This window comes from Panthera onca, chromosome A1, assembly GCF_046562875.1.
Source record: "Panthera onca isolate mPanOnc1 chromosome A1, mPanOnc1 haplotype 2, whole genome shotgun sequence".
NCBI classification, from domain to species: domain Eukaryota; kingdom Metazoa; phylum Chordata; class Mammalia; order Carnivora; family Felidae; genus Panthera; species Panthera onca.
The window spans coordinates 174304224-174428467 of NC_138339.1; the positions used below are offsets into that span (position 1 = coordinate 174304224).

The 124244-nt window shown below is 40.3% G+C and overlaps 2 protein-coding genes and 1 non-coding gene across 6 annotated transcripts; 2 read left to right on the forward strand and 1 right to left on the reverse strand.

Annotated features, from left to right (window-relative positions):
- Nucleotides 1-28738: 28738 nt before the first annotated feature.
- GPR180 (G protein-coupled receptor 180) lies at nt 28739-69278 on the reverse strand. Of its 2 annotated transcripts, XR_009611317.3 has the most exons (10): nt 69008-69278; nt 66211-66369; nt 58074-58274; nt 51464-51644; nt 51273-51322; nt 48403-48560; nt 45706-45897; nt 43513-43590; nt 41971-42290; nt 28739-29779 (listed from the first exon to the last, which is right to left on the reverse strand). XR_009611317.3 is itself a non-coding variant. In XM_060636848.3 (9 exons), exons 1-9 carry the CDS (start codon nt 69150-69152, stop codon nt 42132-42134), a joined length of 1323 nt encoding a protein of 440 aa, XP_060492831.2. In that variant the 5' UTR covers nt 69153-69278; the 3' UTR covers nt 31622-42131. The 2 variants fall into 2 exon arrangements, 1 of the variants encoding a protein (XP_060492831.2); XM_060636848.3 differs by lacking the exon at nt 28739-29779 and having other exon boundaries at nt 31622-42290.
- Nucleotides 69279-72635: 3357 nt separating this feature from the next.
- TGDS (TDP-glucose 4,6-dehydratase) lies at nt 72636-95444 on the forward strand. 3 transcript variants are annotated; one of them, XM_060636851.3, is made up of 13 exons: nt 72636-72866; nt 75061-75127; nt 76350-76418; nt 78289-78379; nt 80750-80811; nt 82142-82240; nt 83292-83351; nt 84564-84607; nt 85241-85406; nt 87017-87075; nt 87505-87602; nt 88824-91453; nt 93402-95444. In XM_060636851.3, exons 1-12 carry the CDS (start codon nt 72781-72783, stop codon nt 88907-88909), a joined length of 987 nt encoding a protein of 328 aa, XP_060492834.1. In that variant the 5' UTR covers nt 72636-72780; the 3' UTR covers nt 88910-91453; nt 93402-95444. The 3 variants fall into 3 exon arrangements, with proteins under 3 accessions (XP_060492834.1, XP_060492832.1, XP_060492833.1); XM_060636849.3 differs by having other exon boundaries at nt 72637-72866; nt 80750-80892; XM_060636850.3 differs by having other exon boundaries at nt 72637-72866; nt 80750-80892; nt 93792-95444.
- A 17115-nt stretch (nt 95445-112559) lies between these two features.
- TRNAF-GAA (transfer RNA phenylalanine (anticodon GAA)) lies at nt 112560-112632 on the forward strand. The gene has a single exon. It is a non-coding gene; the product is annotated as a tRNA-Phe (tRNA).
- Nucleotides 112633-124244: the final 11612 nt, after the last annotated feature.

Sequence of the window (124244 nt, forward strand, 5' to 3'; positions counted from 1 at the left end):
TACATTTCTATCTTTCACTGGATAAGCTTGTAATTTTAGCAAAGAAGTATAAAACAGGGTGGAATCAGTGATGAGGCCATTATCCTGTAAAAATAGACTAAGATGAGAGATTTGTATTTATCTGACAGCTGGTTTTAGCATTATAGAAAAAAAAAAGGAAAAATATGTACAATTGCAACTGCTGAATGATATCCAATTTATAACTAGTCACATGGTTACCAAGCTAAAAAGCAGTGAAATTGAACCATCCTCCAGTAAATTAAACTCATGCCAATATCCCATCTAAACTGTTAGCCCAACCGTTCTCTTCATTTCATCCGAGTTGGCCCAACCCTAACCTGTCCATTGTGAAATTGTTCTTGGAGCGACAACTACAATCCAACATTTAGTAACGGATTATTAAGTAGGGGAAAAACACAAAATGCACATCAGTCAGAACTTGATCTTGGATCCTCAATTAGAAAATATTTGCCTTGCCAGAGCTATGTATGAGAAAAATCTTTGGTGTTTTTGTTTATATATGATTTTGAAGTTATTTTCTCTAAAAGTGCCATTTTGGTTGCTTAGTTCTTTACAGCTGGGGAGAACCTAACGTTCTCCATGGAATTTTAAAATTGTTTGCTTTCCCCAAATTACTGTATGTTACAAGATATCTTTTACATAGACTAGATGGGTTTCTGTGTCCGCATGAACGGACTATTTGCAGCTTATTCTTCGATTAACAGATAGTAATGCTGATTGTTTCAATGTGACCATTGTAACAGCTGAATTGTAGCTAATCAATTCTTCAAAATTCTTTCTTAGAACAAACAGCAGATCTATTAGCAAAATTATTTGAATTAGGTTAAGCTTATTAGACACTTATGAGCTCAATATATAATTCTTTGAACATATACTTTATAACATGTAATTACACACTACAAGATTATATACATTTGAACATATATGTAATTCTTTGAACATACACTTTATAATGTAAACACAACATCTACTTTATAACATGTAATTACATACTATATGATCTGAGGTGCTTTAACACTACCCTCAACATATTGTGTGAAAATTCCATAAACTTCCCGAGGAATCTCATTTTTCTCCATAAACTTATTTAAATCATTAGCTAGTCTACCAAATAAATTAACTAGAAATAAAGCAAGATAAGGGATTCTTAGCAAAATTTTCCCTTCCTCATTCATTCATTCATTCATTCATTCAATGAACCAATATTGAATATCTAGTAAGTGCCAGGCACCAGGTATTATAACAGCAAACAACAGAGACCTACACGGCCCTTGGCCTCATGGGGAAGATGAACTAGAATCAAATAAACACAAAAATGAAAACATAGTTACAAGTGATGTGGAGGAAATAAGGGAGAAGAATGGGGTGGTCTGAAAGAATAATGCAATAATTTACATTGGGCCTTCAAGGGGCATCTTTGAGGAAGTGACATTTAAGTCACCGGAACAATAAACCTGAGGCAGCCAGGTGATGAGGAAGGTGGGGTAGGATTTCCAGATAAACAACAAATAATGTTTTAGTGTAAGTTTGCAAGATTTGGGACATACTTCCACTAAGAAACTGCTTGTTGCCCCTCTGAAATTAGAATGTTTCGTTGAGGTATAACTGGCATAAAACATTATGTTTGAGTTTCGGGTGTACAACATAATGATCCAATCAATATCTGTATAATTGTGGAAAGATCACAAAAAATCTAGTTAACATCCATCATTGGATACAGTTACCATTTTTCCCCCTTGTGATGAGAACTGTTAAGATCTGTTTTTTTTAGCAGCTTTCAAACATGTAAAAACGGTATTATTCACTACGGCCACCATGCTGTACCTTCTGTCCCCAGGGCATTACGTATTTTATAACCGGAAGTTTGTACTTTTTGACTACCTACACCTATTTTGTCCATCCGCTACCCCTGCCTCTGGCAACCACCCATCTGTTCTCTGTATCTATGAGTTGTATTGTTTCTCTGAAATTTGAGTGTAACTAGCCAGCCTGCGTTTCGCCTAGTGACCCCAGGTAGGCACAAGCCCAAAGCAAGTGGGAAAGCTCTGAGGTGCGCCGCCCCCCCACCCCCCGCCGGCCCCTTTGGACGAGGGGCGGTGGCTCACGATGGAAGGGGAAGCGGCTGCGCTGCGGCTGGACAACCGGGAGCCCAGCGTGTCTGCACGACCTTGACTTGCAGGTGTTAGTCTTTCATGCCTTGAGTTTGCTTAAAGCAAACTTTTGCAGCACTCCAGTTGGGAACTCGTTGCAATTCAATATGATGATTTTCCAATCAATATAGAAACCTGAGAAACATTCTCAGCAAATACAGGAACTGTACGCTCCAGAAAGATGTGCTTATTTTCTTGAAAGACTAGCTTACATAGGACTTTGGTGGATAAAGCATGCACGTGTTCAGTCTCTGCTTTCCACTTGGCTGTTTCATCCCGAATTGGCGCAGTCTGTTGTGGTGTGCGTAGGGGTCCTGGAAGATGCTTGCTGTCTGCGGAGGCATTGTCCTGGCAGACAGAGGTGCCCTGCAGAGGGATGGGACTCAACTCTCGCCTCTTGAAAGCTGCCCATTTCAGCCCCCTGAGGTAGTCTCCTCACACAAGCCTCTCAGGTAGCACAGAGAATTTAGTCTTTTCACATCTTTGAGTCAAGGAAAGATACTGGCTGCTGTTTGATAATTTTCTGTTTGGTGTTAGAAAGCATATTACCCTACAGCCTCCCCTGCCGGGTTTCCCCCACCCCCCAGGAGTGTGTACAGATGTCAAAAAAGTTTACCTTATGTTCCAAATTCAGTAACACTTAGCTGGTAGCTTTTTGTTCACATGTAATTAAGGAATATGGCAAAGTCTTTTGCCCCATCCCTGAAGTAATCTAGGAAATAACAGAAGAAAATCAAACCATCTCTAGTCTGCAAATAGAATGGGGGTGCCTGGGTGGCTCTTCTTGGGATTCTCTCTCTCCCTCTCTCTCTCCCTCTCTGCCACTACCCCGCTCATGCTTGCTCTCCTCTCTCTCTCTCTCTCTCTCTCTCTCAAAATAAGTAACTAAACATTTGAAAACAAAAAGAACTAAAATAGAATAAAGTTAACTATAGCTGCTACAGAGTCACATATATTGGCAAGTTGGCTTCTCATATACGTGCACGCGTGCCCCTTCTGTACACATACTGATAAAGGTCCCACTGTGCACCCCACCAAGTATTTTCTAGCACTTTCAAACAAAAGGTCAAATACAGCCTTATGCAATTCACGATAGAACTCATTCACTGAGGGTCTATCATCTTAACGACCAAGCACTGTAACAAATTCCAGGGGTACTTATTAAATCATATTTAGAAATAAAGATGAAGCAATCCTGGAAATTCAAAGAGTCCCTGAAGAACAGAGTGTGGATAGTTACAAACTAAGGGTTGCAAATCTCATTTATTTTTAAGATCACCAAGCGTGCCTTTCTCCAAATACATGTAAGGCCTAGTATCTCTAAATTGCCTTTAGCAAAAGAAAAAGGATAAACACGCATGAAGTAATGCACAAAAGGAAATCTGCATTCCGTATTCCTTTTGGGAGGTATGTTAGTTTCCTAAGACTTCTGTAACAAAGTACCGCAGACTGGTAGCTTTGTGTCAGGCCTGGAGGCTGGCAGTCCAGATCAAGGTGTCCACAGGGTTAGTTTCTTCTAAGGCTGCGATAAAGGATCTGTCCCCGCCTCTCCCAGGCCTCTGGTGGTTTTCTGGCAACTTTTGGCACTCTCAGCTTGGAGAAGCGTCACCCAAATCTCCTGTCTACACACGGTGATCTCCCTGTGTCTTCACATCTTCTTCCCTCTGACTGTGTCTATCTCTGTCCAAATTTCTCCCCTCTAGAAGGAAGCAATCAGATTAGAATAAAGCCCTCCCTACCGACCTCATCTTAACTTGATCATCTGAAAAGATCTTATTTCCAAATCAGGTCACGTTCACAGTCACTGGGAGTTAGGACTTCAGCATCTTTTGGGTAACCCAATTGAACTCAGAACAGGGGCGACTGAACCAATAGTGCAAATTCGTCTGCATTTAAAAACGGAAGCCCTTTGCTAAGCTGGTTTTCCTAACCTTGATTTTATTTATTTATTTATGTATTTATGTATTTATTTATTTATTTATTTATTGTAAAGTTTATTTATTTATTTTGAGAGAAAGACAGAGTACAAGCAGGGGTGGGTCAGAGAGAGAGGGGGAGAGAGAAAGAGAGAGAGAGAGAGAGAGAGAGAGAGAGAGAGAATCCTAAGCAGGCTCCACAGTGACAGCACAGAGACTGATGAGGGACTCCAACTCACCAACCATGAGATCATGACCTGAGCTGAAACCAAGAGTCAGACACTTAACCCACTGAGCCACCTAGGTGCCCTGTAACCTCAATTTTATTTAATGAAGAGTTGATGTGTGAGTCTGAAACCATTCAACCTCGACACGGGAAGGCATGTCACACGGGTAACACAAGATACTATGAGAGCAGATAGTCATGGGGGGAGCGGTAACAACTCATTTTCCTGACCCACCGACCAAAAATAAAGATCAAAAGCTTCCAAAAGATTGACTTACAACGTTACTAGTGAAATCTGATTTTGACACGTCATGATCCCTCATAAAGACAGATCGCCTAGTTACACAGTGAAAAGGGGCACAGGGCTAAGTAAGAGACAGAGTCTGCCTTCCAGGCATGGCCTCCCCCAGATCGCTGGTGGTTCGGGGCAGATAATTAACTTTCTTAGTCTCAGTAGCCTCATGAGGGGGTTGGACGAGCGATCCATAATCCCTTCACAGACCTATGCCTTAGTCACCATGGGACACTTGAAGATGTGGTGAGGTGTGTTCATGCATCCCTCAGGTGGGGAAAGAAGTAGCTCTTTCTCTCTTTCTTAAAATTTTTTAATGTTTATTTTTGACAGAGAGAGAGAGAGAGAGAGATCAAATGCAAGAAAGAGCAGGGAAGGGGCAGAGACAGAGGGAGACACAGAATCTGAAGCAGGCTCCAGGCTCTGAGCTGTCAGCACAGAGCCTGATGTGGGGCTCAAACTCACTAACCGTGAGATGCTTGACCGACTGAGCCACCCAGGTGCCCAGAAGTAGCTCTTTCTAATGCCCCAGAGTAAGATCCTCAGGCCCAAATCCGTGCTGTCTGTATACCCCACTGATTTAACTGAGCCCTGCCAACAAATGTTACTTTTGCTTTCATACGCAGTGGACTGTGGGGTCTTGGAAATATCAAGGCCCACTCACAGGAAATGAAGAACTTAGAGCAGCTCTTGCCAGGCCCCACGTCTAGGTACTTTGTTTTCTTTTAATAACTTCCTCTGTACTCACAAGCACGAGGGAGCCACGGTGTAGCCACCATGCTACAAAGGACATGAGAGCGAAGGCCTTTGCCTTTGCGGGACGTGTTGGTCTATGTGGAAGGTTAACCAAAGTCCTACCTGAACCTAAAGGAATGTGAACACATTGGTAAGTTTCCCCGTAAGGATGGAGAAAGAGCCGACGCAGAGAGGGGTCAGGTCTGCGGACACTGGTCACCTTCCCTCGGGTGATTTAGAAGTGCCTGATGGCAGGGCTGAGACCCTGAGTTTTGTCTTCTCAGAACAAGAATCATACAAAGTAGTTCATGGTGCGTGAGGGTCTTTGTGACCATGAACACTCTCATGTTCGGCCGTAAGCCAAACTACTGCTCTAATGGGTTTTCACAAGGATCCCAGTTCATATAGAATGGAAAGCCTGTTGAGAGCCTCAGAAAAGTATCCCAAACCTGGTTTCCTTTTGAATCCTTGACTGCGTCCTGCAAATACACAGAACAGAACTGGACCCATATACACCTGCGAAGGGTGTTGGCACAACGTCTTCTTTCCAACATCTCAGCCAGGCTAGTGCTAGGATTTTTGTAAACATATCCAGAAAACTGTGTCTTTTCACCTGTATCTGCCCCACACATCCTTTACAGAGGGAGGGTAAATCAGGTTTCTGGAGGGCTACAGCTCCAAAGGGTGGGAGTGAAGTTAGATTTGGTTTGGTAAATGCCTCCACCTTCCCACAGGGGTTATATAAGAGACCCGCTTTTTTTTTTTTTTTTTTCTTTTTTCTGGCAATATCTCTTGGAAGAAAGGCTTTTTTGGAAACTCTTACATCAGAAGCAGTAACTGCTATTTTCCTACATATAGTAACACATTTGAAGGGGCCTTCTTTTTGGCCAACAGTCATAAAGCTTCCAGCTTTCCATGGTGGGATATGAGTCTTCTTAGGCTGGATGTTTAAACTGGATGCTTCAGTACAAGAATGGAGGAGTGGTTTTTTTCTTGAGAACAGGTTGTTGGTCTTGGTGAGTGAGACTGCCGGAATGGAGTCACTCCTCAAATCAGTAAGGCTGAGATAGGCCAATGGTTTGTCCCTTGTCAGTAAGAGCATTCATTGGTGCTGCTGTCAAGACTTTTCCGGCACATGGCACACTGCAGAAATCGGAGTGTTGAGCGTATGTGCATCTTTACAGAGGCACATCCGATAATGTTGATAGAAAGTCACAGGGTGTGGGGGAAAAAAATCTGCTGGGGGAATCACTGCAGTTTCTTTTCACTGAAAATCTTGATCGAATGCCGAGCAATATTGTGGCAGATGTGATTTTGGATTTGCAGTGGGGCTTCAGGCTGAACAGGCCTAAAACAGAGCCACTCAGAGGAGTCCTTTACGAACCTCTGCAAATATAAATCCCTAGCCCCTTATTCCGGACAAGCTGGTGATGTGCTTTCTTTTTCAGTTGTCTTGAATTACTTTCCGCTGCACGTGTGTGCAAGTTACCACCTACGCTTTCTCACTCACTCGGCTCAGCACCGTCAGCAAGGACAGTCCCCGATTACAAACGCACTTAGAGGGTGATTTATGCGTGGAGATAGCAGCATACTCAATGTTGCTGAGGGAGGAAAAACTCCTGATCCTTAAAGGCAATGATAATGATGTGGGTGTAAAGAGAAGTCAGGGTGAAAGAGGAAATAGGCCTTTATCACCAGCAGATCTTTCCCGTCCAAGATAAAGGGAATCCTTCGGACTGGCCGGTTGAATCAGTTGCCCTCCTGGCTGCATCCCACCTCCTTTCATGGTCCCATTTATCTCGTCACCTGATATCGTCTGTGCCTTAAAAACTCCCGTCACAATAGAGACTTCAAATAGGTGGGGAGGAGAATTAAGAGCTTAAAGACATCTGGTGATAGGCAACTTGGATTTAGGCTTGGACGTTATAGGATCTCCATTTTAAAACATCAAAATGTTCATTTTGTGCGGTGTGAAATGTGACTTTCAAAGATGACCCTAATCTCAGGGGAGAGATAGTCTGTCGACATATGTGAATTTCACTAGACAGCCTGTTTTTGCTTCCCTGTGAGGAATTAAAGTAGATATGCTAAAAGGTTGTACCTCTTTCAAAGCTGATTCTCCCTGCAAGAAAGTGTCGAACTGCATTGGCGATGGAAGGGGCCGATAAGGCGTCTAGTCAGTCACTGCCTCCGTGGGTGGCTGCTCTTTTGACATATCTGAATTCGGAGTGAGGGGCTGTTTGTAACAAAGACTCACATACAAAATTTACATGGTCAGAAAGGTTTGTAATATAACGAACGCCCTTATCATCGCTAGGATCTTTACAACAGCTTGGATGACTTTTTAATTGTGGCTTAATACAGTTAATTATGGCAACTCTTCCCCATTTTCCAGGATAATGAATTAATATTACAGATCATTAATGCTACTAAATTGGCATAATAATATACTAGATTGAACGTCGCAGTTATGTTAAGACCTGCTTTATAATTTGGTTCTTTTGTTATTTGCCTTAAATAGAAACAGCATGCATGATGCTTGCCTCTGAACAGTGGGCTTCATGTGACCACTTGTGTCCTTTTCCTTAATAAATTATTGATACATAAAATCCCAAATGGAAGACTTCTTCGTCTTCAGACTGTATGTGAAGCCAACATTTTCTTTCTAATATCCACTTCATCAGTATAAAAGTTAGAAAGCTCTCTGACTCTTGAGCCAGGTTTTATAATTAGACAAGACTGCATTTTACATCTGCAAAATACTCATGCTTAGTGGGGAAAAAAATGAGAAACGCGATATGTTCCATTCTATTGCAATGGTTATACCATTTTAATCTCTTAAGTTCAATATATATCCTCTAGCAGGCTATACTTCTAGGATTTCATTTTTAGATCCTTAAGGCTGCATATATCTGTCAAACCGACATAATGAATTTAAAGTGCTAATGCCAGAAGACCAGAAAAACATTGAAATATATCCTTGGTTGATTAAATTACCACCTCCAGCTACTTTACATCCTTATGTCCAAATAGATTTTCTTTTTACTTACCAAGTGCCGGATCTGGAAGATGTGGAAGATGTAATTTTATGGTAAAAACATGCACATGTCTTTAGACAAGAGCATTTTATTTAAGCATCTTTTTAAAGTCTGTCCGGTATTTCTGTGATAGGACTTGAAATTTGATTACGGGTCCTTTCAATTACGCTCAACCTGCAGGTTAACTGGTAACTTTCAAGTGTATTCTTGGAATGGAATTCGTGTTTAATATCTGGAGTACTAGTATTCAAATGCGCATGATAACAATATTAGAAATATGTGAACTTGCTTTGCAAAAATAGAAAGACAGCAACGGATCCTAATCTTCATGTTAGAAATTGTTTCTTCAGGAACTGCCTAGATTGACCAACTGACAACTTAAGGTAGCCAAAATGACTCAGTCCTTCCTCCTAAATGGGGTTGCTTAGTCATCTAACTAGTCTGTCACAAAAGGGAGACCGGGTGGAAAATCTTATTCTTACTTGTCAAAGGTGCAGTCAAAATAATCCTGGAAATAAAAATGCTATGGATCTCAGTAAGGAGAAAATACTGGTTTTCCTTTCAACTTTTGCTCCTGGAATTTAAGGTAGAATCGAAGCTGAAAGAGTGTCATGTTTTCTATATGCCTGTCATCGAAGACTTAGAGTACACTGTCTTAAACAACTCCACACACCTTCCTGCGGGCTCTTATCACATGGTCTGGTTCGTACACACTTACACACCCAGGCACACTCAATTACACAATCACAACTCTCAAATATACACATATTTCAGTGATCACCCGCACACAAAGGAAACATAGAAGCAAATGCGGCTGCAGTGTATGGGGTTCATTTTCTATCAGAAGATGGCCCGCTATGAGCATCCGCATTCGCATCTGCTACAAGACACCCTTCCCTGGCCATCAGGCACTGGGAGGACCGATTCTGACCACATGTTCACCATCCATACCCGTCCAAATCTGACCGAGGGTGGGAGAGGATGGTTCTTCCATCTCAAGGTTAAGTTTCTGGAACCTTGCAGAAACAACATGCAATGCAAAGACAGTGGGTATCAGTGCTTAGACATCAGGGTGCCGTCACGTCTGGGGGTGAAACTAAAGACTGCAATGAACGTGAAATCAAATGACGAGTATCAGAGGAAACAGGAGCAGGGACCGAAGGCAAGAGAGCAGATTTGTAGTGCTTTGAAATGAAACGTTATAATCCCTCCGACAATCCTGTTGACTATGAGCTATAGCACTAGGAGTACAACGCAGGAAAAAAGATACATTGTGGGATAAACAGCTTCTTCTAAGGTAAAACTGAATGGCCAAAATAGATGAATAAAGACACACAATGGAGAGAGAAAAGAGAAATGAGTCAGTGGCAATATAAGCAAAAGGTAAAAGTGAACAGAGGACAGAAAGGCAGAACAGAAAAAAAATGTAAATGAGTGAGACAAAAAAGCCAAAAGACGAAAAAGAAAAAGAGAACGAGAGGGGGGAAAGAAGTAATATTTTCCTTGATAAAAATGCACAAAAGGGAAGATGAACTTTGTTCTTTTTCTCTTTCTACTCTCCTCTCTTTTTCTGCTTTTCGCCTCGCAGCACGCCAGCCTAAGCTGAGAGCTGTAATGTCATTAAATTGCAAATGCTTTTTCATTTCCGACACACACTGTTTACTTATCTGGCAAAAACATATGTTGGAAGGAATCCGTTAAATTCTGCCCATTGCCTTGGGTAAAAGTGCAATGGAAACGGACCCACCGAGCGTCCTCTTTCTTCTTCTTTAGCACTCCCCTTATCTACAAGACGGCTTCGCAGAAAACTGGCTAGTTCAATGAAAAATGAAGATACAGCGGGAGATTAGGGGAGAACACTGAGCACAAAATTCCTGGAGAGAGGGTCACTCCATTGCAAATGATTTCACTCCTCTAGATCTGCATAAATTACTATTTTTAAGGCATCTCCAAAGTCTGTATATTTTTCTCACTCTGTCAAACATTTAATTTCACGCCCCGTGTTCTGAATATGCTAAAATGCATATCTCTGATGCACCTTTAAGCCAGAAAAACGAATGCAAAATTGAAGATAAAATGATGTGATTTGCACTACAAGCCTATTACTTGAGGTATTTACATATAGTTTACCTCTGCAGTTCTGAGGATGATTTATTAAAAAAAATCTGGATTAAGCTCATATAAATATGTATAAATCTTTGTTTAGAAAATAGATTTTGCAGCTGTTGTGTCAAAAAAGTTCTTTAAGATTCTGTGAAGAATTTTCCTTTTAGCATGCTTTAAGAGGGAAAAATGGGGGACAGAATTTGACATTCTGCTTGGGGGGGGGGGGGAGTATATCCCACCATCCGGCAGTTATAAAGACTCCTTTATTACTCTTCTTTGCCCAAAGCAGCTTGGCCCGTCCTCGCTTTTATTATACTTATTTAATTTTCTTCTTCTTCTTTTTTTTTCCTTTTTGCTTGGGCCCATATAATAGTGCCCTGGATTACTAAACTCAAATTAAATATCGCTGTTTAATGACTGAAACAATCGTGAGCCTTTTGGACTCGTCCCCAGCCCCTGCCCTGTGGCCTTTCCCAAACTCGCCGTCTTCCAATCAATACATCCTCCAAGAGGCTCCTCACTGACACCAAGCCCTGGACCTACCCGGCGAGAGACTTGTAGCTACGGCCTTGGAAATGATTATTAACACACTGCAAGTAAGAGATCTTCTCCACTGGAGGAGCAATTCTAAAAATACTGGCGTAAAATAAAAGTTATTAAATAAATAAACAAACTGGCGTTTCCTTTAAACAATCCCCACATGTGTGTGTTAGCATCCCCCCGGCTAAAATCTAGAGTTTTGCCTTTTTTATCTGAAAAATGCTTCATTTAGTCTGGCCTCTCGAATTCCCCCTGATCCCTGTCCCTCTGTAATCACTGGGTGGGGGTGGGGGGGGGGGTGGGAATTACTGTTTGCTGTTTTCTTATTACGCTTTGGGTTTGGGAGAGTTCAGGTAACAAAGTTGACTGGTTCAGAGCTGAGCACACCCCAGACCCTGCACAGACAGCACCCCACTACGTGATGAGGGCTGGGCCCAGCTTCTGCACCACACCTGCCCAGATGCTGTGGGAACCGTTGCTTCTGGAAGCACGTAGTGGGAACAGCTCTGTCTTCAAAGCCCTCATTAATCCTTTCGCAATTAAAACAAGAAAGGGATGTTTGCAGGCATTTGATCACTTTCGGTGGAGATACGAGTTTGCTTGCAAAAGATTGAATTCCAGTTCTGGTGCACTGCGCCTGCTTCAAGGTGACTAATGACGATTTGAAAGAATGAAACGGCATCGTTCTCAAAAGTTAAAGAGTCATTCTTTTTTGCACAAAATGGCTTAACAATCCCCCCTAGTGGTCTGTTTCCTGTTACTGTGATTTATGAACACTGCTTTCCCAAACTGCCTGCTCGGTTTGTTATAGGTTCATAGCAAATAACTGCAAAAAAACATAACCCAAACCAAAGGCAGCCTGGAGCTGGGATTCCCTCCTCTCCAACGCCTAGGTGCTGCTTGATTTTCTCCCCCGCACAGAGATAGGACTAAATCCCGCAAAGCCTAGCTTTCGATTTCGAGGGTGTTTCTCTGAACTGATGAACAACCCCAGCTTTCTGGTGCTTACGATCTGGACACTGAAATCAGTGGGTGGACTGACCATCATGGGGGGTAAAATGCACTCAGGCTTTCCAACATTTCCAGTGCTGGGTTTGGGTTCCTGAAGGGAAAAGGAATGAATCATAGAAGTGGTCTGTGCCCTTCTTACAGGAAGGTTTGGCTCAGACTGGATTATTTTAATCTTTCAGGAGAATTATCTTTACATGATCAAAAACCCTATTTGTTTTTCAAGAGTCCACAAAGAAAATGCCTCGTCATCACTGCCACCTCGTATTCTAGCCTTTTCTCTACTCTGCACACTAAGGGCGGGAAATCCTGTCTCCTTCAGTGTTTGCAGGTGCCATGAACTCTGGCCTTCTCCTCTGCTTCCTTCTAGGCCCCTGTCAGTACATGAAGCTGGCTCACACTGAGTTGGGGCCACCTAAGTATTTCAAGCTTTGAACACTGAGAGGGAGATATCCCATTCACCTGAAAGCTAGCTTCATTTCCCTTGGCCATGCTGCCATTCATGCTCCTTTGACACTCTATGTAGAAATGGAATCTAGCACATGTTGAGGTCATATAGCATTGCCCCTTGATAGCTCCGATGAGGACAGCATCAAGGTTTCTTATATTACGGGGATATCTTTGTTCAAGCTGCTATAACAAAATACCATTCACTTGGTCACCTCACAAACAGCAGAAATTTACTGCTCATAGTTCTGGGGGCTCTAAGTCCAAGAGCAGGGTGCCAGTGTGGGTGGGTTTCCGTGAAGATCGTCTTCTGACTGCCGGTTTCTCCCTGTGTCTTCACGTGGTGGGAGGAGAGGGTCTGTATGGAGTCTCCTTTATAAGAACACTAATCTCATTGATGAGGGCTCTGCCCCCAGGACCCAATCACCTCCTAAAGGCCCCATCCCCAATAGCATCACACTGGCAGATGAGGATTTCAACGTATTTATTTGGGGGAGACACAAACATTCAGAGCATAGCCCTGGAATATAGGGCTATGTTAGATATTTATTAGATACACATTTACAAAAAAATAGTACAAAACAATGCTAAAACCCTAAGCCCCGACTCACAAGAAGCTTACAACATCAGGAAAAATTAACATGTAAAAATGAATCCATTGCCAACCTCCATGCACTCCAGCCTTGGTTTGCAGACTTGTATCTAGACTATTCCCCTCAATAATGCTCAGACCGGCATTCATTTCCCTCCTTTCAGTTTCTTCAGTCTCCCTCCAGGTGCACAAAACCATCATTTCTTGCTAGAAATACTCTGGGAGCCCCAGCACCTCCTTTCATTTACTTGGTAACTCATCTTAGCCCCAGTAGCAAGAATGTTTACCTAACTGTGCGACTTCTCTTCTCAGAAATGTGCTCCAGTTCCTAACTACGTTGTCATGAAACTTCATCTTAGCTTTGAGGCCCCCTAAAAGGACTGGTCTTTTCAAGCAACCATTTAGTAGCGTAATTGTCACCTTCTTCTGTACTCTAGACCATAGTGAGTTCAACCTGTTTGCTCTTCCTTGGACCACAGCTTAGGGTTTTTTTACACCTACACATACCTCTCCTGCACAGACAAATTGACCAAGGAGCTAATGACACTTAGGCCTCAGGGCTCAGCCTGGCATAGGCCATTTCTAAGGCTTCCCACCAAATTTTGTGTCAGTTTTCTTAAGGAGGGTCCCCAAGATTTTATAAGGTTCAGGCCCTACAAAATTAGTACCTCCTCCAGCCCCTTTGTTGTTTTACCCTATGTGGACATCTACTCAGTCCAGAACCTTCTTGGGACTTGCACATATGCATGTTCATTCTCTCCTTCTCTCTGAACTACATATTGTACTTGTGTGTATTGTCACTTTTAGGAGTTTGAGAATTTCCCCCTGCAATTGTGTTATCTTTCCCATTAGATGACATAATGATTCCACAGGAGGGACTGTCTCATTTTTATATTCTGTACAGAACCGAAGAGTCTTGGTTTCACATTTTAAGCATACTAAACAAACATTTTGACCAATTGCTTCTGAGGAAGTTTTAAACAGTTTGTTTATAAGTATCTATATTAAAGATTATTAGAGGTGAAAACTATAATTTCTCAATACCAAGGTATTTCTCAGGTCAAAATCAAAATAAGCAAACATTCATGGAGCATATTCACTGTTGTATCTTTAAACCCAGCATGGATAGGTAATAAATACTTCTTGAATTCATCATATGTAAGTCAGGACTGGAGGTAGAGGGTAGAGATTGTTACCCACTGACTTATATCACTAAAGAAACCAGGGCAATTTAACAGGCTTCTGGCATGGGGCTGGATCTAGAAATCAATCTCTTCCTCCATTGGTTCTACGTCTGTGTTGGATTCACTCCAAGCAGGTCTAATCTACACACTGACATTACTTTTAGTACCCCTAAAGCATACACCCCCAGAGTGGGAGAGAAAAAAAAAAGCTCCTTTTCCCCAAACTTTCCAACAAAAGTTGCAAAGTCAAGTCTCATTAGGCCAACTCGAGGCACAACTTGTCCCACCTGACTTGTGCCTGGAAAAAGGACCAGAGCTGGCTGTGTGCCCTCTGGAGAGTGGGAAGGAGGTTAACCTCCATGGAAGCCACAGGGATTGGGAAAACAGTGGGAAGTAGCACCTAGCAGAAAATTGAGGAGGCACTCCCATTTCTTTATAGAAAAATGTGGAGAATAATTAGAAAGCAAGAGAAGTCTCATTTTTATTTACCTTTTATCTTTTTAATTTTTCTTTTTATTTAAATCTAAGTTAGTTATGTAGAGTGTAATTATGATTTCACCCAGTGCTCATCCCAACAAGCATCCTCCTTAATGCCCCTTGCCTATTTAGCCCATCCGCCGACTCCAAACGCCCTCCAGCAACCTTAAGTTTGTTCTCCGTATTTAAGAGTCTCTTACGGTTTGTCTCCCTCTCTGTTTCTATCTTACTTTTGCTTCCCTTCCCGTGTTCATCTGCTGTAGTTTCTTAAATTCCACATAGAGTGAAATTATAGGATATTTGTCTTTCTCTGACTGACTGATTTCCCTTAACATAATACACTCTAGTTCCATCCATGTTGTTGTAACTGGCAAGGTTTCATTCTTTTTGATCACCGAGTAATATTCCATTGTATATATAGACCACATCTTCTTTATCCATTCATCAGTCGACGGACATTTGGGCTCTTTCCATACTTTGGCTATTGTCGATAGTGCTGCTATAAACATTGGGGTGCATGTGCCCCTTTGAATCAACATTTTTGTCCTTTGGATAAATACCTAGAAGTGTAATTGCTGGGTCATAGCGTAGTTCTGTTTTAAATTTTCTGAGGAACCTCCATACTGTTTTCCAGAGTGGCTGCACCAATTTGCATTCCCACTAGCAGTGCAAAAGGGTTCCTCTTTCTCCACGTCCTTGCCAATGTCTGTCGTTGCCTGTGTTGTTAATTTTAGCCATTCTGACAGGTGTGAGGTAATATGTCATTGTGGTTTTGATTCGATTCTCTCTGATGATGAGTGATGTTGAGCATCTTTTCATGTGTCTGTTGGCCATCTGGATATCTTCTTTGGAAAACTGTCTATTCATGTCTTTAAAGCAAGGGAAATCTTTATGATCTGCTGGTTGGAATATGATTTGGTAGAACCACTGCAAAAATAGTTTGGGGTCATGTTGTGAAATTAACATGTGTGTTGTCTGTGACCTGCAGTCTCACTGCTCAAGTGTGTCCCAGAAAACTGCTTTTAAAATAAAAACAGTTTATTTATTTATGAGAGAGAGCAAGAGCGGGGGAGGGATTGAGGGAGGGGGAGAGAGAGAATCCCAAGGGTGCTCCATGCTGTCAGCACAGAGCCCAACTCAGTGCTCCATCAGCTGGTTGGTGAGATCATGACTTGAGCCAAAATCAAGAGGTGGATGCTTAATTGACTGAGCCACCCAGGCTCCCCCCAGAGAACTGCTTTCACACAGGCACAGTGACGTCCACGGCAGCATTGCACAGAGTTACCGATTTGGAGGTGGAAAACGGTGATCATCTATCATGCCAACTCTCCATTTACGAGCTGGAATACGTGTATAAAGAGAAATCTTTCCTTATCTACTAATACAGTTCATATACGGAAGACAGGGTAAATACTTTATGTCACCTTTTTGCTTTATCAATTTTCAAAATCATGATTTTGCTTCCTTCAATGGCAATCAAGTTTTTGGTATTTCATGTGTTTAACCATGTTTGATGCATTTCAGTCCGTTGAGGTTAACAGTCTTCTTGATGCTTATGTCGGTCCATCTTTGGCCATGGAGAAGCTTTTCATGTTGGTTCTCAAGTCTGTTAGAAATCTTTGATTGTTTTTCTCTTTCTGGTTCAACAAGATGCTCTGGCATCATCTTCTACATTCCCTGTGCCAAACCCAGGGCAGCAGATGCTCCAAGGAGTCCTAGTTCCTTTGAGTGAAACATGGCATACGGAGAAGGCCTGGAAGTGTTCATGGCTACCGGGCTCACCACCAGTTCTTGGTTTTTCCAATGGACAGCACTAGGAATGTATATATATTAAAGATACATGATATCAAGAGTTCATAGTGATATTTCTAATTTAAATTCAGGGCTACAGGGTTTTACTTAACCTCTTCTATACTACATTGTATCTCTATTTTCCCATGTTGAGAATGCTACTTCTCAAAGCACTTAATACTTGATTTAAAAAAAAAAAACGCAACTTCTTTTGAATAGTTGATCATTTTTACTAATTGATCAACGTAATTGGCAATAATGTTTCAATTTTTCTTATGGTTCTAATTAAGCTCACTCAAAGAAAACTATCTCAAAGATATCATTCTTTTCCTAAAGAAAATTTTAAATCGAAGTATTTTACCTTTACATAGTTCCAACATTATTGGGGTATCCATTTCTCTTGTACTAATGCTAGTAAAATATGTAATATTGGCAATGTTAGTATTTTCCAGTTTTGGGTCTGAAGTCCACAAATTATGACTTTTGAGTAGTCCAATTTAGTCAGGTAAGTGCTCTGTTCACAGGTAAGACATGAGCTGCTTTGTCCAAGTGAAACACATGCTACTAAATCAGGCCAGTGATTACGTAGTCTTGCACCAAAGAATGTCTATGAGAGAGCCTGGTGATGGCTTACAATGACATCAGCGTATAAAAAGATAGGCCCAAACTTTCAGGTCCTCATTAGCACAGTAAAGATGTTATCAACTCTACCAAGCAGGTTAGTGGAGAAGTAGGATAAAATGCCAGTCTAGGATTATATGCCCAGAGGGTGCCTTCCTTCTCCCTTGGGAAAAGTATAAGAATTTGAATACAACTTGTCCAAAGTTACATCATTAAGTGATACAGCTGGAGTGATCCTCGAACAAGAAGAGCCCAATGTCCATACATGTTCTTTCCACCAAAATAAACTGTTGTGATTGTAAAATATGTGTACTAGGGGCGCCTGGGTGGCTCAGGTGGTTGAGCATCTGACTCTTGATTTCGGCTCAGGTCATGATCTCACTGTTCATGGGATTGAGCCCCACGTCGGGCTCTGTGCTGAGTGCTGACTATGGAGCCTGTTTGGGATTCTCTCTCTCCCTCTCTTTTTGCCCCTCCCCCCAAAATAAATAAATACACTTTAAATAAATAAATAAAATATGTGACCTATACACATGCCTAGCTCTCTACATACTCATCCTTTACCATATTTGTATATATACTGTACATGTACACACCTGTGTGTATGGGCATAAACTCATATATACACACATATATGCATATGTACACACACACACACATACATTCATATATAAATAAGATAAAAGAAAGTAGGTAGAGAGTTAGGCATGTTTATAATTCACAGGTACATCCAGTACATACATATGGCTGACATGGCTTCTTTGGGTAATGAGTCTTACATATTTATGACATGTTTTAACAACTTGCCTTTGAAATATATGCCTAATACAGATCATAAAGCCAAGGACCGAGTTTCCTTGCCATCTTGCACCTTATTTAATTCTCAGTTTGTACTCAAGAAATATTAACATTGTGACCATAACATTATAACAGACAAACAGAACAATTCAAAATCAGAAGTCACAAGAAGGGAAAAATTAAACTGGTCATTTATGGAAAACTAAGCCATAGTCATTCCAATCTCATCTCTTCTAACTAAGATAATACTCGGAAAAAAAGAACAAGTAGATTACACACTGTAGGAAGTATACTTATGACTGTAATCCTTCTTTATATAGACATGTAATAGAGCAAAATCTCGCTTCTGTAGTATATGTTCCCGAGGCAGGGTTGGGCACCTTAATTTTAGCATTTCAACTGTAACTTTAAATTTCTTACAATTCAAGTATCTACTGAATTCACTTTTAGGCACACACCTATTAGCATTTAAAATAAGTTAGACCTCACATCTAGTAAGTATGAAGACTCATTTGTTGCAGTGTGGCTAAAGCAAATGCCAATAAATTTTGCGTTTCTTGGTAGATGTGAGGAGAATGAACGAAACTGTACACTTTCAACACACCATCCCACAAATGTGGAATCCAATGGGTGAATTCAAAATAAAATGAAATGAGACATATCTGAAAAGTAGCTGCTGTACTTATGTGCTAATCACACCTCAAAGCATAACGTTGCTTGTTGTTTTTTTTTTTTAAATAGGAGCAATAAAATCCTATTATGGATTAATCTTGTGCCAAATTTTGTTTTTTAATCAAATCTATTTTGAGCTAAAGAAAATACAAAATGCAAATGAGGGGCCTGATCCTCCAGATCTTGTGAACATGTAAGGGCTGATACACTTCAAAGATTTGTTTAAAAACTCATCAATTAAAATCCACACACGACACAGCAAAACATGCTTATTTGTAAACCTTTTAATTTTATATTCCATGTAAAGTTCCAACCTAATAAAAGTCTTTGGGGGAGAAGGTTTTAAAATTCCTAAAACTAGACGTTCATAAATAAATACTGGCCCAATTTAATTTCTTACATATGTACCAGACTCTCAGGCTGCAAGTTAGAATTTCATGCTGTAAACAAAACCAAACAACAACAAGAAAACCATGTTGAAAAGAGTCGGTGCTCTCAAATATGCAGCCCCATTCTCTCCAGTATACACACCACTTGAACACAAAGGGTGGGTGAGTTCATGGAAGGGTTGTTTGTGCGGCATTTCCCCTGTGTGCTTTCTCCATCTGGGATGAAATATTCATTAGCAGACCTAAACAAACTCTTCAGAACATTTTTATCTCAAAGTGAGAAAATGCTATTCAAACAGGCTGCTAATGAAGCCATCCACCATCTTGTTTGATGTTCTTGTAGTTAAAGAGCGCTCTGAAAGGCTTCAGGCAGTCCCTACTCTCAGTTGGCAACTGTTTCAACCGCTGTGGGGCCATTGTGTAGCTGCAACACAGACTCCTGTAAAATGCCAACCCACATGCTGTAAATGTAAAATACAACAATATTCGTGGACATCAACTATATAACATTAGGTATCACATAAACTACATTTTACTACATGAGATCACACTCATAATAACATATCATTATAAGGATGCTGCTTCTGAGAATTCAAAGCATAAGAAGGAATGTGTTTCAGTTTCTGTCCTGAAGCCAGAGAACACAGAAAATATTGGGACATAAATGTACACTGTTGATGAAATATGTAAAACAAGTAGTTTGTGCATATATATACTTCATAGGCATATCTCACACTACGTAAGAGGCAAATATGGGAAATGTATATTATTCCAAGGTGTGTGTGGATATGTGTATATACGCAAAACTATAAGTAAAATTAAAGTGTGTAAAATGAAAATTTTATACTAATATTGTGATGATTCAAAGAAATTTAAAAAAATGTTTAAACATTTATTTACTTTTCAAGGAAGAGAGACTGAGCAGGGGAGGGACAGAGAGAGAGGGGGACACAGAATCCAAAGTGGGCTCCAGGCTCTGAGCTGTCAGCACAGAGCCTGATGCGGAGCTTGAACTCGTGAGCCATGAGATCATGACCTGAGCCAAAGTTGGATGTTTAACCAACTAAGCCACCTAGGTGCCCCAAAGAAATTTTACGATGCTTTTATCATACAGGCTATTGCTACTTTGGTTCAATTGGATTGGTACAGTTATTCAGAAGATGATTTTGCAGCATTTGTGCTGAAGTGGAATGTGTGCTAAAGCCCATAGGTACTATGTAGAAAGTCACTAAATATAACAGTCTACACCCAGATGACACACAGGTATTTCAAATTCAATATGTTAAAAGCTAAGCACAACATTTAATCTCAATAAAATTGTCCCTCTTCACGTATTTTCTATTTCAATTCATGGCAGCCTCTAGGCAAAATCCTAAGAGGTCTAATGGCAACACCCAACCTTTGGTGTTGGGTGCTGGATAAGGCCTGTGAATCCAGTGGGATCATATTCATGGGATCACTCCCGTGGTTATGGTACACTATGTGGCAAAGGTGAAGGGATTTTGCAGATGTAATTAAAGTCCCTAAATGGTTGACTTTGAGTTGATCAAAAAGGAGATGAACCTCGGCAGGCCTGATATATTCAGGTGAGCCCTTTAAAAGAGGGTATAGAAGGTTGAGAGATTCTCCTTCTGGCTCTGAGGCAATAAACTACCATGTCGGGAAAGGACTGTCAGAGGGCCACATAGCAAGGAACTACAGATGGCCTGTAGGAGTTAAGAGCAGTCCCCAGCTGGTAGCAAGAGAACGGGACCTCAGTCTTACAAGTGCAAGGGACTGAAATCTGCCCACAACCCATGAGCTTGGAAGAAAACCTTGGGCTCCAGAAAGGAACATGGCTCAGCTGCCACCTTGATACAGCCTTGTAAGACCTGGACAGAAGACCAGCTAAGCCATGCCTGGACACTCGACCCATGGAAACCGACATAATAAGTGTGTGTGGTTTAAAGCTACTAAGTTTGTAGTAATTTGCTAAACAGCAATAGAAAACTAACACATCAATCTCCCCAGTTTCCCGAGGCAAGGCAGAAATCTTGGGCGTCATCCTTACCACTCATTGATCATGACTGTTCACAATCGATCTTATTTCCAAAATACATTTTTTATTCCTCTTCGGTCAGGTCTGCAGTATTTCTCACCCTTGTATTCTTAGTCTGATATTCAAAATGCTTCCTGATCGGGCTACTACCCCCATCGCTAGCCTCATCTTCTGGCACTCTCCAACTTAGACTTTGCTCTCTGGTCTTACCAAATGACTATATTTCTCTATGCACGCTCATTCAAGCCTCTGCGCTTTGCACAGACCCATTCACTTTGCCTGAAACATCCTTCCTTTCATGGGCTACCTGGAAAACCTCCCCCAGTCTTCAAGATCCTGAAATCTTCCCCTTATCCTTCATTTCCTCAATGAAGCCCTCTCTACCCCCTATCCCTAGACCTGGAGTTGCTTTCCTCTACAGTCTTTCTATCAGATTTTGTGCATAATTACTTCACTTTTACCTTGGCATAACATCATTATTGGATTCCATGCCTACCCTTTTCTGTTGTTGTTTTTTATTTTATTTATTTTGGTTTTTGTTTTTTCATTGTTTTTTTTTTTTTTATTTTTTAAGTAATCTCTACTTTCAAACTCACAACTCTGAGATCAAGATTTGCATGTTTTTCCGACCGAGCCAGCCAGACACCCCTCCATGCCTATCCTTAACTGTAAAATTTCTTGAGGACGAGCCTCTGTCTCCTTTGCCATTCCTTCCTATCTCTACCTCTAACACACTGCTTGGTACACAACAGGCAGTAAGTAAAAATTCACAAATGCAAAAAAGAGTAGAACCCACTATCATAATAAAATATTATTTGTGAAACTTCCGCCTGCATTTGGCATTGTGCAATGTGCCATGTAAAGTTTAAAAGGTGCAATGAGTTAAGACCACTAATGAATATTGCTGTAAGGCAAGTCATAGAAACACTGCAGGCAGGAAGATAATAAAAGCAAACTAAAGACTGAAAAGCAGGAATGTTGTTAAATTTGTGCTATGCATTGGAAAGGAAGACAATTAATTTGGGCATTAAAATACGCAGATCCGGATAAGAAGCATAGAACTTCACCCACAAATGGGAAAGACCATTATCATAGAAACTCATTCTCTCCCTCTTGTATGTCATCATGTAAACTGAGTGCCTGCCCTGTGCCAGACAGGGTGCCAATAAAACAGGTGCGACCCAGTATAGCAGAACATTTGATGAAGATGCATTTTCCTTATTCCACATTCTCCGGAAAGGGCTGCTTGCCTTTACAAATCCTGAAGGAATAATTTAGCATTTTCATAACAATGGAAAACTGAAGAAAATCCAATTGTTTCAACCAAATGTCCAGAAATTGGCCAAATAAGTGGTGGCATGTTTATACAACGGAATAACGTTCAAGTATTGTAACTGATGCTAAAAATTAGTATATCCTAAACATGATGAAATAATATTATGGTAGTATCCCACTTTGTATGTGTGTGGTGTGATATTTGGATTATGTTTGACAATAGAGGGGAAAATCTTTTGAGAATACATACAAATGTATTAACGGTGGTATGGACATAGAGTTTTATTTTGTGTTTGGAATATTCTTTTCTTGATTATACTTAACATTTTTCTTCCCTTAAACTCATCTAATTTTCCTATGTATTTAGTTTTGAAATGGAATATATTAAAAAAGGAATTTCTGATTAAAAAAATAACATGGATCCTTTTCTCCATACGTGCACATGGCCAGTAGGAAGGAGGTCATTGTTCTTGCTGACAAACTTTAGATAAATGGTCATTACTCAACAGATACTTACTGAAAACCCACTCCCCTGGTTGGTCATATTCAACGGCAATCCAACATGATTTTGCTTGTATACCTTGTGTCTACTGACTTATGCCCCCATCTTATGTGAAACAACTTTGTTCGCTACCTTCACAGCTATGAATACAATGCAATCTTTTAAAAATACTCTTTAGGTGAAATTTACATACAGTAAAATGTGTGTACATTTGAGTGTGCAACTTGGTGAATTATGATAAATGTGTATATCCATGTCACAACATCCCAGTCAAGATAAGATGATTTCTAGCAACCAGAAAGTTCTCTTATGTCCGCTTCTAATCAATTCTCGCTGACCATGTTTCCATGGCCATAGATCAGTTTTACCCATTCTAAAACTGGATATGAATGTGAGGATACTCCATGTATGGCTTCTTTTGCTTAACAGAATATTTTTGTGATTCATCTATGTTGCTATGTCTATCAATAGTTTGTTGCTTTTCATTGCTGAGTAATATTCCATTATATGAATATCCCACAATTTATTTATTCATTTCCCTATTCATGTTTTTTTCCCCCCAGCTTTTGGCTATTATGAATGAAGCTGCTATGAACATTCTTATTCAAGTCAAATGTCTTAATGACATATGGGCTTTTTCTCTAAGATAAAGGCCTATGAGTGGAATTGCTCTCAGGATCAATGGTTTAACGGTATAAGACACTGCCAATGAACTTTCCAAAGTGGTTGGGTCAGTCTGCACTCCCCACAACAATGTATGTGAGTCGGAGCTGCGGCACGTTCTCTCCACCTGGGAGCTGTCAGTCTTACTAATTTCCGTCATTCTGCTGGATGTGAAGTGGTGTTTGGTGGGATTTGTATCTCCCTGAGAGCTAATGCTGTGGAGCATCTTCCCATGTGTTTATTCATCATTCATATAGCTTTTTGCTGTCACATCAGTTCAAGATTTGTGCCCACTTTTAGAAATTAGGTTGTGTTTTTTCTTATTTATTTGTAGGGCTCCTTGATTTACTCTGGAGAAAGTCCTTTTAGGGACAGATGTACTGTGAATATTTTCAGTCTGCGGCTTGCCATTTGTTTTCTTCATGGTGTCTTTTGGAAAGCGTAAGTTTTGATTTTGAGCCCATTTTATCAACTGTTTTTGACGCTTGGTGCTTTTTGTGTCTTAAGAAATGTTTTTGCCTACTCAAAGGTCACAAAGTTTTCTTGCAGAAGTTTTGTAGTTTTAGCTTTTCTATTTTGGGCCTATTATTCCTCTCAAATTAACTTTTTGGGTGTGGTATGAGATAGGAGTCAAGGTTCATTAGTTCATTGTTTTTTCACATATTTGTGCAGTTGTTTTAGTAGAATTTGTTGCAAAGATTTTTCTTTCCTCATTTAACTGCCTTGGTATTTTGTTATAAAGCAATTGACTACATAAGTGTGGGCCAATTTCTGGACTCTATCTGGCATCCAGTGATCTATCTTTATATCAAAACCGTATCATCTCGATTAAGGTGGCTTTATAGAATGTCTTAAAATCAAGTCCTCTGAGTCCAACTTTGTTCCTCTTTTTCAAGATTATTTTTTCTATATCTTTAAAGTTATATGCTGTTTAACACTAATAAATACAATTTTTTTAAAAAAGTCAATTTTACTAAGTGAACAATTCCAAAATAGTTCTTTTGGCCAACAAAACAATAACCAATGCAATCCTTCTTTATCCTGAGGGTCTTGCCAAATCTGTTTAAATAGATTATCAGCCTTATATCCCACATTGACATTTGTACACAGAATCATTCAAGGATGTGTGTGAACAGAACAAACATTGACTCAAAGTTTAGAGTTTTTAATTTTTTTTTATTTTTAAGTTTATTTATTTTTGAGAGAGAGAGAGAGAGAGAGAGAGAGAGAGAGAAAGGGAGATATCAGGGGAGAGGCCTAGAGAGAAAAGAAAGAGAGAATCCCAAGCAGAACACACACCATGTGCACAGAGCCTGACGCAGAGCTCGAACCCATGAACTGTGAGACCATGACCTGAGCTGAAATCAAGAGTTGGGCGCTTACCAACTGAGCCACCCAGGTGCCCCAATTTTAGAATTTTTAGAATTAAAAAGATACCAAAAAAAAAAAAAAAAAAAGAAAGAAACTGTGATGAGAGAGCCACATGGCATTGCTAACATACTATTGCTAAAGGGAGCACTTTATAGCTCTGACACAGGACATCTTTATGGAATACAAGGTTATATATTTGTAAAGAGATTTTTAAAATGCTGAAAAGCTACACTTGTTAATAATGGGATGAATAAATATGAAACCTAAAAACACAATAACAAAAGGTAAGAAAAGAATCTAATTTTTTAAACGTATCTCAAGGAAATGATAATATTTAATAAAAATGACTGATAATCTGGTTGATGAGAATAGGCAATGCTATGAATAAAAATCAGACATATAGTGACCTAGGAAAATTGAATGCCTTTTCCTCCCCTTCCCCACAAGCACAACACAACATCATCAGTGAAAGATCCCTCTCACCAAGTGTGTCCCCTCCTACTTCTCTCCCAAAGGGGCTTTGAAATTTTTGGCAAGTCTGTCGAACTATCTCTTGCAAACATGAGAGGCCCAGGATGTTTGTCTTCTTCTTTTTAACGTTTATTCATTTTTGAGAGACAGAGAGAGACAGAGCACAAGCAGGGGAGGAGCAGAGAGAGGGAGACACAGATTCCAAAGGAGGCTCCAGGCTCTGAGCTGTCAGAACAGAGCCTGACGCGGGGCTTGAACTCATGAACTGCGAGATCATGACCTGAGCTGAAGTAGGACACGTAACCGACTAAGTGCCCCAGGTGCCCCAGGATGTTCGTCTTCTATGTAGTACAGAATACCTCACTTGAAGTTAGTTCTATTTTATTTTATTTTTTGAAAGATTTTACTTTTAAGTAATCTCTACACCCAACGTGGGGCTCAAATTCACAACCTTGAGATCAAGAGTTGCGTGCCCCATTGACTGTTACCAGCCAGGCGCCCCGAAGTTTTTTTAATCATAAGAAGGGAGTAGAGTGTAGCAGCTAATAAGCTTTAGGGCCTGACACACTCTCAATTCTGTCACTTACCTGTGTAACACTGGGAAATTACTTAATCTATTTGAACTCATTTCCTCTCAAGGTTGTTGAGAGGATTACATTAAATAACATGGACTTGGTCACTCCTTGGACTCTAAGTGGTGAATAAGTCGTCAATGCTAGTTTCTTTTCAGATTTTTTCCAAAGAAGGTGAGGCAAAAATCCAAAAACACATAAGCCAAAATAACCACACAGTTTATAAATTCAGTCCTCTTAAAATTACTTAATAACTCTAATCTTCCTCATGTCCCTGAATGTCAGGAATATGAAATAGCAGAAAGGGCATGAGACTAGGACCCAGGGGTCTGGCTTCCATCTGGGCTCTGCTGCTCTGTGACCATGTGATCTGCAGCAAATTATCTACCCCCAGAGGCTCTCGGTTCCTTTTCCATAAACTGAAGGGATTGTTTTAAGAGAATCTCTAGGACTCCTTTTCAAATATACGATTTTCAGATGTGACTAAGCAATATAACTGCCACTGTACTCAGTTCTAACAAATCAAGTATTCAGGATAAAATATCTCATATATCCTCCCTCCACTCGAGCATTTGGGGAAGGTGCCAGACCTATGGCAAAGTAGTTGCTTGCTGACATCATTTAACCAATCTCAGTGCTTTGGCAGAAGAACTCTTGCTGGCTACGTTACATTTAATATGACAAAAACAAATGTCTCCAAACAGGTAATTCGAATGTTACTCAGATTGGTAGGAAGGCATGGCCTCTGATAAGTCACGTATAAAGTTCATCCCCCACCATAGTACCTTTATCAATTGGACTAAATTATCATATAAAGCCTTTCTTCACTAATCTCAATTATAATATCTACAACTTTACTATAGTGTGTAGAACAATCTGGATATTAAATTCAAATCCTGCATGTATTGGTCAAGAAAATTTCCTCCTCTTTCTGTATTCTCATTTAAAAGAATAACATCTGGGCGTCTGGGTGGCTCAGTGGGTTAAGGGTCTGACTCATGATTTTGGCTCAGGTCATGATCTCCCAGTTTGCGGGATCGAGCCCCGTGTCAGGCTCCACATTGCAGCATGAGCCTGCTTGGGATCCTCTCTCCCTCTCTTTCTTCCCCTTCCCTGTTTTGCTCTTTCTTCCTCTCTCAAAATAAATAAACTTTACAAAAAAAATAACACCTATATTTCATTGATACTAAGATGAATATATTTTTCAAGTTTTACGATCTTGAAATTGGATGCGTTAATAGTGTGTTTGAAAAACATTGTACCATAATGTGACTAGCCACACTTTTTCTTTCTTAGTTAAATTAATGGTGAGTCTTCAAAGCAATGGAATCTTAGATTCAGTTAAATACAGTAAAATCCTGCCAACCAAATACAGGAATTATTGTAAGGCTCTGATGAAATAAATGATCTTCAAAAAGTCTTGTCAATTATAAACAGGAACATGGACTGACCATTGTCTACAGTTCTTAGTCTTTAATGTCTTTAGAAATCCAGTATGAATTTACGATCTTATTACTAAAATGAATTCCCTATGCAAAGTAAGGACATGGGCTAACACAAGCTAAGATAAAACCATACTGGCTGTTATGATTCTCTCATTGACCAAAGCAATAAAAAACTGAAGTATATAGATTCTTTTTATCAATTTTCCCCAAACAGTATTTTATTCTCAGAGATAAGGCAAATAAAATATTTAATAAAGTCAGTTAAAATTCAAATCAGTATATGTATATAAAATAGATAAATATCTATTTATAAAAACATAAGCGGCAAACTTAGCAAACCAGTGCGTATGTCTTCATCTAATAAGACACCTTTGCAAACGATAGACTTGCTCTAATGATTCTATCACATTTATAAGGATACTTTTCTATGCACTATTTAAAAAATAATGACTAAAAATTAAACTTTTTAAAAAAATTAAGGTTCCTTTGCAACTAATTTTTTTCTCATATTAAAGGATAATACATGCTGCTTATAGAGAATTTGGGAATTGCAGAAAAAGATAAATAAGAAAATTTAAGTCTCACACCTCTTAGATAATTACCATTGAGATGTGAATGTATTATTTAGTCTTTTACATAGTACTATATACATTAGTGTAAAATTGGAATCAGGGTATTGGCATGTGTGTGCTTCCAAAACATCTTTGAGCGGTGGATTGGAACAATTTGAGCAAACGGAACATTGGATGCATACATGACTCTTAACACAGCGATTCCTGACTCTGGTTGCACCTCACAAATCACATGCAGAAATTCTAAAACAATGCAATGGCCAGACTCTCTCCTCAGAGATTCTAAATGAGTTTTTCTGTAACGGGATCTAAGCGTGAGGTTTTTTTTTTTCTTTTTCTCATGTAATTCTACGGCATAGCCATGGATGAGAACTATGGTTTTCCATCAAGATAAATTTCAAATAGATTAAAAAGTTGACTGTAAAAAACCTGTGGAATTAGTGAATAAAAATATAACTGTATATGTAATCTTAGGGTACGAAAGAACACTAAAGGGAGAAATATCAAAGGAAAATATTCACATATTTAGCTACATAAGAATCTTTAAATTTCTGAATGCCAAAAAAAAAAAAAAAAAACACACAAAACCACAAACAAAACCAAGGCAAGCAAATCGCAAAGTAGGAAAAATACAGGTAGAGCTATTAGAAAGTATAAAGGAAAAGATAAAGAATACAAAAGGTTAGGTATAGGTAAATCACTCACGAAAAAAAGTCACGACATATATATGTGTGTATATATATATATATATGTGTGTGTGTGTGTGTGTGTGTGTATATATATATATATATATATATATATGGAGATAAAAAGTATTTCCTTTTTAAATGGCAAGCTGATCACTTCAGAATATATTCCTCTCTTCCTGACTCTTCCCCTGCCGCTCATAACTCAGGGGCTATATAGTAGCATTTACATTTATACCCTGAAGCTTTACCTCATTAAAAAAAAAATCAAACTCTAAGCAAATATATTAAAACTAAAATATGAATACATAAAGAGGAAAGTCACACTGACACATAAAGGTCTCATAAAATCAGATGCAAAGGAACATAGCACCACTTTATTACTGCCTGAGTCCAACTCTGCACAGGCTCAACTTGCAATAAAAGGAAGTCTTTTCAATCTTCTGTAGTGACTTTACCCTTATTAGAATGCATACTCATTATTTTCTCATTACTCCTCTACATAAAACATACCATTTTGCACCTTGGTTCCCACACCCCTTGTACTGTATTCATATTTTATCTCTAAAGATTGTAATATATCACTTCAAACACAATAACCCATTTAAGAATGGATTTTACAGGCAAAAAGGCACACCTTTCGTGATGTGATTGCAATCATCAGCCGCTCCAATCCTCAAGCACATATTACACGGCGCGCACACAAACGATGCAGGAGCACAGAAGAAGCTACTGCAGGCTGCACGAGCCAACGCAACCCAACGTACTTCCTGGTTTAGGGAGGTAACCATAGGAACCCTCTGAAATGTTTTGTTTTATTAATTTGGCTCCTCTCTATTTTTCGCGAGTGCCAACACTTTCAAGATCATGCGGTTTAGACATGTCACAGCTGTTGAAACTCACAGCAGAAGCTTGAGCTGACAGTGGTGTATCCTCAAGAACCAGAAACACCAAAACAACATTATGATAAAGAGCAGAAGTATGAAAACGAAGAAGACAACAAAGGGCAGGAAATATTGCCTTACCGATTTAAAGCAGAGCCCTGGGGGGAAACATCTGGTTCAGAGCAAACAGTGGTTCTTTCAGCACAGCAAGGGGGTCCTACTGGAGAGAGTGAGGAGTGGCCACAGGTGAGACCCGGAGACCCGGAGGCTGAAGAGCAGGCGGCGAAATGTTGTTCTCTGTAAGGGAATTTCACTATTTAAAGAGGTGAGAGATCTAGGACTTTGAAATCCAGATAGGAGCCATAATTTACGAGTTTTTGCTACTGGGTTTAAAACCTGACCTATGACAGAAGTGCTTCCTCTCTTGAGTTCTCAGGTTAAGTGTACGAACCATTTTACACACTCTGAGGAACAAAGGTAGACTTTACAGGGGTTTAAAAGTATTGTTAGTTTGGAAATACTAAACTTGAACAAGTATCGAGTATCACTTACTTCTACAAAACCTGTTGTCCTTACAAGGGGAAAGAAAGAATCTTACAGGTTACTAATTTGATGAGGAACTCCAGTCATAGCAATTGGTGTATCTGAGGAAAAAAGCCACTTTTCACTTCAAAAATTCACCCCTGCCCCCCCCCCACCCCCCATAAACCTTTTACAAACACTCTTAACTTCTAGGTGAGTCTTTAACATTTATCTTCTGAAAGATCTGTAAGGCTCACAGGCTAGGCAAAAGATTTAAAAGTTTATTTTGTGTGGGTGTAAGTTGGAATGTAGTCGTGTGTAAATTAGATAGAATCTTGAACGTATTCCAATCACGCCTACTTTCTGTTCTAATCACATATGTACGATTATTTAAAGCAAACACTTTCATCTCATGGACATTTAAATATTATCTCCATGAATGAACAGATTAGGAAGAATCTCAGGTTCACTGAAAGTTTTGCACACAACTTTCAGGACTGTAAATAAAGAGCACTGTACTGAGTAAGCATGAGCGCCACACATAATCTTTACAACAATCCCGAGTTAGTAATATTAAAACCCATCTCTCACATCTGGCCACTTCTCATTCTAGTCGGAGGACCCCTTCTCTGTGCTAAAGGAATCACTGTTTGTTCCAAAACCAGGTAACGAATGAGAAAATCATTGAAAAATGGCAGAGTCTGGATGTGAAATCAGTCCGTCGCGCCAAAAAGTCCCTGCTCTTTCCAGTAGATCATAATACCTCCTAAATATAAAAGAATTCAGCACCTTATTTATACCTAACCAGCTATACTCCAAAGCATCTAGTGGCAATAAATCTGAAATATAAGTGACACTTAAGGCAAACATTCACAATAATAATACAACTGACTTTAAATGCACTTTTCAGAACAAACACGAGTCTTGTCTTTCCAAGACAACCTCAAGAAATGAATCTGAATATTTTCATTTCCAAACTGCCTAAAGTTTCTATCCTATGAGATACCTCAGATTTTAAAAAATCTTATCAGACTGGGGTGGTAAAACTTCCAAAAATATATTGAATGATGATTCTACATAAGGAAATTTGTTAATACTATTCACTACATTAATAGAAAAAAAGAAAAATGATATTATCATTTTTTTTTTTTTTTTTTCAGAAGTAAGCTCCACACCCAGCATGGAGCCCAACTCAGGGCCTGAACTCACAACCCTGAAATCAAGACCCAAGTTGAGATCAAGAGTTGGATGCCCAACCGACCCAGGCACCCATGTATTATCATATTCCTAGATGAGGAAAGGATTAGATAACATGCAACATCCGTTTTTAAAAATTTTTTATTCTTTAAATTATGACACAGAAAATTGTCTTTTTTTGGTGTACAGTTCTTTGAATTTTAATATGTGTATAGATTCAATGAAGCCACAACCACACTCAGTATACAGAAAAGTTCCATTACCCTCAAAACCTCCTTGGTGTTACCCTTTTGTAGTCAAACCTTCCTCCCACTGGTAACTCCGGACAATGACTGATTATTTTTTCTATCACTACAGTTTTCTCAATTTGAAAATTTCACTTAAATGGAATCATACAATAAATGACCTTTTAAGATTGGCTTTTTTTTTTTTTTTTTTTAGTTTATTTATTTTGAGACAGAGAGAGAGAGAGAGAGAGAGAGAGAGAACAAACTGGGGAGAGGCAAAGAAAGAGGGAGAGAGAGAATCCCAAGCAGGCTCTGCACTGTCAGTGTGGAGCCCTGTGCCGGGCTGAAACTTACAAACAATGAGATCATGGAACTGAGCTGAAACTGAGAGTCAGACTCAACCAACTGAGCCACCCAGGTGCCCCAAGACTGGTTTTTTAAATTCATCATGTCTTTGAGACTCATTGAAGTTGTGTGAACCAATAGTTTGTTTCTATTACTGATAGTATTTTTTGTATGGATTTATTATATTCTGTCAATTTAGGACATTTGGATTTCCAGTTTTTCATGATTGTGTATAGAGGTGCTATAAACATTAGCATACAGACATTTGTGTGAATATACTTTTTTACTTCTCTAGGGTTAATACACAGAAGTGGGGTTTCTGGGTCATATGGTAATTTATTTAACTTATAGGCAACTACAGGACTGTTTTCCAGAATGGCTATACCATTTTGCATTCCCACCAGCAATGTAGGAGAGTTCTAATTGCTACACATCCTTGGCAAGACTTGGCATTTTCAGTATTTTTATTTTAGCCATTCTAATAGGTGCATTGTGGGTATCTCGCTATGATTCTAATTTACAGTTCCGTAATGGATTTTACTTCTGTTGAACACCTTTTCATGTGCCAATCTGTTATCTGTATATTCTCTTTGGTAAAGTGCCTGGTGAAGACTTTGGTCCATCTTTTTTTTTTTTTAAACTGGGTTATCTGCTCACTAAAGGGTTTTAAGAGTTCACTATATATTCTTTATGTGGACTTCTTTATTGGGCATGTATTTCCCAAATATTTTCTCCCAGACTGTAGCTTGTCTACTCATCTTCTTAACATTATCTTTTGTGAGCAAAAGTTTTAAATTCTAATGAAGTCAAATTTATCAATATTTTCTCCTTGGGTTTATGTATTTTTTTTAAATGTTTATTTATTTTTGTGAGACACAGACAGCATGAGCAGGGTAGAGGCAGAGACAGGAAGAGAGGATCCAAAGCAGGCTCCATGCTGACAGCAGAAAGGGAGATGCAAGGTTTGAACTCACAAACCATGAGATCATGACCTGACCCAAAGTCGGACACTTAACTGACTGAGCCACCCAGGCATGCCGTGGGGTTTGTGCTTTTGGTGTCTAAGAACTCTGACTCAGCTTTCATCCTAAGTGTTCTGCAAGTTTTATGGTTTTATGCTTTACATTTAAATCTGATTTATTTTGAGTTAATTTTTGTGTAAGATGTGAGGTTTCAGTTGAGGTTCATTTATTTTGCAAATGGATGTCCAACAGTTCCAACGCTGTTTGTGGAAAAGACATTCACTTTTCCACTGAATTGGCTTTACATTTTCTCTCCCTTCTATTTTTCTGGAAGAGATTATGTAGAATTGGTGCTATTTCTTCTTTAAATGTTTCACAGAATTCACCAGTGAAACCATCTGGGCCTGGAGATTTTCATTTCTGAAGGCTTTGAAACAAGAATTCCTTAGTTGTTACAGGACTATTTGGGATATTTAGTTCATCTTGAGTGGGTTTTGGTAGTTTGGTGTTTGTGGCAGTATGCTATGGGCCCTATGCATCCCTGCATACCTTGCTGGTTATGCCAAGAATGCAAAGCTCTAACGACTCTTCATTTCGGCCCTTTCTCAGGACTGTGAGCAGAATGAAGTAACATTTTCCTCTCAACCCAGCACCAGTTATAAAAGAGATAAATTTCTCAACTTCGGTGTTTCTTGGGGGCTACATGAATCCCACTGCCATGGACTACATCTATTGCCACGATGGACTATATCTATTGCCTCCATGGATGTAGGAATTATGTGTAACCCATGCAAACCAACAAGAAGCTCGTGATATTTGCCAAGCTATGAGTAACAAAGTCCTTCATCTCTGACCTAGGAGTCTCACGTGCTCTGCAGCCTTTATGAAAGAGCAACAGGTTAATAGTTAGCTTCTTAGTAAAATTTCACACTCTTCGTAGTTCTTGACATACACTTTCCAGAGAGTTATTTAACCTAAATTGTCCTATTTATGTAGATTTTTGCAGTATTTCCTATTGTCCTATTAATATTTGCCAAGTCTAATACCTCTTCTTTCATGACTGCTAACAGTAATTCATGTTACCCTTTTCTTCCTTTGTCACTTTTACTAGAGGCTTGTTAATATTACTGATCTTTTCCAAGAACCAGTTTTGGTTTCATTAATTTTCCCCATGGTTTTCTGTGATCAAGTTAATTGAAAGCTACTCTTTATTATTTTCTTTTTCCTGCTGCTTTGAAGTTATTTTTTATTTATTTTTTGTTTTCTTAAGTTAAAAGTTTTGGATTATTGATTCAAGACTTCCCTTCTTTATAAGCATTGTTTTTTGTTTCTTAAAGATTTTATTTTCAAGTAATCTCTGTACTCAACGTGGGGCTCAAACTTACAAGCCTGAGATCAAGAGTTGCATGCTCTACCAACTAAGTCAACCAGGCACCCCTCTGTATAATAGGTATTGAATGCTATGAATTTATTCCTAAGAAATATTTTAGCTTCCTCTCATGCATTTTGATATGCTGTATTTTCATTTTGTCAGTTCAAATTATTTTTAGTAAGCCATGGTTAATTTGTTTGTTTTTCAAGTATTTGTAGATTTTCCAGTTATCTTTATGTTACTGATTAGGCTCAGAGAGACTATTTGATAACTTCAATTTTTTTTTTTTTTTTTTTTTTTAGATTTGTTATAATTTATGACCCAGGTTATAGTCTATCTTGATGAATGGTGCATGCATACCTGAAAAGACTATATTCTGCTGCTCTTGGGTTGAGTGTTATACAAATGTCATGTAGATCCCATTGACAGTGTTGTTCAGTTCTATATTCTAGCTGATTTTCTACTAGTTCGAATGATGACTGAAAGAGGAGCGTTGAAGTCTCCAACTACAATTAAAGGTTTGTCTATTTCTCTTTTCAGTTCTGTTAGTTTTTGCTGTATGTAGTTTGAAGATCTGCTGTTTGGTGTATATATTTAAGACTGAGGTGTTCTTGATGAATCAACTCTTATCTTTTTATCCTTTGTTTATCCCTGGTAATTTTCATTACTCTGAAGTGTATTTTGATATTAATATAGTCATACTGTTTGCATGGGTATATCTTTCCTGTCATTTTAACTTACCTATATCACTATATTTAAGTGAGTTTTTGTATAGAGCATAGTTGGGATACAAAAAAAAAAATATTCTGACAATCTCTCAATTGGTATATGTAGAACATTTACATTTAGTGTGATTATTGATAAGTCTGGATTTGGGTCTATCAGTTTGTTATTTGTTTTCTGCTTATTTTTCTGTTTTTAATTCCCACTTCCCTTTTCCTCTCTTCTTTTGGGTTATTTGAACATTATTTTAGCATTCCATTTAAACTTTCATATTTTAATTTTGCCAAAAGATTTGGGTGTAGGGGTGGTGGTGGTGGTGGTGGTGGTGGTGGTGGTGGTGGTGGTGTGTGTATTTTAGTTATTGCTCTAGGGATCACAATATATGTACCTAACTTTCCAAAGTCTGCTTGGAATTATGTCATGGGGATGTAGAAATCTTACTGCCATGTTACCAAAACCAATTAACCCTGTTTTGAAGATACTAGCAATAAGGGGGTAAAAATGAGAGGTAAAAAAGGGAAAGGAGAGAAAAAATATGATCATTATATGCAAATGACACAACTGTTTGCCTAGAAAATACAAGAGAACCAACTAGAAAATTATTACAATTATTATAATTCAGTTAGAATTGGGAGCAAAATTAAAATACAGAAATCAACACACTTCATGTATAAAACAACAGCCATTTGCAAGACAGAATGAAAGAAAACACTCAAATATCCAAGGGGTATAATGAAATGTACAAGATCTATATAAAGAAGTCCTTTAAAAGTGATTGGCAAACACATGTTCACATTAAACAAATAGAAAAGTATTTCATACCACCTTCTTGGATCACTATGAGAGCAATCACAGGTTCACACAGTTAATGAAATGCTTGGCTAAGGAGCCAAAAAGATGAGCAACCATCTGTGGGATTAATATCCAACATGTTAATAAAGTCGTTTCTCCCTAATTTGATATAGGAATTTAGTTCATCCCACTAGAAATAGTAAACAAGATTTTTCTTTTAAAAATCAGAAAAATTGATTCTAAAGTTCATTATGAAAGAAGTGGTAGGTATAATCATAAAAATTATAACAAAGAAGAGCACTAACAGGTAAATCTCCCCACCAGACAATATGGCATATTTTAAAGCTACAATAATTAAAATAGTGCGGTTTTAGATCACGGATCCAACAGTTCACTGAAATAGCCTTAAGCCCAGAAACAGACTAGCAACAAATCAGTAAAGAGAAGGTAGATTACACAATATATGATGATGTAAAAGAGGGCAACCATCTGAAAAAAACTAAGTTGGATCCCTAGCTTATATTTTATAGCAAAATAAATTCTAGGTGAATCAAAACTTTAAATAGATAAAAATGTAAATCTACTAGAAAATATGGACAACTGAAACATAATTTCAAAGAGGTAATGCTTTTCTATCTGCGACATAAGAAGAACACAGAAGTCATAAAAAAATTGAGAATTCCACCGTATTAAACAAAACAAAAACCAAAAAAGCTCACCTGAGCTTGGTGTCGGGTTTTTGTTGGGCTTTATTACATAGGCATAGCCAACTGAATCATTGGCCACAAGGCTGGATTTAATCTCCAGTCCTTCCCACCCCAGAGGTCAGGCTGTTATCACTGTGCCCCAAAGCCCCAACTCTCTAATCACATGGTTGGTATTTTGGGTGTGGCTAGCCTTCATCCTGAGTCATCTCATTAGCATGAACTATCAGGTTCCACCATGAATAACAAAGACACTTCATTCACTCTGGAACTTCCAAGGATTTAGATCCTGGAAAGGGGAGGGGGCTGTAGTGCTGGGAAGAGGGGAAGAGGCAAATTTTTTATCCATTTTATTTTATTCCAAGTGTTTAGAAGCTACTTGTAATAGCAAAAGAGCGGACACTAACACTGTCCAGTGGCAGAGGACTGATTTAAAAAAATTAAAATATACCCATATAATGGGGTTCTATGCAATGAATGAAGAAAATGGGGGCAATTCTGTAGGTAAGGACACAGAATAAACTGCTGAATATGCAAAACATTGTGTACGGTGTACTATAGTACCATTTGTGTTTCATATATATGTGCGTGTTTATATACACATGAGGCCATCCAGAAAAATAAACAAGAAACTGATAGCAGAGTGTGGATCAATGGAAGGGAAATGGCGGACTTAATTTTTTACCCTTTCAACCTTCTGATTTTTGCACAATTATGCACATAATACCTACTTAACAAGAATAAAACATCACAATGTATTTGCACATTTCTCTGAGGATACTGAACATAACATGTAATTTAATCTTTGATTACTAAGAGCCACGTGGGAAGTTATACTGAACAACGAAGCCCTAAGGGTCTATTCAGGCCACAGGGCTGTTTTCACCCACACTGCCTGACCCCAGGCTCCTGTGATTTGAGTTAGTGCCATTTTTAGTTTTTCTGATTTCTCCCAGCTACTTCTCACTGCCATCAACCTTCTTCCTCTAGTTGACTCAAACTTCTTTTAAATTGGTGCTTTTTAGTTGTAGTGGTCTGAGAAACAAGGCACATAGTTCCAATACTATATAAAATAGAGAGAAACTGCCTCTTAGACAACTTGAGGAAGCCTCTCATAACTGGCGAGTTTTAGAGATTAAACTTCAGAACAACTACTTGGCTATGCAAGATTTGTACACATTCTTGGTTCCATGTAATTAAATGAAGAACACTCAAGGAAGGCATTAAGTCATTATGGGAGGTTCTATGATTTAATTCATGCCATATTGCTAAGTGCATGTCTGAAACTTTTTCAAAATTGCTTTCATTAATTCAAGAAACATTTTTGAGCATCTCGTGTGCACCAGGGAATGCTCTAGGTGCTAGGGATACAGCAGTGAACAATCCAGACGATGGCCAAACTCCCTTAGAATTTACATTCTAATTGGGGTGAGAGGCAACAGGCAAAGATAAAGTGGGAAGTTTAACAAGAAAAGGGGAAATGTGACAGAGCAATCTGGATGGGGTAGCATCTGTTCGGATGACCTCTCAGTTAGCATCTGATCAGAGAAGAACCACTAGGGTATCACTCACACACCATTTTTAATATATAAAAGAAAGGATTTGTAATAGAGATTATAGGAGGCTGTTCTTTTGTGACAGGGAGGCCAAAAAAAGGGAAGGGGAACGCATGTGAAGCAGGGGAAGCGAGAACATACTGGGACCGCCAGGAGAGGAGAGCAGAACCCACAGGGACTCAGTGGAACCCATGCCAGTCTCCCACTGCTTCCAAGCCTCCAACCTCAATGACAGGGTTGTGCTGCAGAACCTGGCACCCTCTGTCACAGAATGAAACACACACCTGGCCGAGGAGTCAGAGAAAGTAAAGGAGGTGATCCAGAAGGGGCTGGCGTTCCTGCATGCCTGGTTGTTGGCCCACAGACCAAAAAGATAAGCCAGCAGATACGCAATAATGTGGGTAAGCCACAACAATGCATGCCCTGCTTGGACCTTTCAATTATAGAAATCTGGATCTGGCTACTTAACTTCTGCCTTCTGAATCTCACACCACACATCTCTTGTGACCCACATGATCCTAAAATTATGCAGGGAGAATTAAGAGGAACATATCTCCAGCTTAGCTATACTGGCACCACATGAAGCCACTATTGATGGTCAGAGGTCTCTGAAAGATATTTGAGCTGAGAACCTGGAGGGCAAGGAGGATTCAGCCACACAGCCAATGCCAAGATTTGGAAGAGAGTATTCCAGGCAGAAATAGTTACTGCAAAGGCCCTGAGGCAGCAATACAAACACGGTATTTTTTGATGATGGCGTTGGAGTATGGTGAGAGGGAGAGTGGTATGAAATGAGGTCAGAGAGGCAGGGATCAGGTCACATGGGTCCTTGTAGAATACGGTAATGAGCATGGATCACTTTTTTCTAAGTGCAAAGGAAGGCAAATGGAGAGTTTTTGACAAGCCAGTAGTAGTTTGGTTTGATTTATCATTTTAAACTCTGTTTTAAAATAATTTCGAACTTAAAAAAAGGCCTAAGATTAGCACAAAGAATTCTATCCAACTGATTTCCCTCCACTGTGCAGAGAATGGGCTTTGGCGGGCAGGGCCACTTCTCTCTAGGACTCCTCCAGATCTCCTGGTTTTCTATGTAAGCCACACTCCTAGAGGACGCTGTGCACGATGCCCTGGGAGACGTGCAGAAAAGGCTGCCGGAGTGTGGAAGCAGCAATATTCCTTCAAGAACTATTCAAGAGTTCAGGCCAGTGTGCTTCCACACTGCTTTTCAGATTTCACAGGAAAACCAATTTTGTCATTTTAGTCTCAACTCAAGAATTCATGTTGGTACCAAAAATGGTATTACCTTTTTAGATCTGGTCTCAAATTGATTGGTTATATTACTTCTCAAAACAAACAAAAATCTTGAAGATCTGACACCACTGAAGCTATTTAAATAGAATGTTACACAAATAATTCTGGATTTCCTAAGAATTTCCCGAGAATCGGCACTGCCTCCTCAGGGAAACGTGCTGAAGGGGCCAGGGCTCATGTTGATGCATGTGTTCTAGTCTCACTACATCACAGCTGACCTTGGACTTGCCAATCTTCTAGTTTCAGTAGACTTAGCCTACAAGTTGAGACCACAGACAGCCTTCCTAAAACAAGCTCTTTTGCTTCTAGCTGAAAGCCAAGGTTCAAATACTGAAGTGTGCTCAGTGCACACTTACACGTGAAACCTCATTTCTGACCTCAGTACAATTTCAGGTTTAATGTTAAAATCAACAGCTAAAATTAACTATGGATAGCCACGCATTCTCACTGAAAACATACACACCTAATAGGTGCTCATTAAATCATGAGGGTGAAGTAGAAAAATGAAAGAGAAGTCAGGTGCCTTTAGAGAACTCATTTATTCTCTCTCACACGCAGTTGAAGGGGAGCTCTGCCAGCACGGTAGGGATCAGTGACGAAGATAAGGGGCCTGACGCACAGCAGACATTCAGTTAAGTAGGAGCTAGTACTGTTACACGTGTCAACAGAAGTAAATATTTTCTTTACCCTCCTAAAGGAAGAAATAAAATGGAAAAAAAAGGAAAAAAAAGGAAAAAAAAAAAGCTCTGGGCATACTCATCTTCTTTAAGAAAAAAATGTAAACACAGATTTAGGAAAGCATGATCTGTCAGAAAGAAAAGTAGAACAGTTTTGATCTTAAGGAGAGTTTGCAGTCTATCCTTCCATGCTCGGCGCTGACAGGTCTCCTGCAAACATCCAGCAAGAGAAGAGTGATGCTGTGCCATGACTTACGGACTATAAATTCTGAGCTCTGATTACTAGATTTATTAACAGTGTCTTAGGTGTTATATGTTAATTATTAACAACTGTTTTCCTTCATTTAACAATGGCTCCTGAATAACAAAATAAATTATCAACAATTCAACCATAAATTAAAAGATAATTAAAGTAAAAAAAGACCTGTTAAAGTTTCATATATGCAAGCACAACAACATATTTCATATATTCGGATTACAGTTTCTGTGATCTTTGCGTAAGCAACAGAAAAGTTACTCCCTTTCCACTGTTGCAAGTTCACAACACTTAGGAAAAGACTTCACCTTTTTTTCCTGCTCAATTAACTGCACCTCAGTTGAACGCGACAGACAGAAACCGGGGTTATGAGCGAGACAGGCTAAAAGAAAAGGTCGTGACCCCACAGCAGATCACGTAAACCTAAAATACACTTCGGACTTTCTAGTGGTAACCTGCAGCCCTCATTTATTAGATAATTTACAGAGAACTGTTAGGAAAATGATTTAATGAGCAGGCTGACCTCTGCCATTCTGCCAGTTTGCTGCTCAAGAACCTACGCATCTTGCCTTTAAAATGAAACAGAATACTGTTCATTTCCAATGAGACTAGGTGTCAGGTAAAAACAAAGACGAAGCCATAGATATATTAAAGTTACGCTACGTTAACTACTTAATTAAAAACTTTAATTACCAGATCAGTGCACCATTTCTTGCTTAAAAATGTAATACCTTTGACAGTTGATAAAGAATACTTTTTTTAAAGCCAGATGTGAAAATGAAAAGGTCTGAATGACATGACACACAGAAACAGAATCCTTTCCAATCAGTGACTACTAATGGGAATACTCATTTTATACAGCAGGTATTGACAACCATTTAGCAATTCTTTAAACAGGCACTTGATAGAGTGTTTTGAAGCTAGCATACTCAATACTGGGGCATCACATACACAAAAAAATATGGCTTTATTACAAAGGATTCAAGATGGCAACTACTTAGAATCCAGTGCCAACACGGATTATAACAAATCCAGTGAGTATTTTGTTTTTCAATTATTCATAGAAAATTTAATCCTGATTAAGTATCCTTGGGCAGGAATTCATGGGTAGTTGATGACTGAAACCAACATTTATGTGAAATGCTTCTGTTAATTTAATCTGTGTATACGGCTTAATTATGATTGGGGATTCAATGTAAGAGAAATGAATTATATCAGGATTAAAATTTTAGTACCTATCACATAGTACTTTTTCCTTCTTTCTTTTTAAACATAGAACCCTGTTTGTCTCTTCACCTAAGTGCTTACATTTGAGAACTCTTTGTAACGAATAACCTATGTAATGTATCTAAGTGTTATTTTTCATAAATTATCTGTCAGAAACCCTTTGCTAATCAAGCTAGAACCTGAACTAGAGCCAGAAGTGATAGAAGAAAATGGAGAACCCCACACACAAATAAACAAAAGCTTATTCATTTAGCTATAAATATACTTTATATTCACATTCTGAAGTAATTTCATTTTCAATTCCTTTAAACTCCAATACGAAATGCATTTTCCTCAAAGCATAAAAAGAAGCAGTTTTAAATCAGTGTATTACACTGACTTTGTAACTGGAGTTAGATATGTATAAGCAAGTAATCATTTAACTGATTACTTTTCACAAGACTATCAAACCTGAGTTAACTATTGATATGAGACGAGGCATTGTAAGTGGTGAATCTCTTACCAAAATATCATATAATTCTTTTTCATCTTAATTTCCACAGAGAAATTGCATAAATCACCTTGTAACAACACTCTTTCTTCAAAGTTTATTAAGCATATTTCAAAACATTTATTACCTTTTTTCAGTTTGATACTGCTTCAATGCAGTTGTATAAATAACATGCTCGGCCTTCTTTGTTCAATTTTCCATACCACAAGTATGAAAGAAAAGTCACTGCATTTGGATCCTTATTGCACTCTCAAATCAATTCACTTTTCCTTTAAAGAAAATCAAGTATCAGAAGTGAGGCCGACTTTTGTGTCCAGATGATATGGTCAGTGGTAGTGTTACTGAAGAAAGTGAAGAGACTTCCCAGTATAGACTGTGGGACAGAAAGAGTCTGTAGAGAATAACCATGGAAACGGACTGGCAAAGGATAACACCTATTGTAATAACCTGAAAAGAAAGGGAATGCATTTACTGCATGCAGCAACAGACAAATTACATTCAAGTTATCATGAACCCATGTACTTTATATTTACATACATCCACATATATATATACACACATAAACTACTCCTCCATCTTTAACATGGGTACATTTTATCAAATAAATTTTCAGTAGGAAAATATGACCAATGTTCAGAACTGTAACTGTTCAAGGCAAAACTTATTTAACAGTTTATAAACACACTCAATTTGCTAACCCATTCTCTCCTCAGGGTGCACACACCACAGGAAGAGATCCGAAAAATCAGCTTCCTGGATAATCTAGTAATGAGAATAAAGCATGATTCAGGTAGGGACCTGAATCTTGAAGAGTACTCTAAAAGCTCTTTCAGAAATTCTCAAGTTGCTTCTTTATTTTTGTAGACTACCTTCCTATCTATTTACCCCTTGTAAACACCTCAGGTTTAAGAAACATCCATGTGTTCAAGCACAGACTGCATTGCTTGTAAAAGGTACCCGGCAGAACACTTTGAAATGATGGAGTCGTTTACCTAAGAAGGTGGGTTTCAGAACAATGAAAATGGTGGCACACTTGAGTGTGGCATTGCAGTCTGCAGTCTGTTAAAGCAACTAGACTGATTTTATAAATCTATTTTGATTTTTCCACTATGTTGTAAAACATCTTGATCAATTTTTCCTAACAACGACGGATTATGAATCGCCTCATTTATAAAATAGTATTATGAAATAGATTAAAATTAACAACAAAAGCTGTTTTCATCATTTTTTATTAACTAAATTAAACATTTTTCTTTTACACTTAAAGTTCTAATTTATATACTTGCCAGTTCAATATTTTGTTTCAAAGCTTTATTTTAAAGAGCTCAATGTGGCACCTGGGTGGCTCAGTGGGTTAAGTGTCCAACTTCGGCTCCGGTCATGAGCTTGTGGTTCATGGGTTTGAGCCCCACACGGGACTCTGTGCTGAGAGTCCCATCCAGCTCAGAGCCTGGAGCCTGCTTTGGATTCTGTGTCTCCCTCTCTGCCTCTCCCCTGCTTGCACTCTGTCTCTCTCAAAAATAAAATAGAGCTTAAAAATATTAAAAATAAAATAAAATACATAAAAAGCTCAGAAAAACCTCTAAATGGAAAAAAATAGGCCTTTTCACCTTTCATAATTTCCCAATAAACACTATAAAAAACCATTGTGATCATGTGTTTTACTTACCTTATCTCTTTGGTAGTCACTAAAAACGACAGAAATACATGCGAGACCTGGATGGCATAAAAACCACAAGATACAGCCCTGAAACAAATGAGAAGTAAGTCAAATGCATGCAGCTGTATCTTTATTTTCAGAGTAACATTACTAGCATATTTAGGAGGTCCTGATTGACCTCAATTGATCTTCAGAGTAGAGCTTGCTACTCTAAATATAAAAAATAAATTTGATGCTGCTAGGATAACATTTTGTTTCTAATCACGTGGGTATTTAAAATTTTGTATTTGTACATCTCTTATATGTACACATTTTAATATGCTTAATACTGTACACTATGTTATATATTTAACCATGAAAATACATGAATATAAGCAACATCAAACATTGAGAAAAGCAAAGTACAAACGTGTACTATTTCTGTAAAAGGAAAAAAGTAAGACTGTATTCGCATTCGCATGTAGATACAGGAAGAGATTCTGTAAGAATGCCAAAGCACTGACAGTGCTTGCCCATTTGTGAGCTAGTACGCAGGACAGCGGAACTGGGCAAGGAAGGATGGGAAACTTTTTAACATTATACTTTTCAAGCATCTTTTTCTATTTTTCCTAGAACCACGGCAATGTATTCTATCTTCCAAAATTAAATGTTAAGTGAAACAGTAAGTTAATAATAGGAGCTGTTGAGATGCCTGGTATACTGAAGAGAAGGGAAAAAACAAGATGTAAAAAAAGGTGTTTAGTATACTACTGTTCGTGTAAATACGGAGGGAAATACACAGGAATACATACATGTTTAAAGTTCTCTAGGAGGGTAAGTCAGGAATTGATAGCAGTGATTATAGGAGGAGATAATAACTGGATAGATGGATGAGAGGTAAAAAAAAAAAACACTGCTCTTTAAACACTTTCAGATGTTTGAACCCATTCAAAAAGTTAAATTAAAACATATAAAATTTTTTTAAGAAAAAGTTTGTTACTATCTTAAATATAGAATGAAAGAGGAAATTTAGTTTTAAACCCCCTTAAACATATATTAACTTTTCAAACAATACGCAAACCCATCCATCCCTGTGACAAATTCATTTTTTTTTTTTTTTTTTTTTTTTTTAATTTTTTTAACGTTTACTTATTTTTGAGACAGAGAGAGAGCATGAACGGGGGAGGGGCAGAGAGAGAGGAAGACACAGAATCGGAAGCAGGCTCCAGGCTCTGAGCCATCAGCCCAGAGCCTGACGCGGGGCTCGAACTCACGGACCGCGAGATCGTGACCTGAGCTGAAGTCGGACGCTTAACCGACTGAGCCACCCAGGCGCCCCAACAAATTCAAAAGCAAAGTGACGTGTTTTTTTGCCCGTTTGGCACTCAGAAAGCTGCCATGGGTTCCTGCGGCTGCAACAGCAGCTTTAAGATGCTGAACACTGGGAATGAGGAATTTGGCCCTACTTCCACAGCCACCTCGGAATGGACGCTGAGCCCTGTGGACTCGGGTGGGCAGACTAAACGGCTTATCCGAATACCGTTCTGGGTTGCCAAGAGGAAGGTGTACGGATTCTCTCAATCTGACCGAAAAACAGAACTCTCTAGGAGGTAGACTCCTGCAGCGTTGCTGCCCCAACTTCTCTCATCTTTTCCTTTGTTAAACGGGTAGAGAAAAAAAAATTCAAATTTGCTTTTAGATCCCACGAGGGTAAGGGACACAGAAGAAGTAATAAAGTAAACATGACCTCCTTGGGAGGCAGTGAAATGGCTGAAACATACTATGTCCCCAGGCTCCTGCTTCATCTGCTTATGCTGAGAGCTCCTTATGGCTTGTTAGAAAAGACTGCATAACTCTGCATGTGAACAGTTCATAATTAATAACTGTTTTTTGAGAAATGTAAGCTGTATTCTAATGTAATTTTTAAAAAACTCTGATACGGAAAAAGAGTGTAGAATTCCTATTGACAAAGAAATTATGACATAGGCAAACTGACCTAAGATGACATGGAAACTACTATCGCAAGGGTTCTGTAAAATGGGATAATACCTACATCTCACAGGTTGTGAAGATTAGATGAGCTGGGGCACATAAAGGGCGTATCTCAGTGCTTTGGCACAGAATACAAGCTTAACCAATATTAGCATGGGGTTGCTTAACTTCCCCCAAAAAGTAGAACAAAGCTGATAATCACAAGAAGCCATTTTCTACCCAAACCCATACCTTGGCAAATGTGATGTAAAACTCCCTTTTCAGCGTGCTTCTCTCCACTGTGATGATCTGGTAGAGTCCACAGCCTAATGACAATGCTAGGCAAATTCTTAAAATGATTAGCAAGATCCCTGCTAAGTTGTGATGTGAATGGTAGCTGTGAGGACTGGTATCTTCAAACTGTTCCCAAAGTAGCAAAATACTCTGCAAAATACAAGATTACATTTAGAGAGAGAAAAAAAAATCATGTCTACTTTTAAGTAGAGTACTTGCTTTTTAAACACCTCCTTAAAGCATATATAAATATTCCTAAGAGGTTCTAAGACTTATCACACCATAAAGGTTGTTAATAAAACACAGACACCCAGCACAGACTTTACCCCCCTGATACCCTACCCTACAGCAGAGGAAAGGGATTTTTATTGAATGAGACCAACATACAGAAAATAAAAAATGTGAATGTTACCCCGATACAAGATATCTTTAAGGAGGAAAATAAGTTGAAAAGGTTAAGAGTAGAAATCTGAACTTTCTTCTAAATTTTTCTTCCTTCCACACCATATGAAGAATCAAACTGCCCTGTATTCAAGCCCATTGTATCAGGGTGACTTTGAAATATGTCAGTATCTTCTGTAATCCAGAAGTGAACGAGTCGGAGCTGTTGATTTCAGATGTAACCTCTCAGGGTAAAGGAGGGTACATTTTTTTTATTCACTAGAAGCAGCCAGGCTATTCTCAGATGACCAGCATCGTTACTTATCCATTTGTTTGTTGACTTTTTTCCTCCCGTATGGTTACTGTTACAGTAAAAAAAAAACTCACCAAGTTCCTCATTAGCTGTTCTGTGTTTTGCTCTTTGGTAGAAATCACTTTCCCTCCATCTTTTCTAAACACTGATCACAAGCTATTATAATATTTTTGCCATCACACATGTCAGGGGTCCCCCGTGTTTCTTTCATTTGCCAGCTCGGCCCTTAGAGTGGTCTTCAGTGGCTTCCAAAGAATTTAGATCAAAACTCAGTTATTAAATCCAATTCTTAGACTTTATGGGGTTTGTCAGAAACCCCTTCCTCTTCTCATTCTGAAATCTTCCTGTTTCCACGCTTGACAGCTGAATTTCTCTGTCATCCCCCACACCTACATTTCCTTCTTAGGGTGAAGATGTGCTCTCCATGACTGAAGTGTTATTTCTTCACTCCACCAAATTACTATACCCATATGATTCCCTAACCTGCATTTCTAAACTTAACTTGTACAAAAAGAAGTCCTATTGTAAACTACTATCTCCTGGTATCTATGTGAGGTGATAGATATGTTAACTAGCCTGATTTTGGTGATCATTTCAAAATGCATACATATATCAAAACATCAAGTTGTATGTCTTAAAAATGTACAATTTCTATTTGTTAATTAACCCCAAAGAAAACCAACAAAAAAGAACTATTATTTCCCATGATTCGCATTTTTACATCTTCAAACCCCACAGTTTCAGGTATGTATACTAGCGTGTGACTTGTGGAATATACATGTGTATTTGTACTTATGTAGTCTCATTCACCTTCCTTGTCTGGCTGGTTGAGGACCAGGGCCATGTGTCATGTATTCGTCATAAACGCTGACATAAACTCTAGAGAAGTGTCATAATCTCAGTTCTCAATTCCTATTTGTCTATGATAATGGATTAACATTATAAGGAAATCATGAAAATTCAGTTTTTAAAAAAGCTATTTATTGAGAAATGAGAATTTAGTCTGATATGAACACTAGTCTCCATAAGCCCTAGATCAAAAACATTAACTTGGTAGAATCTTGCCCTTATACTGATCATTTCTAATTCAGTTGTCATTAGCCTTTCCATCTAATACCTGAGAAAGGCATTATTTCCTTTATAAATATTACCACCTGTCATATGGTCTCTTTCTAAATCAATCATGAAATTCAATACACGTATTTCACTCAACACCTATACTAAATAAATACTATGAGTATAAAGATGAATAAAGCACAGGTCTTATCCTTCATTAATGAAATTTTCAATTTATTTAATGCATTAAAACTTAGACTATAATGTCCTCTGCAGAGCCCAGATGTAAATTTCATTTTCATCTATAGCTAATGGTGGTCACGAACTCAGTATAAATTTTTATTTATACCTTTCTTTGTAATTTTTATAAAATCCATTGCATATAAGCATATTGAGATCTGAGAATAAGAGAAAACAAACAAAAAAAGGGCTAAGAGGACTATATTTGTTTTTGCATTTGTTCTCAAAAACTAGATCCCATTCTTTCTCATTCTGTAAATTGCTTTTTCATTAATCTCAGATATTCACTTGAATTGTTTCATGTATAAAGTAGCAGAACTGGACCTAAAGATCCATGCCTATGGATGAATCTCAGATTCACTGATTCACTCATTTAAAATGTTGAATACTTACTATGTGTGTTAGAAAATATAAAAGAAAGCTATTAAGTAGGAAATGAGAATCTAACCTAATAGTAAGCATTCTGCACTTGAATAAGCTGAGAGAAATCTCAAATTCAGATAAATTACAATTACATTCTGCAATCTATACTAGCACTCAGAAGATGAAAAGACTTTAAAGTGACAAATTGCTCATGGGTCCCAAGTTTTACCTTTGAAATGAGACATATTCACATTTGCATTTCTGCATATTGCAAAGGACAAACACTGAGGATCAATCCTCACCTGCGTAATGACAATGAATACAGCAATGCCAGTGGATGCAGGAGTAGAATCCCACTGGAGAGGTCTGCTTTGAGACTTCTTCATCCTCACTATTGTCCAACCCATACACAGACTCAGAAGCAGGTATAACATTTGAATTTGGGAAGCAATGTCAAAAACTAAATGGGAAATGAAAACCAAAGTCAACCAAGTCTTCATAACACAAGGATCTGGTCTTTTTTGTATTGAGAATATAAAGCAATTATTTTTTAAACACAAAAAGATAGGCATTTTCAAAGATAAGTTGATAAAATTCAATAATTAGAGATATCCATGTCGAACTCTAACAATTAAAATTTTGCCTTTAAGTTCTTATTAACGGCAATATTCTTTCTCTCTCTCTCTCTATACATCTCTATTAAGACTAACTTTGGGATGAGCACTGGGTGTTGTATGGAAACCAATTTGACAATAAATTTCTTTTTTTTTTTAATAAATTTCATATTAAAAAAAAGACTAACTTTAAATCTTTGTGTTTCCCATTTTTCTTAATTTTTCTAACTACATAATACTGTTCTCTGTAACTTACTGCTTATTAAAATAAACACATTTTAAATGTAATTTCTGCAACGTGGGGCATACTAGTGTCTTCAGTTCCAGGTTGTTAATTTTTTTTTTTTTTTGATGGCTGAACTACATAGTGTGAACTTATTTTCTCAAACTGTTAGCAAGAAATAGCCATGACAACAAAATGCACGGCTGCTGTAGCATTCGGTGATGTTGAGTCCGGAAGACAAACGGAACGAAATGATCCGTGCCCTGGTGTGATATGCCACCAGGCGGCCACCACGTACACTGCAGGGAAAGGCTGCTACTTTAAACAAGTAGCAAGGAGACCACCCACATCCGGTTCCAGCTTCAAGAAAACAACAATCTCCAAATACTCCAAGTTCCATGCATTTTTATTTTGGAAGCTGGTATTTATTGATTTAAAAAAAAAGATGATCACTTTCTCATCATAGTATATTTTGATACGGACTTTGGCACAAACGTGATCAGAATTTAACAAAGTGAAACTTTCTTCAAATTGCCATCCATACCTTGGATGTTTACAGCTTTTATTTCTTTCATACAAAGATATTCTTGTAGAAATGGATAAAACTAGCTGTGGTATAACATATTAGCAACTTATAAGCTGAAAACCTATTCATGATACACCTCTTCAGATATATAATGACCACTGTTCTGCCCTCTTAAATTAAAACTGAAGACTCTACATTTATGCTCATATACTTGTAATAGTGAGTTCTGACAATGAACTATCATGGCGTTTGAATGGTACAAAATGCCATGACCTTTCAGATCAAGCAGTTTTCTTTCACCACGGATTTCAAGTGACAGTGATGCCAAATACTTTTATTAAACATCTCACAAAACATATTCAGTTACTTAAGGAAGCCAGCCAAAGAAATATTCCTGCATAAATTGCTAATTAGCAAAAACAAATACCGGGGGGGGGGGGGGGATCCCTGATGTTCCGGCTCATTTCTCTGTATACTAAGTAATACACATATTGATAGAATACCATAACTGTAAGCATAGTTGTAGAACACTGCTTATCTGTTTCTGAAAAATAACTATAGATAAAAAAAAGCAGATCACACAAAAATCCCATTCTGTGTGATTTTATTAAAAATCTTGACATTTAATCATTAAACCAAACTTGTTGTCAGAACACCAAAATTTAGCAACGCTGATTTATTGTAATTAAAAACACACACACAAAAAAACCTTTTGCTTTTAAACCTACAGTGAAGATGCCAGACAGCAAAAAAAAAAAAAAAAAAAAAAAAAAAAAAGTGTTTTGTATATAGCAGACACTCACAAAAATCCAAAAGTCCTTGATTTTGGTAATAGCTTGCCCGTGATGGGCTTTTGTGTGTTTTACCTCTCTAAAATGCATAAGCTAAATTATTTCTAAGGTTCTGTTCAGATTTAAAATTCTACGGTTCTGTTAAACATCCTAAGTCGCCTAAGGGACAAGAGCAAGAGAAACCAGAGTTCTCAATAACGTTCAAAAAGAAGCAACTCTTTTTCGTGGCCAGGAGGTGACCAGCACACATTCTCTTCACTAGGAAAACAGGTTCTAGAAGGTTTAAAATCTTAAGACTGGCAGCAAGATGAGGATAAATGGGTCTTCAGATGATTACAGAGATTACCATAAGCTACCCTATTAAAGAGAGAGGAGACCAGAACTATGGAAATATTTAAAAGTAAATCCTAGAATGGTTTCATATTCAGAAGCTGCTTTTTTAGAGCAAATCTTGACTATTTTTCCCATCATGCTTAATTGAAAAATTAGTTCATGAAAGTTCCTCATACAAATAAAAGAACGAGATGTGAGGTCAGTTCACTTATAGGTGTACTCTATGGCTCTGGGTCAGAAATAGAAAAAGAGTCAAAAAAGGGTTAAAAATAGGACTACAAATGTCAGCTCTGGGATCAGAAAACTTGGGTCTGAGTTTTGTCTTTACCGCTCAAAAGCTGCTGACATTTGGAAATGTACTTCCTGTCAACGAGCCCAGATTCTTTATGTGCAAAATAGGGATAATTGTATCTACTTCAGTGAGTTTTTACTTAAAGTGAGAGAATGCATATAAATATGCTCCAAAAACAATGAAGAACGATGCACATGACTGATAATTGAAAAGAAGTTAAACAGGACACATGGGAACTGAATCTGTAACCCTGTTTTCAGTTGAGCTGAATTCTAACCAACCTTGGATAGAAAAATTGTATTATGACAAAAAACAATGTACAAAAAAGGAAAACAAACAATAAACAGATAGCAAGTTTATGTTTTAAAAAATGAATCTCAGAAAGATACTCACATTCTGCCAAACTTCCCATAAAAGGTATCCCTAGTCCATCTTTGGAGTAACTGAGGAATTGAAGAGAAGAGTATTAGTGTAAATTACAAATGTGAAAAGATTATTCGTAATCAAAGCAGGCATAATTTTGGTGAACTAATTAGGATTAATTAGACATAATGATGAACACAGTTTTAGTGGTTTGGAGTTACCTGGAAAAATGAATGTAATTAGCTAAAGCCGAAGCAGCTTGTAACAGCAATGCAGTTGTCAGGACCTTTAAAATCATGTGCATGGGTCCTCCTTTCTTAATAGCCTGCCACAATGACTGAGCATAAATGCAGGCAATCACAAAGTACACAAGGACTAGGAGGAAGAAGAACTCATGTAGCCCTGTGGAGAGAAGAAAGGAGCTTGCTTCAGTCAAACAAAGCCACTTACAGTGCAGGGCTGCTTTCAAATCTTCCTGCCAATATATTTCTAAAACTTTTTTCACTGGAGTCATAGCATTCACTTTTGTAAGGAAAAAAAAAAGGGAAATTATTGAAACTTAAAACAATTTTTTTACTGTGGGATAAAGATTTAAACATAAGAAGGCAGATTAAACTAAAAGCAGGTAAAGTCAATTATATAAAAAAGCATAGCGGCCGGGGGATAAGCCCGAAGACTAACTGTAAGATCACAGTTTTGTTAGGAAACCATAAAAACAAGGATTTCAGCATTGTGAGACATACTTTTTACCCCCAAAGTGGATTACTTCCATATGAAAGTTAGGACCAGATTCAGTCAACAACACTTTAATATACCCTGACAATGGCTCTCAAAGTGTGATCCCTGGGCCAGCAGCAGCAGTAGGGTACTTGTTAGAAATGCACATGCTTGGGCCTCATCCCAGATCTGCTGTATCAGAAATTGTGGGAGAGGGGACCAGCAAGCTGTGTTTTAATAAGCCCATCAGGTGATTCTGATGCAGAAACACAACTGTGAAATGTACCATTACCTTACATTTTCAGTTGGAGAGAGTTTCAAAATACCTGTTATGACCAGAGCCCCCTTCTGAAGTCAACTGTCTTCAGCTCTTGTCAAAAAGGAAATCCTATGGAGACCAGAAGCCTCCAGTCTACAGTTGACTTAAAACTGTTTAACACCTGACCAGATGGCCAGCAATCCAAAGACGAGCCACTGGTGAGACAAGCCACTGGCCACCAGTCTAATTTGGTTCTCCAAGGTAAGTTAGGCTAATCATATTCTCTCAGGAAATCAAATCACAAAACATGAAAAGAATCAGGCAATAGACACTGGAGTTGAAAGGAGCTAATGTTGGGACAGACCAAAGAAGTCGAATGAGGTCACAGTGAAAGAAATATTTTGAGTAAGCAGAAATTTCCAAAGAGCAAAGGGAGCTGCTTGGTAACGACAAGAACCAAGTAAGTGAACAGACTTTATATTAAAAACGGTGCCAGTCATTAAGCAGGCTCTAGTTCCTACTAGCAGCTTGCCAGTACAGTCTTTATGCAGCCACAAGAGAAATACCCCTTTTTCTGCAGTACCTGGAATCTTTGAGCTGTATTATTTTTCAGAAAATTTGGAAAAAATTTATCATAAACCAGAGGGCTAGCTAGTCTATAATACTATGATTTTATATCATATTGTGTCTAAACAACACTGGCGCTTAGTGACGGTGGCTGTGAGCAGAGCTGCCTCTCCTGAGCCTGGGGACAGTCTAAACCGCAATCACCTCTATCGATCACGAAGACCGACTCTGCTTTAGCTTCCCCTTTGAGGTAAACTCCAATCAACAGGCAGAGAAAGGAGTATTCTTTTTGAAAAAGCAATCCAGAAGATGCAAATAGTAGGAAAAACAGTCAATAAACGTTCGATCTCAATCATGTTTTTGGCATGGTCAGGAGGAAAAAAAAAAAAAAAAAAAAAGGTAAGTATTTCAGCCACTGGGTGTCTCTCCTGCTCTACATATATAAACGTTGCTAGTTCATTTCTCTCCTCCAGGTGAAAAAGCATGTTTAGACTTCAGGAAGAGAAGATCAAATAACTGAAGAGGCATAATTTCTTTTTAAACTCCTTACATAGAAAAGTATTCCAGCTTTAGAAATAATGGAACAATAAGCCCAGAATTGTTATAGTGATGGAACAAGACAGAAAATACGCTAAACATATTATCACTGGGTCAGTAAAATTCTTTATGCTAGTCTACCTTTCGAATCTTCGTTATTTTTCCTCCTTAGTATGAAGACTTAATTATGGCATTCTTTCATTCTACTTATTTATAATGCTTTACAGAATACCCATTACAAGATAAAGTTTCAGACTCCATTAGGTTACAAATCTACCATGAAAAGAAAATCCTCAGACTATGTACTGAGTAAACAGAATAATAATACCGGAGGAGGATACTTTTGAAAGCATGTCAGTAGCAAAAAAATGTTTTAGGATTATTCAAGATTAAATGTACCTTCCAGAAAAGCTAACATTGTAACTAGTAAATTATTTCATTCAGGTAATATATTAAATAACTTGAACTAGCTCAGGACACCTGTGCCCTGTACTTTGTTCATTCAGTTTTGCATAAATTATTCTTACCTTGACCCTGTCCACAAGACAGTCTAAAGATAAAATGCTGACTCTGCACTCACTGTTCTTTTAAATAAAGTTGCTCTCGAAAAAAAAAAGTGTTTTTTTTTCTCCTCAGTGATCAATTTTTATTTTGCCACCATCCATCACAAGAAAGCAGTCTGTATCTGTTCACCGTGAGATTAGATTCTAATCCTAAAACAGGCACTAACTCTCACCTAGATACGGAAAAAGAAAAGTGCCATCAAATGAGTATGCAGCAGGCGGCAAACACATGCGTTATGACAAAATGTGTGGGTTTTAAGGCAAACTGCACGGCAAGAAGCGCTGGCCAAATTCAGCAGGAAGAAAACTTACAGCACAGCTTCGAAAAACTCAGCTCCGGCTGAAGGACGGGAGATGAGAGGAAAGAGGGTAAGACAAAGGGAGAGTCACCGGCCATGGCCGTGGCACTGGCCCACTCCCGCCTGCCCGCTCCGCTTGCAGCCTCAGAGCCCCGGTGTCCACACCACCCTGAAGTGTTTCAAGACGGATCTGGATCAGTCTCAACTGATCACAGAAATTCCAACATTCCTGCCAGTAAGAGGGAAGCCTAACCCTTTACTCTGACACGTCGGTCTACCCTCTTTGACACCTTCACTTACATTTCTCTTAGGATGCTGTAGAGCAAAGGCATGTGACCCCGTTCTGCCCAGGGAAGTGCGACGAGGGAGCCTCTGAGGAAGGTGTCCTTGCTCTCAAAAGACATACTGAATTTTGCCGTTATCTAGATGCGATGCCCACACAGTGAACCGCAGTTAACTCTGAACACGAGGGAGCTAGCCTACGGACAACGCGGACAGTCAGAAGACAGGAGGATACAGACACGCTGACTAAACCACCATGAGGAAGCCTCAATTCTTGTTATGTAAGATAATTAATTTCTGCCTGATAATTCATTCATTGTCTGTACCACCTGCATTCGAGTTTTCTGTTACTTTAAACCCAAAGCATGCCAACATGTTACCAGAGCTCGTATCTGGAATCTTGAAAAAACAGTGAGATGGCAGACGTAACAGAGAATAATATTATAATATTATTGCGATGAAAACCAGTCTACTTCAGATGATAATGCTTTAACTCTCAGGAGTCTAAGTACATCTGTTCGTCTCTAACAAGAACACAAATACAGTGCTGATTTTTTAACAAAAATTCTAATTTTTTTAAGAAGCAGTTTTACTTTATTCTACCTTAAAGCATAATATTCCTATGTAGTGTTTTGTCAAGTGGCATCATACTTGCCTTAATGGTTTTTTTTTTTTTTTAACCTAGACCAATCTGTGAAATAGGAGCTTAACCGAAGTTTGATAGACACAAAACACATAATTGGTTTGAAAGAAAACAAATGATAAAATCTAACCAGAATAATGCGTAGCATTGATTGCAGCTATCCGCACCAGGTTATGTAATTCAAACCCCTCAGACATACAGCTTAGTAGTCAATTCTCAGTAAAAACCATAGCAAATCAATTTTCCCTACTCAGGAAAGAAAGACAAATGAGAAGAAGTTTCTAAGATGAACTAACTGGGGATTACTCCCTGGAAATAAATTCCATACCTTGAGGCTTCCTATACTGTAGGAAGAATCCCTCTCAAGACTGTACTGTAAAACCAATACAATACCAAAACAATGTGGAATATGGACTTTTAGATCACTGGTTCTGTACATTAGAGTCAACGTGAAGCTCTGACAAACTATAGTTGCCTGGCTTCCACTCCAAAAGCCAATCTATTGGAGTCTCAGAGGGTGGACATTTATATATTTTCTAAAGCTCTCCAGATGCACAGTGATGGGTTGAGAACCACTGATTTAGACTTCGATGTAAACCATCACATCTCATGGCAATGTGGAATTAATCATATTTTAAGGCTCCTAGGCATTTTAATCAATAAAATGATGTGATCCCTAGGAATGAAGCCAGCCATATAACAAATCTGAATACTTCTGAGTATTTCTGGCATTTGTTAATAATCAATCCCCACAGATTAGCCTTGCACAGAATCCCATGCTTAATGAAAACACATACTATAGTGACATTTTGCCTGTTGTTTAAATGTAACTTTATCCATTCTAGTATAAGACAGATTTTAGACACAAGTATAAGCATCAAATCAAAATCAGTCATAGGAGAAGGTAGGTCAGAAGGAGTCAGGACTAAGAGCTGAATCGGAATAGTTTGTATGAACACTAAAGACAAAGCTAGCCATAATTCAGGATGCTGGGAAAAACAATGGAAGATGTAGGCAGGGTTCAGGGTGAGCCAGGGCAAGTATGACTGATGTTCAGTGGCACAGGCCACAAACGTGATCATTCTATGGCCTATAGTCAATGTTCAGAAGTCTAATTAGGAATGAGGAAAGACACCAAAAATGGGAGTCTGGGTAAGGAAGCCAAAAAAAAAAAGCATATCAGGATGTAGCAGAGTCTCATGGATCCACACAATAAATAAAACCACCTCTTGAACTGAAGCCATATTGCTGGAAGGGCAGGAGGGGAAAGGGCTATTAGATTTGAACTCCGCTTCAGTCTGTAGGGTTTGCACATTCAGGGACCACAGCAGAGCATTACTTCTCTCTGAGCCTTTACCAGTCCTAAAAATTAGTGTCATAGGAAATAGTGAAGACTTATGGTTAAAAGGGACCATACAAGCAATTTAATCCAACTGTCCATCCAATGCTATCAGTAGACCTGGATTTCATCAATGCGTTTCCCAATACAGAAAATGTTATAAAGATAAAAGAAACAGTAGGACTAAATTAACTTCCAATAATGATCCATACTGCTCCAAAGCACTATTAAGTAAAATTTAACTTTTAAGTTCATCTTCATTCAAAAACAACTTGAGTGGCTTACCCTTATGTCATTTCCTTCACAGAAAGAACTTTTTAACTATTTAAAAATGTCTGGCACTCTGTCACTATGTAAACATTGTTTTTAGACTAAAAGATAGTTTAAAAAATTCATCTTTCCACATGTTAAGTTACTGGTGACCTACTGCCCATAACACATGCTCCTCGAGTTACATTTCTAGCTGTGACAATTTACACTTTGAACTAAACAACCGGTTTAATCTAATGTAGCCTCAATTCCTGTTCTTCCTACACCCACTCACCATGATGGTCAGTGAGATTTAATGGGATTGAAATTTTTCTCTAAGCAGACTGATTCTTCCAAATGGGTAATGAACTCAGTAAGAAGTAAACTCCTAATCCTTCTTTGATAGACAGTCTACAGATCTTAGTCTTCATTCTGACACGCTGATTTACAAGTCTGCTGGAATACTTCATAGCATGTCTATCATTAATCACAAGAATTCATTCATTTCTGTTTGGGCTAGGAATCTTACTTCCATAGAGCAATACACAACCAAAAATTAAAAAAAAATTTTTTTTTAACCTTTTAAGTTTCTTTTTGAGAGACAGAGAGAGACAGAGCATGAATGGGGAAGAAGCAGAGAGAGGGAGACAGAATCCGAAGCAGGCTCCAGGCTCTGAGCTGTCAGCACAGAGCCCGACAAGGGGCTCGAACCCACAAACCGTGAGATCATGACTTAAGCCGAAGTCGGACATTTAACTGACTGAGCCACCCAGGCGCCCCATGACCTAAAATTTTGATGGCATATTTTATATGCCCATATTTTATGGGCATATAAATTCTGATTTTGGAAAACATTATAAACTTTGATCACTCTTAAAATGGTTGCAAGCTCCTATGAAGATAATCCCTAATCTGTTTAAACAAGTTGGGAAAAGTAGGTCAGTTTCTATCTCACTTAAAAATTGGTTTTCCAATTTAGATTGCTCAATTTATTAACATTTTTCTGTTTATAAAAATAATGCTATGTTATCATAAGAACAAAAAAGGTTTAGAATGTATAGAGAAGACTAAAAATCAGCCATAATACTACCACCCAAAACATAGAAACATTCTGTTAATATTTCTGTACTTCTCTCTGCTTCATTCTGTGCATTTTGTAACATACTTGAAATCGTAAAATATAAAATTTAGTGTTCTGCTTCTTTAAGTTAATAGTATAGCTATTAAAATGCTATTAAAGGATTCATTTACCATCTGCCTACTACTACACACTTAAGTTGCTTTTAAGTTTTAATATTCTAAAAACACAACATGAAGATATTTGTGCATCAATCTTTTTCTATACTTAGAACATACATTTGAGTATATATTCTTACCAGATTCTCCAGCACTAAAATGATCAAATGGATTCCCTTCGGCATCTGGGTTTAGTAACATCATTTCAAATGGGATATCTTCTGCCAGAGAATTCTCATTGTCATCTTTGCACGTATACTTGTCTGCATAAAACACGTGCCACGTTTGTGGATATGGAATCTGGGACACAGTCAGATTATGTTCAGTCTGATTCATGGCCACTTTAAAGAGAAAGAAAATAGTACTTTCAAAGCAAAGTTCGCAAATGTATTCATTGTTTTAGTCATATAATCAATTCGCAGTTTTGTTTAGTTCTTATTACCTTGAAAATCAAACCCCTGGTGTAGTTTTGGAATAAGGTCTGTAAATCATAAGGTAGATAAAAATAATGTATCTTAACCAAAGGAGTCATTATAAAAGTCCTGTGAAGCATCACAAATGAGTAGAATGGTTTCAATGAAATTCTGAATTTGAATTTTAAGTATGTCAAGATTTTCATGTGGATTAGCAACACTAAAAATATTTTCTTTTTTATTGTGGTAAAACATGCCTAACACATGACCGTTTTAACCATTTTGAAGTGTACAGTTCTGTGGCATTAAGTACATTCACAAAGCTGTGTAACCGCTGCAGAGACATTTTTGAAAATTATATTTGCGTTAAATTTAAAATGGAGCATTCAACTCAGGGAATCACTGTATCTAAAAACTATGACCGACATATACCTTCAAACGATTTTCCAAAATTGTTTTCTCGTTGATTATTCATTAAAAAGATACTCAAAGTGGAAAAATAGAAATGATGGGAACGTAAGAGTTGTTATACTGGGCCCGGTCTCTATCGTGGGGGAACGGGGAGGTTCATGAAAGTTGGCATCACACAGATCTGTGTTTGAATCCTGGCTTCCAATACTTACCTGCCATGTAAACTTGGGCAAGATGTACAAGCAATGACATTTACTCTCTTCATCTGTAAAATGGAGATAATACTTGGAGCAAGGAGCGGAAGAAAGCACTGAGGTATAGGAGTCACGCAGGATGGTACCTGTCGTCCACTAGGTGCTGAATAAAGGATAATTCTCCTTTTCCTTTCTTTAAAACAGGTAGTTATACCAATAAATGGTTCTCAATGCAGGGTAATCCTGCTCCCCTCCAGGGCATTTGAAAATGTGCAGGGACAGTTTTGTTGTCACAATAGTGGACAAGGTCCTTGGAGGGAGGCTGTGCCAAACCGCATGTAATCCAAGGTAAAATGTCATACAATAAAGACCCGTTCCACCGAAAACGTCAATAGCACCCCTTCTGAGAAACAGTTAATGGTGTCTAATATGCATTCCAAATCTGAAACTATGATTCTGACTTACGAGGTACTCTCACGTAGGAGGGTTATGTCTCAAACACACTGTAGAATAAAAAAAGTAGCCGAGTTGGTGCTATTACTTAATAACCTCATGACTCAGCAAATAAATTGCTTAACCTCTCGAAATGTGCTTCTTCAGTAGTAAAATTAAGGTACCTGACCTGTCTGGCTCACAGTTCTTGTCAGGAGCAAATGAGACAGTATATAAAAATCCTACCTAAAGAGTCTGATTCTATACAAAGTATTCTTAAAATATAAGATAGTGATGGGCCCAATCTCCAACTCTAGATTGCCCCCACAGCAGGCCAGCTAGTCCTGATCTTTTTCTCAATTGAAGAAAAAATACTTTTTAATAAATAAAAGACACTTGTTGAGATAAACTTGATGATCTGCATGTGGAAGAGATTTTAGAGGATATTACGAACTTATTCCTTTTCTTAGGCATCATAATGGTAATGCTAACGGAAGAATTTCCTCACTCTTATAAGATACATGCTGGGGCAAACTGCTCATGACATCCACAGCTTATTTTCTTATGCTGTGATTTAAAACAAAAATCACACACGTACGAATAAGAAGCAAATGTAACAAAATATTAACAATTATTGAATCTAAGCCAGGATATACAGATGCTAGTTGTACTACACTTTCAACATATCTATATGAATGGAAATGTTCCTAACAAAATGTTTAAAAAATACTACTTATGGATGGTCTTTAAAATGAGATACAGATTTATCTAGTCAGGATTCAAATTTTGAGGACTTAAAACTTTACAATTGGGAATTTCATTAACAGCAGTTGAAGCGGACATGCTGATTTTATTAATAATGCCACAGCATTGTTTTTTGGGGGCTATCTTAAATTGGCTGGCATTTATACTGCGTTTTTTTTTTTGCTTACTTATTTATTTATTTTTACTGTATAGCTTCTTGAAATGCGTAGCAAAGACTCTAGTTTCTGATAAATATTTGAAGACCTTTAACAAGAATTCAATATATGATCACCAGTGGCTCAGAAATTAGGCATGTGAAATGTGCAGCTCACAATGACATAATCTGGACCTCATAATATAACGGTTCTGCTACTTTGCTATTTCATCACTTGTGATTTTTTTCTTAGATAAGATGACATAAAAAATAAAAATTAACTATTATATTTTTCACCAATATACTCTTTAATGTTTCATTTTCAATTGTGCAGATTTACATCAAATAAAAACAAAAGTGTGCTTCAAAAAGTGATACTGGCCTTCAGTTTTTGTCTTGTGGCCTTTTTTAGCAGGCCTGGGAAACAAACCTCTTCACAAAACTGTATGTTCATTGTTTTTGAGACAAAAGACTACCACACAGCATGCATGTGCTATGCTGATGTAATTAGTATCTCAAATATTAACAAAACTTGAATTGCAGACAATAACGTTAAATGGCTAGTTGCCGAATCAGGTTATTAAAGAAAATGAATACTGTTAACAAAAATACACAAAATAATAAAACGCTAATATCTTTAAATGATTTATAAAACACATCAATTGTACAAAGGGAAATCTTATGCATCTGATGTAAAAAGATAATACTGAAAATGTTTTATATGCAAAATATTTAGCTCTTGTAATATGACAGCAAATTACCCCAAACCTCCTTGTTAAATGTTTTTTACATACAGTTGTAATTTTCAGTGCTTTTAAATGTCTCCTTTGCTTGCTTTAAAAACCTACAAAATAGTTTTTACCATTGTTTTAAAATTTGATGTTTTATAGCATTACTGAAAGAGGAAAAAGGAAGACAGAAAAATAATTTCTCAAACATTAATTTGGGGGAATATATATACTCACAAGCAACATCTGACACTACAGGATTTTTCAAATCTGCTAGTCTTTTCATAGTTCACAGTCACAAGGTTTTTCATAGGAGTTAGAAACAGTTAAGGAACACATTACCAAGTAGGTAAAAGGCTATTCAATCCTCAAAGTCTCATTAATGGCCAGGAAATGAGAATATTTCTACAAGAAATTACTTAAAAATATGTGGTACTACTACACTGTCATGCATTTAAGGATATGTTTTGTGTTTCAATGCACCAAAGCCTCTAAATAATAACATACTATAAATATGACCACTAATATGTAAAAGGTAGAGAATATACATTTTCTTAAGACTTGGCTTTTGGTATTGGGAAAAGAATTGATAAGATTTGTAAAAAGCGATATATATATATCTATAGATGTATCTATAGATATATATCTATAGATAGATAGATATAGATATATCTATATATATTACCAGTACTTAATTTATTTCAGGTCCCCAAATTTAACAAAACAATCAACATTCCCCCACAAATTCTTATTACCTGAGATCTTCCATTCCAATAATACCCTTGCACTCAACAGAAGAACAGAGAAGAAGGAAAAATAGTCTAAGAAACATCTGCTAGAGATTTTACATAAGTTATAGCCCTATATAGATTCAACTACATCCTGAAGAGTTATATTTAGAATTACATCAGGTTAGGACTTTTGGGAACCTTAGCAAAAACTAACCCAACTTTCCTGATGTACAGATAGGTAAAGTGAGGCTCAAAGAAAACAAGCCATGGTTCTCAGTTTAGCAGCCTTTCCATCACACCGTACTGTCTCCTTGTACCCATAAGTTCAGGGACTGAAGGTATATGACTGATATAAAAATTATGTTTTTGCAAGTGCATACAGGGTATGGTATAATATTAACAAGGTAATATAAAGAAACAAATCAATTCCTAGAAGTCAAAGCTTTAAATGGCCTCATAAGTTTTTACTGGAGAGAGAAAAAGACTTTGAGGTACCAAATACAAAGCAATCAGCCTACCAACCAGAAAAAAACCCTCAATATCTCCAACAAATGGTGTTGGGAAACCTGGACAGCTACATACAAAGGAATGAAACTGGACCACTTTCTTACACCAGACACAAAAATAAAAGTCAAAATGGATTAAAGACCTAAATGTGGGTCCTGAAGACCTGAAACCATAAAAATTTTTGAGAACACAGGTAGTAATTTTTCTGACACTGGCCGAAGCAACATTTTTCTAGATATGTCTTCTGAGGCAAGGGAAATAAAAGAAAAAATAAACTATTGGGACTACATCAAAATAAGAAGCTTCTGCACAGCAAAAGAAACAATCCACAAAACAAAAAGACAACCTAGTAAATAGAAGATATTTGCAAATGACGTATCTGATGGAAGATTAGTATCCAAAATACATAAACAACTTAAAATACATAATACAACTCAATACCAAAAAACCACAATCCAATTTAGAAATAGGCAGAAGACACAAATAAATATTTCTCCAAGGAAGACATCCAGATGGCCAACAGACACATGAAAAGATGCTCAACATCACTCATCATCAGGGGAATACAAATCAAAACCACAATGAGATATCATCTCACACCTCCCTGAATGGTTTAAAAAAAATGTAAGAAATAGCAAGTGTTGGCGAGGATGTGGAGAAAAAGGAACCCTCACGCACCTTTCCCTTGTTGGAAAGGGAAACTCGTGTAGTCACTATATGCAGAATGGAGGTTCCTCAAAAAATTAAAAACAGAACTGCCATATGATACAGTAATTGCACTACTGGGTACTTACTCAAAGAATATGAAAACATTACTTTGAAAAGATATACACACCCCTACGTTTACTGCAGCATTATTTACAATAGCCAAATTATGGAAGCAGCCCAACTGTCCATTGATAGATGAATGGATGAGGAAGATGCGGTATAGACATACAGTGAAATAATACTCAACCATGAAAAAAATAAAATCTTGCCATTTGCAACAATATGGATGGATCTAGAGAGTTACTGCTAAGTGAAATAAGTCAGTCAGGAGAAAGATAAATACCATCTGATTTTTCTCATATGTGGAATTTAAGAAACAAAACAAACTAACAAAGAAAAAGAGACAAAAAAAGAAAAAAAGACTCTTATCTACAGAGAACAAACAGGGGAGGAAAGTGGGGGGACGGGTGAAATAGGTAAAAGGGATTAAGAGAACATTTATTATGATCAGCACTGAGTAGTGTATAGAATTGTTGATTCACTACATTATACACCTGAAACATAACACTATGTTAACTACACTGAATTAAAATAAAAACAAAAAAGGGGGGGCCTGGGGGCCTCAGTCGGTTAAGCATCTGACCCTTAATACTGGCTCAGGTCATGATCTCACAGTGGTGAGATCAAGCCCCATGTCAGCGTGGAGCCTGTTTGGGATTCTCTCTCTCCCTCTTTGTCCCTTTCTCATGCACCCTCTCTCTCAAAAATAAGTAAATGTTAAAAAAAAATTTTTTTAAGTCTATTTATTTTGAGAGACAGAGCATGACTGGGGAGGAGCAAAGAGAGGGAAACACAGAATCTGAAGCAGGCTCCAGGCTCTGAGCTGTCAGGACAGAACCCGATGCAGGGCCCGAACCTACGAACTGTAAGATCATGATCTGAGCCGAAATCAGATACCCAAAAGACTGAGCCACCCAGATGCCCCTAAATAAATAAACTTTAAAACAAACCAAAAAACCAAAAACCAAAAGCCCTTCAAGCCCTAAGCTCTATGACGATTCATCCTACAAATACTTAGTAAAAGCTACAAAGACATATTATAAGTTTTCATTCTCCTAACACCATGTGACTAGCATCCATAGTACTTACCACAATTGCAATTTCGTATTTATTCACATTGATCAGATTCATTCCTGTGACCCCCCACTAGCCATAAAGACAAAGAGAGTGTATTTTAGTTCCTGATTTATCCTAAGTGCCTTGCCTAGTACATGAAGCATGAAAGTGCCCAGTGTATGCATGAGTGAATGGGTAGACCAGAAGAGCTTTGCTTCTCTCGCTGATTTTATAACAAATAAATAAAATGAAAAGCGGTAACTATAATATGTGCTGTGGAGGAAAACAAGCTATAAAAACTCACATGTTAACTTAGTGTAGGAAGGAGCCAAAAAGGGAAGGAAGAACAAGAGAGGAAAAGCCTATGCAAAGGCCCAGGGTAGCACTGAAATAGAACAAGCCCACAGATAAAATGAGGCAGGAGGGGACAATGCTGTGAGACAGAACTGGGGGGCAAACACTGGCCAGACTATGATGGCTTTGCTAATCAGGTTAAGGAGGCATGTCTTTGTCCTAAGAGCAGTAGAAAAAGAGAAGTATTTATGAGTGTGGTAAGAAGTGAATGTGACGTGATCCCTGTTCAGAAAGATCACTCTGGTTCCGGGGGGCACCAGCACGGCAGCAGTGGCCACATGGGAGACTACTGCAATAGGCAAGAAATTATGGCAGACTGGAATAACGTGGTGGAGGCAGAGATGAAGAAAAGTAGATGATTCAAGAGAGATTTAGAGGTCACTCACTGATAGACTGGAAGGAGATGGAGAGGTCAAAGATGGAGTGTTGGAAGACTCCTTGATTTCTAGCTTGCTTACTGGATAGATGGTGGTGTTGGTTCCTGAAACAGGGAACACTGGAAGAGGGTGAGGTCTAGATGGGCAAGAGGATGAATTGGTTTGGGACATTATAAGAAGTAGGAATGGAAGGCCAGAACTTTTTATACATATGTGGAACATTCAGATGACCAAATTGGTATAGAAAGGAAAAGATAACTGATAATGAGCATTTGCACAAATTTCCCAGGTTAGTTCTAAAATTCAAGGGAGAGGTAAATAAGTTTATATAACTGTCTCTTTGATATCTGAATCCAGTCATTTGAGACTTCTTCAACATACTGTTAATGTCATCTCATAAATCTAAATAAGAGATCCCTACACGAGGTGGCAAGGACTGGGGTCTTCTACTCTTAATCCTACTGCAGCTAGCTACCTTATGAGGGACCTAAGAGAGTTGCTAAGACTAGGAAGGCTGAAAGTTTAGAAATGGCAATGTTTTACTTGACTAATCAAAAGAAGATTCAGAGACTCACTGATATGCAGAAGACAGTAGGGGAAACAGAGGGATAATTCTGTTTCCCTACAGAAGGGAGAGGGGAGAGGGATAATTCCTATTTCTTCTAATGGAAGTTTCACATTTCTCATGTCTTCTACAACCAATTAACTTCCAGCAGGTAACATGGGTAGCATGGTATATGCCCTTCGTTTATACAGAAATTAAAAAGAGTTGCACTAATTCTGGATAGTGCACCCTAATACGTGGGATAGTCCTGATGAGAATGGAAGGGCTCCAGGATACAGGCAACTAGGATAATAAAAGCAGAGCTTCTCTAGAGGCAAATCTAGAAGTTTACAAATGATGTGGTGCTTGTACATCCCAAGATGACATACTGTGTCACCACATGATTAGGTCCCATGTTCTAGTAACATGTTGCAAAACAGCATCACTTGGGCTAAATTATACAATTAACTGAGATAATACATGTTTAGTGCTTTGCTCAGTGCTAGCAGATAATTAGCATTCAACAAATGCTATCGTTCATTCCGTGCTGCCACTGGGTCAAAATATATTTGCCATACTGGTGTGAATTATGTGACTTGTAAGAAGTACAAATGAATGAAAGTATGCCTTTATAAATTAGCTAGATATTTTTCAAAAATTTTTAATGATAAAGGGAGGGAAAAGGCATTCTGCCCCTTGATCAAGGAAAAAGTCGGTTTCCTTAAACTTCAGCTTAAAATGTACTAGACAAAATGTCATCAAAGCATGATGTGTCATGAAACATCTTGGTATATAAACAACAGACTTCAACATTCAGGAGTCAAAAAACAGATCCAATGATCAAAAGAAAAAGGAGATACTCACTTGTCAACTGAGCTTTGGACAATTTTTCATTGCAACTATAACCATGACTGCTTTCCTGGAGCTTTAGCCATTCCTGGGCTTGGAACAGGTAGAGTTTAGCTTCTTTCCCAACAGCACCTGCTATGTTGTTGATTCTGACACACAGAAGAGCATGGTCACCTTGACATTAAAACAAAAATTATCAACAAGTTTGGTCTTGTATGGAACTGAAATGACAAGACAATTCAACATCTGTATTTATCAAAACAGGAATTTAAAGAGTTTTTCTTAAATCTCACTTAACTAGGTAGATCACATGAGAATGAACAGCCCATTCAGAGGCAAGTCAAGAGACTATTCATATTAATTATCCAAACTTAACCTGTGGTGTCTCCATCTACTTCTGAGGAAAACTGATGACATTTCACTATATCTGGACATTCACTGTCACAGAATTTTTGCCTCATTTTTAGAACCACTCCACATGGCTTTAATCTTTGTTTATAAACCATCTACAGCAATTTCCCACCAAAGTTGCTCTTGTTTTCTAAAGTAACATGTAAGCTAATATTTAGCTATACTTTTAATGTAAAAAATAAGCATAGCTAATAGCAAGAAAGTTTAAATAAATTAGTTTGGGGGTAAACATTTTAGACCATGTAAAAAATGTGACATCTGTGACTTTTACAAAAGAACTTTCAGAACAATAGATACTGTAAAGACACTACAGAATAAGCCTGGGTGCACACACTAACTACATTTAAGGCCCTAACAGAAATGGTAAAAAGTAGTTGCCTCTAGGTGAGAAGAAAAGCTGGAGACTTATTTCATTCTAAGATATATTCTTCTGTTGCTGTCATCACTTTATTATAATTTTACTCTAATTAAACATTTTAAATAAATTTAAATGTACAGTATGTATCAAAGAATGTCCAAGTCTCCTACATAAATTGATCACATTACAAATTATCAAAAATTTCATTTTATTTTTAATTTTTTTTGTTTATTTATTTTGAGGGAGGGAGACAGAGAGTGAGATCAAGGGAGGGCAGAGAGAGAGGGCAAGAGAGAATCCCAAGCAGGCTCTGCACTGTCAGCGCAGAGCCCAAAGCAAGGCTCGAACCCTCAAACTGTGAGATCATGACCTGAGCCAAAACCAAGAGTCAGACGCTTAACCGACTGAGCCACCCAGGTTCCCCCAAATTATCAATAATTTTAAGAGTGACTCAAAGGCTTACCATCTTAAATTGCACTGAGTTAGAGTTTATTATTTCAGTGTAATTTAGTAATATTATTCTACTGAATTCAAATTCACTGAAAATTGGTAATAAATACACACAATAAGAGTGTGTGTGTGAATATACTTGAACACTCAATTCCTCAATCTTCCTTAAAACACCTGGATTTCAAACGTATGTTTCTCCTCCATGTTTATGGAATATCATGATGATATTCACGAAATATCATCATGAAATCTCCTGGTTGTCTAAGTCCTCTGCTAGTCTTGAGTGATAATCCAGGTTGTAGCTTCCATATAGCCCAGATTTTCCAGCACTGTCCAGGTTGTGCCATTTATTGTAATGTCTTTACTATCACTGTCAATATTCAAAGTACAGTTACAGCCAGTTGATTAAAAAAACTAAAAATGTGACCTAAAATATAATAACAAAACCGTTTCTAGAGTTTCTTCTTCACTCAAGATCTGTGCCACACTGGATTTTGGAAAACTGGGTTGCTTTTCTTTTCTCAGTTGTTTTAAACACTTTGAGTATAAAAAAAAAAAAAAATTCAGGTTCCTCTTCCTTTACATCACCAATTCTGTACCTTCCCAATACTTTAAATTCCCCACACCAAAATAGCTTCTTGCTCCTATTATCTTCTCCTAAGAATCCTCTCTAGGACCACAGTCTGACATTGCGTCTTTTCATGCTAAAAGCTACATTAATCAAGGATCCCAACCTCATCAAGGCAAATAATTATTTGCAATATAGTACTAGTCAAATAGAGTAGCAAGAGTACATACCAAGAAAATCACTTAAATTTCGAGAGTGCAAATAAAGCAAAAATTAGAATGAACTGCAAATTCATTCATTCAAGAATTATTGATTTTTGAGGGAGACCAGAAAGTACGAATTAAATGCACTTCTCATTTCAGAAGGTCCAGACAGGATACAAATTATGCAGCTCCCAGGACCCACTTACAAGCATTTCTGTCAAGTTAATTCCGGGCCTCCTGGTCCAGAGTCAATCTCCTACTTTAGGCGATTTGATCTAGCAATTGTGACCACCAGATTAGCAGGTGTTTTATTTGGTTTCCCACACCTCTCTGCTTCAAGGAGGTTAGAGCAAACTGATCTTAAAAACAAAAACTAAACCCAGTAAATCTAAGTTCTGGGGCTTCGATGAACGCCTAAGTACAGTGCCTCAGTGTCTACAACCAGTTTGAGTCAGGGGTGAGCAAACCCTGCTTCCTTGAGGGAAGGATCTCGAAAGATGCATTAGTCTCCGTACTTTCGTGCGTGTGGGGAGGGTTGGCGAAGCGGCGTTCCAAGCGCAGAACACAATCACTCCTGGGGGAGGGTGCAGACTAGGGAGCGGGGAGCAGCAACACCAGAGCTGGCATTCGAGCAGCCCAAGATTCCGGCAGCTGCGGTCGGGGGAGGGCTGCCAGCGACGCTGGGAGTCCGGGTGGGCTGGGAGAGGGGGGAGGTCCCCGCGTCGCCGCCGCCGGCTCCAGGCCTCCCGAAGCGAGGTGGGGAGGCGCGGCCCGCGAGATGGGCCCAAGCGCCTGCATCCCGCTCCCCGCCCCCGCACCTACCGTAGAACTCGAAGTGGCCGATGCTCTGGCCCTGAGCGTCTCGGGCCGCGGCGCTGCTGAAGCTGCCCCGCAGGGTCTTACCCTGGCCGCCCGGCGGCCACCAGCAGCAGGTGAGGGCCACCGCCAGCAGCCGCAGGCCTCCCATCCCCCCCTCCCGCTCGGGACCCACGCCCCGGCCCCTAATAGCCTGCGGCCGCCTTCCCCACGTCGGCAGCCGGGGGTGGGGGAGGAGGGAGCAGGACCGGCGTCGCGGACCCGCCCCCGGGAGACTGACAGCCTATGTGGCAGGTCCCTCCACCACGAGCCAAGTACACCCACCAATCAGAGGCTGAAATGGGCGGGACGTGCGGAGGCGCGCGTCCCATCACTCCTCAGCCTGTTGGCTAGTTCCCGCCTTTTTTATGGAGACTCAGAGGGATGTTGCTTCAGGTTACGGAAAAAGTATCCCCCTCCGTCTCTGTGCGTGGTGCCACGGCGCATGCGTGGGATCGCCTCCGTGGCTCCCGAGGGCTTTCGGGGGAGTGGAGGGTGTGGAAATTGGAAAGAACTGAGAAGCGCGCGATGGTACCGTTTCTGGCGAAGAAAGGAAAGCCCCGGCAGAGCTCTAGGTGCCTATGCAACCTGCTGGACGTTTCCGCTTTAATGTCTCAAAGACACGTAACTGTACTCGTCCAAGTTTAACGCATGAATTCTCTTGGCACCTGTAACCGATTTTAACCTCCTAGGTTCCCTATCTTCTTGAATTATGTCATCAGACACCTGGGAAGTATAGCTTACACCCCTACATCCAATCATCTCAATGAAACACATGCCTATTTAGTGCCTCTTCTGGGCGGCGATGGTAGGCAGCGCTGCCATTTCTATCCAGGCCATCACGGATACATCATCTTACTTGGCCTGTGGCAAGTGATCTGGCACCAGCCTTAATTTTCTCCAGTTGGTTACACACAGCCCATCTCTACCCTGGAGTCATAGAAAGCTGTGGGAAACGCAATCTGACTGCATCACTTTCCTTCAAACGCCTTTGATCGCCTGTAGTACACAAGTCAGACTCTAGAATATAGCTTTCAAGGCTCTCAAATTTCCATCTCTCAATTTTTTGTCTCCATCCTTACGGAGCCACTGTCAGTTTCCAGAACACTCCAAGTTGTCCTCTCTAAACCTGGAGCACTTGCAGATCCCTATGGCTGGAAGGCTTCACTTAGTCTACCACTCAACCTTTCCATCACCTTCCATTTTCTACTTTAACTCTTCTTTCCCAATTGGCTTAAACAAACAAACAAACAAACAAACAAACAAACAAAACTTTTCTTGGGGCGCCTGGGTGGCTCAGTCGGTTAAGTGCCCAACTTCGGCTCAGGTCATGATCTCCCGGTCAGTGAGTTGGAGCCCCATGTGAGGCTCTGTGCTGACAGCTCCCAGCCTGGAGCCTGTTTTGAATTGTGTCTCCCTTTCTCTCTGCTCCTCCCCAACTCATGCTCTGTCTCTCTCACTCTCAAAAATGAATAAATGTTAAAAAAAATTTTTTTTAAATTTCCTAAACCTCTAAGTCTGTGTTAGATACCCTGGGAACCAGAATCCCTTACTTTCCTACACTGTGTTGTAAGTGTCTCTAGATGTCTCTAAATCCTCCATTATATAAGAAGCTTCATCTGGTCAGAGACTGTATCTGTCTTGATGAGAGCAGAAGCTCAAAAATTTCATGAATAAATGTATATAAATTATTTTCATTTCACAACATGCTTTCATTACATATAAGCAACTTCTCACAACAGACCTCACTATTTAGGAAAAAAAAAAAACTTGATGAAATGCTTTCTATAGTATACCCAACATTTTCTATATTGCTGGTCAACCAGGAATAAACTAAAGGTATTAATATGAGATTTTTAAAAATTACACTTTTTTTATTATAAAAGTAATTCATGTAACTTAGGAAAAAAATTTCACAGCCAAAAGTGTATGAAGTAAAAACGGAAGTCCTCATTTTTTCCTTGCCCTGCCTGATATGGTAACAAGGTAACCCCTGTTAGTAGTTTAGGGTAGATCTTTTTAGACATGTAGTTACAAACGTACATGGTATTTGCACACCAAGGACAGGAATAAAATTGGTCCTGGAAAAAAAATCAGAACATAGGCCATGAATGCTGTGAGGCCCTTTCTGTCTCTTTCTTCTCTTCGTGATCAACTCTGTTTTTCTTTCACTGAAGACAGATTTTTTTTTTGATTCCTCACTTCATTTGAATGAAAATGGCCACCAACTAGTCCCAGATTTGTAGGTCCTCAAGAGTTCAAGAAGAGCAACCAGATTATACTAGAACCTTAGTCCAATTCCAAATCCCAGGAAGATGCTTCAGTTGGCCTAGTGTGAGTTCGATGCTCCTGTGACCTTCCTGAGGTGGGGGAGTGGTCAATTTAGGGTGATTATAAAGGGTAGGAGAGTCTGGTCAGATAAAACCATAAGTATCCACTACAATATATTTTGGTCCTCATTCCATGTGCGTACATTCTTTTGAAAGTCTTTATTTCAGCCCATGGTATTTAAAAGGTGAGACTGGATCTAATATATCATTAGATTGTATCCAGTTTTTCACTACTACATATAAGCAATATAGCAATGAACATATTTGTGTTTATTTGCAATTATCTATATTATACATCATGGAATTTGGGGATCATAGGGTATGTACATTTGAACTTTTCATATATGTTACCACTTTGCCCCTGAAAAAAGTTGTAACAAATGGCATTTCCACATATACTGCGTATTCTCATTCTTTTTAGACTTTGCCAACACATTACATGAAAAAAGAAAAAAAACAACCAACATATCTATTCATCTATTCAACAACATTAACTGATCATTTATTCTGTCCCAGGCCTTGTCCCATGGCCTGGGCATTACGGCAAAAAACAAAACGGATCCCTTGACCTCATGGAGCAATATCAATGAGCAGTTAATTGACATCAATGACCACTATGCAGAAAATGAAATAAGGATAAAGTGGTTCTGCAGGGCTGAGGTAGAGCTTGCTATCTTACTCGGGGTGGTCAAAGAAGGACTCTCTAGAAGGGTGACATTCAGGCGGAGAACTGACGAAGTATCGGTAAAAACTAGGCAGACATCTGCGGAGAGGCCCAGGAGAAGTAGCAGACCTGACAAATTCAAGGAAGAGCGAGAAGGGCAGGCAGGCTGGAGCATAGGGAGAAAGAGGGAGTGTAAGGGCAGAATCTAGGAAATATCTTTACCACGACGGTCAGCAGCCTGCGTTGTCGGTAAAAGTATTAACAAAGTAAAAGGCATTTTGCAATTCTAACCTCCTATTTCCACACTTTGCAAGAAGAGAACTCCTGTTCTCAGCTCAACTGGTGGTAAACAGTCGGTGGAGATCGTTGCAGTACAAGAATGAAAAGAAGGTAATCATTCATAACTCCGACATCTGCGTATCTAAGTAAAAACCCGATCCATACTGGTGTCACTTGTCACGAACCGTACCAGACCTCATCTTCCCAGCCACCCCAATTACGTTTAACCCGGTGGGTTTGAACGGAGAAGAGCTGCGCCTGCGCAGTAGCGCTGCGCCGCCCGCTCCCCCGCGGGCCCCGCCCAGCCCGCAGTGGGCGGGGATAAGTCGGCCCAGCTCCGGAAGCTGCTGCTGCCCACCCCACTGACGTGTCGGGGCAGCGAGACGTGTCGCGAAAAGTCGCGGTGGAACTTACCTGCGGTGTACAGATCTGGCGCTTTACGCTGCTAGGCACTGCTGAGCTGGGAGATGTCGGCTGCGGGCAGGGCGGAGCCCTTGGGTCCTCCCGGCAGCTTTGCGAAGCGGCTCCTGGTGACCGGGGGTGCTGGTTTCATGTAGGTAACGGCGTCGCTGGCCGAGTAGTGGCTCCCCAGAAACCCCAACCTTTTCCTGCACCTCTACTTGCTCTTGGCAACTTGGGACCAGCTTAGGGGGTCTGAAATGGGAAGGGTCTTAACGCATGACTAGGATCAGCCTACCTTCTGCCATCACCCCCCCTCCCCGCCCCCCGTCCCCGCCTCCGCCTGAAAAGTCTTGGTTCCTTTGAAACTCCGACTTCTTTAAGATGCTTCCCAACTAAAACCAAAGTGCTGTGGTACCGTCTGTCCTCTTACCTGGCCTGGGATGCACCTGTCACTCTTCTGAGTGCACCCACGTTGCAGTAAGCTTCCTCGACTGCCCCAGTCTCCAGCCCACCCCTTCCGTACACAGGCCTTCTACATATAGGCGCCAAGCAACCATTTTTGGGTTACAGTAGCACATTCATTTATTTAGCGGGCTTTAACAAACACCCCTCTGTTAGTGCTTTGACCTGGACTAGATGTGTGATGGCTCTTTACCTCTCACACTCATATTCAATCAGGGAGTCCTCTTTCACTACTTTCAAAGCAAACACTTCTCACACCGCCACCCCACCCCCCGCCCCGCCCTCCTACCCTAGTCCACGTTACTGTCTTCTTCTGCCTAGATTACCACTGTTACTTCCCAATTGCTCATACTGCTTCCACTCTTGTTCCCCTAAAGTCTGTTCTTCCCACAGAAGTCAGTGTTTATTAAGTAAATAAGTGCATAGAGTTTTACCCTAGTGGTTCCTGTCAAACTTAGAATAAAATCCAAACTCTTTAACATATCTACAAGATTCAAGTGTCCACTCCCTACTTTTCCAAACTGATCTGCCATTCTACCTCTTTGCTTTTCTGTGCCTGCCACACTTACTCTTTTGGAGTTCCTGTAAACACCTGAGGCCCGTTCCTCCTGTCTTGAAGCCTTTGCACTTACTTCCTCTTTGCTTAGGCCGCTTGCATCACTCAATTCGGATGGCTACTTAGACATCACCTCCTGGGAGAGGTGTTACCTGGCCATCTTATCTAAAATAGCCCCTTTCTCAACTAACGCACTAATCACTACCTGAAATTATATTGCGTATTAGTGTTTACTTGCTTATTGTCTGCATCCCCACTCTAGAATGTAAACCGATGAGGGCAGAGATTATTGTTTTCAACCAGTGTTTATAAGAATTCTTGGCTTATTTTACAAAGGTCTTCAAAAGTTGTTGAACGGATGAATGCACAGGTACCAACAGGAAACTCCCAGTGTCTAGTGGAAGAAGAGAAACATGGGAAAAACCTCCCCCATTATCACCTTAAATAAGCTCTTCTAATCTGACTGTGATTTGGAGGAGGGTACCAGACAGGCAGGGGTTACTTAATGAGAAGAGGAGCATAAAAGGGTGGAACTTGTGTGAGAGTGCTGGTCCTGGAAGGGCAAGTCCTAGAAAATGCTGTGAAAGGGCCGTCAGGTACAAAAGTCTGAGTTCATAATTTGGTCAAGGGCTGCCCTTGTTCCTGGGGGCCCAGTGTTTTAGTGTGTATGAGAAAACCTGGTGAATTATCTCACTGAGATGCCTCCGGTTCCACTTCAAGGTCCTCTGAAGCCAGGAGCCACTATGGCTATCCAATTCAGGATGGCCTCAGCCATTATTAGCCTTGGAAACCCATGTTATTCTGAGGATGCTGGTTTACACCACTAAATTCTTATACCAAGAGATAGAAATTGTAGTAGGGGTGCTGTGAACATAGACAATTCCTATGCTCATACTAACTTAATTTTTGCATAGTTATACCTAAAGTCCCTTAAAAGGTACGTGATAGTTTCAGTCTATCTGTACTGACCACCACCCATTGTATTTATCACCCTGCTTTACTCCCACACGCAAAGCACAAATGGACAAAATCATTTGGTTAAACTAATATTTTCTTATACCCAGGACCAGTAAATTCTCTTTTCCCCACAGTGCAAAGGCATATCCATATATTGATGCTGATTATTGATGATACTGTTGAGAAAGTTAGTGAAAAGTGGAGGGGAGTATGTATTCAGTATAGCTATGTTATTTCTGTTATTTTGCAGAAACTGAAAAGGTATCTTTGAATAGTTTCCTAATACTTGACAGCTTAGGGTAATGTTTAGGAAATGTTTAGTTTAGGGAAAAGGTTAAGTTTTCTAACAAAATATACTTTTTTCTTACAGCGCATCACATGTGATTGTCTCTTTAGTACAAGATTATCCGAACTATATGATCATAAATCTAGACAAGGTGAGTTTTATAAAATGAGTTTCATGCACTGACATTGATGTACTTTTTTAAATATTAAAATCTTATGCTGATATTTTAGTTTTTTATTTAGTCATTTTAGCAACTTAGGGGGCCTACATAGTCATGTGATCATGCTGTATTTAATCTTAGTCCATTTAAACTATAAACTAAAGGTTTTAAGTGCAGTATTTTTACCAAAAGAAAATCTTAAACCCTAAATTTATTTATTTATTTATTTATTTTTAATTTTTTTTTAACATTTATTTGTTTTTGAGACAGAGAAACAGGGCATGAACGGGGGAGGGTCAGAGAGAGAGGGAGACACAGAATCTGAAGCAGGCTCCAGGCTCTGAGCTGTCAGCACAAAGCCCGACATGGGGCTCGAACTCACGGACTGTGAGATCATGACCTGAGCTGAAGTCAGACGCTTAACCAACCGAGCCACCCAGGCACCCCTTCAACCCTAAATTTAATATGTAGTGTAATCTTGTGATTATTAACTTTTTTTGGAGTTGGGATACTCTGTTTATTTGATTTTATCATTGTTTTATTTGATTTTGTAGCTGCCACCTCCTGGAAAATTACATATTTATTTCTTAAAGTTAATTCAGTTTTGAGAATTTTTCAGTAATAATTGAAGTCTCCTTGGAGAGTCCAAAAGCCATGATTCGTAATCACTAGAATTTTTATTTTAAACACAAGATGCAGATAGTTACCTTAATGTCATAAAACATAATACTAAAAATCCATAGACAAAGAATAATATGTGGGGCTTATCAATTTTTGCCTACCTTACTATCATGGACAGTAATTTTTTCCCCATCTGTACACTGATTTACTAACAGCTAACTCAGAAAACAGTGTGATCAGTCATAATATGCATAACACAGGTGTCATTGTTTTCAATTACTAATTTCTTTGCAGTAAGAAATGGTAAGCTTTTCTGATGGTTGGAGGCACGTGTGGGCAGGAAAATTTTTTAAAGGAGGGGTTTCTACAATAATTTTTTTGAATTTTAAAAAGGTAACAGAATTACACTTTTTAAAATACTTTTTTTAACATATCAGAGACTTCTAAAAACACAAAGAGCAAACACTTTAAGAAGACATGTTCTTGTATTACAAGTAGAACATCTATAGTCTTTAAAATAAATTGATATCTTATAGGAAAAGCTATTATCACTTTTTCTGTTGTTTCTCTCCCATTCCTCACTTATTTTAAGCTGGATTACTGTGCAAGCTTGAAGAATCTTGAAACCATTTCTAACAAACAAAACTACAAATTTATACAGGTATGAGAGTTTTCTTATAATTATATAATTATTATACTGTGCCTCTTTAGCCATTCAGACATTCTGTCTTTCTACTTTGCAAACTTGTGTAATGTAGGCATGGAAAGTATGCTTCTTAAAGACCTTTTAATTTCTAGAAGTACAACATGCTACAGAGACTACTTTTAAATCGATACCACATATAAAGCAGCATGTGACATTGGGCACGTCGGCAGATCTATGGGTAGCTAGCTGATTGAACTTAAATGGTTTGTTATTTTTTAGGTCCTTACCAGCCTTCTTGATAAGGCCTTGCTGGGATTTAAAGAGATTGGCGTAAAGGGGAATATTACTCAGGCCAGGCAATAGTCAAAAAGCCCACCATGTAGCCCCTGGGATAGTCTTCTCTTAAGAAGGTAGATTAACTGGGTCTGGAAGGCTGATTCTTACTGGCCACCCTTAGACGAGTCTAAAGTATAAACCAGAGAGTCAGGTCATTGACTTGCAAAGGGAAATTTTAATGTCAGATGAAACTATTTAACTCATGATTTGTGTGTGGGGGGGGGGGGTTGTTGTTTTTTTTTTTTTTTAAAGAGATATTGTATAAATTCTTTTAAAAAATTTTTATTTAAAAAATTTTGGGGGGACACCTGGGTGGCTCAGTTGGTTAATCATCTGACTTCGGTTCAGGTCATGATCTCAAGGTTTGTGAATTCAAGTCCCGTGTCAGGCTCTGCTGACAACTTGGAGCCCGGAGCCTGCTTCAGATCTGTGTCTCCCTTTCTCTCTGCCCCTCCCCCACTTACACTCTGTCTCTCTCTCTCTCTCAAAAGTAAATTTAAAAAAAAGTTTAAAAATTAAAAAAATTTTTTCTTCATTTTTATTTATTTGAGAGAGAGAGAGAAAGAACATGTGTGAGCAGGGGAGAGGGGAAGGGGGGTAGAGAGAATCCTAAGCAGAATCCATGCTCAGTGTGGAGCCCAGGGCAGGGCTCGATCCTGTGACCCTAGGACTATGACCTGAGCCAAAATCAAAAGTTGGATGCTCAACCAACTGAGCCACCCAGGCGCCCCTACAAAGTCTCTTTTTAACCACAAATCGTAAAGAATATACTGAGCAAACATTTTATAATTCTGTTCTTCTATATGAAAGTATTTCAGTCATTAAAGAATTGTTGAGAATACATATTTTTAGAAGAATTAAATATACACACAACATCAAAAGTACTCATAATGAGGCACCTGGGTGGCTCAGTTGGTGAAGCGTCCGACTCTTGGTTTCAGCTCAGGTCATGATATCATTTTTGTGAGTTTGAACCCTGGGTCGGGCTCTTCACTGACAGCTCAGAGCCTGGAGACTGCTTGAGATTCTCTGTCTCCCTCTCTCTCTGCCCCTCCCCACTCACTCTGTCTCTGTCTCTCTCAAAATAAATAAACTTAAAAAAATATTCACAGTTCACTTAGTTGTGGTAAAATACATTTTTCAAAATGTCATCTGGTTGTCATACTTTAAACATATTTCAATAATGGTTACCTCAAACTTAAAAAAAATATGTTTAAAAAGTTTCCTGTTAACATAGTGACCTTAGGTTGGCAGGAATGTTACGGGAAAAAGCCAACACAGTTTTTAGTAGTAGTTGGTGCTCAATAAAATATTGTTTTAGAAACTTATTTACAAGAAAGCACCTTGAACTGAATATCTTATATCCTAGGATGCTGGAGAAATACATCATTACTATACTTACTTGAGCCTTTGGTTGAATTTTCAAGATATTCTCTATTCTCTCTATTCTCTATTTTCTTATCATTGTTTTGGTTCGTGTAGTAAAATGGTTATTACGAATGACAGTGCTCAATGAAACTTAGTTTTTTCATGTTTGCTTTTTATATAGGGTGACATATGTAATTCTCACTTTGTGAAACTGCTTTTTGAAACAGAGAAAATAGATATAGTGCTACATTTTGCTGCGCAAACACATGTAGGTAAGCATTGTTTTATGTTACAATTCTGATGGGAAGATTTTTTTCCCAGTGACTAGCCCAAATCAAAGTCCACCATTGAGGTTGAATAAGTAGGTACTTAATATATATGTCTTTGAAAGAGCACATACCATGCTCCCCCAGGAGAATAGGACAATTTTAATAATGTAGGTTGAAGTATAACCTTGAATGTTATCTTAAAACTTTGAGTTTAACCAAATTCAATATAGTGATTACTTCTGGGGAGATGGGCCTTCAACTGCATTTTTTATGTTGTTTCTTAAAAGCTGGGTGGTAGATACACGGTTGAACATATTATCATTATCTATACTGTTATGTGCATCTGAGATCTCTTCTAATTGTCTAACATCTCATAATTTGAAACATACCATACATTCAGAAGAATTTAGAAGTAAAGTGAAATGAATAATGATAACGTGAATACCCATGTAGCCATCACCTAAACAAAAGATAGAATGTTGCTAAATTCTCATTAGTAGTAGTACTCTGCCTTATTACCTGATTTTAAAATTATCATTTCCCTTGGTTTTCTCTACAGTATATCTAGGAGATTATTCTAAACAGGATATAGAGATATTCCTCATTCCTTTTTATTTTCATACACTCCATCGCACATATGTACCCCAGTTGGGTTTATTTCCTACACATTGCTATTTAAATGGCACTGCAATGGATGGCTTTGTGCCTGTGTCCTTGTGTAGTGTCCTTTTGTATGTTTGTCGATTGATGTTGGGTAGAGATTCCTAGAAGCAAGAATTGAGAGTGGATTAGTTTGCTAGGGCCCCCATGACACAATACCACAGGCTGGGGGGCTTGAACATCAGAATTCTATTCCTCACAGTTCTGGAGGCTGAAGTCCAAGGTTAAGGTGCCAGCAGGGTTGGTTTCTTCTCAGGCTTCTGTCCTTGGCTTGCGGATGGCCACATTCTCACTGTGTCCTCACCTGGTTTTCCCTAGTGTTTTTTTGTGTGTCAGAATTTCTTCTTTTAAGGACACCAGTCATGTTGGACTAGGGCTTACCTGAATGGTGTTGTGTTTAATTACCTCTTTAAAGGCCCTGTCTCCAAATATAGTCACACCATGAGGTACTTGGGGTTAGGGCTCCAACATGAATTTGGGGGGAACAGAGTTGAGCCTAATAACCAGGATTGAGGGGGTAAAATCATATGCAGTTTGCCTAGATATTGGGAAGTTTCCTTCCTTAGGGGTTGAAAACACTTTGCATTCTTATTCCTAATGCATGAAGTATCTTTCCCCTATAGCTTCACCAACAGAAGTTATTGTCAAATTTTTGCCAATCTGGTAGGTAAGAAGTGGTATCTATCAGTTTTCATTTTGGATTTTCATTATTATAATTGAGGGTGAGCATCTTAAGCTTAACGACCTCTGTATTTCTTATCTAAACTATTTGTTCATGTCTCCTATCCATTTACAATAGGGTTATTCCTTTTTATTTTCTTATAACTTCTTTATAAATTGAATATACTAGCCCTTTGTTTCTGAAAAGTTTAAGTATTTTCCCCAGTTTGTCATTTATTTGTATTTTTACTTTATAGATTTCTGGTTGTTTTTTTTCTGTGTAAGAGCTTTTATGTAGTCACAGTTAGCAGTTTTTTTTTTTTTTACGTCTGGATTGTGAGCCATATTTAGTAAAGTTTCCCTCATTCCCAGGTTATAGAGAATCTATTCTTCAAAGTAAATTTATTTTCAAAAATAATTTATCTAGCATTTATTGTTCTTTCAGCAATAGCAGGTTGATCTGAAAAGCCTAGCCCTCTATCAGTAGAAACTAGATGTTTCAAGTTTCAAATTTAAGAACAATTTTAAATTTAGATGTCTTTTTTTTTTTTTTTTTTTTTTAGAATAGAAGTGTTTCCTGGGGCACCTGGGTGGCTCAGTCGGTTAAGCTTTCTGCTTGCTTTCAGCTCAGGTCATGATCTCATGGTTTGTGAGATCGAGCCCCACATCAGACTCTGTGCTGACAGTGCTGACCTGCTTGGGATTCTCTCTCCCTCTCTCTTTGTTCCTCCCACACACATTCTCTCATGCGAGTGCGCATGCGCACCCTCTTGAGAAAGACAGAATAAACAAACATAAAAAGTAATAGAATAAAACTGTTTCCTGCAAATTTAGCACTGATAGTTTTCTAGGTTCTAAGAATTCACATGTACTTTATAATTTCGGCTTAAAGCAATAGTAAGTAGCAATGTGTTTTTGTTATTTTTTTAAACTATTACAGTTGTAGTGAATGAAGAGAAGTGAGTAGAACTTTCCTTAAACCTGAGTCTACCGTTTGGTGTTTGTTTTGTCCCCTGGGTGGCATTGTTCTAGCTTTTTCTCTCTTTTTTTTAGATCTTTCATTTGTACGTGCCTTTGAGTTTACATATGTTAATGTCTATGGCACTCATGTTTTGGTAAGTGCTGCTCATGAAGCCAGAGTGGAGAAATTTATTTACGTTAGCACAGATGAAGTGTATGGAGGCAGTCTTGATAAGGTAAGCTTAGAAAAGTATATGTTTCACCCATTTACCATGAACCATGAAACAAATGTGTCTTATTAAAACTTACTCTGGGGGCGCCTGGCTGGCCGAGTCTGTGGAGTGTGCGACTCCTGATTTTGAGGTGGTGAGTTTGAGCCCTGTGTTGGGTGAAACAATTACTTAAAAATAAAATTAAATGAAAATTAAAAATTAAAAGAAGTAAAACCTACCCTGGGCTTTTTCATCCTCTCATTATGCACACTTATAGGAGTCTCCAAACTATCATTTCTTTGTGTCCTCTCTTCAAATCAAATAATACCAGCCCAAATGGCAACAACCATCTAGTCTTGGTACATATTTATATGTAATTTGACTGACAGTATTTTTGCCAGAGAACAGCACGTCCCGCCTTTCTGTCCCAGTCCAGACATGATGAATGTCATTCCCACGGGCCAAGCAGAGCATACCGCCCACTCTCCTTCTCTTCCATTCAGGATAGCGCATCGGAATGTCAAGGGGTGCATGTGAAATTATCGTAGCAGCTGGAATCTGTTCTCCTTTTTAAATCACTTGTACATATTATGCTTCCTATGCAAAAGATGGCTCCATTCTCATCTATATTTTTCACAGTCAGTGTTTGCAGTGACCTCATTCTGTGTTACGTTTTTATGAAAACACATAAGTGAAAAAAAAATCAAGCAGTTTGAAAAAAACTTGTAATAAAAAAGCAGACCCTGACCACTTCTCCTCAATATCCAGTCCCACCCGTGAGAAGCATTTTCAATTCTCTTTGCAATCTTTATGAAGGAACCCTTTTTTCTTCTTGTGCCCTGTTATCCTACATCAGGTCTGACACAGGAGCCAGAACAATTTTTAGAATATAAGTCAGATGATGGGATTACTCTGCTCAAAACCTGTTCACGTTGTTTCAGTGACCTTCAGGGTTCCACAGGTTCTGGCCTCCCTCTAGCTCTCTGGCCTCAACTCCCATTTCTCTTCCCTCACACTAACCTCCTTGTGGTACCTTTGGATGCACTCTGTCTCAGGGCCTTTGCACTTGTTCTCTCTGCCTGCCTTATAGGGTTACTGTGAATGCTACCATATAAAAAACGCTTAGGAAAAATGCCAGGCAAGTAGTTGGGGTCCAGTAAATGTTTTTTAAAATGTAGTAATTAATATTTAAGGTTTGTGATATGTTTTCTGATTTTTCTACTTAGAAACTATGCATAATACATATTTATTAAATGCATCTTTTTAAAATTAGGAATTTGACGAATCTTCACCCAAACAACCTACAAATCCGTATGCATCATCTAAAGCAGCTGCTGAGTGTTTTGTACAGTCTTACTGGGAACGATATAAAGTAAGAACTGATTTCAGAAACTCTTGAATAATTTTTCTTTGGACTTAGGTGTTAAAACTCCAAGTTAGATTAGCAACATTCCATTTTTAGAGTTAAAGACCTAGATTGAGCAGTTTATATACTAAGGAGTTTAAAATACTTATTTCCTATATTGTGTGGACAAAGTAGGACTTACTTCTTGTTCAGTTCATCATTTAAAGGAATAATTTGTGGGTGGCTCAGTCAGTTAAACATCTAACTCTTGGTTTCAGCTCAGGTCATGATCTCACGGTCATGGGATAGAGCCCTGTGTTCGGCTACCTGCTGAGTGTGGAGCCTGCTTGGGATTCTCTCTTCTCTCTCTCCCTCTGCCCCTCTCCTGCACTCTCTCTCTAAAATAAACAAAAATTAAAAAAATAATAAAGCAATAATTTGTATACATTTTTTCCTACTTCAGTGATATGTAGAGAATTAGAGCTGTAGGGAAAACCTGGTTGGAATATCCTGATTCCCAGAATCCTCCGGGTGAAAGAAGACAGAGGGAGGGCAGGTTCCATGACCTACCGCATGCTCCTTTCTGCATGATTCACCTCTCTTGGCTCCTCGCGAATGGGAGTTGACATTCCCTTGCCTTTTGTGTTCCATAACTTTGGCCCTTTTCCCATTTGTGGTAGCTCCTTTTATTTGTAAGGGTTGGTGCCTCAGAGAAAGACAACTTGCAGTTTCACATCTAACCAAACCTGAGGTCCAAGATAGAGTCTCTGAAATCATCAGGTAGAAATTTCTGTAATTTTTCTGCTGTCAAACCTAACAAACCTGGCCCTATCTCTCTTCATCCTGCACTTGTCCAAGTAGATATTCCTCTTCTTCCTTTTGGGAACCTCTGCCTTTCTCTGACTCCCATCCTCTCCTGTCTTTTCAAGAACCTTACATTAGAAAACTGTCCCTTCACTTCTGTCCTTAAGATGTGTGGGGTTACTTAGCTGCAAGTGCCCAAATTTTAGAACTGTTTGTCTTTAGATAATTATTACAGTTGGACCTCTTATTGCATTAATGTCGATAACTCTTTAAGTTTCCAGCTGTCATCACACGAAGCAGTAATGTTTACGGACCACATCAATATCCAGAAAAGGTACATTTTATTCCTGAATCCATAGTGTGCTTTAGTGATCGTAGCTTCTCATCATTTAAAATAATCTCTCTTCAGTATTTGTCCAGAATAATTTCTGCTGTAATTGTACATAATTATAAATGCTGTATAGGCCAGAGGCAAATCTCATCAGGTTTAGAGTCTGGAGACCTGAGTTCAAGTCTCAACCTGATGGCAGCTGGTGTGACCTTAGGCCCTTGGAGCGTGGTTTTTAAATTGACGGATAATGAAAATGCTCAGAAGGGACTTTGAAGGATCCAGAGAGATGATCTTCTGAAAATGCCTTGTACTTGGCAGGATTCGGAAGCACCATAGAGTACTGCCATTGCTCCTGTTCTGGCTGCTGAAGACTCCTTCCTGGTTTGCAGTCTAGAAATTTCAGAGCTAGTCAGAGCATAATGCGGGAAGCTGGTACAGAAATTTGTCTCTCCATCAGCTGGCTAATCGTTCCCCAGATCCTCTTTATTGTTGGCTGGCCTGAACATCTTCCAGAAAGTAGTACAAGTACTGAATAAAGAAATGTAGTTAAGAGGCTGAAGACACCAGTGCAGTTGGTTCTGTATCATTAAGCCCAATTTTAAGTAACCATTGCTTTCTTCTGCTTAAATTTGGAGATAGGGTTTTCCACTTTCCAGCTGGTTGCATTGATCTCTTAGCCCAAAGAAAGGGGCCGGCCGTGTCATGATCTGCTGGTCTTAATATCTACTTTGCTTAATTTGGGGTGTATCTTTCAGAGGTGCATTGTTAATTTAATAATATAGCTCGCCCCGTTTAACATAAATTTTCTTTGAATTCAGTGTCACTGGGATTTACTTTTTATTAATTTCACAAGCGCTGAGTGTAGGTGCTGATGCAAAGCAATGAGTAAGATCGGATTCCTGCCCTTAATGAAATCCGAGGTGAACTTTTGTGATGACAGCGAACTGTTCATGAAGACTTCTGAATTTTTACACTATGTGTCATTTTGTCTTTATATTCGTCTAGCAGATAACTTATCTTTGTGCAATAGGAAGCTATCTTAGAGTTCTTTCACTTGTCAATATTATCATAGGTTTCTTCTTGAACTGGTAAGAAAAATTAGAATTTATCCCTATGTATAATTCTTAATAATCATCTTTTAATCATATGATGAGTTAGATTCATATGGATCAGTGAATTTCCAATGTCTGAAACAATATTTAAATATTCTTTTAGGTTATTCCAAAATTTATATCTTTACTACAACACAACAGGAAATGGTATGTTATCATTTACCTTTGTACCCATATGTTTTTCTGGTACATGGATAGTATTCAGTGACAGCAGTCTTGAAAATCACAAAGTCTTAAGAGTTGAAGGCCGTAGGATTGAATGTTTCAACAAATTTACAAATTCCTTCTACAATCGATGTGACAGATTTATAAATAATTACCATCTGTTATCCATCTTTGTAATTTACTTACTAACATCATTGCAACCTTTTTTTTATAACTTCAGTTCTTAAATAATGTATCCTAGAACTTTGAATTTTAGCATTAAAATTTGACATCTATCTTTATATAATTTTACTTTTTCAGAGGAATTACTTAATTCACAGAGCTATATGGATTTCTTCAAAATTAATTTAAGGCAGAAAATTGATGAATAACTTATTTCTCAGGGGTCATTTAGATGCTTGCCACTTTCCTGCTGAGTGCTGAAGGAGGTTTGGAGATCATTTACAAATTATGATAAAATTTAGAAAAGTCTTGAGACTTTGTGTTTTCAGTAAAAGATTTCTAGGATCTCATGGCAATTGGCTGCTCTAGAATGTACACAGTCATTGTGGTACCTTGGTTTGGGAGAGCTTACATTTTTATACATTGTGATTCCCTTTCATTTCATCTTTTTAGCTGCATTCATGGATCAGGGCTTCAAACGAGAAATTTCCTTTATGCTACCGATGTAGTAGAAGCATTTCTCACTGTCCTCAAGAAGGGGAAACCAGGTGAAATTTATAACATCGGAACCAATTTTGAAATGTCAGTTCTCCAGCTTGCCAAAGAACTAATACAACTGGTATGTATATATTGCAGAAAGGTCGTGTTTTCAAAATTGTCACTAAATTAGTGGTAGTAATCACTAAGGTAGTCAAAATCAACAGTTTACAGTTTACTCAGTTGGAAAGTAAACGTGTAAAACAATGAAATGTACGTGCAGATATGTCATTATTTGAAATTATATCACTCGTTTATAACAGCTTTTCAGGAAAATAAAAATCCTAACACATTAAATGTAGATACTCATAACAAATATCTCAATATCAGCAATATAAACTTGTATGTGCTAGTCTTAAGAATCAGTGATATATAAATAATTGTAGTTATGAGTGTAGGTACATATTAATGCACATCAATATAGATCTCAAGGATTCAGTGTATAGAAACTCTTCCTTTATACCACTCTCAGAATACTCTGGACTCCAACCATGTGGGCCTTCCACACAAAGCAGTGCTCAGACACAAGCTGGGTAGCCTATAATTTAACTCAGTTCTGACATTATCTGTCTGGAAATAGCTTCAGATGCCATAGGTTAAGTAAGGGCTCAGTCCTACAAGACTATCCCCTGCTTCAGATGCCAGTCACAAAACCTGGTTGTTGCCTGTGCTTCTGACCAACTGGCTATAAATCAGAGGTACTTTGCTAGAGTGACTCACAGAGTTCAGGAAAACAGTTTACTTTCTAGATGGCTGGCTTCTCACACTGGGTGTGACTCTGGAATAGTCAGATGGAGGAGCAGCCTGGGGCCAAGGAGGAGGAAAGATTGTGGATTGACCATGTTCTCTGGGCACACTACCCTCCCAGCACCTCCATGTTTTCAGCAGCCCACATGTTCTCCAAACCCCATCCTTTAGGTTTTTTATGGAGGCTTCATTAAGTGGGCATGATTGGTGAAATCATTGACCACTGGAGAGTAACTCAATCTCCAGCGCTCTGAACATGTGGTTGGTTCCGTTGGCAACCAGCCCCCTCCTTCGGGCCTTTCCAAAATTCACTCATTAACATAAACTCTGGTGTGCTTAAAAGGGGCTTGGGGCGCCTGGGTGGCTCAGTCGGTTGAGCGTCGGACTTCGGCTCAGGTCATGATCTTACGGTCCGTGAGTTCGAGCCCCGTGTCAGGCTCTGTGCTGACAGCTCAGAGCCTGGAGCCTGCTTCCGATTCTGTGTCTCCCTCTCTCTCTGACCCAACCCCGTTCATGCTCTGTCTCTCTCTGTCTCAAAAATAAATAAATAAACATTAAAAAAAAAATTAAAAAAAAAAAAAGGGGGGCTTGTTATGAACAGCAAAAGACACCTTTATCTCTCATCACTTAGGAAATTCCAAGGGTTTTAGGAACAGGGATAAAAACCAAATATATATTTCTTATTATAAATCACAGTATCACACTGAGTAATAACCAAAAGTCAAAAAAGTTAATTTTTTTCCCATAGTTTATGCAATGTGTATTTTTGCTGAGCTTCAGATGGAATTTGGGTTATAAAATATAGGAAGTGTACTAAAATGCTGTTCATTTTAGCTGTCTCCCCCACTTTGAAGCGGTTGTTCCTCTAGTCTTTTAAATCAGCTATGTAATACTTTTGTTATTCTCTGGTCTTATTTTGTAATTCGACACAATCCATTTTCACAGATCAAAGAGACCAATTCAGAGTCTGAAATGGAAAACTGGGTGGATTATGTTAATGATAGGTGAGTAATAAGCTAAAACATTGGGGAAAAGTTGTGAAATCTTAGATACTTATAAAATTCTAAGATATGTTCACTTAATCAGAAACTACCATTATCTCTCTTTAATTTTCTGCTATAAGAACATAGGAGCCCTAATAAGTTTATGTGTATTTATTTATTCATTCATCAAACATATAGGTATGGGCTGCATTCAAACCCAGATCGTGGCTGAAATCAGAAAAGGATAAGCCACGGAGAGGGTTCGGCATCTGGGATTATAGATGTTTTTTTTTTTAACATGTACTTTATTTTACAAATTTCCTATAATAAATTCAGGGAGAATTTTTTTAAGGAAAAATGTGAATTATGGTAAAGATTCATAGACACACATTATTTACATTTGTAAATATATATCCACAATGTCATTTTAAATCTGTTTTGTTTTCTAAGACCTACCAATGACATGAGATATCCAATGAAGTCAGAAAAAATACATGGTTTAGGATGGAGACCCAAAGTGCCTTGGAAAGAAGGAATAAAAAAGACAAGTACGTTATGAATTGATCCTTTTGGGGGAGATTCAGAAAAATTTAAAGGAAAAGTAATTTATTTTTAGAACACTCTAAATTCAGTAGAATGTTGTGATGAATCCTTTCCACTTTTCAAAGTGTTACATTTAGTATGTTTCCAGCCATAGTAATCTATTTCCTAAGCATCTTGAATTTCACAGACTGACTTCTGATGAGTCTTCTGTGTCTCATCAGTGTTTGTTAGAAACCTATTTCATTGATTCTCAGGTGCAAATTTGTCACTTTTTTCACATCCTTTAAAGGTATGTGGTTTAAAGTCACGAATGTCTTATTATTATTGCATCTTTCTTTCTTTCTTTCTTTCTTTCTTTCTTTCTTTCTTTCTTTTCTTGGTAACATGTAAAATAACGTTTACAGGTCCATTTTAACCTCAGTGGCATCTTAGATTTGATGACATCTGGACAGTTGCAGTCTTTGAGTGTCTGAAGCCTTTTTACATTGAAACAAACAAAATTTAGTTGTGTGAAGAAATGTCCATTAAAATAAGTGTATAGAATCTGTATATATATATATGTTAAAGTTCGGTTTAAAAATGTATTCATGAGAAAAGATAAACTCACATGTAGAAAAAAAGTCTTCATTCAGAGCTTGACATACAGAATACTTGTGTTGAATTTTTGAAAGCAAATTCAAAGATAATTTATCATTTTTTTAACTAAGAAAAACTTTCCTGATAATATAACAATATAAAATGACTTTACATATTAACAGAAGAAAAATCACACCTTCTCATTGTGCCTGGAATGCTGTATTGCTACATTTACTTGAACAAAAAATTACTTGTCCTATAGCTTTAAAACCAGTGCAAATGACGTATCTCTCCTTCTCCCTCAATTTCTTAAAGTCAGAATTTCTTCAACACTTATACCAGCACATTCAGTATTGAATGACTTTTGAAATTAAAAACAAACAAACAAACGATAACTGTCTTTTAAATCTAAGTTTTCGGGTACTGAAACATCTTGTGATTAATGACCTTGGTTGGTTCAAAATCAAGCTGTTTTCATTAGGCATCCCTTTGGCAAGACTGATTCTTACTTAAATTAAGAATCTAAGTACAGTCAGCTGAGTGGCTGATGGGTAAGATTTTTCTGACTTAGCAGGAACTCAGTAAATGCTGGTTAACTGGTGTTTAGTGTTTTGTTTTTTATTTTTGTCCTTTGGTTTTTTTCCTCTCAGTTGACTGGTACAGAGAGAATTTTCACAACTGGAAGAATGCAGAAAAGGCATTGGAACCCTTTCCAGTACAACCACCATTTGTATAGTCAAGACAGTTTTCAGAGAAAGAAGAAAATTATCCTACCTCCACAAGCCATGGGAAACCAAGTGACCAAATGGTGTCCTCTTTTCTTTTGGAATTAGATTCATGACTTTTTGCATAAAATTCAAATGCAAAACACCTCAATCTTTAGAATAGGTTTGGTGCTGGCATAGGATTTAAATTTCAAGATTCTTTCCAAAAACCTTTCTCCTGAAAGTTAGGCACCAGAAGGCCTAGAAAGACCTTTCGTAGGAAGGGGCCAGGAAAATGGAATCTCATGGTTCTGAGAACAAGGACCGAGCCCAGTTCTGCGCTGACGACAGCCTTCGCGGGCCCTGAACTCAGTTGCCCAACCTTCCCCACTGCCTACAAAGTCTCTCAAGTTTCCATTTTTAGGCAACATAGGATGAGCTGTCTGTCCTCATTCATCTTTTTTATTAAAGGTCTGATATGCTATAATTGCTTTAAAAGTGGAACAATGGAATCATATCTAGCACTTTTTAACTTTAGATAATTTTGTAAAATTAAGTTAAATGTTTTTTAAAAGAAGGATGTAGTTTTTACATTTTCAAAATCAGTTGTTGGACTATATATGAGTAATCTCATATGAGAGATTTTTATCATGTATTTGCCATTTAAAATGATTTTATTTATAAAAGTATCAATATTGTAACGTATTTAATGTAGAATGTGGCTTTATTTTTACTAAGGTATGTTTTTATTTTGCTGTAGAAAAAATTTTTAAACATCTTGATTAAATACTTTTAATTCCTCTCTCTCCTAAAGACTTTAAGATGGCTTGAAAAAGCAGCTGACTGGATATTGCATTGAGAAAGGGTGAGGAGTTCAAGGTTGTGCCCAGCTTTCTGGCTTCCATGCATGTGTGATGACTTCTTTCCTCCGTGAAGTGGAAAGCTAGGTCATTCACTCACAGGTGGTTAAAAGTAAGAGGGGTAAGGGTGGAGTAAGGGCCTCGAAGAGGTGGAGATTGCGAAAAGAATAAGCAGCTCCAAAGTTGGAAGAGGATTTGCCAAGCAGGAGTGAAACACAAACTGACATCGAACACGGTCGTTTCAGGATTCTGAGATGTGGGGGCACCTGGGTGGGTCAGTCAGTTAAGCATCAGACTCTTGATTTCGGTCAGATCGTGATCTCACGGTTTGTGAGTTCAAGCCCCGAGTTGGGCTCTGTGCTGAGTGTGGAACCTGCTTGGGATTCTCTCTCTCCCTCTCTCTTTGTCCCTCCCCTGCTTGTGGTCTCTCTCTTTCTCAAAATAAATAAACATTAAAAAAAAATAATTCTGAGATGTGCAAAGTGGATTGATCCAGAGGTGGGCATAGTAGGAGTCGGGAGGGGCCGAGGGGCAGAGGGCTAAGAATGAGCAAAGAGTGAGGCCCCCTGGTCCTGACTGTTTAGGGAAGAAAATTCCTCCTGGGGGTTGGCTGTAGCTAGAGGAAATGGAGAGGGGACCAGGCACGGAGGTGTGGCAGTGAGAGGTTGGGGAGGCTGGGAAGTTACAGGCAGAAAATGGGACCAACTGAGAGCAGATGGTCTTTTGGTAGAGTCTGGTCATTGAGGGTATATAACAAAAACACTGTTTTCTGTGGCATTTAGTTTTGTACATATTTTTGTGTGCCTTTATTCCCAACTTTAATATACTCAATATGGCTTAACTTTATCATTTATTTAGTCTCAGGAGATGACTGGACAGGCATTAAGAACATATAATGAAAAACCAGTGGAAACAAATTTATGCAAAAGTGTTAAAAAAAAAATGAACGTTCTACATCATATGTCATCAGAGAAGCACAGATTAAAACAAAAACTGGATACCTATTAGAATGACCAAATCTGGAACACTGACAGCAACAAATGCCGACAGGGGTGCGGAGCAACAGGAACTCTCCTACACCTGCTGTTGGGAATGCAAAATGGTACAGCCACGTTGGAAGACAGTTTGGCAGTTTTCTGACAAAAGTAAACATACCTTTACCACATGATCCAGCACTCACACTCCTTGGTATTTACGCCAAGGAATTGAAACTATGTCCACACAAAAACCTGCACACAGATGTTTCTAGTAATGTTATTCATAGTTGTCGAGACTTGGAAGCAACCAAGATGTCCAGTAGGTGAACGGATAAATAAACTGGTGCATCCAAACTGCATGAGCTGTCCAGCCACAGAAAGGACATGGAGAAAGCTTACATGCACATTACCAAGTGTAGGAAGCCAATCTGAAAGGAGCGTGCGGGAAACATGCTGAGACAAAGTAACGCCTGTAATGATAAAAGAGGAAGCAAGATTGGGCAGGATAATGGTGCTGGCTCGGGCTCTGCAGGCAGAAAGGGCAAATCCATATGGAAAACGTTATCTCTTGTGAGAATAAACCACTGGCCCTTTCAGGATGCAAAGGGCTCCAATGGAGTCAACTTGCCACCAAGTACCTGATGGGTTTCTTCAAGGGATCGTGCCATATTGGGGCTCAGCCTTTGTCTGTTGCCAGCAGGATGGATGTGCAGAAGCGGCAGTGGCTAGATTGGCCTTGGTAAGTGAGAATCCGTGCTGGGGGCCCCACGAGTAGGTTCCATCTCTACAACTGTGGTGACTGCATTCAGACGCCCACTGTGGCAGTTCTGGGGTAGTTGATGGTGAAGCCTAGCCAAAGTTAACTGACCACCTCATCTTGTCTACCAAATGGTTCAGTGACTCTTCCACAGTGGTTGCTTTCTGGTGGGCATTAACATGGGATAAACAGATCTTCATACTCCCCAACCACCCCCATGTGGCCATTCACACGCCTCCAAACCTGTCTTCTTATCTCTGCATCTCTAGTCTTTTTCCTTCCAAGTCCCTGAAGTGGCTTAACCAGGCCATTTACCACTGTCTATGAGTTCATACATTTCTCAGTTCAGGTCACTTCTCTACAGAGTGAATAACCAGGTATGCTGCTCAAAGCTCTGCCCTTTCATGGATCTCTCCTTTGCACATTCTTTTAAAGCCACCCCTATGTGGCTTTAATGCAGCCACCATCCATCCATTTTTGGTTTGTATACACATGACAAGCCAACCCATCTATAAACTAAGCTTAGGGTTTTCTTTTTTCTTCCCCTTTTCAGTTGGTTGTACAGAACCCTCCACAAGGCCACAGGTGTAAGCTGAGAGAGGTATAACCAAGCTGGTGACATGGGACTCTAGCCTAACTGCTCTTCCAGCTCACTGGCGCCCTCTGATTCCTCTCAGGCTCGGTCCTGATGGGCCATTTTCATCTTACCATGGACTGCTGCAGGGGCCACCTGACTTTATGGCTAGTTGGGTGTGTCAGTTTCCTAGAGCCTCCATAACAAAATACCACAGACTGGGTGGCTGAAACAAGAGAAATTTATTTTCTCCTAGTTCTGGAGGCTGGATGTCTGACATCAAGTTGTTGGCAGGCTTGGTTTCTTCTGGAGCCTCTCTCCTTGGCTTATCGATGGCGACCTTCTCCCTGTCTTCACGTGGTCATCTCTCTGTGCATGCTCATGTCTGTGTCTAAATTCACTCTTCTTACAGGGACATTGCTCACATTGGATTACCACCCCCACCCCCAAGACCTCATTTTAATTTAATTCTCTCTTCGAAACCCTTATTTCCAAATGCAGTCACATTCTGAGGTATTAGAGGTTGGGACTTCAACATATGAATTTGGGGAGGGAGGCTCAATTCAGCTCACAATAGTGAGTCCAATAGAACCTGGCACATTATGGACAGTCCTGAAATGTGGTCGCTTGATGTCCTCTAGTCAAGCATTCTGTCTCTTCCAGGGCCCAGTAAACTGCCAGGAGCTGTTTTCTAAAACCCTAAAATTCTCAGGGCACCTGGGTGGCTCCATTGGTTAAGTGTCTGACTCTTGATATTGGCTCAGGTCATGATCTCATGGTTCATGGGATCAAGCCCCACATCAGGCTCTGTGCTGATAGCACAAAGCCTGCTTGGGATTCTCTTTCTCTCTCTCTCTGTCCCTCCCCAGCTCATGCTTTCACACACACTCTCTCTCTCTCTGTCCCTCCCCAGCTCATGCTGTCACTCTCTCTCTCTCTCTCTGCCCCTCCCCAGCTCATGCTCTCACTCTCTCTCTCTCTCTCTCTCTCTCTGCCCCTCCCCAGCTCATGCTCTCACTCTCTCTCTCTCTGCCCCTCCCCAGCTCATGCTCTCTCTCTCTCTCTCTGCCCCTCCCCAGCTCATGCTCTCACTCTCTCTCTGCCTCTCCCCAGCTAATGCTCTCACTCTCTCTCTCTCTCTCTGCCCCTCCCCAGCTCATGCTCTCATTCTCTCTCTCTCTCTCTCTGCCCCTCCCCAGCTCATGCTCTCACTCTCTCTCTCTCTGCCCCTCCCCAGCTCATGCTGTCATTCTCTCTCTCTCTCTGCCCTTCCCAAGCTCATGCTCTCATTCTCTCTAAATAAATTAATAAATAAAATCAAAATTCTCCACTGTAATTGGGAAGTTTCTCCCCCAGAACCCCAGGTACTTGCACTGCGATTCCCCCACTGGGGCTCACCATAACATCTCTGCTGTGACTCTTTCTACGACCGACATCTCCAATACCGCAGGGCCCACCAGAGCACATGGCCCGAGTGGCAGGGGGAGTTGTTCCCCAGCTTGGACCTGCTGCACACAGCCCTTTCCCTGCTCCAGAGAGCCTTCGTGTCACTCTGTTTATGGGTGGAAGCATCATCCCTAAGTGTGGAATGTGTGGCCTCCAGAATCCAAAGAGGCTACCAGGCACTGTGCTTCCCTTGTGGAAGGGGGTGCAAGAGGCAGCAGTTTGATTTCATCACTGCTCTTCTAAGAATTTCCTGATATGGCAAGTCCTGAATCTTCACAGGGTTTATCTTCCACCCTCTAGGCTGCACGTGAATTAGCAACGCCACCAGTGTGCTACCTGCTCCTGCTGATTCTGCCTGATCAGCAGGACGCCATCAGTTTAATAGATGCATGTGACATTCCACAGGACGGTCAGAAGGTCCAAGTCTCTTCAGAGAGCGGAACCAGTAACAGAGCCCCGAGGCAAAACTCTAAATGCACCTGGTTCCTGATATTCTTTTTTGATTGAGATAGAAAAAACATATTCACCGGATCAATGGCTGGACACCATGTTCCAGGGACCGTAGAATCTGTTCTAGCAAAAGAGATGCCACATGGGCCCAGCAGCTGCTGTGGGAGCCACTACCTGACTGAGCTGTCAGTTGTCCGCAGCCATTTTTTCCAGAATCCACCCAGACTGGTGAATTCAATGGAGAATTGATGGGGATCCAGCCCGGTTTCCTGAAATCCTTCAGGGTGACACTCACCTTCATGGTCTCCTCCAAGTTGCGATTTTGTTTTTGATCTACTGTCTCTGCGAGAGAAGGAGTTCGAGCTGTTTGGAAAAACCTGGGACCCTGACACTTGGGAAGGGAATATTTGGGTGGATACCCATAAAGATTTCGACTCTTCTTTTAACTATTAAGTTTTGAGTTTGGTTTCAGGCCTTTTCTGTTCTCCTGGTTTAAGAACTAAGGCCCTCACGCTAAGTTGTCAGTGTCGGTTAACTGCCCTCAGCTTTTCATCACGCTCTGTGGGGCATCCATGTGACTCACTAACGACCAATCAATTCCATTGTCCTCGTATGACTTGTTCCCTGAGCTTCGCAAATGCCTGAATTATTGCGAGTTTTAGCATTTGGGTTGCCACCTTGTGCGAGGGACGCTCTGTGAGCCATGCCCCACTCAGGTGGTATTCTCTTGACCAGCCAGGCAGACAGTGCGGTGATCTGTTCCCAAACGTAACCTCCCACCTGCTTGGTTGGACCATCGGCCTCCGTTGGATCCCCAGTGAAGGGGTGATGGAGACAGAGGTAGGGGTGCAGGCACTTTATAGTGAGGGGGGATGCTTGTGAAAGGTGTGCAAGGGAGGATGTGCAGGAGGAACCCACGGGCTGCAGTGCAGGTCGGACAGATGTGAAAAGAAAGGGGAGACGAAGGCATGGGGAGACAGCCTCAGCCCGCGATGCAGATCTGCCCAAACACCAGGCGACTGGACAGGGAGCTCCAGAACAAGCACAGCGTGTGGGAGGAGGTCTCGAACCGGGCAGAAATGCGGGGTGCCCCGTTGTGGTCGGTCATGGGCTGCAGGCTGCTCAGAGACAACTGAGATGGACCCCGAAGGCTCTGCAGGCATAGGCTCTCAGCTAACTGCAGTCTTGGCAGCTTGCGTGTCAAGCTCCATCTTGAAGGGAAATCCAAGTGGTGAGACCTCCAGAGCTGCTACTGGGCTGTTTGCCCTGAGGAGGGTCCTGGGGCTTATCTGCTCCCGACACAGACTCACTCAAACTGCTTCCTTTTAGTCCAGGGCCTTGCCCTCCCCCACCTCCCCTGGGCCCACCTTCCACAGCTCCTCGCGCTGTGGGGGCCTTTTGTGAGGTCAACCAGCCCAACCCAGATGTTCTGAGAGAACTTTTTGCAGATGACATTTGAGTTGTGATTTGTTTTAAAGGATGACCCACAGTCAGCAGAGGAAACTGAGGCAGAAGGGCCAGACCAGCGAAAGGACCAAGCTGTAAATGATATTGTGTGTTCGTGGAATACGGGTCAGGTCCTCTGTGTTACTCTAGCACAGACATTCTCGTGTGTCTCCAGTCCGTTAGGGAAACGCAAATAAAAGCTATACTGCGATGCCACTTCCTACCTATTAGGATGGCTGTTAGTTTCAAAGGCAAAAAATAATAAATGTTGGCAAGGAAGTTGGAACCCTGGTGCATCACTGGTGGGAATGTGAAGTGATGTAGCCATTGCGGAAAACAGCATGGCGAGTCCTCAAGAAGTCAGACATAGAATTACCATGTGACCCAGCAATTCCGCTTCTGGGTATATGGCCCTGAAAGAATTGAACGCCGGATCTCACGCAGATACTTTTACGCCAACATTCGTAGCATTATCCACCGTAGCCAGAAGGTGCAAACAACCCCAATGTATACCTGCAGATATGAGTGGCTAAGATGAGGTAAACGTAAGACGTGGAATGGTATATAATTCCGCTTATATGAGGTAACTAAAAGGGGTAAATTCAGAGACACCGAAAGGAGGCCAGAGGTTTGCAAGGAGCTAAGGGAAGGGGAGAAGAGGGTGTACTTGTTTAATGGCTCAGAGTTTCTGTTTGGAAGGTGAAAACGTTCTGAGAGTGCGTGATAGTCACGGCTGCACAACACTGTGAAGGCACTTAGTGCCATTGAATTGCACGCTTAAAAGTAGTTAAGAGGGTAAATGTTATCTTTGTATATTTTGCCACAATAACAATTTTTTTAAATGTGTCCCCCCAGACCGATAGCATCTTTAGAGATGCCAGTTCCTGGGCCCCACCTCAGACTTACAGAATCAGAAACTCTGGCGGGGCACCCCCATGTTTGAGAACCACTGCTCAATATATAACACGAGAGAGTAAGTAAAGCTAGAGAGGGGTGTAGGGGCCTGGGCCAGGTCACCGAAGGCTTTGTGTGCTCTGAAAAAAAGTGCTTGGACCACATCCTGCCAGCAGAGAGCTAGCTCAGGATTTTAAGGAAGAAATTGACATTGTTAGATTTGTGGGATTAAACTATTTCCTGATTTCAAAAATAATATGTTCTCATTGCAGAAAGCATGGAAAACTAAATCAATAAAAAAAGACAATCACCCATGACCTACCACTGGGAGATAACCCCTGTTGATATTTAGATTTCTTGGAGCATATATACACATTTTTAAAAATCCAATATGGGATCATAATGGAGACATACTGTTTTGGAGTCTGTTTTTTTCCCCCCACTAAGCAATATATCATGAATGTTTTTACATGTTATGAGATCTTTTGCCATTTTTATTGACTGCAGAATTACGTTTTTGATAGCTTATTCTGGCAACAGTATGGAAGATGAATTTGAGATTCTGGCAAGATTGAGCTCCTGCAGGGATCTGAGTCATGAAGCTGTTGCAATAAATCAGGCTGGTGATGATAAGGCCTAAAGCACAGCACTGGAACAGGTGGCGTCGAAGCAGACGTGATAACTCTTTAGATCAAAAAATTTGATTGATTATGCATGGGAGGTGCGCTTTCTTGATGGGGGTGGTATTTTAAGGTTTTGAATGTTGAATTGTTAAGAGAATGGTAAATTATGTTTGGGAGATGTTGAACTGTAGAGATCCGTGGGATGTGCAAGCAGAGAGATCTAAGGCAAACTTACGAATCTAAAGCTTGAATCGGTGAGTGGGGTTCCAGATCGACAGGTTCATATTTAGGAGTTAAGTGGCTATTAAAACCCTGAGAGTGGATTAAATCTTCCCAAGGGAGAGCACACAAAATGGCAAGGTTGATGGTGGGCAGCATAATTTACAGACAAGCCACGAAGAACACCGACGTATAAGCTGTAGGCAGAGGAACCAAGGAGATGAAAGAACGATTACAAAAAAAAAAAAAAAAAAAGGTCAGCAGAGTGGAAGAGAACAGGAAAAGCTAACACCACAGACACCAAACGGGTCGATGTTCAATAACAAGCAGGTGGCCAGCTGAAGTTCAATAAGGCAAAGACTGTTAAAAGTGTCTGATCTGGCAATGTGCAGGCAAATTTGCTAGTCGTTTTTAGCGGAGTGTGGGGGAGAAGAGCATCTGGATAAGAAAAATTGAATAGTGATTAGGGATCCAAGATTGGAGAATTGAAATGTAGCCCAGTTTTTCAAGGAGTTGAGAGTCAAGGAATGGCCAACCTTTGGAGGATGCAGGGTCATGGAAGGTGTGCTTTAGAAATCTATTTGGTCTTTGTCCAGGGCTCCTGGCACAGCTCCTAGAACCCTAGGAATTTTCTGAGTGGTAGGAGTGTCTTTATTTTTCATAATAAGCTCCTTCAGATCACAAGGGAGTTTATACTAATGAGGTGACTTAAGATGGGGCCCCATGATAGCCTCAGGATAGGGCTAGTCACCAGAAAGATCAAGGAATTAGGGAATGGGGTCACTTAGCGCCGCCCACTGACCTGGCAAGGGGAGAAGGTCCTGAGGATCGAGTGCAATAAAAACTCCTGAACCAGGAGATTTGTCAAACTTCCACGTTGGTGATCGCCTTTCCCTGGGGTGCACCAGTGGAGGGGGTGGGAGCTCTGTCCTCCTTATCCCATATCTTGCCCTGTATATCTCTTCCATCTGGCCGTTCCTGAGTTGTATGCTTAATGATAAGCTGGTAAATGCCAGTGAAGTGCTTCCCTGAGTTCTGAGAGCTATTCTGGCAAATTACCACGCCCCATAAGGGTGTCATGAGAACCTGCAATTTATAGGCAATTGGTCAGAAGCAGAGGAAACAACCTGGACTTGCCAAGGGTATTTGAAGTCAGGCCAGTCTGGTGGGACTAAGCCCTCATCAAGATGGAGTCCTGTGGGATCTGATGGCGACTCTGCTTGGATGGCATCAGAATGGAATTGCATTGTTGGATGCCCAGCTGGTGTCCACAGAGAATTGGAGAAATGCTCAGTGTGGGGAAAAACCCATACATTTGGTGGCCGGAAGTGCAAGTGTGGTAATAACAGAGAGGAGAGGAGGCAATCTAGTTTTTCCTTCAGAAGGGTTTCCAGAAGCCGCCCTATTTTGTTTTTAGCCTGGAAGGGACTTCTGTACTAATGTAAAGCGGTGCCTGGGCAGCAGAGGAGGAAAGATTGATGATTGTCAGGGGCGGGATGTTCCTGGGGTGCAGCGTCTGACATGGGCACCACGGGCAAGACTAGCTTTGGGGTGGAATGGGACCAGGCCAGTTCACCTCATCCTCCTGGACCAATAAAGGCAGGAGGTGAGAAGATTTTGGATGTAGAGCCTTTGGGGACGGAAGGTGAGGGAATTCAGCATGGCTACAATTTCTTCTTGAGAGTAAGGGGGGAAGGAACTGAGGAGAGAAGTGAGAGTTTTGATGAGTCTCAGAGCAACATGAAGGCACAGCCAAGTCAAGGCAGCGGATGTCTAGCGGCAGCCGGTACAACGACTGGAATCACCGCCACCTCGAGCATCCCTGTACACACCTATCTACACAGGTGCGCATGCTTCTGAAGGTCCAAAGCTCAGAAATGCCACTTCTGGGTCCAAAGGCACAGGCATCTGAGGTTGGAAAGGCACAGCTGAACCCGCCTGTGCTGTGGCCGGTCGTGGGTATTAATAAACCCTTTGGTCTGGGCCGATTTGAAAGATGCAAACATTCTGTTGTTTTATTGCACTTCTGTAATCTTTAGCCAGCTTAAATCTCTCTGTGTGTTCCTTTTTGTCTGTGTTTGGCCACTTGTGTTCCTTTTTGTCTGATTTGACTGTTTATATTGTTGCTGGTGTTCCAACTGGGGTGTTTGAGGCAAATCTTTTTTAGTGACATGATTGAACATTAATTGGAGCATCTCCTTGAAGTCATCTCCCCTGACATGGGCTCCGGGGACCATCCAATCCTGCTTCCACCTAGAACCTCAGTCGGATGAGCCATGACGGTCTATCTCATCATGCCCAAGGTGGCTTCACTCCTCCTCCTACTCAGTCTGAACCCACCATGGTCCAAACTGGTGTAAAGTCATTCCTAGTGATGAAGTTTTGGGGTGGTGGTGGAGTGGTCTGGAGCCGATGGCCAAAAAAGAATTCTTGGACGTCTTTGGTGGAGAAAGGTGATTTTACTCAAGCACGGGGACAGGACCCGTGGGCAGGAAGAGTTGCACTGCAAGTGCGGGGGGTGATGTTTTATGGAGTCCGGGGAGATACAGTCAAGGAGGAGTTTCCAAAGAGACTTTCACAAGCTAAAGATTTAACTGGAGGCCTAGCTACTGTAAGGCTAAGGTTGTTTTTCCCTCCAATAAAGCATTAAGACAGTAGGGATTTCCTGGACTTTGGGCCATTGATGGGATTGCCTTTTTCTTGTAAACTGGTGGAGACTCTTATTTGTGTTTTTGTCCTTTCCTGTTTTGGGGTAGCCGGGGTGTCCAAGGAATATCATACATGTCCCACTCGGGGTGGGGTGGGGGTTGTTCGCCTGTACTTTGCCCTCAGCTTGCCCCACACTCCCTCATCACTAGCACTCTTAATTTCGCTGCTTGCTCTCTTGCTGTCTCATCCGTCCATTTATCTGTTCATCCACTGCGTGTTATTGAACATCTACTGTGTTTTCGGCACTATCTCTACTTAGCCCAACATTGAATGAACCTAACCTTTCTCCTTCTCTCATTCTACACCTATATTATAGGCTATCGCTGGAAAAAAAATTCAAAGTTTTACATATTGGTACCACAAACCTAAATAGGTAGGAAAAACTGTCAGCAATGCATCTGTTCCTGGCCAGCTCCCTTTTACATGCTACAGGGAAGGGGCTCTCAATTTTGATCACACTGTAACATTCCTGACCCTATTCTGCTCTCAGTCATTCTCAGCCCATTCTTCTGCTACTATTGTAGAAACAGGCAAAATGATGCAATGGTCACAGGGGCCTGGAGTTGTGTTTCCGGGGCCAGAGCAAAGGTGAAAACTGGCGCTCACCTTTGAACATTCTTGACTCACCTTGGAGGAGATGTGCTCAAGCTCACAAAATCCTAGAGATCTAGGGTCGCCTGGGTGGCTCAGTCGGTTAAGCGTCCAACTTCGGCTCGGGTCACGATCTCGCGGTCTGTGGGTTTGAGCCCCCACATCGGGCTCTGGGCTGATGGCTCAGAGCCTGGAGCCTGCTTCCGGTTCTGTGTCTCCCTCTCTCTCTGCCCCTCCCCCATTCACGCTCTGTCTTTCACTGTCTCAAAAATAAATAACAACGTTAAAAAAAATTAAAAAAAAATCCTAGAGATCTAGATACATCACTCCTATGAATTTCCTTCCACCATTCATTCCGCGATTGAGGACATTCCGGAAGAGGATCAGCCCAGGGGAGTGCCAGGACAACCATGTCCAGACAGACTTCCTTCTGGGCTGTCACCTGCTTGGAGGGACTGAGCAAGGAATCAGCCACATGGAATCATACTGCTGGTGAATTCTTAAGGAAGCATAAACCCACCTTTCTAAATCTGGGATGGAGGGCTACCGTGTCCCAGTATCATTTTGTTAGCCTCCCACTGGGCATGAATCAAGTGAGCACCATGGTTAGTTGTAACGCTGTCCTGACCTGTTTCTCGGCCTTGGACACTGCCTTTGATCCATCAAAACAGGCAACTAAAAATGAGCAGCTGCAGCAGCTGCGCAGGATGAACATGAAACACCACCAAGCTTAGGAGAGCCCCCAGCACTTCAAGTTCAAAGTTCCAGTTCACCACTTCCTGCTTCTGTGATCTTTCACACATTTCTTCAACTGGGGCTCAATATCCCCCTTTGTAAAATGGAAATAGTAGTTATTGTGAATTTTAAAGCTTTCTTTATTTATCTTGAGAGAGAGAGACAGAGACAGGGACAGAGCGAGTGGGGGAGAGGCAGAGAGAGAGGGAGAGAGGGAGAATCTCAGGGGGGCTCTGCACTGTCAACGCAGAACCCAGTGTGGGGCTCCAAGTCATGAACCATGAGATCATGACCTGAGCCAAGATCAAGAGTTGGATGCTTAACTGACTGAGCCATCCAGGTGCCCCTATTATGAATTTTAAAGATATTGTATGTAAAACACTCAGCTAGTGCCTAGTACATAAATTAAAAGTAATTTATTCTTATTTCACAGGAAAAAAAATAGAGAAAACAAGAGTCTCTGTTCCCCAAACAAAAAAAAATTTTTCCTTGCCTCCTATCTGGTCTACCTTCTCTGTTTACCAAGAAACCTGAGACAGTGTCCCCACTCAGTGTTCCATGTGTTCACCTCTGGATCCTCTGACTTGTGCCCCATTACTTTCTGAGTCTGTTTTCACCATCCTCACTCAGCCTCCTAAATAAGAAACGAAAGGCCAATTTTCTTCCTCGTTACCTGGCAGCTCGTGTCCCCATTTGTTTAAAATACCTTCTTCCTTTGCCTTTGGAGGCACTATTCTCTCCCATCTTGCTTATCATTTCCCTCCTCTCCCCCCCTTGCTGCTTCGTATTCTTCTGCCCATTCCCTAACCTGACATTTTGGGCTGGATAAGTCTTAGTTGTGAGGAGATGCCATGTGCATTGTAGAAGGCTTAATAGCATCCCTGACCTCTCGTCCCCCATCCCCACGCCCCCCGCCCCGGTTGCGACAACCAAAAATGCCTCCAGACATTGCCAACTGTACCCCGGTGAGCAAAATTATCCCTAGTTGGGAACCACTGCCCCCAGTGATGGTGTTCCCAGAATTCCTTCCTCGGCCTCCTTACTCACATCCCTTCTGTGTGTGGTCTCATTCATTCCTGTTGCCTCAACTGCCATGCTTATGGTGACCATGATACCCACCTTTCATTTTCCCAGCACCTGCCTTTTTTTCCTGGGTTATAGGCTCAAAGTGCCTATTGCTTCCTTGGTCCACCCATCTGGATTCTAGAAGATACCTCAACTTTTACAGGTACAGGAGGGAACTCCCCTCCTCCACAGCCCTGGATTAGTTGGCCCCGTGTTTGCAGTCTTCACAAAAGCTATCACCATCCACCTTATCCAAAGCCACCAACTGTGACACCACCGTTGACTGTCTCTCACTGTCCCTTTCTATAGTCACTAAATCCTAAAGATTCCTCCTTGACCATCTCTGAAATCTGGTGTCTCTTCCAGAGCTCCCACTATCACTGCCTTATAACACTTATTGTTACATCCTCCCCTCTGATTTCCCTGCTTCCAGACCCTCCCCACTCAGACCTTTCCTTCATACATCCCCGGACTTGCATTTTTATAAATCAAACCACTTCCTGGTATGGAAATATGCTCTAGTTCCCTGATGCTCAGTGCTTCAAATTCCAAAGGGTTATGCATACACGGGCGAGCTCTCCCTCCTTCCTGGCAGCTCCGTCCGGGCTGTCCTCGCACTTGCCACCTAGTGCCCCAAGGCACCAACTTGGCCTTGCCAGCAGATGCTGAGGTTCTGTCTTTTATACCACATCGCTCTGTATTCAAACGATTCACGAGTTTATGGGTTTGTGCGCCCCACCGGACCTGTTGCTCCTGGGAGTGTAATCATCTCTGTATCCCACCACCTGGACCCTCAGCATCTCTATGGTCTGTGGGGTTTTAAGGGAGCAGGGTCTTTGTCATGTCTCTTGGTCTCTCAGTTTCTCTCTGCCTCTCTTTCCATTCATCCATCTCCCTCTTCTGCTCTCTGCCCCCACTCCAGGCAGAGCCCCTTGCTTTTTCTAACACCACTGACCACTTAATGCTCACTTTTTCCTTGAACCTCACACTTCCAGAGTTAAACCGTTTTGCAAGTTTTGCACTGGCTACTGATTTCACTTACATTCTGTTGCTGTTTAGGACTGATCTTTAACCCTCACTTTGGTTCTTCACGGTAGAAACATATCTTTTGCGAAAATTAATAAAAGGAAGCCTCATTTAGAATGGAATCAGAGGGCCAGCAGGGGGACCTCTCATGCCCAGCACTGGCGTTCTTCTTCTTCTTCTTTTAAATGTTTATTTATTTTGAGAGAGAGCGAGAGAGCACAAACATGGTGCACACACACATGCAAATGGGAGGGGGGCAGAGAGAGGGGGAGACGGAGAATCCCAAGCAGTCCCTGCACTGTCAGCACACAGCCCAATCTCAGGAACTGTGAGATCATGACCAGAGCTGAAATCAAGAGTCATAGGCTTAACCAACTAAGCCACCCAGGCGCCCTACTCAGCACTAGTTTTCAATGACAGACCCAATAAGAAGAGAGGGACCTTGTTAGTCCATATACCTTACTATCCCAGCAGCAGGAAGGGAGTTTTCTCTATCCCTCCCCTCCTGCAAAAGCCCAATGAGAGACAGTCACAGCTCAGCCAACGAGAAGCTCCTATACTTCAAACTCCTGGTTTATTCCAATGGACTTACAGTTTATAATAGCCCCTTCTAGCCTCCCCTCTTTCCTCTATAAAAGTGGTCTCTCTGTTCTCCAGAATTGCCTACGGTTTTGCCTCAGCAGGTTTCTTTCCGTGCTTTTCCCAATGAACCCATTTTTGCTGGTAAAATAACTGGCAATTTTATTTTTAAGGTTACATTTTGAATAATTGCTCTTTGATCTTTTCTTAGCTTTAATAGTATTTCTAATACTCTTGTGTTTATAGCTAAACTCATTATGTTCTAATTGACACACTCTTAAAAAGATGAGTTTTACCCAATGGTGGAAAACTTTCTATTTTACCAATGTAATCTTTCTATCCTAACTGCAGAGAGTGGGAAGCCCCCTTTTCATCATCTTGACTTAATTAGGTCAGTTTTAAGAAGCAAAAGAAATAATTCTAATTCATGGTCTCCCTCCCTTGGCTCTAAACTGATGGAAAACCCTTCAATCAAATATCTAATGGCAGTTCTACACTTTGCTTAGTCCCTCATCTATTGACTTGGAGTGCAAATCTCACTTAATGAAGATAGCTGTGAGCATTAACTATAGAGTTAGGAGAGGAGACAAAGCACATTTTCAGGTTAAAATGCTGAGTAAAATTTACAGAGTGGGGGGATAGTAAATAAAATAGGCCAAATAAGCCCTTGAGAAATGTCATTCTATTTCCAGAAAATTTTTAAAGTTTGGTTAATGGTTCTGGAGTTCTGACCTTCACATTCTTTCTTTCTTTCTTTTTTTTTTTTTCTTTTTTTTAATAGAATAAGCTTAGGTGAAAATATAAAGCAATTTTCTTTGCCCAGAAAAAAGCCTCCAATATACAATGTTCCTTTTAGGTATTTGCATGTTACATATCAAGGGAAAACTTCATGTGTTAATGTTTAGAAAATACACATTTCCCTTAAGTTAATCTGCTACTTTGCAGGCATTCCTTTTGCCTTGGTAACGTTCTAAATAAGTATGCTACCTCCGACTTACTCAAATATTTCAGCTGTCATAAAAAAAGAATGGTGAACCATACAGCTAAAATTAAATCAGTTTAAAATTCTCAGGAGTTGAACTTATGGTTGCTTAAGTTAATGGACTAATCAAACCATAGTTTTAGATGATGTTTCCGCAATATTCTAATTACTGCAATCTGATTTTCTTTAGTCATTGTGAAGGTCAAAACTGAAAGCCTGATTCAAAAAGGAAATTAAAAGTTAAGAATAAAAGACAAGGAAGACATTTTTATCCCCAACATATGTCATGATAGATTATTAAGTTGACCTTGTAAAGCTAAAGAAAGATTTTGCTGTAAATCACATTGGAGTTGACTCTAAGATACGGAAACTGCAGTCCACATTTTCTTGAAACAATATAATTTTCTTTAATTGTGTTATGTTTCTTTAAGAAAGGTGATTTGTTCTATATTAAATAAACAAAAAATAACATCTATGCATGTCTTGGTTTTTATGCCTTTGTAAGGCTTTCATGTGAGTAAAAGCAGAAGTAGGGGGAAAAATCCTTTGTCAGACCATATATACTGATTTGGTGATTCCAAAAATATAGTCCTTGTATACAGAGAACAAACCTTAGCAACAGATGGACAAAGGGGCTACTTAGACTGATTATGGATTTTGGCAAAAGCTTCTCTAGTCTTACAAAATATATCTCTAAGTCACATTCTGACACTGAAAATTCCATTAATAAGGAACACAATTCTTCAATCTTTGGTGAAAAATAGCATTGTATTTAGAAATTTCTAGGATCTATAAGATAAGGCTAATATTCATCTTTTTAAAACTGTTTATTATGAAAAATTTTGGACATATAGAAAATACAGAAAAAGTGAAAGAAATATTTCTCCTCCTGCCTTCAACAACTGTCAACACTTTGCTATATTGATTTTATTTGTGTGTGTGTGTGTTAACACATGAGAAAATAAGTGAGACATCATGATGCTTTAACCCCACATACTTCAGCATAAATCTCCAAAAAGAAACCATAGCATTTTCCTACATAATGGCAATATATCATTTCATACCTAAGAAAATTAATAGTTATTTCTTAATATACATATTTAAATTTCTCCATGTTTCTCTAAGAATTAACAGAATATGCACCCTCCCCCCAAATGCGCCACTTAGGCATACATAAGGATTATTTTGAGCTGAAGGCAATTGAGAAGAAGCAGATACAAGAAAACTCTGCCTTCCCCCTGTTTGCCTAAAAGCCGGCATAAATTGGAAAAGATGCCCCCCTCCCTTCTTACCAGGAAGGACAGAAGGTAATCACCAAAGATGACAGTACATCCTGATCAGCCCACACATGGCGCCAGAGGATTCTATGTAACAAACTTTACTAACTGAATTTATCTGCCATCAGTTTCCCATACATTTACCTTCCCACAATTTGCTGCCCTAGAAACTTGATCTTTTCTCTTTGTCTTGTCACTACTCTACAAATTTATTGTTCGTTTGCTAAGATGCTGTGTAAGCCCAAGTTCTCACCGTCCCCCTGAGTTACTCATCACTAGGTACTCCCACGTGTGTGCCCACACAATGTGCAGGTTAATAAGCCCGTTTGCCTTTCTCTTGTTAATCTGTCTTTTATTCTTCTAATCTCTAGGGCAAAATTTGGTGCTGAGTGAGGTCAAGAAGACCATATGCCTCAAAACCTAATGTCCCCAAAGTACGTGTGGGTCGTAGATTTAAACAAACCACAATGTTTTGATAAAGCTGGTTTGATATGGGACAAGCACAGTGCAGTGTGACAGCTCTGGCCTGGAATGAGTTGTAGTCTTAACTCTGCCACCAAATAACTATGAGATACTGGCAATCATTAACCGCTTTCATTGACTGACACATGGGGTAGAGGCCATTGTCCCAGCTGATCTGAGGTCGTTCTGTAAATATTACAGAAACACCGATGGGATTGAATGTCAGAAGTTACTTCTTGTGGAGACGAGGAACAACACTTTGATTTTATTTCTGGCATTCCTTATGGGGCAAGCAGGGAGGCATCAGTCATACCCCCTTATCCAATCATTCAGTCCTTGCTCAGAGGACAACATGCACAGTCCGAAGAGGGCACTTCTGTCTGGTGAGACAGGTTCCTTCCTGCCCGTCCAGGAGAATTTGTACACTGGACTGTGAATGGGAAAACACCAAGCACGAGTGATGCAGAGAAGCCACAGCCCCTTCTAAATCACATGCAGCTCTATGTGTTGGGGAAACCTGGGTGTAGCCAACTTTTCCTATTGCTAATGATGGGAGAAGGCCGGCTATCTGAGAGGTGGGATCTGACGTCAGGCCCCCGCTTTCTGCCCTGTAATTTAGGACAGCCCTGGAAATGTGCCCAGAGAGCTCCAACTGCTGGACAGAGGAGAGCCGATCTGGTCATTTTATACCACGATCTTGTGTATCTTCACTGGCACAAAGGAACAGACTGATTTATTTCTTGTGTCTGTTTTGTTTTGTTTTATTTTTTGTTTAAATTATCAGAGGACTTAAGAAACTCCTGTGCTAAGTTTATTTTGTCTTATTTCTTTGGGTGCATAATCAGGCTTTACCCCTCAATTGCTGGATAGGTGTGGAGTGGGGAGATGGGGTAGGGATGCTGGCCCCCTTCATCAAGAAAGAGAGGCAAGCAATTAAGCTGACAGCACTTAAAAATCACCCATGCCTCTGAAACTCGAGCTCTAGAATCCAAGTTTTCTGGCCTTGAGGGCATTGTGCAAAATCCACATGGTTAGTTAGGCATTTGTTTGATGGATGTGGGAGGATTGGATTAGAACATACGAAAAGCTTGGTAGGTTGTTCTTGAGTATAATTTACTTGATTGTTTTTGGCCTGGTAAGTACACCCAGAGGCTTTATACTGATGTATGTGATTCAACAAAAACAAAAAACAATAAGGTCTTTATAGACTTGTGGTTTAATGGCTTTAAATAAATTAACTTCTTTTGGATCAATTCAGCACACTGATGATATTTACAATCTATTAACTTTTTTACACTTCTCCCCCAAGTTGCCACTTTAATATATAACTTTGGAGAAATGGCTTTATATCCCTCAAGCAAAAGTATTACTTTCTACACACAGGAACTTCAAAATGCATAGACATGCCCATAAAAAAGCATCTACAAGAAAAAGCTGAGCCCTAACCCCAGATTTCGATTCTCATACCAATTTTTAATTGAAACAGGGACTTTCTTAAAAAAATATCCAGAGCACTTGGTGCAAACTAAAGAATATGCTCTACTGGTCCCCAGTCAGTTCAGCACCAGATTAATTATGCAACTAGTATGGACTGAATTGTGTTTCTTCAGCCCCAGTTCATATGTTGAATCCCTTTTCCCCACTGTGACTGTATTTGGAAATAGGACTTTTAGGAGATAATGAAAGTAAAAAATCTCATAGGGTAGGGTCCTCATCTGATAGAATTGGTGGCTTTATAAGAAGAAGACAGAGAGAGGTCTTTCTATGCACGTGCAGCAAAGAAAGAACACGTGAGCGCGCAGAGAGGGAAGGCTGACATCTGCAAACCAGAAAGAGAGCTCTCACCAGGACCTTATCCGGCTGCCACCTTGATCTTGGACTTGACAGCCTCCAAACTGTGAGAGAATACATTTCTGTACCCATCTGTGGTGCTTTCTTGCGGCAGTCCAAGCGAAGCAAGACAGTAACCTTAACCAAATTATAATGTCTCTGGGCCTCAGTTTTCTGATACGTAAAAATCTGTGGATCAGGTTAAATAATCCTAAATTCTCTTCCATCCCTAGCATTCTGATCTGTGATTCTAACTGAAATTGTCTGGCTCCACAAGAGCACCACATTTGTATTAACAAAAAAAATTTTAATGGAGTTTTCCAATTTTCAGAATAGTTACAAAACGGTACAGAGAAGTGCCATATATCTCTAACTCAGATTCACCAACTTTTAATATTTTTCTCCATATACTTTTTTATATTCTCTCTCTGTATTTGTACACATATTATTTATTTATTTTGCTGAACCACTTGAGGGTAGATTGCAGATATACCTCTTTATCCCTTTAGAGTTCAGGATGTATTTTCTAAAAACATGCATATTTTCTTACCTATGGTTCCCAACTCAAGGAAATTTAACACTGATAATAACACTTCTATGTAATCTACAGCTCATGTTCCAATGGTTCTTCAATGGTTCTGTTAATATCCCTCAAAGCATTTTCCCCTCCCAGCTGGGAATCCATCTGGGATCACCTACTGCTCCTTATCACACTGTTCTCATGTCTCCTTCTCCCCCTTTATCTGGAACAGTTCCTTTGGCTTGTCTTTCTTTTCATGAGTGTAAGAGTTTTGTAAAGAATACAGGTCATTTACTAGAATGACCTTTATTTTGGATTCGTTCAATGTTGCCTCATGATTAAGGTCAGGTTCTGCATTCCTGGTCGGACCACTATATAACGGATGTTGTATCCTTTCCAGAGAATCACATTAGGCAGCACGTGATATCTGAATGTCATTCATTGGTGATATTAATCTTTATGACTAGATCAAGGCGTTGTCCCATTTCTTCACCATTTATTTATATGGTTTCTATTTTTCTCTTTGCAACTATTATGCAATCTGTAGAGACACTTTGAGGCCATACAATGGTCCGACAGGCTTAGTGGCATCCACTCACGGTTCCTGACTGAGCCAGTCGTTACTATGATGCTTAGACAATGGTGATGTCCATTGCCACCACTCCATCCACTTTAATCAGTTCGCACAAGTCACTTACCTATAAACCAGAACCCTCAGTCCTCTCCCCTCTACTATTGTACTCATGGATTTTTATTTTATCCAAAAGGTAAATAATCTATTACTCTCCTTATTTATTTTGATGTTCTGATTGTATCAGATTTGGCCAGCGGAAGCCCCTTCAAACTGGCTCCTATGTCCTTTGGATACACTTCCATCTTTTTAACACTTTTGAGAAATGTTGATCCAAATCAGAGGCAAATCAAAATAAGTGCTATTTTTGTGTGTGTGCTGTGGGGCCCTAGGAATGAAGCTAAGGACACATTATCAACTGACAGGAGCTCAAAAATGTATTAGATGTTGTAACTATGTACAACATATTCTCTTTAGTTGTATTATTCTTAGGTTTTCCAGTTAGTTGTCGTAATTAGTTTTCATAGTTATCATAGGTAATGAGACTGGATTGCCAAAATCCTAGGGCTAATTTGGAAGACAGGACTGCAGCCTACGCAAAGCTTCTTTTCAACATGGAGGCTTCTTCAACATCTTATCTTCATTTGAATGCCAACATCTTTATCATTTGTCCCTTACTGTGATGTGTGTGCACAGGTTTACACTTCACATTAGCTCTTGGCACTTGGTCTCTGTGGAAGTTCTGACGATTCTTCTCGCCTCTGCAATCTCGCTGAACAGAGCCAGATTTTCTCCCAAACTCGGTAATAATTATCATTCCTGCTGTCAACACTAAGGCACTAGGCTAGAGGTTTTCAAACTTTCATAATATTCTTAGTGTCGCAGTAATTTTTTCCAATGCTCCCATGACAAAAGAAATGCTGAACAGTTCCTTTTATTAAACATTCAGGCCCAAATAACTTAGTAAGTGTTTATGTCCACAAGCTTTGTAATTGTTTGGAAAAATTATATACAGAAGTTGAAAGAAAGTTGTATGTTTATTTCATCTGTAAAGAGCCATCACTACTTACCTGTGGGGTGTGTGCACCTGTTGGGTAGGGCACAATTTCTCAAGCCTTGAAGCAGCTTGGACATAACCATTTTATTTCCTTTAATGCATTTATTGTCACGGACAACTGCTTTTTATCAGAACTGCTAAAAACCTAGCTTTGCAAAGTGATGATGTCACTGAAAGCGATGTAGACTGATCTATTGCTGAAACTATGAGCTATTGAGTAGCTCGCGCGGTGTCCCAAAGATGTCCAGTTATCACTGTTTCCCTCAGAAGTGTAAAATATCCCGCGCTACAGTACTGCAGGGTGCTTTGCTGCACAGTTGGGAAACTGTGACACTAAGCCCTGGAAACTTCCAGTTCCCTTGGTAAAACAGCGACAACAAATACTGAGCTGATGTTAAAAATCGTGTCACTAATGGTGTAACCAGTAGAGTTCGTTATGTACTACCAAGCTGTGGCCCTTTTGCACACTTGATAAATTGGGGGATCACATTGTTTCTTTTCCCAGGCGCTGGAGACTTTTGAAGAGTGAAAGAGGTACTAACTAACCATGACAGGGTTCTGGGACAACAGGTGCAAACAAGGACTGTGCTGGGCAAGCCGAGCTGTGCGGCCACCCAGTTCATCCTGACATGCATCACAACACTTAACATTCTGAGATGCGCCTTCACTCAACAAATGATCACCGCTACCACGTAGTTTCCATGATCGTGTAATTTGCAGAAGGATCTTATCGCATGGCATGGTGAAAACGTGAAATTTGATGGTTGTGCTCTCCTATCCTTTTTCCTCCATCTCCCCTTAGATGCTGGACCTTCTTTCTCCCCCCTCCCCCCCCAAATCCCATCAACACTTACCTGCCACTTTCCTAGCCACCCAGGTTCAAGTCTTCACCTGCAATGTGCTGAAGAGAATGTGAAAGGTACCTACATTCATGGCACAAGAAAGCCTGTAAAAAATATTCTCTTTTCTCGTCTCTTTCTGTACGATCTGCACCAGGCAGGTGCTCCGAATTTCTTCTTCTTCCACTCTAAGCCCCGCAAAGCCCTCACAGATCAACGTCCAACCCCAAGGTCTTTTGAGTCTCTTTTTCCTCCTTAGCTACAAGGTCTTTTAAATCTCAAGCTCTTGTCTTAGCTGCATTCGACACAACAAAGGAACTCAGAAAGCGACTCTGCACCTTAGAGATTACAAACGCTTCCAATATTCAATCTTTCATCCTTTTTTTCTTTCACATTCGAATGCACTCATCCATGCATCTCTCAAGATTGCCTGTGAAGGTTCCACCTAATTTCAGAGCTCTAAAGGGCGGGCCAAAAGGGCGGTACAGTAATCATTAGGGCTTTTAGAAAATCACGAATTAATCGGAAAGAAAAAGTATATAAAACAATAGGATGTTTGGGCTTTGCAGAATGTCTGCGCCTGGCACGTAGCGGACGCCTCGGAAACATTTGTCTACGGGTGTAGAAGTAGCATTGATACTGGAAAATCGTCCCTAATGAGCTCGCCGAGCTCTTACGGAGCGCCCTCGGTGTGCCAGGCAGACTCCGTGCAGAGTGGTGGTATGTTCCCGGGGCATTCGGAGGGTCGCAGGGAGGCTCAATCCTGCCTCCAGGCCCTTGTCCGCTCCTTCATCTCCGTGGTGACACACGTGTGCGATCACAGGCCGGCGCGGATCGGCGGGAAGGGTCTGCCTCGCGGGGCCAGGAGGCTCCCCGCGGACGGCGGGGACGAACTGGGGGGACGAGCCCGCCCAGGGAGGTGCGGAGGAGCCGCGGGGCCCGGACCCCCGGACTGCGTCCCGGGCAGCTGGCGCTCCGGCGCGCTCGGCGGCCCCGTGGCTGATAATTGAGTCAGAAATGCCGGTTACGTTGAAGAAAGTAAGGTTTACGCGGCTCAGGCTGGTAAAGAACAGAGCGGAGTTCTGACGCAAGCGTTTAAGGAAGGAACACTCTTCAGCAGTGACTGAGAACAGACGGAAGGGGCGGACGCAAATAGTTCAGTGATAGTCTACTTTAAAGAGAACTGAAAGGGCGCCGAAATAGCTCAGTTGGGAGAGCGTTAGACTGAAGATCTAAAGGTCCCTGGTTCGATCCCGGGTTTCGGCAGCGCTCCCTTTTTAGTCCCTTAAAGGAGTCAAATTTCCAACGAATCCCTTGCCCTGAGTAACCTGGCTCATTAATGCCAGCCCACTGGAGAACGAGGACTTGAAGGATAAGCGAGCGTGGAACCGAAACAGCCAATCTTAGCGCCCCCTACCCCGAGACGGCGGCCGCCCCGCACCGCCACTTCCGGGGCGCCTTCCTGGCCGGCAGCTGAGGCTCTGCTGCGCATGCGCGATGTGGGGCTTGGCGGCAGGGCGGCCCACGCCCCACCCGAGTCCCGCAGCTCCCGGCGCCCGGCGCGCCCCCGGTGATCCGAGGGTGCTGCTCCGAGAAAGCGCTCCGTCTGCCTCCCGGGGAACGAAAGACAACTTCACCTTAAGCTAAATTCCCCGAGTATCCCAACTTGAAAAGCCAGACCCTGCTGTGCGCTCAAGTGGCCCCGGTCGGGCGTTGCCCGTAGGGGAACCGGGCGGCTCCGTATCTCCGGGTAGAGGCGCACTCAGGGCCGCTCCGAGGGCATAACCCTGAGTTACTTGCCAAACGTGGAAGAGCGCGGTAGCATCACGGCTCTGTAAAATCGATCTTGCACCTGAACAACTTTATTTCGAGTGTAGGCCAGTGGTTCTCAAAGTGTGGTCCCCGGAACAGCAGCAAGGGCTTCAAATGCCAATTCTGGGTCCCACCTCGGACCTACAGTATCAGAAACTGGTTTCCAGCGCTAGGTGTCTTAAGCAGCCCTGCGAGTGAGATTCGGAGGCAGCTAAAGTTTGAGGATCCACTTATCTAGAAATTCTTTGTATTTCCAAAAGGGCCCTTTCCTAAGACTGTTTTTGTGAACAAACCTTTTCCTTTTGCTGCCTCTTACCTGCGAGTCTGAAATAAAACTTTGTCACGTGCTCGAAATACACCTTTTTCCGAGAGGTTTTGCTTTCACAGTGAGCGTGTGCGTTGGGGGTGTGACCAACTCTCCTAGCTATCCGGGGGAGCCCACTCCCCAGCGCTAATCTAGGTGGTGTGGCCAAAAAAAAAAAAAAAAAAAAAAAAAAAAGGAGGCCCAGCCCTCCCTCCGATTCTACCTTGTGTGGCTCCTGGGAGCTGAGCCAGGACCCAAGGGGAGCAGGCGAAGGATGTAGATTTGAATTAAAGAAGGAAGAAATTTCAATTTGTTCAAGCCTCTAGAAAAGGAATGTGTAGTTCAGCAGGGTGTCAGCACATGACAGACAGCTTGTGCGACTTGTGTAGAACAGATCTTCTTGTTCTCCTGGGTTGACAGGGTACTTCGCCTTTATGAACTACTGTGTGCTCTCAGGTTATTCATTCATTCATCAGTTGAGCATTAATTACTGACCTCCCACTGTGGGCCAGAAATTACTACATCTTCATGATTACCTAATAAAAAACGCATCATTATCTTCGCTTTACACATAACAGTCCTTGTAGGATGGTAAAGATTAAACCTAATATATGTCAGGCATGTAACATCTGCCACCTCTTAAATGATACTGTACTTGAATACTTGTTGGGATGTTTGGTTAAGATGGGTGCTTAAAAATGAGGGTTAGTTAGAGGAAGAAACCAAAGGCCTTTGCTGGTTAATCTAAAAGGCTCTATGGGGAAGATGGCATTGGTTGGGGCCGCAGAGGAAGATTTCTTGGATGCGGGAGAGCAAACTGGGGTACGAGCAGCTCTCCATGTGTTTAAATGCAAGGGGAATGGTGTGGGCACTAAAGGTGAGACAGGCGGTTTTCAGTCTACCCTGTAGGGCAGACACTAAGATCGGGTATTTGCTACTGGACATTTGGTATTGGGGGAGGTGAGAGGCACACATCAAGTTAGAAGTCTGCAGAGGGAAAGGTAAAAGGGGACAGTTGGGCAGGCCCCCACTGGGACGTGGTTGTAAAGGGTTTTGCTGGCCTCGCGGGAGGGAGGAATGGACGTGAAAAGGTAAGCAGCATTTAAAAAATGTGATGCATGTATATGTTTTAAAATAATTATATAATATGTATATACCCTTTTTTTTTTTACCTTAAGAATTAAAGTCTAGAGTTGTAATCTGATCATTCTTACTGCCTTTCATTGATGTGTGAAGTGCTCTGATAGATACCAAACACTGTCACTTCCTGGAGTGAAGGCTGAGAAAGACTGAACATGACTTGTCTCTTAGGGAGCCCCCTGACACCGGGGACAGCTCTTTCTAACTGAGGAGGGGGTGAAAGGTCAGCCCTTACCTCAGGAAAGAAATACTTTCAATGGAAAGAATGTGATCAACATCGCACATTTATCAGTGAGTTCTCAGCCCAATCCTCTCCTGGCAGCGAAAAGGTTATGAAGGTGTGCTCATGCTCCAGGTTGGTCATCCAGTGCGGAAGGGAAAAGGCAGCTTCTCAAATTCCCTTGACAAGTTTTTAGAAAGAAACTTGGGTTATCTGGCTCATGTGACAAATTTCTAAGGGACACACAAGCGCTGTGCTACGTGACTGTTTATTTCTTAATTACTCTCTGTGCTACATTCATTTTAGGCCAGCATTAAGATATAGTAAAGGTGTTATAATTGTTATATATAATAAAACTAGATGAGCATCTGCTAATTCATTGGGACCTTTTAATCAATCAATATGGAAATTGTGTAATCAATATGGAAATACGTTAATGCCCGTTTTATTAGTCTTGGGTTATGTGTCTATTTTAAATGTGTAGTGGCTTGTAGCTGCTTAGTTTTGTGTTATATTCGTTGTTATAGCTTGGATTTGTATGACGTTGAGCCATGGTCAGAAATACAACCCCTTGTTTGGATTTCCCTCAGATTCCAGGAATGTATGGCTCCTACATGATTATCCTTAATATGTGGTGTCAGAATGGATTACCTTGTGTGAGTGTAGCTCATCTATCTAGCTGAAATCTGGGAGTGTTGCTTGCAGTTCTAGCTGTTGGAGCCTGGGAATGAAGGAGAACAGTTTGAGCAAAGGCAAGGGTCTTCTTCATAACAGGCACCCAAGTCACATATTACTTCTGTAAATTCCAATTTCCATATGATGGGTTGTCTTAAAGTCAGGTGCACAAATATATGTCTATTCATTGCCTTAAATATATCCTACAGTGCATTTTGAGCAACCTCTCTTCCTATATACTCATCGACTCTCTATCAAGAATATACAGAGTCACCATTTCTGGAGTGCTTTTCACGTGCCGGGAATTCTAATGAGCATGTTTCATACATAATCCCACTAAACTTGTCAACAACTCTATCAGGTAGGAGGCATAGTTGAATATAAAGGGGGGCGGGGAAGCTACGTAGGTGTGCTCTTGTGAAAAGCTGGCGTAATTCCGAGATATATTAAAATGAAATATGAGCCATAAAAATAAAGGAGTAGTTCATTTACACACTGCATTAGTGAGATTCCTGTGAGAGCATTTGGTTCAGTTTTGATTAACTCAGTTTAAGAAGAAAGGGTTAACAAAGAACAAAAACATGGTTAAGGAAGAGGAGATTTATTTTAAAGACAACAACACAAGGATATGAAATAGACTTGCTAAGATAAAAGAAAACTAAGGGTCACTTGATTCCAGTCTTCAAATTATTGTTTTGCAGGAGGGTATGAATTCTAGGGAGATGCTACAAGAAGAATGTGTTTAGATGAAGGCAGGAGAGATAAACAGAGGAGGTGTGATAAGATATTTAGCCTATTTTGTGATAGAAAATGGTCTGACTAAGATAGGAGAAACTGGAGAATTGCTTTTGAATAGATTTATCGGTGTTTAAGAGGACTGCTAGTCAACTTTTGGGGTGTAGGGGAGGAAAAACACTTTTGATCACTACCGTCTCAGCTTCTCAGCAGGGGCCTTAGAAATAAGACTGACAAAAGACAGATTAACAAGAAAAAACAACAAAGCAAACAGAAGATTATTAACCTGTGCATTGTGCATACATGTGGGAGTACCCAGTGATGAGTAGCTCAAAGGGGTGGTGAGAACTTGGTCCTATATAGCATCTTAACAAAAGAACAGTAAGTTTGTACAGAAGTGACAAGACCAAGGAAAAAGACTAAGTTTCCTGGCTGGCAAATGGTGGGAAGGCAAAAAAAATGGGAAACTAATGGCAGATAGGCTAGTTAGTAAAATTTGTTACATAGATTCCTCTGGCGCCATTTATAGGCTGATCAGGGTGTACTGTTGTCTTTGATGATTAACTTCTGTCCTTCCTGGTAGGAGATGGGGGAGTTGGTGAAGGACACATCTTTGTGTCCTGCTTTTAGGCAAACGGGGAAAGGCAGACAGCTTCTTGTCAATTACCTTCAGAGTCAAAATAATTCTCATGCTAAAGTGGTATGTTTGGGGTGGCATCTTCATAACCCATCAGACACTTTAAAAAGATCGGAGTTGTGGTTTCTTTGTAAGTGCTGCTGCTGACAGTTCAGGAAGGAAGCAGATGGGGCAGCATGGTGTCAACTGAAAAAAAGCCAAGGTCAAAGTAGGTTTGTAAATGCTTTTTATTCGTTGTCCTGCAGAGGACGACAGCCCAGGAGACAGTCTTTCAGATCGCTCTGAGGCACTGTTCTGAGGCTGGTTAGCTACAGGGGATTATATATACAAAAAAGGGAAAGGGCCTGCATGCTTGTAAGCAGTTCTCCAAATAGCTGTGCATCAGAAGGTGTAATCTGTTTGGTTGTAAAAACTCAGGTTTCTGATTTCCACAGGGACATGGGAAAGTCCCTTGGGTCAACTTAATACATTGTGTCTATTGTATCCGCTTGGTCAAAAATACTGCCTGCAGGCCTCTGCTTAACTGGTTTTCCAGTTCTTATTTTTGACTTCTCCTTGAGGTCGTGTGAGATGGTCACAGGGGGCTGACATTAGTCACTTGTACAGTCACAATGGGGTGCGGACATTGCAGGCAGAGACCATAACAATGATGGTGGCCTCAGTGAGATGGATCCTATTATCTCTTAATGCTAAGTATGTCTAAAAACAATATGACATTTGGCCCTGCCTCTGCGACGAGTTCGTGCGCATGAGAAATCATGCACTGTAGTCAGACAAAAATTTTTAAAAAGTACTTTGCATCCTGAGATAAACCAAGACGGTCTTCCAGGGGATCCGTCTGTCTGCTTGGAATCCCCATAATAAATGAAACCATAGCTGTCCCTGAAAGTTATGGACCGCATCAAAGATAATTTTATCTATGACAGTTTCAATGTTGACATCTGAAGACATGTGGTGACCTTTGTAGATAAAATACTGTGACAAAATCTGTTTTCCCGCCATGAACAGACTAAATGTAAACTTGGTAACACTGCTTATCTGGCAATTAAAAAACAGTGTTTATTTATTTATTTTAAGAGCGAGAGTGAGAGCACAAGCAGGGGAAAGAGAAGAGAGAGAGGAGAGAGAGAATCCCAGGCAAGCTCTGTGCTGCAGCGGGGTTTGAGCCTAAGAACCATGAGATTACGACGGAGCCAAAACCAAGAGTGGTCACTTAACTGAGTGGGCCATCCAGGGCCCTGATTTTTTTTTTTTTATTTCAGTTTTTTGCTTGCTTTTGTTTTGTTTTGTTTTTGAATGTTTATTCATTTTTGAGAGAGAGAGAGAGAGAAAGAGGGAGGGAGTGAGCAGAGGAGGGGCAGAGAGAGCGAGGGAGACACAGAATCTGAAGCAGGCTCCAGGCTCCGAGCTGTGAGCACAGAGCATGATGCGAGGGCTCAAACGCATGAACTGTGGCGTCGTGACCTGAGCCAAGGTCAGACGCTTAGCTGACTGAGTCACCCAGGCACCCCAACTTCTGTTTTGTTTTTCAGCTACTCTTTTTAAAACTTGGGCTCCCTCATTAAACTTCTTTGCAAGTAAACTACTTTCTTTTGTTTCCTAAATGCCTTTCTCAGAGCAACTGTCTGCTTAAATATGAACTCAGTGTCAGGAAGGTAAAAATTGGGGGCGTTCGATAGAGTTTCAGGCAAATTGAAACACCTGGAGATGCATGTTTGAGGTGCTGGCTGCCTGTGGTGAGAATTCAGGAAGGAAGTTTGCCATCGCATTCTTGGTGGCCTCAAACGAAGGTGACAGGCATGCAAAGGGGAATGTGAGGCTCATCTCCATTTTATCACGGAGCCTAGTTCCTGTCTGAGACCAGCACTGTTAGTAACTTCTGGTGTATCCTGCAGTAACTAATTTTTGTGTAGACGAGCACGTGCACATGTATTTCCTTTTACACAAGCAGTATCGATGCACACGCTGTTGTAAAGCTTTTAAAGGGACGCAATACCTCTTCTTTTTTCTTTCTTTCTTTTTCTCCTAGCCAGTTGTAAACCTGAGCTGAACTTTTAAACCATATTTACTGTCCCGTGAAGTATTCAGAGATCATCTCACCCAAGAGCAATGGTGTTTACATTCCCTAATTGAATGAAGTTCTAAAGATATGATTGTAAAAGGACTTTAATATTAAAGCCATAAACTGTGTCTAAATTCGAATGGTCTGATCTCTTATTTTAGGAACAATAATTAACGTAAAAATTTGGTTTTATTCTTTTTGTAAAATGAAGCCTTGACTTTGTTGAGTAGGTTAAGCTATTGATCAGGGAGGGATGGAGGACAGGTATGCAGCGGCATGGAAACGTTTTGCTTTTAAGCATTTCTTATGTCAAGTTGGTAAATTGCTCAGGAAAAAAATACAATCAGATGTTTGTTTATTCCACACCTTGTTCCTCTAGTGTCTCCTCAAATTCATATCCATCTTTCAAATTCTCTCTCAAGTATTGCTTCTGCACAGAACCTCTTCCACAGTTTAAGCTTTTCTGGATCTCTCCCATTTTGACCTCCCAGAAAGCTCACTGCCTACTGTACCCTGGGCATGTGATTCTGTCCCGGCCTGCACTTTTCTGTTTGGAAGGTGTGTTCGCTTCCTTATGGCAAAATGCTACCTGCTCAAAACGGTGGCTTTGACTTCAGGAAGAGATACTTGAGCATTTCCATGTTCCAGCAAGAAAATGCTATTATCAAATAGCAGTGGGGACTGAAAGAGGTCATGTGACCTGGAATGGCTGTAGGGCATGCACTGGTCACCCTACAAGGCGGGGTGGCTCTGGGCTCACAGAACCGGAGGAAGAGGGCAAGAACAGCAGAGAAGAAGCCAGGAAGAAGCCAGGCAGGCTGCAGGGAGTAGGACAGTCACATCCCCTCTCCCGCGATGGTGGGGGTGAGGGTAGGAAGCAGACGCACAGCGCTGACAATTGATCTAGCAGGTTATAGCGGGAATCCTCAGAAAAGGGCTTTTTATTTTAGGCACAGAGAGAAACTTCCAGACAGCCTGAACACAACTTCATTCTTTTTTGGTTTTTTTTGGCGTTTATTTATTTTTGAGACAGAGAGAGACAGAGCATGAACGGGGGAGGGTCAGAGAGAGGGAGACACAGAATCTGAAACAGGCTTCAGGCTCTGAGCTGTCAGCACAGAGCCCAATGTGGGGCTCGAACTCACAGACCGCGAGATCAAGACCTGAGCTGAAGTCTGATGCTTAACCGACTGAACCACCCAGGCGCCCCAACTTCATTCCTTTTAAATCTGAGTTAGCTGCATGCGTGGTGGGCAATGGTGGGCCCGTTACCCTCAGCCAAACTGGTGGAAGTATTCGAGTTGGGGCTCATTGCAGCAGTCTGTTGTTCATAGCCTTGAACTCTCACATTGTGAAAACAGATGGATGGTACACCAAAACTATGGTTTTTTTCCGACTGCAGTGGATGAAGAGGAGGAAGTGTGTGGCAGCAGGAGTTAGAGGAGAAGACAAATGAAACCAACTGGCCGCTGTCGCCACCACGGCGTGTATACACCTGGCGTGGGGAACGGTCCAGAGCCTGGCCCCTGGCGGCAGGTGCCTGAGCTCGGGCTCCACCTGTTGGCTGAGTACTGTTCCTACGTTCTCTAACCCTGCTCGGTTTCAGTTTCTCCACCTACAAAATCGGGAAAAAGTAAATGGCTTCTTTTCTTTTTCTTTCAAAATTAAAAAAAATTTTTTTAAATAAAAAAGTACCTTATTTTCTAGCGCTATGGTGAAAAGTAAGCCAGTCGGGTAGGACAAGTGCTCAGTGCACAGCGCTGGGCACACCGCGTGGGCAGGACGGCCCCTGCAGGCCCAGGTCGCCGCAGGAAGCTCTGTCAGCATCAGCTTCGCCTGAATCCCCAGGAGGGTTTAGACACTGCATCTTCCTGTACCTCCCACACCTTGTCCATGGAGCTGTGTAGGTAATATTTTATTGAATTCCCCTGGTCTTTTTCCCTGACTGGCTACTGTTATTTCCTGAGACCTTGATCTGTGTTCATGGCAGAGAGCTCTGAACAGGTGCTCAATGCCTATTTAGTCAACAAATAATAATCCATCTCCTCCCTTCACATCCCCCAAAGATGGCTCATTAACATGTCATGGCCCCAGGCTGTATTCGTCTATGTTATATTCCCTAACAAGAGAATGAACTCTTTTGAGGGCCTAGACTGAGGTTTTTTACTCCTTTTCTATGCCTTTCCATCACTTAGCCCTGTGCCAGAAACCTTTTATGTTCTCAAGAAATACTTCTTGACATCTATTGATTTGACAATATGGCAACTCTTGCAGAAAGACCAAAAAGGTGGTGTGGTTAATCTAAGCTTGTGGATGATTTTCAGTGTTTTTGTTGGTTTGTTTGTTTATCTGTATTTTACAAAACTTCTCACTTGCATAATTTAAAAAACAAGGCGCCAATAGGTTCTAACCTTCAAAAAAGCAGAACAGGAGAGCAGGGAGCTGGGCTGCTTTGTTAGTGTTCCAAAATGAGCATGGCTTGTCTCCATCTGACAGAGACAAGTCGAGGCATTTTGGAGAACAGGATCTGTGAGAGCACTAACCCAGGTTAATTTAGGTCACAAACCCGTGAGCTAGGGCCGCAGTCACACATTACATGGTGTCATTACCTGTAATGACATTCAACAAATGTCTTAATAACAGCAACAGTAACATTCCGTCTATCTTTCAAGTTACTTAAGATGTTCTGACTGCTATGTTTAAACGTAAGATTCAACTAACTTTCTAGATAAACATGTTTTGAAAACCTTCCAGGTGTAACTGAGAGAGTAAGCACTAAAGAAAGGTTTTGTGTTCAGAGAGATATGAAGAAACCAAACAGGCCAACACAAACAGAAACATGTCTTAATACTAGAAATGTTTGACTTAACCCACCAATTACCAGTTCATTCGTTCGTGAGGGGTTGAGAGCCTGAGTAGGTTGGTCTTCAGTAGGTGAGCTTGGGAGGGTCCCCTTCAAAGAGCAGCTGCTGGACATCACGGGCCCCAGCAGCTCCCCAAACGTTATTGTCCGTTGTCAACGTTCTGTCATCAGGTCCAGGCCTTGCGATTAAAAGATTCTTGGGAGTTGGGCCTGTTAAGTCTGTCTGGATCCTACACCGTATCTACCACTGGCCCTTCAACAGTTGCCACCTTTCTGTGTCATCCTTTGGCTCGCTGGGCCTTAACTGAAGGGCTCACTTTCTCTATTTGTAGAGGGATTTTGTGTCACTACCAGCTTCTGAGCTGGTTCTTGACATCATTTTGGAAGCATAGCCCTTTTCCCCTTGCATGGAGGGCTGTACTGTTTCCAGCTAACACCTCCTTGGGATGCCTGATGAGGAGCTGACTTGACTGCAGTTTTCCATAGAGCCTCTGGCGGGGTGGCAGGAGACATTTGCCCTTGAAGAGGGCGACCTAGGCAGGGCTGTGCTATTGTGAAGTACTGATAAGCCATTAGCACGTTTTTGCGATTCACCACGCCTTACCAACTCAAAGGTATAGACAGGGTCATGATATTGGTAATAACCCAGAGTTTTCTGGCTTCTGCCCCAACTATTTATTGAAGACCTCAGCAATCGGAGAGAATCTTGCCTACCTGCTTGGGGGCGTTTCACGGATTCTCAGGTTGCTGGGCACCCCCACTGGAACTCCGGTCTATCGGTTTCTCTCACCTGCTTGGCCGCATGGCCCCTCCCATGGTTCTGCCGGGCACTGACATGGGTACATTAGCACCCTCAGGGTGCTGAATGTTGCTGTGCTCTCTGTGGGGGCGCTGCCAGTGGCTCCCAGTTCTGCTAGTCCTAAGGTATAATACAACCTACTGACAGTGGACTGAAAATGTATCATCATCCCAGATTCAGGGTCCCTGGGATGAGCAGAGATGACTCACACCTGGAAGGATGGGCCACATTCAAAACCCACATTAATGCTATTAAATCTGCTTGCAAGATGCATAGTGGTTCAGAGCACAGATTCTGGTGCCAGGCTACAGCCTGGATTTGAATCTGATTTTTTGGAGGAAGTTATTCAATCTCTCCTTGCCTCAGTTTTTCTAACTTGTAAAATGATGATGATGATGATCATGATGATGATGATAACATCTCCCTCATAGGATTGTTGTGATCATCAAATTGCTAATAGATGTAACTAAAACAGAGGCTGGCATATACTAAGCTCGAAAAAGATATTTGCTACATTCCTGTGCCAGTTATTTGTCATGTGAAAATAACTCATCTCCTTGAAAACTTAGTACAGAGACATAAATGGAATGAATTTATTAAAAGGAGACAGCGTTCTAGTATTCTCAGCTGTGCAGAGGCCTCTAGAGCTGTGTTCAATGTTAACGCACTGCACCGTCGCACAAAGTCCTGCGGAGGCGAAAGGAGCACCCCCTGCGGAGGCGAAAGGAGCACCAAGATGAGACTGGGGGGCCCCTGGGGGGCTCATTCGGTTACCTGTACGACTCCTGGTTTCAGCTCAGGTCACGATCTCATGGTTCGTGAGTTCGAGCCCCGCGTAGGGCTTGACGCCGACAGCTTGGAGCCTGCTTGGGATCCTCTCTCTCTCTTCTCTTTCTGCCTCTCCCCTGCTCCTGCTCATCTACTCTCTCTCTCTCTCTCTCAAAATAAGTAAGTAAACCTAAAGAAATAAACAATAAAATGAGACTGGAATGAGAGAGTCTGGCTTCCCTGACACGAGGGAAGGATACAAGATGAGGTGGGGAGTAATTCTGAAAACCAAGGCGAGGGGTCTGCATTAGTTGGCTATGGCTGCCATGACAACGTACCACACACTTGGTGGCTACTGTCTCACAGGTGTGGAAGCTAAGAAGTCCAAGATCAAGGTGTGGGGTTGGTTCTTTCTGAGGCTGTGAGCCAGAGTCTGCTCTATGCCTGTCACCTAGCTTCCGGTGACGTGCTGGCAATCTTTGGCGTTCCTTGGGGTACAGAAGCGGCACCCTGATCTCCGCCTCCATCTTTACATGCTGTTCTCCCTCTGTGTGTGTCTGGTTCCAGATTTCTCCTTTGTATAAGGACACCAGTCGTACAGGGTTATTACATCTGTGACAACTCTAGTTCCAAACACAGTCACATTCTGCGATACTGGGGGTTAGGACTTCAAAATGTGAAATTGGGGAAGACAAAATTCAGCCCATAATGCAGCTCTGCTGGGGGTCTCTAGAAACAACTACTGAGGATGAACCAAGAGAAGATTTTGTTATTCCCTGGGGGGAAGAAAGCAACTGAGGAACAGGCGCTTAACATGGAACAAAGTCTTTCTCTTTTCATTGAAGGAAAGAGTCACCAAGGAG

Bases quoted from the DNA above. Each gene is read 5' to 3' on its own strand.
- GPR180 (XM_060636848.3), bottom strand. From the start codon at position 69,152: ATGGGAGGCCTGCGGCTGCTGGCGGTGGCCCTCACCTGCTGCTGGTGG. The intron at 51,645-58,073 runs GTAAGAATATAT...TTCTCTCCACAG, and splicing joins TTTTAGTGCTGGAGAATCTG to GGCTACATGAGTTCTTCTTC. The intron at 51,323-51,463 runs GTAACTCCAAAC...TCAATTCCTCAG, and splicing joins AATTACATTCATTTTTCCAG to TTACTCCAAAGATGGACTAG.
- TGDS (XM_060636849.3), top strand. From the start codon at position 72,781: ATGTCGGCTGCGGGCAGGGCGGAGCCCTTGGGTCCTCCCGGCAGCTTT. The intron at 82,241-83,291 runs GTAAGAACTGAT...TAACTCTTTAAG, and splicing joins CTTACTGGGAACGATATAAA to TTTCCAGCTGTCATCACACG. The intron at 87,603-88,823 runs GTACGTTATGAA...TTTTCCTCTCAG, and splicing joins AGAAGGAATAAAAAAGACAA to TTGACTGGTACAGAGAGAAT.